This window comes from Crassostrea angulata, chromosome 3, assembly GCF_025612915.1.
Source record: "Crassostrea angulata isolate pt1a10 chromosome 3, ASM2561291v2, whole genome shotgun sequence".
NCBI lineage: Eukaryota > Metazoa > Mollusca > Bivalvia > Ostreida > Ostreidae > Magallana > Magallana angulata.
Window position 1 is genome coordinate 16981862 of NC_069113.1, and position 121896 is coordinate 17103757.

The 121896-nt window shown below is 34.9% G+C and overlaps 8 protein-coding genes and 1 pseudogene across 10 annotated transcripts in view; 4 read left to right on the forward strand and 5 right to left on the reverse strand.

Moving 5' to 3' along the window:
• LOC128177995 (uncharacterized) overlaps positions 1-1580 on the reverse strand; it is a 6435-nt gene extending 4855 nt beyond the window's left edge. Inside the window, exons 1-2 of the mRNA XM_052844944.1 lie at positions 861-1580; positions 554-698 (exon numbers count right to left, since the gene is read on the reverse strand). Of these exons, the coding sequence (XP_052700904.1) occupies positions 554-698; positions 861-924 (209 nt within the window). The 5' untranslated portion in view covers positions 925-1580. The remainder of the gene's footprint in view (positions 1-553; positions 699-860) is intronic.
• Positions 1581-12906: 11326 nt separating this feature from the next.
• LOC128177746 (uncharacterized) lies at positions 12907-23625 on the reverse strand. The gene is made up of 4 exons (XM_052844579.1): positions 23472-23625; positions 22358-22508; positions 13781-13851; positions 12907-13066 (listed from the first exon to the last, which is right to left on the reverse strand). Exons 1-4 carry the CDS (start codon positions 23527-23529, stop codon positions 12918-12920), a joined length of 429 nt encoding a protein of 142 aa, XP_052700539.1. The 5' UTR covers positions 23530-23625; the 3' UTR covers positions 12907-12917.
• Positions 23626-31117: 7492 nt separating this feature from the next.
• Positions 31118-32252, reverse strand: LOC128175717 (uncharacterized; annotated as a pseudogene).
• A 14720-nt stretch (positions 32253-46972) lies between these two features.
• LOC128177191 (peroxisomal ATPase PEX6-like) lies at positions 46973-63267 on the forward strand. Of its 2 annotated transcripts, XM_052843785.1 has the most exons (20): positions 46973-48885; positions 49345-49520; positions 49775-49815; positions 49941-50080; positions 50282-50433; positions 51832-51952; positions 52237-52309; positions 52461-52538; positions 53678-53695; positions 56268-56419; positions 56588-56689; positions 57264-57340; positions 57443-57581; positions 57910-58030; positions 60794-60878; positions 60987-61048; positions 61315-61540; positions 61747-61824; positions 61925-62064; positions 62625-63267. In XM_052843785.1, the coding sequence occupies exons 1-20, from the start codon at positions 47638-47640 to the stop codon at positions 62834-62836; spliced, it is 3441 nt and encodes a 1146-aa protein (XP_052699745.1). In that variant the 5' UTR covers positions 46973-47637; the 3' UTR covers positions 62837-63267. The 2 variants fall into 2 exon arrangements, with proteins under 2 accessions (XP_052699745.1, XP_052699746.1); XM_052843786.1 differs by lacking the exon at positions 53678-53695 and having other exon boundaries at positions 47081-48885.
• Positions 63268-64547: 1280 nt separating this feature from the next.
• Positions 64548-71964, forward strand: LOC128177192 (tRNA (adenine(58)-N(1))-methyltransferase non-catalytic subunit TRM6-like). The gene is made up of 12 exons (XM_052843787.1): positions 64548-64703; positions 66887-67017; positions 67152-67258; positions 68015-68106; positions 68264-68347; positions 68488-68612; positions 70353-70398; positions 70668-70950; positions 71142-71227; positions 71324-71426; positions 71611-71697; positions 71807-71964. Exons 1-12 carry the CDS (start codon positions 64576-64578, stop codon positions 71897-71899), a joined length of 1365 nt encoding a protein of 454 aa, XP_052699747.1. The 5' UTR covers positions 64548-64575; the 3' UTR covers positions 71900-71964.
• Positions 71965-73694: 1730 nt separating this feature from the next.
• On the reverse strand, positions 73695-104691 carry LOC128176402 (uncharacterized). Of its 2 annotated transcripts, none has more exons than XM_052842703.1 (2): positions 74155-74554; positions 73695-74067 (listed from the first exon to the last, which is right to left on the reverse strand). In XM_052842703.1, exons 1-2 carry the CDS (start codon positions 74552-74554, stop codon positions 73922-73924), a joined length of 546 nt encoding a protein of 181 aa, XP_052698663.1. In that variant the 3' UTR covers positions 73695-73921. The 2 variants fall into 2 exon arrangements, 1 of the variants encoding a protein (XP_052698663.1); XR_008242785.1 differs by lacking the exon at positions 74155-74554 and adding an exon at positions 104554-104691 and having other exon boundaries at positions 73975-74067.
• Positions 74646-75388, forward strand: LOC128176403 (uncharacterized). The gene is made up of 2 exons (XM_052842704.1): positions 74646-75023; positions 75145-75388. Exons 1-2 carry the CDS (start codon positions 74678-74680, stop codon positions 75291-75293), a joined length of 495 nt encoding a protein of 164 aa, XP_052698664.1. The 5' UTR covers positions 74646-74677; the 3' UTR covers positions 75294-75388.
• On the forward strand, positions 103352-105933 carry LOC128176401 (uncharacterized). The gene is made up of 2 exons (XM_052842702.1): positions 103352-103410; positions 104387-105933. Exons 1-2 carry the CDS (start codon positions 103388-103390, stop codon positions 105240-105242), a joined length of 879 nt encoding a protein of 292 aa, XP_052698662.1. The 5' UTR covers positions 103352-103387; the 3' UTR covers positions 105243-105933.
• On the reverse strand, positions 105538-115445 carry LOC128176400 (DNA mismatch repair protein Msh3-like). The gene is made up of 21 exons (XM_052842701.1): positions 115091-115445; positions 114340-114888; positions 114023-114139; positions 113539-113658; positions 113068-113202; positions 112449-112615; positions 112039-112145; positions 111771-111885; positions 111320-111514; positions 110829-110964; positions 110389-110573; positions 109999-110167; positions 109679-109743; positions 109339-109455; positions 109012-109119; positions 108488-108602; positions 108102-108259; positions 107506-107692; positions 107167-107287; positions 106505-106673; positions 105538-105676 (listed from the first exon to the last, which is right to left on the reverse strand). Exons 1-21 carry the CDS (start codon positions 115283-115285, stop codon positions 105559-105561), a joined length of 3348 nt encoding a protein of 1115 aa, XP_052698661.1. The 5' UTR covers positions 115286-115445; the 3' UTR covers positions 105538-105558.
• Positions 115446-121896: the final 6451 nt, after the last annotated feature.

Here is a 121896-nt window from a genome sequence, read left to right on the forward strand (position 1 = left end):
AGCTATATGCTAGATACATGTACAAGGCTCTAAGTTCTGTAATTTAAACAAGACTCTTGCCCTGTTTTGTTTTCGTAGGTACCAGTCAAAAATCTTTTTTAGCTGATTTGTCTATCTTCTTATTTATTTTAAGTGTAAATCAACGTTTAACACATTAGTTTTAAGTTTAAAATTGGAATTTTCACTTAAAAATTTAAAATTAAAATAACTTTGTAACTCGCTTATAACTCAACGAATAACACTCAAATAACAGTTGTCTATTACATGCCTTACTGAGGCAATGTAAAAGTTGAAATCGGAAAAATAATTTTTGACCAAAAACGTGACCATGCCTCGTTAAATATTGTTGAAATTAAATTATATTCAGGCAAGAATTCCCTCTTAAAACGGACATGGGTAAAAGATAATAATAGTTTACACAATAAACAAGAATTAGAGATAAAGATCATTAAAGTTGATGAACAGTTATTATTTTACAATACAATATTTACATATTGACCAATTTGTAAATATGCTATTTGTTTTGAGGTTTGAGGTTTTTAAGATTACTTACCCAGGAGTTATGCATCTAGTTTCTCCCAAACAAGATGTTCCGTCAGGACAACACGTGTGCCTCATGGTTGAGCAACAGTGGTATCCTGAGGGACAATGCAATGTTTTATCCGAAAAGTCATTTCCACAATATAAAGACGTTGTCGCTACAAAATAGATTCGTGACTCTTTAAGTCGTATTTGAAATTTTTTTTACAGAAGTTATTATTCAGAATACTGAATTATATTAGCCTGAAAAAATGTATAACATTAACCTTTATTTTCAAATTCGAAATTGAAATTGCAATCCCTTTTAAAAGTCAGCATACCTAGTCGAAGACAGGACCAAAATATAATGTAAACTCCTGTTAGGGTTGAAGTCAGTTTCGACATTTTGTTTAGGATTAACTGCAGTTTATGCCCTTCGTCGTTTCTTCTTTCTTGACTGCTGGTCTGAATCCGTTTTCATTTAAATACAACTTACCCAAAAGAATTACCCATAGTTTCAAGATACGTAAAACATAACAACGTGGAGTTTGTCTAATCAATGACATACCTGGAATTTCCATAAAAGTATGCATCATTTTTGTTTCTCAGAACGACTGTGCATGTACCTATGCTTGTTTGAATGACAAAATTTATTCACCGCGATAAATTCAATTAAACAAGGATAAGAGTCTTCGATCTTGCATCAATAAATTTTCTTTTTCCTATTCCGTGCACTTTTAATTCGTTGCTATTGCCCGGGTCTGCAATTTTGAAACGGAACTACACTCATATTTTACCTTCAACATGTTAAGGGTATCCTGATTGCATACTATTTTAACAAGAGGCTAATGGGCCTTATCGGTCACCTGAGTAAGTGCATTGTGGCTTTTGCAATGTACATTCATGAGCATTATAATTACAGGGCTAATGAAATAATTTTGTAGCTTTACGGTGCAAAGAACACACATTTCAAGTGTAGATAGGTTGGACCAACCTCACCCTTTTTAAGGTACTAGTAAGACCTGGACAGGGTTATAAAGAAAACGAATACTCTCAAGTTCTTTCTATAGTCTTCCTCCAAAATGGACGGTCTACAGAGCACGTGCCTAAATGTATAAATGACGTAAGTGCACTAATACTGCAGGATCGATTGTTTTATCCACTAAACGTTTTAAATTCTGACAAATTATTTTTTAAAAATTGTAGCATAACAGAGTGACATAATTGATTAAGTGAAAAAATCATAATCGGTCGAAATTACACCACCTACCCTATAAAATCGTTAGAGACCTGCCTTTACACCAGGCTCCGATTTCCAAAAAAATAACACAAGTTTGATCTCAAATTCTGAGAATTTACTCATTTTTATGATGAAATAAATACTTTGAGGCTGACGATCGGATTACCTTAATTTATCGGATTAATGCCTAGGAGCAAAGGAGAAGATTTTCAAAGAATTACTGGATTTTAGAGCCCAACCGTAACACCAGAACCCCTGACCAATGACCTTCACAATTAGAAGAGGCACTCTTCCTCATCATAACTTTGTACGTTTAGTTCAGCTGCTTAATATTCAGGAGCAAATTTCAGGAGAAGATTTTCAAAGAATTTATACATTTTCATTATATAATCATTAAAGGGGATGGAAAGTCAAAAACATATTTTATCTATATTAATTAAGTGGTTTAAATTATCACATGTGGTCATATTTCAACAAACTTGCTCCGTTTGACGTTGGTTTGTAATATAGTTGAAAGTCAAAGGTAAAAGGACGGTCTCAAATCGATAATGTTTCAATTTTCCAGAACGTTTATGATTTGATACTTATGCTATGTTTATAAAACAAACCGGAATAGATGACGTCATAGATTAAGTTCAATGGCAGCGAAAAATTTAAATTAAGCGATCGATTGTCTTGATTGATTCAACGTTCCGTGGTTTTTAATGAAAATGAATACGATTTACAATTAAAGTGGGTGATAATTAGTGAATGATAATTAGTTTATTTATTGTACAGCACATTTTTAGTTTCCTTCCCCCTTAAAGCCACATCCTATCACGAGAACCCCTGAGCAAGGGGTCATGAAATTCACAATTTTGGAAGAGGCATTCTTCCTCATCATTACTATGTACTTAGTTTATCTGCTCAATATCCAGGAGCAGAGAAGAAAATTTGGAAGAATTAATGAATGTTATCTATATGATTACATGTATTAGAGCAACGCCCTAACACCATAACCTGACCCGAGGCCATGAAATTCACGATTTTTGAAGAAGCATTTTTCCTCATCATAATTATGTTCTTAGTTCATAGGCTAAATGACAGGACAGGACCGACCCCACTCTTCGACCCCGACCCTCAAGTATATAGACCCCCTGACTTTATTTTTTTGTTATTTAATTATCCTTTCATGACATATTAATTATTTCTAATCTAATTTATTCATCCATTGCCCAAAATTACCTAAAACAAACATTTTTAAAAAATCAGACCCTCTTTACATATAATACAAGAAGGTTGCTAACTTCGTCGTTCTAGAATCAACGGAAGTAAGGGTTTATCGCAAGGAAGATAACTCGTAACATTATTTTTTTTTTAATTTTCTCTTTTATGTCTTCTATTGTGATACACTCAGTATGAGTGCCTTCTAAAACTTTAAGATTTTCCAGTACCCAAGACGATAAAAAAGTTTTCAGTTCTTGGCGGCTTGATTAGAATTCATACGTCTAATGAATTGTACTTTTTTCGAGTTTGCCATGCAATAAATTTATTTCGTAAATATCTTACATTTTCATTATTCTCGTGTACACTCGGACAGTCTCTGTTTATGACCGGGGTTATCTTCCTTGCGATAAACCCTCACTTCCGTTGATTCTAGATGGATCGGTTCAAAATTTGCAACATGTCGGTGAAAATTGTCCTAATTTACCCAATAAATGTATTTACACTGGCCTGACATGCCTATATTCAGTTAAGGGAATTATCGGGCTACGACATGAGGTTACCTTTTTAGTGGTAGATGTAGTTTGATAGTACATTTCAACAAATATTCATCGGCAGTGCCTCTCGGCTGGCAGACGAAGTTAGCAACCTTCTTGTATTATATATATGCAGTGGGTCTGATCTTTTATAAAAAAAAAATGTTTGTTATATGTAATTTTGTGCGATGAATACTGTGGTTTCATTAATATTCAAGGGCATCAATTTTCGTGGATAAAGTGAAAATCACAGTTTCAAGGATACGTAAATTCGTGGCCAATGACCCTATCAACACAAAATGTTAATAAAAATTGCACTTCAATGAACATTTAATTTCGTGGATCAACTAAACAACGAAATCCACGAAAATTGGTATTCAAATAATATTGATGAAACCACAGTATATAAATTAGATTAGAAAAAATTAATATGTCATGAAAGGATAATTTAATAATAAAAAAAAATTAAGTCCGGGGGTCTATATACTTGAGGGTCGGGGTGGAAGAGTGGGGTCGGTCCTGTCCTGTCATAAAGCATATGAACTAAGAACATAATTATGATGAGGAAATATTTCGACATAATGGTTAGCATAAACTTCTGCTGTGTCTTTTCTTGGCCGCCGTTCTGAAGCTTTTTTTCATTTCAATCCACTTTATTCAAGATATATTGCATTCAAATTTCATCGATAGTTTCAAGATATGTAACACACTAATCAATTACAAATATCTGTAATTTCCATAGGAGTAGGCAAAAGTTTTGTTTCTCGGAACCATTAGGCCCGTACCTACATTTGTTTGAATAACAAAATTTATTTACCGCGATAAATTTGATTAAACAAGGATAAGAGGCTTCGATCTTTCATCAATAAATTTTTCTTTTTGTTTTTTTTCTATTCTGTGCACTTTTTATCCGTTGCCATTACCCCGGCCAAAAGAGATGTACATTCCTACTTTAACTAATTCAAACTGGTGGGTCCTGAATGCATACTTTTTTCTTTTAAAATGAGCCAGAAGTTTAATGTGAAGTAAGGGCATTAGAAAAGGGCAACTACATGATTGTATAATATCCTTTTGTATCACTTCACCGTTGTGCTTTAGTTTTTGTTTTACGTAATACTTTTAACTTTCAATGTGATTTAAAATGTGATTTAAAACATTACAAAAAATGATGAAATCAGTAAATTAAAAAATGCAAATTGAAATGTTTCTTGAATTGTACAATCATCTTACCACGGCGATTAAGATGATTTATTAGATCAAGTTCTACTTTGACTTTAAAAGAAGTGGAAGTGGTGCGTTTTATTTTCATATTACCATGCAAGAACTCGTATATGTGTTTGAATTTCATGCAGAACAAACCATGCAAAACAAACTTTAAGGTTTGAAAACATTAGTCCCGAATCGTGACCTCTTGAAATATTTCACTGAGAATACTAATATTAATGTATTCGATGATTATTGACTATACTGCCAAATGACTGTTATTTACGCCTTTGGTAGAAAGTGTTTCCACTTGTCCCGCCATAAATCTTGGAATTTTACAAGAGGTTTATACTATTGGTTATTAGGAAAGAAATAAATTTAAAGAGCCGTAAATTAAAAGCATTGCGGTCGTATGCCTTAGCCAAGACGCTATTTTTAGGTCTTTCCACCTTTCAGGTGAAAGACCTTTTGTTTTCTTTATGTTTTTTATTATTCTTATAATTTTTCTTTTCTATTTTCCTTGGGACAACTTTTTTATTTCAAGAGATATTGAAACAGTTTTTTCTTTATGTTATTGGCCATTAAAAGTTATGGTACCAAATGACCCTTTGCTTGATCACTCCCAGAACTTACAAAGTTATTGCCCTTGTGTACGAAAAGCTTGTTATCGCTACTCCTCTGAAACCATAAGAGATAGAGACTTAAAACTTTTACCAATGTCTTCAGTACACTTAGAGGGTTCTTCAATCTATTCATACCGAAAGGATCTGAGCCCCCCTTCTAGTAGTTAGTGCCCCTGAAAGTATTTGAATTTCCATAAAATCACTTCCAACTTTTTTATTATTTATCATAGAGACTTCGGACCACTTGGGATGGAAGCGTCTACCTTGGCCGAACAAAATGACATAAAGGTCAAAGGTCAAGGTCATCTGCAAATCTCTTAATTAATGAGTTTTTAGATCTCTTTTGTTTAGGATGGAAGAGAAAAACTTTTTCATGGATGTAGTAGGACATCTTAAGACATTTCAAAATATATCCCCTTGGCTCCTTCTTATAAATAGTTACAGAGTTATTGCCCCTTTTGTACGAAAAGCTTGTTATCGCTACTCCTCTGAAACCATGAGAGATAGAAACTTAAAACTTTTACCAATGTCTTCAGTACACTTAGAGGGTTCTTCAATCTATTCATACCAAAAGGATCTGAGCCCCCCTTCTAGTAGTTATTGCCCCTGAAAGTATCTACATTTCTATAAAATCACTTCCACCTATTTTATCACTTATCATAGAGACTTCGGACGACTTGGGATGTAAGCGTCTACCTTGGCCGAACAAAATGACATAAAGGTCAAAGGTCAAGGTCATTTGGAAATCTGTTAAATAATGAGTTTTTAGATCTCTTTTGTTTAGGATGGTAGAGAAAAACCTTTTCATGGATGTAGTAGGACATCTTAAGACATTTCAAAATATAAACCTTTAACCCTTACCATGTAACAATTATAGAGTTATTGCCCCTATTGTACAAAATGCGTGTTATCGCTACCCCTCATTAACCGTTAGAGATAGAGACTTGAAATTTTTACTAATGTATTCAGTACACTTAGGCGCTTTTTCAATCTATTCATACCAACAGGGTCCAAAGTCCCTTTCTAGCAGTTATTGCCACTGAAAGTTTCGAACATTCAATAAAAACACAAATAACTTTTGAATCAATAATCATAGATACATCGGATCACTTGGTTTTGAAGCGTCTACATTGACAGATCAAAATGACATAAAGGTCAAAGGTCAAGGTCAAGCAATAAAAAATTGCAAACTTAATCGTTTGACACTTTTTTAAATGAAGTAACGCAGAAGAAATATTTTATTCTATTGAAGCAATCTTATTTCAAACATAAAAAAACAATGAGGTGGAAAGACCTCTAATTGTTCGAGAACAATTAGTCTACTAGTTGTTTATAAAAATTCTTTCAAAAAGTGTTAAACGTGCACTTTTAAGGTAAAGGCATGCCTTAACGCGTCTGGTTTTCATTTCATTTATCAAAATTTTTAATAAACATGAGTTTAAGTATTATATTCAATTTTGAGTATTTAGGAGATGGTCAACAACAACATTTTAAAAAGACTTTTATAACTTTTTTCTATTTCTCGCAGTTTTTTGCAAGTCATTTTTACCATGATTGGGTATAGACCCCTTCAAGCCTTTTCATTTTCGCTTGAAATTGTCTGATGTGTTTATTTCCTCGCAGCTTGGGCCTTTGTTTGTGGACAAAGTCCGATATATGATTCGCGACAATCAGCGTACATACGGAAGCCCATATAGGACCTATCAAAAAATATTTTTGAATTTGATATAACGAATTCTTGAATTTGTTAAAACGAATTTAAATCGTTATAACGAATTGTTGAATCCGTTATAACGAATTTAACGTGTTATAACAAATTTTAGGAATTCGTTATAACGAATTTAATCTGTTATAACAAATTCGCTGAATTCGTTATTTCAAATTTAAAAATCTGTTTTAACAAATTAAATTTGAAATAACGAATTCTTGAATTCGTTATTTCAAAGTTTTAATTCGTAATTTCTTTTTTTTTAAATCGGTTAAAACATATTTTCATCCAATTTGTGGTAACAAATTTTATGTTTTGGGGAACAAATTAGACGGAGCGGACTTCATTTGTCCCATATCGGCGTACGACGAAATGTGCCGATCAATTGATCGGCGTTAAACGGCGAAATGGTAAATTAGGTAAACTGGCGTAAAAACAAAAGTGGAGGAACATATTGTCACAGCTGTTGCTGAAACCATGGTAAGCTTTGCTAGAATTCCTACATGATAGAATCAAAATATTTAAGAACTGTTATATATGTAGTAATGCAATTTCACCAAAAATACAATTTATACAGATTTGTTTCGACAGGTTTCTGTGCAAAATTCCAAAAATTTGTTTAATTAATGCTATCAATCGATGAGCATGCTGATTTATTAACATATATCTACATTTTTAATGTCATTACATCACCAAACCGTGAGATTACGTTATACTTAAAAAAATACCGGTCTGGAATAGAAATTGATTTAAGGATAAGGAATCATTCTTTTGAGTATTACTAGTCTCAGGTGATTCTGGCCGGGACATGTTCAAAATCAAATAAAGCTCGAAGGGATTTATGATAGATTTGACAACGCTTGGCCAAAATTATCAACTCATAATATTTAAAGAATGATTTCTTATTACTCTAATACTTATATTTATATCATTTCTCTAATACTTATATTTATATCATTTCCAATTTCTACACTTTAAAATAACATTTTCAAACTACTGTTTTTTAATGAATAACACATGCTATGTATTATTACGCAGCGCAGCCAATACTGTTTTTCGGTTATGCTGTTAGTCACGCCCATTTTGTGTCGCTCGTTTTTTTTTATGAAATTATTGGGCCGGGTCATCACAGTAAACGACACTTAAAAATATAATATTTTATATGATGTAGCCAGGCATTATAACCAGGATATGCGCATGCGTAAACCAACTTTCCATCAGAACGATGTATAGAATAGGTTATTTTTTTATATAGTACAACCAGGAACTATAACCAGGATATGTGCATGCGTGTACCGACTTTTCGGTAAACGTTTGGGAGGAAATTCGAAAGCTGTTTGGGGGGAACTTCGAACTGATATTTACGCAATTTAAAAAATATAGGAAAATTCGACTTTTACATTATAAATGTTCATTAAGAGATATAGGAATGTTGTGTACATTAGATTTACACCAAAATGTTGAATAAATATTAGTATTTGAGAGAACAATAAAGAGCAATGTTACAGGAAAACAACAGGCACTTAGCAATGGAGTGGAGGGGGGGGGTGGAGTGGAGCAGATACAGGGGGACGAGACTACCCCCTTCAGCACACGTTTTCTCGCAGCAAACATGTTTCTTATATTTACATATAAAAGGTGAATTAACAAAGAGTTGCCCCCCCCCCCCCCCCCCCCCCAATATTTTTGGGACCAGGAAAGGGAGGAAATAAACTGTAAAATTGAAGTTAAAGGTTCACCAAACCCCCTACCCCCACGGATCAGGATTTTTAAATGTTTTAATAGCATAGTTTACATATTACCAGGGTCAGTGTTCGTATCACCAGGGTCTGTATACCCATAACCTTGGTCAATATTACGATTATCAGGATGTCTGTATCTATTACCAGGGTCAGTGTACGTATCACCATTGTCTGTGTGCCCATCACCTGGGTCTGCAGACAAATAATCTGGGTCAGTGAACGTATCATCAGGGTCAGTGTACGTATCACCAGGGTCAGTGTTCGTATCACCAGGGTTTGTATACCCATAACCTGGGTCAGTATTACAATTATCAGGATGTCTATATCTATTACCAGGGTCGGTGACGTATCACCAGGGTCTGTGTGCCCATCACCAAGTCAGAAGACCCATCACCAGGGTCTTAATGCATATCACCAAGGTCAGTATACATATCACCAGGGTCTGGGTGCCCATTACCAGGGTCTCAAAACTTATATATATTGTTATACGTATTGAGACCCAGATGATGGGTATACTGACTCTGGTTACGCGTATACATGTACAAACACTTGTAATTGGGTACTCTAACCTTTGTTATCGGTAAACTGACCCTGGTAATGGGTATACTGATTATGGATATGGGTATACAGACGCTGATGATGTGCACTCTGGCCCTAATAATAAATACTAGTGTGCAGACCCTGGTGTAAGGCATATAGACCCTGGTGAAACGTACACTGACCCTGGTGATAGGCATTGAGACCTTGGTGATGCTTACGTGGATTTCTGGCTATGGGTAAACAGACCCTGGTAATGAGCACAAAGACATATTGACCCTCGGGATAGTTATTGAGACCCTGGTGTCTTGATGATGGGTATACTGAATCTGGTTATGTGTATACGGAACCGGGTGATACGTACACCAACTCTGGTAATACGTATTCTGACCCTTGTGATGGGTATACAGACCCTGGTGATGGGCACACAGATCGACCTTGGTGAGGGGTTATGGATAGAGCTACATGGGGTCGATGTTTTGACCACCCTTACCCCTCCCCAATAACCCCTGGAAAGAAAAGAAAAACAAAATAAATTATCCCTCTCCTCCTAACCTTGGATTTTTTCATATTGAATCTAAGCGTAGGTGTTTGTATGAGATACAGTAATATTGGTTTATATATGAATCCAATTCTTTCTTACTGGTATATGTAAGGAAACCGTGATATTTTGTTCAGGCAGGTGGCATCGTAAAAAAGTGAAAAGAGGGGACTGGGTAGGAGAATCGCCAACAATTCCTGACTGGCCAAAAAAAATGTTTTTCAAAACTTCGAAAATCGAACACCGTGCAAGCGTTTAAAGATATCGTATTCATCGGTAAAAGGCGATTAGAATAGCAAATTTTAAAATCGTTTAAAGAGAAATCTGACTGTAACAAAATAATTACAGATTCAACTTTCTGAATCTACGATACTTAAAATAACTAGATGCGTCAAAACAGTAGACCTCTTTCATAATCTTTTTTTGCTATAAAATCGAATTTATTTTGCATAGCTTTATAAGGAAATTTCCCCCGTGTTGACCTCGTGACGTCACTGAAGCCTTGTTATCGCCCAATTTCATTTTCTCTTGATTAGAGTTCTAAAAGCAGGTAAAAATAGGCATTTTGAAGAGGCGTAACTCCATTATTTTTGCATCGATTTCGATGCAGTTTTTGCATTATTTTTAATTCTGGTAAATAATTTCTATAACATAAGTTCAACATTTGCTGGGCTGCAGGTACCCTTTAATAAATCAACACGCTCATTGATTAAAAGCGTTAACTAAACAATTTTCGTCGAAACAAATCTGTATATCCTGCATGGAATTTTTTTGTAAAAATGGATGGCAGTTCTTAAATATTGTGTTTCTATCAATGTAGTAATACTAGCAAAACCGATAAAGTAAGATGTCTTTTGGATTTATTACATCTGTTTCCATGGTTACAGCAACAGCTGTGACAATATGTCCCTCCACTTTCGTTTTTACGTCAGTTCACTTCATTTACTATTTCGCCGGTTAACGCCGATCAATTGATCGGCACATTTCGTCGTACGCCGATATGGGACGAATAAAGTCCGCCCTGTTTAATTTGATCTCCAAAACATAAACTTTGTTACCACAAATTGGATGAAAATATATTATTACCGATTAAATTACGAATTAAAAACTTTGAAATAACGAATTCAAGAATTCGTAATTTCAAATTTAATTTGTTAAAACAGATTTCAAAATTTGAAATAACGAATTCAGCGAATTCCTAAAATTTGTTATAACAAATTTAATTCGTTACAGCGGATTCAACAATTTGTTATAACGATTTAAATTCGTTTTAACAAATTCAAGAATTCGTTATATCAAATTCAAAAATATTTTTTGATAGGTCCTAAATGGGCTTCCGTACGAACATGTAGGTCTGTTTTTGAATCCTTTCCCGAATCTTTCCACATCTGTTAGTTCAAGTGCATCATCTATTTTAAGCTATGTCGTCAGGAAATCGACTTACACCATTTAAAAAAAAAATTATGTTATCTTCTTGTATTCATCAGAATATGAGGTAGTATTTGACTAGTTCCTCATCGATAGAATTTTCTATAGCTTACAAATTTCGATCTCAGTTTTATTTGAAATTTTATATTGCATGCAATCGTATAGATTGCTTATATCTTTTAGGTCTTCTTAAAGCTTAGAGTAGGTTTTATTTGATAAGGTGAAATCAGTCTCGTCATCTTTACTTGAAATGCGATATTCACAAATTGCTGAAATTGGAATCCATTTTTTAACAAGGGCACCGCTAAGCGGAGCATCCCCTCGCGACATGAGTTATTGTGTGTAGGGATGCATTATTTAGCAATATATAGTTATGTTAATGAGAAGACCACATACTACTAACCTTCCATTACTGCAAAAACTACATTTTATTTACCTGCACTAGATCTAAATCAAACAAGTGAGAAGCTGTCAATGTGACAGCAAACCGGGTTTTCTTTTATGTAAACTGTATCCATAATCCATGTCAACCCGTATCCAGTGAAATGGAGTACCCTATATGCAACATTTTGCCAAAAAATGACTAAGTTCAAAAGCTGGTATTTTTTCGATAAATTATCGGAAATCAAAATCCTAGCAATATGCACACCTCTAATATCAGTACAATTGATTTGCAAAAGAACAACTTCCTATCTTGAGAACTGTAGGAGGAGTTATCCGTACAATGAGGATACCCTATATGCAATATTTTGCCAAAAAAAGTTCAAAAGCGAGTATTCTTTTCATAAATTATCGGAAATCAAAATCCTAGCAATATGCACACCTCTGATATATGTACAATTGATCTGCAAAAGAACAACTTCCTATCTTGAAAACTGTAGGTACTATTGGAAGGTTTTTTATTAATTTACTAGAAAATTGAAATGGAGTGCACACACACACACACATACATACATACATACATACATACGAACACACACACGCACGGTAGCGATGCTATATCCCCTTCGCAACAAGTTGCGCGAGGGGATAAAAATCTTCTTCACCTATACTGATTTTAACATTTACAGTAAAACACGCTTATAATGAAGTGCCAAGGACAGCGATTTTGCTTCGTTAAAAGCGCAATTCGTTATATCCATTAAGTTTACAACACATAATAAAGTCACGGGGAATGAGAGTCACTTCCCTGAAAGCGTTAATTCAATTATAAGTGTGTTCGCTATTGCCGTGTTTTACTGTATTAGTATACTGCTCGTTGAAGAAGTCCCCTTGGACTTAAAAAGACAAGCTCTCCTTGTTCCTTATCCTTTTTATACAAAACTTCTCTACTTCACCCAACAAATTCGCCGTTTTAGAAGACATCATGTGTTTGCCACTTACAGATACATAAATGGTCATTTAGGTAAATCATTTTGTATCCCCCCTTTATTTATTCATTCGTATTTATTTTTTTCTTTTAAAAGGATGTTTTGCGCAAAATAGGGCTTAAAATTGACAAGTTGTTTTGGAGAAGAAGATAAAAATGTGAACAGTTAACGACAACAATATAAAGCTAAGTAAACAAAGAAGCAACGCCAGACTTCTTTGGCGATCTGTCCTGCTTGAATAAATGAAGCAAAACTATTAGACTGGAATCAATTAATGATTTTATTCCGAATTCTTTTGAAGAACGTTTTGACGGCCAGAAGAATGAATTTACAGTATTTATAGACAATCACGTTATCTGCACCCTCTGTCCTTTGAATCAGTCCTCGTGTTGTTCTCGTGTCATTTGACACACGACCTGTGTATTGAAAGAAAAACATTAATTCATAAAATGCAATATTCAGCAAATATGTAAATGCATGACATAATGTAAACAATATAAATATTTGTTTCTTGTTTACATTATATTCAAAGACAATAAACAAATTTGAACATGAAATCACCCACCTTGTCCAAAGTTAACAACTTAATATGCAAACAACTCTCATTGACATAATAACGTTAAAACACTATACAGTAACGATGTAAAATAGAATAAAAATACGCAACTTGAAATAAGTTTGAAAAGTATAAATATTACATAATATTATAAATTTCTCTAACGTTATATTTGACCCAAAATTAAAGAAATAAATACTATTTATGAACTGTTTTCTTTATTAAGTATGGAAAGTTATAGATTTCATAGAAAAATGGAGAGGGTTGTGTCTGGATAAAAATTTTTAAAAAAGATCTTTATAGCATGAAATCAAAGTGGAGGGAAATGATTCACTGTAAAAGAAATTTAAGCATTTTATGTGAACCAGAATATTATAATTCCTTGTTAGGTGTTTTAGGAGGTAATGGAATTAAGTTTGTTAGCAAAATGTTTATTATCAAGCATTGAACTGATTATCAGTCTGTGTCCGTTATCAATTAAAAAAAAATCACATATACATGTATTTGTTATTTTTCATCAACGTCTAATTATTAAAAAGAAAGAAAAAAATTTTGTTATATTTGATTTACTTACGTTTTCTGATAGCTTTGACAATAATTAAGAAGATGATGACGAAACAAATTCCGCTGATTATGAAGATAGTTCTAGAAAAAAAATATATGCTAGCAAGTAAATACCTGTTTACAACAAATTGCAGAATAACAGTAGAGCTTCGAGTAGCTTGCTAGATTGCTCAATAGGGTATTCACTTTGATTTTAAAGTTATCACTTAATTACAGTGTAATCCTCAGGTATCTCAAGTTAGTGAAGTGAGCTTTATCTGAAAATTCAAATTATTCACTTGTGTTTTGCTCATTGGATTTTTTTAATATAATTTTTGGTGATTGCCATCTGTTTTTGTCCGTCGTCGTGCATTGTGCGTCGTCCATTTAGAATTTTACATTTTTAACTTCTTGTTTTTAAACTACAAGGCCATTTGTTACCATTATTGGTGTGGAGCATGTAAATGGTTAGAGGAATCTAAACTGTAAAATTCATGGTTCTATTATTCCCGGGCTCAAGGCGCCACGGGGAGGGGGGACATGCAAAAAAACTCTTTACTCCCACACATGTAATGAAAAACAAGAATGCATTGTTATAATGTTAATTACCCCCCCCCCCCCCACCTCAGGCGTATACGCCTGTTGGGTGGGGCCAATACAGCCATAAGATATATATATATCAAGTCTTCGGAAATCTTCTTCTCTACTCCGATATATTTTTGTTAAAAACTAAATGCATGGTTATGATGTCCCTAAATTGTGAATATATGGTGTTAATGCATATAATGTTTAACAATCTCTACTCTCACACATCTGTAAGAACAAGAGAAAAGCTGTACTCCCACACATGTTGAAAAAAAAATTGAATGCATGATTATGATGTCCACGAACCCCTCTACCTAAATTGTGAAATATAGTGTTAATGTATACAATGTTTAACAATCTCTTTTTCTACTCTCACACATCTGTAATAACAAGAGAAAAGTCAATTTGACAGCAAAGCGGGTTTGTTTTCTTTTGTGTAACCAGTATACAGTCCATTTGTCAACCCTAAACTATGGGCACTACCTATCAAGGAAAACGGGGTACTCTAAATGCAGTATATTTGCTAAAGAAACCAAGTTCATCTTGAGTTTTTTCATAAATAATAAGAAAACAAAATACTAGCAATATGCACCCTCTTATATTAGTACAATTGATCTGCAAAAGAACAACTCCCCTTCTTAAACACTGTAGGAGGAGTTATCCGTACAAAAATGGTACCCTTTTGGCAGCCGCCCACCCGCCATTTTCACCATTTTAATAACCGAAATTTTCTTTTGTAAAACCCGGACTTTATAATAATGTTTACCAGGAACACCTCTACTAAATTTGGTGTCCGCTGGATTATAAGTTTTAACTTTAGGGCGGGGCCAAAATGGATTTATAGTGTTAATGCATATAATGATTTTAAAAATATCTTCTCTATCCCCACACACTTGTAAGGAAAACTGAATTCATAAGCCCTCTACTCAAATGATAATATCATATCCCCCGAGGTAATGGTTCTGATTCTAGAGCGGGGCCCAAATAGTCCTATAGTTAAAATACTTTTAATGTTTCAAAAACTCGTCTTCCCTACTTCTTCTGATACTGAATAAAAACTGACTGCATATAAGGAAGGAAGTAAAGCCGTCTTTCAAAATTTTAAACCATAATTATTCACGATACTCACTCCTCCTAGGCACCTGATCCTTCCTCTATCTTTTTAGAGGCCTGTGTTGCTCTGCTTTGAATTTGTACTTCGTTTTATGGATTTTTGAGATGTCGACAGTTTGTTATTGTCTTTTTTTCTCATGTCTCCCAATTCATGTAGGAATTTGAATCTAGGACAGGGCAAAAACTGTCATTTAGTGTATAGAGTAGGGGTTCTCAATGCAGGGTGTGGTCACATTCACTGTTAAGCAGTACACGAAAAATGCTTTTGATATAAATGCCAAATGTGATTATATGTCAACAAAGATTGAGTATTCTAAAGCTGCACCAGGATAAGTGAGTAACACATAATGGTTTAAAAGCTGGTTTTGTGTGCTCTTAGGGAGAGTTTCTGTTTGCCCCTGAGGATCGGGATGGGAGGTTGTTTTAAATAAAACATGTATACTAGCCACCTTGTTTTAGTTTGTCGATGAAATTTGATACATATAAAATCTTGGCAGTTAACAAATATGAGAATACTATTAATTAAGAGTCTGCGTCATCTGTTTCATTGTTGGATGTTTTATTGGACATGGACATTGATGGTAACCTAACAGCAAAACTCTTAGCTGCAGGACTGTAGCTCCCGGTCTGAAAAAATTCGGATGGACGACCTGGGAGCTACAGTGCCTCCCATAGTAAAAAACTGCAATTTCCGGCGCACAAAAAATTGCGCTAGTTTTGGACTTATTAACCTTATTTTCACAAATTCTGTAAAAATAATTAGTACCATTAAATTCTTCAGCAAATTTACTACTGATATCATCACTTTACTTGCCTCAGATTTTTTCTTAAACATGATAACCGACCTCGGAAAAAGAAGTATGTTAATTTACGTCGAGATCGAGAGTCGCCATTTTTAAATGTAAACAAACTTGCACCACTTTAGTTTACAGGGCTGTTGATGGTGTTTAAAAGACTATCAGAAGCAAGTGAAGTGACGACATCTGTAGTAAAATGTCCGAGGAATTTTTTGGGATCGAAGATTTGTACAGAATGTGTTCGTAAATGAGATTAATTAGTCCAAAACTAGCGCATTTTTTTGTGCGCCGTAAATTGCAGTTTTTTACTATGGGAGGCACTGTAGCTCCCAGGTCGTCCATCCGAATTTTTTCAGACCGGGAGCTACAGTCCTGCAGCTACAAAACTCTGTGATAAACGCGATGACTTCAATTTTTCTATAGTCAACTGTCCTTACTTATGTAGCAATATACCTTCATCACCTGCATATTGTGTGTTTGTCTCTCATTTGATTTGATACGCATGTGCATGCTCTTCGTATGAACAGTTTTTAAGACGAAGCAAGCTACTGACAAACAAGTTGATAAAACAGGACTACCAACAGTCTCGCTTGAAGTCATCTTTTCGTAAGTTCTATGGTCGATACAACGACCTTGTCAGCAAATACTATCTTCCACTGGGCCGAATGCTGACTGACGTTTTTCATACTAATTGTTAGATCATAATTAATCACCTAATTGTCTACGGCCTTTTCCGATTTTTTTCCCGATAACGACAAAGAGCACACGGCGGGTGTGATCGGTCAGCAGAGGATGCTCACTCCTCCTAGGCACCTGATCCTACCTCTATCTTTTTAGAGGTTCGTGTTGCTTTGCTTTGGATTTGTATTTCGTATTATGGATTTTTTAGATGGTTCACGGTTTGTTATTGTCATTTTTCTATTCTATAAAATCTTGCAACAATTTAATAATTATTTTATTAGGACATTTCTCCATTGAAAGATTTCAGACAGGGAGGTGGTTGTCGTTGCACAATATTATAATTTTTCTACTCCAGAATGAAACTTAATTAAATGCAGATATGAGACTTCTCAACATGTTGTTTGTGAATCGGATATGGTACTTAGATGACTGTTAAACCTACTGGCCTCTTGTTAGTGTCTCTTTACATGCCTCACTCATATCTCGAAAAATGAAGTATGTTAAATTTACATCGAGATCGAGAGTCGCCACTTTTTACATGTAAACAAGCATTCTGAGAGTATTGCATATATAAGCAATACACGTCCCCTACCGGTGTGTATTATTCTATGAAAGCTTCGAAGCATACATCTATTTCAAAACTATAATAAACGAGATGGTATGCTTTTATCAGAGATAAAAGAACAGAGGAAATTCCAGCTACATAGTTGATATAGAGATTAAATAAGAAATGGGTAAAGTAATATTTTTTATTTTCTCCCCTGTAATTTCGCCAAGTCCATTAAGTATTTGAAGGTAGAAATTTGTGAAACAATGCACTGTAACACAGACTATCATTTCTCACCGTCTTCTGTACCCCGAATCTACAGACGAACCCGATAACGAACCCGATTGTTATAATACAAAAACCCTGTCGATTAAATTTACAGAACTTATTTGTTTGTTAGAAACAATATAAGGAATTGTACAAGTAATGCATGATATTATTACTGACTACATACTTTCCTCGTTTATTTAATACACACCGAACCCGATAACGAACCCGAACATTAAAAAATTGAAAAATAAACAATTAATTTTCTCGATGATATGTCAACCAGACGCTACAAAAGTGTAAGCTTGATCTGTAGTTTGACATTTTGAAGCTGTTCAGCAAATTTCATATGATTCCTCAAACGCATAAAGAAAAAAGTGTGGAACACTGACGTGGGACGGACAGACGGACGCAGAGGAAAGCTGTATTCCCATCCGGGGAAACCGGTATGGGACTAATAAACTGCACCACTTCATTTTACGGAGCTGGAGATGGTGTTTAAAGGGGCATGGTCACGATTTTGGTCAAATTCTATTTTTCTGTTTTTATTATTTATAATGCTTTAGGAATGCATTTCTAGTGATCAAGTGAAATATGAGAGCCATTTGTAGAGTTATGAGCAAGATACAGGGCTCACAACTTCTTGTCATGTAAACAAGGTTTGTGCCCTGTTTTTTGTTTTCATAGGTTCAATATACCAGTCAAAAATAGTTTTCAAGTTGATTTGTCTGTTTACTTATTCATTTTAAGCATGAATAAACAGATCCTAACGTTTAAGACATTCATTTTAGGTCTACAACTGGATTTTTTACTTCAACATTCAAAACGTAAACAAAAGTTTTGTTTGCATGGCAAAGAATTGTAAGCTCTGTACCTCGCTAAAAACTCAATTTTGAAATTTGAAATTACTATTAAAAATGCCTTTGTGAAGCATTGTAAACATTAAGATTGGGGAAGTAATTTTTTACCAAAATCGTGACCATGCCCCTTTAGAAGACTATCAGATGCAAGAGACGATATCAGTAGTAAATTGTATGAAGAATTTATTGGTACTAATTGTTTTTACAGAATTTTCCTATAAATAAGGTTAATCAGTCCAAAACTAGCGCACGTTATTCTGCGCAATAAGTACACAATTTTTTCATTGTGCAATGGGTGGTACTGTAGCTCACAGGTCGTTCATTAGATTTTAACACCGGGAGCTACAGACCTACAGCTAATATTTGCACTTGAAAAAACACGTTTAATTGTTTAATAATTCAAAACTCCAGTTATGCTTTTTATTTTAGGAAAAGAAATCCCTTATAATAGAGGTCAGCAATTTTCGTTTTTGTTTCTTCAGAGATTTCTGATGTTCTTGAAATATCTAGATCACCTGCATATACAACGTCTAGAACTCGGCCAAATTTTAAGTGAGAAATACACTGCTTACCAAGGGATCAAAATGATACAAACTATGAAAAAATACCAAACAATAAGGAAAGAGTGAGACAGAAAATGTGAATGCACAACTGATAGATAATAGAGAGATATTGGTTGGATCAAGCTTTCTACTAATCGGTTTAAGGAATTAAGTTATATTCTAAAATGGATAATATAAAAGTGAAACTGCTTGAAAATACATGAATGCTGCAACTAATTTTTAATCAGGAATAGACGAGAGCATGCTTAATTTTGCAAAGTTTTTCAAACGAGAAGGTTTCAGTAATGAAAAACGGCCATATAAAAAGCCCTCTAAGACCTATATATTGCATGGAGAGAAGGTAATGCTAGCCGAAAGGCAACAAATGGAAGGTCTTAAGATACACAAGCTGATTAATTCAAATAAATCAGGTACATGTATATAATTTGTTCTTTCTTATATGGGTCATATACATGTATTGTTTCTCTTAACTTTCTCATATAAAAAACTGTATCATTCGTTATTTTACAATACAGTACCGTGTAATGAAACACTGTTATTCTTTTATTTTAGTTTTAATTTTGTAAAGTGTTGTCTTTAAATCAAGTAATTTTGCAGAATTTTGTGAGTCTTCCACACAACATGAAGTAAAACAAGCAACGACTTTAGCGTTGTGTAAGATTGGAAGGTCTGTGAACATAAAACTTCAACAAAACAGGGGTAAACTAACTGAAAAACAACGGGTTAATGAGAATCTACTGTCAGTGAACCAGAACCAAGTGTAATCAGAGTATCAAGGTGTTTGAATTGCCACAGAATTTTCACAAAGCTGAAAATAACTCTGGTATAAAAATCTTGCCTAAATGCACAAACTGCTTTAAATGTATATATAAGCGCTTCCAGGAAAAGAGACAAGTGGAAGAAAATATTAAAAAAATCAAATGCTAAAGAAAAGACCGAGAGGGGTTTGCTGGAAACCTATCAAACTAATTCTATTTCCTTTGCCTAGTTATGCGCGAACATCTTCAGATTTTAAATCCCTTTAAATACTCCGAGAATTCAGAGTCCTTGTTAGTCCCCTACCGGTTTCACCGGAGGGGACTATGGCTTTCCTCTGCGTCCGTCCGTCCGTCTGTCTGTCCCACTTCAGTTTTCCACACTTTTAACTTTATGCGTTTGAGGAATCGTATGAAATTTTCTGAACAGCTTGAAAATGTCAAACTACAGATCAAGTTTACACTTTTGTACATGTAGCGTCTGAATGACATATTTTTGAGAAAATTATTTTTTTTAATTCCAATTTTTTAATGTTCGGATTCGTTATCGGGTTCGGTGTGTATTGAATAAACGAGGAAAGTATGCAGTCAGTTATAATATCGTGCATTACCTGTACCATTCCTTTTATTGTTTCTAACAAACAATTAAGTTCTGTATAATAGTGTCAAGCATCGTGTTGTAAATTTAATCGACAGGGTTATTTGTATTATTACAGTCGGGTTTGTTATTTGGTGGGTCTGTTGATTCGGGGTACAGGAATGAAAGTACCAAACCCCCGGATGTTTACATCAGAGAAACGTTATAGAACGTTGTAATAAGGAATGAATGGGTAGGCTTTAGGCGATTGGCTGAATTCAGGTATACGACAACTTTCATTTTGTAGTAAAATTATTAGTTTTTAAAATAAATGATGGAATGGGGGAATATTTTAAAGAATATAGCATCACTAGGAAAATTGTAGGGATGGGGGTTGATTTTTTATGTAGCGTGACATTTACTGCCGATAGCCGTTAGTTGTAAACAACTGCAAATTTGACCTATAAACGCCTCGGGACCCTATATTTTTCGTAATTTCCTGAAGGTCTTAAACTGAAGTTTCAAATGATACCAAAGATTTGACGGAAACTGTTATAGTAGAGAGGGGTCATATAGTTTGTATGGAGTTCTATGGGAAAATAATTGGTAGGCTTTACCCTATAGAAGACGGTAAGAAATGCTATTCTGTATTACGGTTCATTGTTTTCACAAATTTCTACCAGCAAATACTTAATGGACTTGGCGAAATTACAGGAGATAAAATACAGAGTATTATTTTACCCATTTTTTTATTTAATTTCTATATCAACTTTGTAGTTTGAATTTCCTCTGTTCTTTTATCTCTTGATTAAAGCATAACATCGAACATGTATGCGTCGAAGCTTTCATAGAATAATACAAACCGGTAGGGGACGTGTATTGCTTATGCAATACTCTCAGAAGGTTTGTTTAAAATGTAATTATTTAGAAGAAAAAAAAATGAAAAAAACAACAAATTTTTCCTCTTTAAAAAAAATGACGCCGATGAATTTGCTCGTATCATAGAACAGTCCATCAATCAGGAAAAACATTGAGGAAAAAATTATTGTAAGCCAACACCTGATTATCCATTCAACATTGAGAACCAACAAGAAGATCCAGTCGAAAAAAATTCAATGAAAAAAGAAAGACATAAACTCTAAATATTATTTTCAAATTGGCTTTATGATTACCAACAAAAATGCAGATGAAATATGATATTGATATCTGTTTTCTAAATAATGTGTGCTTGAATTTAATGATGTGTTAAAGCATTTAAGAGAGTAACAGATTTGATACTAAAAGATCTTTTGTATTAATTATTTCTTTATAATGTAATCTTCACCTGCAATAATCGTGTACAAGGCAACTTTAATTATTATCTTTTAATAAAGTACTAAATATATATGCTTTTATTTACTGGCAATTTGTGCAAAAAAACTATTGCAAACACCTGTAAAGAAACCAACTGAAATCATCTCAAGTTTACCAGTGAAAAGCAGATTACCCTTGTGATACCTTGAAAACCAAATTGAATCCGCTATTGAGCAATCCAGTATACTATTTAAAATTTTACCGATATTCTGTAATTCGCCGTAAACTGAATTAGAAACACTTGTACATTTGCATATATACTGCATAAATGTATATACTGCACATATCTTTATTTTAGTGATAGTCCTGTCTAAGATATACATGATTCACCGCGATCACTTTCTCATCGCAAAAGCACAATAATGCAGACAATGTAATATATTGTATGCTTAGACAGATGTTATCATTGACTTAATATAGAATTGGCCTATTTTCGCAAATAAATAACACCAGAAAAACATGATTTACGGTAGTTGATTAGAATTTATACATTGTAGATTAGAGACTTACACGACAATGCTGATACATAAACCTCTGAGACAAGCGAAGCCATCATCACAACAGGTGTGTAAGGTAGCGTCACAGCAGTGATGCGTCACTGGGCAGTACAACGCTATCTCGCCAGAAATTATTCCACACGCACTGCCACTCCCGTCTGAAACTGAACTAATTACTGTCATTTTATCTTTTATATCTTTCAGATAGTATACTTTGCATACAGGATGCAGCTACGCTGTACAGGAACAACAATAATGTCACCATTGATAAGATCTTTGTTTTAAAGTGTGATTTTAAAAGATGTTATCGACAAGAGCAAATTCCTAAGGAGGTTTTTAAAAGGATTTTTTTTTAAAGTACAGCAAGCAATAATTAAGGAGGTAAATGGTGTATAATAGATGATTTTGACCTTGGGAACTGACATATTTTGTTTAAATGTACCCCTTGAATGAGTTTTTAGCAAAATGGTTTAAAGGGGCATGGTCACGATTTTGGTCAAAAATTATTTTTCCGATTTGAATAATTACGATGCTTCAGTGACACATTCGTAATACGCAAACAAAATTCGAGTGTCATTTGTTGAGTTATAAGCGAGTTACAGAGCGTACAGTTCTTTGACATGTAAACAAAGCTTTTGTTAACATTTGAATGTTAAAGTGAAAATTTCAAATTAAGACCTAAAATGCATGTGTTTAACGTCAGGAACTGTTTATCTTTGCTTAAAATGAATAAGAAGATAGAAAAAAAATCAGCTTGAAAAAGGTTTTTAATTGGTATATTGAACCTATGTAAACAAACACAGGGCACGAGCCTTGCTTACATGACACAGATTCGTGAACTCTGTATCTTGCTTAAAACTTAAACTGACTCTCATTATTTTATTTGATCATTAGAAATGCATTTCCAAAGCATTGTAAATAATAAAAATAGAAAAATAGAATTTGACGAAAATCGTGACTATGCCCCTTTAAACAAACTTGTATATTCAGAATATCGCTAACTTAGCTTAGCTAGTTTTGGGTATTCCAAATGAGTGTATCATCAAATGAAACATCATCATTATCAAAATCATAATACGTGATAAAAATACGTTATGGTACACGTTACTTACTGACACCCGACTTACCTGTTGGGATTGAAAAGTATACCAAATACAACAAAAACTTCCAGATTTGCATGTCCATAAAGATGTCTTGTCACAACGTTTAGTCATTACAGTAAAAATACAATGGAAAAAAAACGTGCAGCGTTTTCAATGAACACGCTGGTTAAAATGTGTACATGCTAATACAAAGTATGTGGGAGATAATTGGTCAATTTCAAAACTGTTGAGGTTAACGTTTCGTGTTTGGTATTTAAAGTTAACTTTATATACAATATAGTGTGTTCAGAACAAGAGGGTCTCTGCTTCAGTGCGGATGGATGGTATTTTATATATCGACTTTAAATACATTATCAGTCAAAATACCCCCAGGTGTGAATAAGTCTTAGAAGTAGCATTTATACATACCGATTGTTGGCCAGTAATCACATACATATACCCATTGTCTCGAAGCAAATTTGCAATTCTTACTCACATACTTGGAAAGTGTCTTACATAAATTTCGGGCGATTTCATCAATGCCCATCGTTTGAGCTTTATACTATAGATACCGAGGTTTATGCTCCCCCAAAAGCAGAGTTTAAAACGTTTTTTCAACTACTTAAATGTCACACGTTCACATGTATTGTAATTTTATTTCTTGTAAAAAGTTTCAACCTCAAGGAGAAATTTGTATTTCTAGATACGGAAAAAAGCAAAGAAAAAATAATTTTACAATCATACAATTTCTTTTGTTGTGTTTTAGGTAAATCATTTGTAGACTAATGAACAAATTCAGAACTTCATATCATATCTACCGTGCCTCCCCACCAGCGCACGCTGTTCAAATCCAATGGCACGAAGTGGTCTTACAATCAGTCAGGGAAGAGACCAGTCCAGCATGTGTCAACATCAACTTGCCTCAGACAATCATATTAGTATCAACATTTACATCACATGATAGAGTATATACATCACAAGATATTGAACATACATCAAAGATTATCGAACATTCGTCACAAGATTATAGAATACACATCACAAGATTTTGAACATACATCACACACTCTTGGATATATATCACAAGATCTTTAAATAAACCAACGTTTTACACGCCGTAAAATAAATCAAAAAATTATTTTAAAAAATTGAAAAAATTCACCAATAAGTTTTGTTCGTTCATTCTATTCTTATTTCCTCCCATAGGAGATTGCATGAAGAATACCATTTAATACAAATTATAAATACAGCCCATGAGTGACAAAGTTAATAGAAGTTATTAGAGGAAAAAGAATATAATCTGCACATTGCATTTGCTGGCGAGAACGTATTTCTCAAGATTTACTAGTATGGTAAGATTATTTAGTTAACTTCAAGTGTCAGTTACACAATGCTGCCGCATCCGTTAGAAAACGGAAATTAAGGATGTGCAGGCTGCGCTCATTGTGATAAGATACGGTGACAGAGAGAAGCCTTGAGTCAAGTAGGACTAGACAGAGGTCATCTGGACAAAGACCGCAAAGTCCGGTGTAACGAAGAATTTTGACCCAGGTTGATTAATGACCCGGGACTCATTTTTCTACGTTGAAAACTGAGGCCAAAAGTCATGAAATTTATACCCAGGGTCATTTTTTAACGGCTTGGTATTTTTTTTTTAATTGCTGACGACCTCGTCACATGGAAAATGGACCCGGTTGAAAAGTGACCCAAACTACATATTAATTTTGTTTATATCTCTTTCATTGAAATTTGATCTATCAGACTGAACTTTATCTACTGTCATGTTGCATATTTTGAATTTACTGGATGTGTGTAAATACAAATAATATGTTACGACACTACTTATCAGATATTGAATTTAAAAGTTATTTTTCACAGAATAATAAGTAAAAAAATTTCCGAGTTCACCCTAGTCCAGCTATACACGGTATACCTATTTTCATGTTTGAGGCCACATGATATCAATACAATGACAGCGTTTTTAATTTTACAGCAATTATCGGTTTTGATTTTCGCGTTTTAAAAATGATTCAATATCAAATAAAATAAAATTTATGGAATTTTCGGACCCGCACATGGCACATCTATTAGGATTTGCAACTGAATTTTTGCTCATCGAATGATATTCATGCCTCTTTGTAACTGATTTTTATTCCTTTAGTTTTTAAGCAGACAGCGTCTTCGAGCACCCCTCTCTAGCTCAGGGTCAAGTGATTGCCTTCTAATTGAAACCAACTTGTCCGTAAGTCGATATACGAGTCCAACATACATGTATTTTAACTGGTAAAATAGTAGACATACTCGAAAATATATACCTGACAGCATTATTAATGACAGGGGTTATCATTTTCTGAATAGTTGTCAATGCAGTGTTGTCTGATAATGTTGTAGATTGTTAGAAAATTCAATGTCAATTTTATTCTACACATTTTCATGAAGATCAATTAGCACGTTAACAAATGCCATCTTTTCAAGAGATAGATATGTAGTTGCAACCTTTGCCACAATAATGGCATACCTGCGGCAGTTACATGTGTGTAGATGTAAACGGTATTCATTCGACAGAGGGACAATAGTGTATAATACAAGTTACTAATTAACAACTTGTCTTTATGCATTTAGTTCTCACAGTCTAGTCAACTAATTACAAAAATCTTCTAGACAAAGAGTCACAGTAAAGCTCCTCTGTAAAAGCCTTTTACTTACATATCTTAAAATTTTTATAAGCAATATATCGCATATTTTTGCATTTGCCTGAAGTCCAAACATTTTTAAAAAAGAAGGAAATAACAAAAACAAATAGGTGTTTGTTTATATGAAAGATAACTTTAAATGTTTAACTTCTTTATTAACCTAAAACCTTTTATTCAGATTTTTTTTATTAACTTTTTAGACATATTTTGATCGAGACACAGCTTTGATTTCAAACTCACCATGGTCACAAAGAACGTTATCTTATTGTAAAAATAGCATATATAATTAAATTAAAATTGAAAGACAGTTCATGAATGAAATTGGTATTAAATGAAAACAAAGGATTAAGTTTGCACCTACTTTAAAAAAAGCAAGTTCGAGCTCGAACTTCCTCTTTTAGTTTTCAAATCCCTTTACATTTTTGATTCAATTAAAAATTGAATGAAGAAATACAAAAACATTAGTTGAATTAACTTCCTTGATATTTATTTCATTTGCACATACAATATATCATACAATATATATATACATGTAAGTATATTTAGCACAATTGAAAAGTCTGTTGACAGGATCAATTTCAACAAATTTAAGGGAGAGAAAATGAGGTAAAGTAGGAAAGAGAGAGTGGGGGAATTATGAGGATACATGTATCATGTCAGAAATATTTTATTAATAATTAGGCGTAATCAAAATATTTACTGCCGAGTTGTTGTATTCAGACAAGGTATATATAAATCGTGCCTTATGTGAATATGTCAATGGCCAGGATCTACATGTACATGAGAAAAAGCCAGTCAGTCCATTGGTTTAAGAAATTATTATATTTGCCTTGTTTTGTTGCAGTGTATTTAAGTGTAGTTATATGGGTTTTGAGATCAATCAGAAGTTCATGGATTGATAAGTTTTCCTGTAGACATCTTTTCCTGTATATGTAAGATTTGATTATAAGAAAAATTATACCCAAATAAATTGAATTAGGGGTTCCTAATATAAATGATTTTTCTTCTAATGTAATATGTAAACCTTTTCTGTCACATATTGATATAAAGTGGCTTAAAAGATTTTGGACATGTAAACAGTCCCAAAACAAATGCACTATAGTTTCTTCGTTACTTTGACATAAAGAACACAACTTTGTGTCAGTTTTACCTATTTTAAATAAAAATGAGTTTGTTGTCAAAATATACTGATTTATTCTAAATTGCAACCATTGCAATTTAGAATCTTTGGTGTATAAAAAAGGAAATGTGAAGATATTTTCCCACTGAAGGTCTGAAATTTCAAAAAACTTTCCCCATTTTTTTTTCCAAGAGGAGTAATTTTTTCTGTAGTAAGAATATTGTAAATATGTTTTGTTCCTTTTTTGTTGTTACAAAATATTTTAATATTATGAGGAAGAAATGGTCTAGGGCTATTTGTTCCAATTTGAATTTTTCAGCTTGAGAGACTTGCTTTGATTGAGTTTCTAAGTGATGCATAATTCAGAAAATTTGTTTTTATCTTATTTTTTTTTTTGTAAATCTTCTAAAGAATAAAAATTTCCATTTTCATCAAGCAAATCTGCTATGTATACTATGTTCTTATCAAACCAGTTTGTATAGAAAACTCTTTTATTTTCAATTTTGATTTTTGGGTTGTTCCAAATAGGCTGAGTAATAAATTCATCCCATGATTGAACTTCTAATTTTTCTTGAATTATTTGAAAGACAGTAAATGTATCTTTCCAGAAAGGATTTTTTATTTCCTTTTTAACAACATGAGTATAGTCTGATCCAGTTTTTGATATTTTTTCTATAGATACAGTTTTGCCAAGCAGCACTTTCCATTTTGTTTCTTGGGAATAAAGAATTCTTTTTATCCATGATGATTTTAATCCCAGATTGTAATTGTTAAAATCAAGCATTTTTAAACCTCCATTAATATAGTCTTGCACTACTTGCTTTCTTTTAAGTTTATCTACTTTGAAATGCCACAAAAAATTAAAAAGAGTTTCATTCAGATTTTTCATGAAAGTATTTGATGGGGAGGGTAGAGATATGAAGAGGTGATTTAATTGTGCAATAAGCAATGATTTTATAAGAGTTATTCTGCCAAGTGGAGTAAGTCGTCGTTTACTCCATTGATTAATGATATGCTTGATTTTTACTTATTTCTTGTCATAATTAAGTTTTGGTATATTTGTTAAGTCCACATCAAAATATATACCTAAAAGTTTAAAGGTGCTTGTCCATTGAAAGTTCATTTCCTCACATATTATATTAGAAGAATATTTTTTACTACCAATCCAGACAAGTTGAGTTTTTGATATATTTATTTTGAGACCAGAAATTTGATAAAAGTTATTTAACTCTCTAATTGCTTCTCTGAGAGACCTCTCACTGCCATCTAATATAATAAGGGTATCGTCTGCATATTGTGATAACAAAAATTCTGAATTATCTGTGTTAATACCATTTATATTTTTATTATTTTTTAATTTAATAGCTAGTACTTCAGCACATAGTAAAAAGATATATGATGAAATTGGATCAACCTGACGACAACCACGCTCTAATTTAAAAAAGTTGGATAAGTGACTTGCTTGTGATACAGAGGAGGAGGTGTTTTGTTGAAAAACTGATATCCATTTTCTGAGCGATGGACCAAAGTTAAAGAATTGAAGCGTTTTATCAATGAATTTCCATGAGACAGAGTCAAATGTCTTTTCAAAATCAATCATTAACAGTAATCCAGGAATGTCATTATTCTCGGTATATCGCATTAAGTCATAAACAAGACGAGTATTTTCACCTATGTATCTTCCTGGAACAAAGCCATTTTGATCAGTACTGATAATTGAACTGATTATTGTTTTCATTCTTTGAGCGATGCAGCCTGACCCTATTTTATAAACTACGTTTAATAGAGAGATTGGCCTCCAATTTTTCATGTAAAATATACTTTTTCCATCTTTTGGTATGCAGGTGATTATACCCTTCTTTGGTGTAACAGATAACTCCCCTAGATTGTATCCGTGATTTATTGATCTAATAACAAAGTTTCCTAAGTATTTCCAAAAGACTTTAAAGAACTCTGTAGTGAAACCGTCACTTCCAGGACTCTTATTATTCGACATTTTTTTCAATACATGAGAGGCATTATTATAAGTTATTTCACCTTCAAGGGTATTTCTTTGATTATCGCTTAATTTAAAAATTTCAGAGTCTGATTCTAGAATCTCATTTAAATCATAGTCTTGAAATTCACCCTTGTTTTGATATAGATTTCTATAATAATTTTCTATCTCTAACAGGATTTCCTTTTGTCCATTAATTTCTTCGGAACAATCTTCTTTTATTAATTTTGGGACAATTTTATTTACAAAATTTCTATTCTCAAGATTAAGAAAGTAACTTGTTGGTTTCTCTCCTTTACAGGTCCATTTAGCTCTTGATCTTACTAGACTTCCCATCAGTTTGTGATTTCTGATATTTTCTAATTCTTTCTTTTTAAGATTAATTGTTTGAATGTTTTCTTCATACTTTTCCTCCAGCTGTTTTATTTGATTTATTAAAAATTTCTCCTTTTCGTTATTTTTCTTTTTGGCATAGCTAGAATATGATATACATTTGCCCCTGATTTCCATTAATAACGTTTTAAGAAAGAGCTGGTCATTGACAGTGAATTGAATTTCATCATTTGGAATTTTGTCAATAGATGCATTGTTATATACAGGTACTGCATAATTTTGTTTTATTTCTTGTATTTTTTTATTTACAACATCTAAGAATTCCTTATCATATAAAAGTGCATTATTGAACTTCCATAAACCTTTTCCATGTGTAAATTCATTGAGTTTTAGACTAAGGAGTACTGGTGAATGATCTGACTTATAACTTGCTATAATTTCACTTTCTTGTGACATACACAGCATGGTATTTGATATTAAAAAGAAATCTAGTCTTGCTTGTTTAAGAGGGGTTGGTTTACGCCATGTATACCTTTTCTTATCAGGGTGAGTTTCTCTAAAAATATCAATAAGATTGAATTGATTTATTTTTTCTATTACTTTATCTCTTGCTTTAGGATTGTTAAGATGAAGATAATTGTAATAATCCATATCGGGATCCATAATAAGATTAAAATCACCAACAACTATTATGTCTTTATTTCCTATTTCACTTACAATTTCAAAGAGTTCTTCATAAAAAAGGGGTGTGTCCTCATTTGGACCATACACTGTAATCAAACTTAAACGATGGCTTTGAATGCTGAGGTCTAGTACCACAAAATTTCCAGAATCATTTGTAAAATTCTTATGTACTTTATATTCAAAATTGTTATTGAAAAAAATTGCTACTCCTCTGGACTTTGAGGTAAAAGAATTAAAATAAACTTCATTGCCCCATTCATTTTGAATACTATCTTCCATATCACAAGTGAAATGAGTGTCTTGTAAACATAAAATGTTGCATTGGGTTCGTCGATAATATTGAAAGACATCTTTTCTTTTTCTTAAATTCGTGCAGACCCTGACAGTTAGCAGATATAATTTTTACCGAAGACATGTTACAGAAAAAGTTTGCTTACCTTGTATGATTCGCTGGAAATACAACAACACGGTCAAAAAATGCTCTTCTCCAATAATTATACTAGTCTGAGGTTGACACACGATTGAGAAAGGAAACATACAGAAGAGGCAAAAAAAGGAGTGCTCGATTGCTGGGTTTAAAGTTAAAGGCACGTGCTGACGTACGATGACTTTGGTTGAGGGGTAGAATGTTTTCATTGGATATGCCGACACGTTACTAAAATTAGAGTTAACAATGGTAGACATAAATATTTCCGGAATTATATAAAAGGCATGGTTAGAATGAAAAGTCGGCATTTGAATTAATTAATGGGATGTTTTCATGTGTTTAAAAATACATATACAGTTTTTTTAAATACGTAATTATAAACACAAGTAATTTGGACATTGTCCTTAATAGTTTTTAGTGTGAATGAGGAAAATTCAGTTATTTTCCGGAGTCACTTGGCTCATCTAGTTTGTTAACAAGGTCACAAACCAAGTTTTCCATGATGGAAAAACGGGCTGGGCCAATGTGCGAGCGCCCCATCCATCGCGTCAAAACAATTGCAACGTCGTTCATCCGATTGTCTTGGACGTACCTCAGCATTCTCCGTCCTGCCCCATGTTCCCGATCGTCGTGGTAATTTTCGATAGTTTTTCCACTTTGGTCGAGAAACCTGTATATGAGGATTCTGCTGTCGCAACTTGCAGCATAAGGGTCTATTGATGTTTTTGTAGATATTCAGGGCCTCGTCCGAGGACTGAATATTAGCACCAACCGCCATAAATTCCGACCCGTCTTTCTGCACCGGTTCCGTAGAGACAACCACCACGTCGTCCAAGGACTGATATTCCTCAGAAGAAATTTGCAAGGCATCCGCACTGGAAATAAGGGGTACCTCTTCCTCGTATTTCGTACCGTTTGGCATTGTTATCTCGTTTCTTTGAACTTTAACATTAATGTTCTGCTTACGAAATGAATCCGCTTTATCAAAAAGTTTATTTCTAGCGGAGGTAAGGGGTGCGGGCTGTTGGGGAGTGATGAAGAAGGGTAAACGCTGTTTTGCAATTTTTTTTAGCCTCTGCGCGTTGAGAATCTCATCCTTTTTATTGCGATCCTTCAACTTAGCGGTTATTGTGACCGGTTTGTCGTTGAACTGTGGGCGGACCCCGTTCCTGTGGATGCGGACAAACTCAACATCGACACCCAGTGATTGCTTTATAACATTGGGTATCGCTGTGGCCAAGTCCTCTTGTTGGGTATAAGGATAGTTGTGAATCAATATATTGTCTTTCATCGATCTCGAGCGAAGATCAGTTATGTCATCATCCATGTGTGACAGTTTTCTGTCCATTCTAATCACAACCGACCGCAGGAGATCAAGTTCACGCCTAAGTTGAGCATTTTCGGAGCGCAAGGTTGTAATTTCGTTATAATTACACTCGGCCTGGTCCGATATGGGTTTTAGTTTGTCACATAACGGACCCTGGTCGCGCTCTGCTGAATTTTCGGTTTGCTTGGCTTTGGATGAACTGTTGTCAGAATTTTTTTTGGATATTCCTTTGTTTCGTGTTTCCATGTTTCAAACAAATCCAAGTTGAATTTCCTCTTTTTTTCCAGTATATATAAATACAGAACACTAATAAACACAATAAACCAAAATAGAATCCCACTTTGTATCAAAAACACTCCAAAATCACCAGGACCAAAAAATTTACGTGCTCATGGCCTCAGGTGTCACGTGACTTTTTCGAATTAACTTCCTATATTGATATTGATATTATTTTGCGGGTATAAAATTAATATGAGGTCAATGATAAAAATTTTGAGATATGATATCTTTTATCGTTATTAAAGTAGATCCAGTGTTCTGTGACGTCATACTTTATTGTAAAACTTTGAATTCTTTAAAATTTGTACAGAAATACATATTTTCGCAGCGTAATTTTATCCAAAATTTTCCAATTTTTTATACATTTTATTTATGCTAAGGGGAAATAACTTTTTCTGACCTTTTTCTCTCGGCTGTATGTCTAAATGATATAATTTTTCTTATCCCAACAACCAATTTTAAAATGTGTTTGTAGTTTTAGTTTTCCAACACAGTGGACAATAAGATTAAGATAATCAAGTTTCTGCCTACTAAGATTTTACTTTTAACAAAAAAGTACTGTTTTCTAATAAGTTAAAATATGCTCTAGTAGAGAGAGAGAGAGAGAGAGAGAGAGAGAGAGAGAGAGAGAGAGAGAGAGAGAGAGAGAGAGAGAGATATTCAATATTAGCGTAGATGTATTTTCAAGGAGATCCTGAAGTTTAAAAACTTTCAGGGTCAAGGTTAGGAACCCTCGATGTTCCGAGCCCAATGTTTAAAATCCAAAAATAATCAATAGTTAGTTTTTTAGGGCCCCATATCTCAAAAATTAGAGATGATCACATCATCATATTTTTTTTCGGTGGTAGTGGTAAACCACTAGTAGATGACTCAGGCCCCAAATATGAATTTATTGAATTGCGAACTGCATTTTAGAACCCAGTTTACTTTTCATTGCTGATAAGCCCGAATGTCAAAAACTAGAGATGACACTTCACTATATTTCAATGGTGGTAATAGGTTACCACCAGTAGATTGCCATTAAAATTTCACCCCGCAAACATGAATTATAAATGTTGAATTGCGAACTTGACTCTTCACAGTTTGATATTACTGTGTGACTTTTGGCTTATGTATAATGTTAAAATTCGTATATGATTGCACAGATATAAAAGGTGTGGTATCATCTACAATTTGCAAAGTTAGTTAATTAATTTATTAATCCCCCCCCCCTCCCTCCACAAAAAACCCCAATACTACTAAGTAGCTTGTATATCCATTTGATATAATTACATGTATATGGATGTATGAATAAAGGCTAGCACCCCCTAAAAGGGTAAAATGTCCCCATTCCAACCCGGAAATATATCTTGGATACACGCACGAGATAAAGTTATACTCTAAACAATGATCAATTTACCTGACTTTATTTTATTCCAATGGTCAAATCAAATCCTTACCAATCTGTGAATAAGCGTTGTCGGAAACTGTGGGGCGCAGTTGTTTCTTCGCTATTGTTAAACTGTTCTTTTCTTTTACACGTGTCGCATTTACTAACAAAGTTTTTTTCACATCATTAAATAACCAGTAATATCGAGAACTCAGTTTTTGCCACCTAAAATTACATAAATACTATGTCTAATTATTCAAACCTCAATTTTTCTATAGTCAACTTTCCTTACTTATGTAGCAATATACCTTCATCACCTGCATATGGTGTTTTTGTCTCTCAGTTAATTCGATACGCAAGGGCATGGTCTTCGTATGAACAGTTTCTAAGGCGAGGCAAACTACTGACAAATAAGTTGATAAAAAAGGACAATCAACAGTATCGTTTGAAGTGCTGACTGACTTTTTTCATAATAATTATTAGATCATAATTAATCACTTAATTGTCTACGGACTTTTCCGTTTTTTCCTGATTACGACAAAGAGCACACGGCGGGTATGACTGGTCAGCAGAGGATGCTCACTCCTCCATGGCACCTGTTCTTACCTCTATCTTTTTTTAGGTCTGTGTTGCTCTGCTTTGAATTTGTATTTCGTTTTATGGATTTTTTAGATGGTTGACGGTTTGTTATTGTCATTTTTCGACATAAAATAGTTCACAATGGAATTAAACTCTGTCATATGAACCACATAAATAATGCGTAATGATCGGGGGAAAGTATTTTAACAGGCACGTAGCATTTGGGGGAGCAAGAGAGGGGGGCTGCCGCCGTTTCGGTGCAGCAAATACATGTATCTTTCTTAAATTTACATATAATAAATAATCATTGCCTTCCCCCTTACTTGTTTGGGTCCATATACAAAAAATGAGGAAAATAAGGAAACGAACAGTGAAACAGTAAGTTATAGATTTTGGGAATGTCTTCTTTTCGTTTTCCTCTTTGTCAAGGATCTTGAGTCTTCTCCCTCTTTCGAAAACGATGCTACGTGGCTGTTTAAGTTAAAATATCCCTCTAGTACGATATGAACGTCTTGTTGATCACAAGGTGGCCTCCATGTGGTTGAACATGTAGCTTTGTAGAATATCTACCTTTTCCTTTTCTGCGACAACTTTGAGGTCTTTCTCCTTAGAACTGTAGAAAAGAACACCGTCTCTTACTTTAGACTTTACAATCTCTCCGAAACTTCTTCTCTTGGTCTCCGACTTTCTGATTCCTTTTGGATAAATTCCTCTTTGTATGTAATTTTTTTACCTCCAGAACGCGTTTGTTTTCTATCGTTTCGGAGAGCACAATGACAGACTTGGGTTATTGCTGCAGTCAAGAGTCGCATGTATCTCTTTGATTTCTCTGCAGGACCGAAACCAGTATAGGATGGTTAATACTTCTTCCCCTTTGATATTGACAATTTAAATTAACCGTAGTCCCTGCAACTCTTATGATTAAGCGCAATTCTCTTCAGAGGACGTTATGTTTTTTTCCATAGAGAGAGAAAACTTTTTTTGGAGTAGGAGGGGTTGAGAATTAGGGAAAAAAGAGTCAAAACTCTCAGAAATATTGTAACAAATTGTAAAAAAAAAAAAAAAAAAAAGACGAATAAAAGCTAAAAATTAATAGGTCATCTGGCATATACATTGCATCCTAGTTATTTCATTATAAAAGTGATGAAAATAATGGTTATCTGTACGAGTTAGTTTTTTCACACCACCCCCCCCCCCCCCCAAAAAAAAAATAGCCAACGAACAAAATCACAAAAATGCCCCCCCCCCCTTCCCAATACAACAGAATGACTGAAACAAAGCACATTAAACAAACTAAAACCACCATCCCAACCCCTTTTTAAAAACATGACATGACTTGGGTGTGTATAATACACGTATATCTATCTGACGCATCTAACATTTCCTGAATAATACATCATTGAATTTTAGGATTATAAAGAAAAATATGGGAATTGCCTGAATTTTTTTATTGAAAAAATCATGGTTTATGATATAAGTTCATTTGATATATACTTTTATGTTGTTGAATTTTGAACCGGTTTTCCGATCAAAATTCAACGACGCAGTTCAATTTTCAACGGATTAGCCTTCTGTCTCATTATTCAACGTTGAAAAATGAACCACCGGGTCAGAATTCTTCGTTACACCGGCGCTAAGTGAAATGTCAAAGTCCTGAATCATCGTGTTCCTATCCTACGCAGACGGTCGATACGTGTTGAAACACATTGGTAAAGCAACTGCCACACTGAAGACATATTCCCGAAGGTAAAGTTGGAAAACCCCATAACTTGACAACGAATTTACAGAGTTCTAGCTATTTCATGTATGTTGGATGGTATTTTCCAAATAGCAAAAGGGGGTCCCCCTTCCTGCGTTTATTGTGTTAACTAGGGAGAAGTTGGGGTCAGAAAGCAGAAGACGTCTGGAGTCGATGTGGAAGTTTGTTACAGCTGCTTTGACAGTTTTATTCTAGAGATCCTTAGAGGGGAAAATAACAACTTAAATAAAACAAGAGATGTTGAGTGAGATTGTATCTAGACAAAATATTGATATACAAATTGTTTGTGCTCCGGTGAGTTGATGTAGGAAAAGAGTCAATGAAGAAAAATCTTCTTAGTAAGGGTTTGGATGTCCAGATTACATAGGTGGCCTAAGAATTATAATTTTCTTTTGTTCATTTCAGATGTTATTGGGAAAAGCCCAAGTTGTGATTTGCATATGTCGGATCTGGTACTCTTTGGGAGGCCAATTGCATGTTTAAAATAAAATTCTGAACAGTGTTCAGATCTTTCAGTCTTTCATGCGTTTGTCGTACCAAAGTTCACATCCATACACGATGGAGGTGTAAAACCCGGATATGGTATCTTCGTTGAAATGTTCACGTATTTTAAAGCTGAACACCGCTAGTAAATAGGCACTGTCTGCCATATGTCTCTCTCACCGCCGTTATCCCTACAACCCATGTATAAGCTACAGACCTGTTAGCGGTTTAAAGTATTTTGCTGTAGAGGTCTCATGTGTGGACCTTCATCTTGCCTCGCTGTGTTACTCAATCGCGATGAAATTATCAACTTTTACGCACTTTTTTCAGGCCAGAAGAATATTAACATCAAATAGTAATACTACATGTCGGCCACGAGTTTCGGGTGTGCAATCGGGTGTAACGAAATCGAAGGGTTTATATACCAGGTACCTGTGTGACTGTGCCTATTTACGAGTGGTGTTCAGCTTTAAGACAATGTTGGCTCTCTCGGTATGGAAAAGTTTGGAATGAAGGTGAATTCCAATGTGATTTTATGTCTGGGACAGGTAGACAGGCTCTGTACCTAAAAGCCATGTAGCAGGCGAATCATAGAGTAAACCGGAGAACACTTGACTTGCCTGCATTTAACTTGAATCTCCAATTTAGAGAGTATTTAAATGATGAGGGGTTAGAATATTCTGGTTGGCTGCAGGGCTTTAAGGTATGCAGAAGATATCGTCCGCAAGGGTAGGGTTATAACTAGTGATACTGTAAATACCCATATTCGGACTCTGGTTTTAGATTTCTTGAAGCAGGTCGTTAATAAAATTTAAGTACAGAAGTGTTGAAAATATTCCGCCTTGACAAACTCCTTGCGAAGCAGGAAACCAGGAGGAGCTTAATTGGTTTACTAGATTCTAGATTACTAGATACTGGTTTAATAGAACATGAGGTATTGGTGTGACAGTCGTAACAGACGTCCTGAAACTTCTAGGCGATGTAACTTTTACATTAGGTCATGCCTCCAGACTGTGTCGATATCTTTCTGTTCATCTAGGAAAGCGACATATACGGGACTTCCAAGTTCGAAGCTGTGAAGCTGTGACAAATAGTTTCTTGTAAGTTAAAGGATGCCGTGAGGCGATCTAGCTTCGGCTAAAATACCTGCTGTTGAGGGTTTGGGAAAACAGTAAGACGGCTCGATGGTCGTGACCATTTGGAGACTATTTTGGTCTCCTCTAGAAGAGCGCCTTATGAACATATAGGAAAATACCAAATTTTAAAAGATAAAATATACTAATTTTTCTTCATTATGTAAAGTTTATAACATAACAAATCAGATCTTAAAATTTTGGATAGATCTTATGGTTAGTTTATTTACTGACCAGCCTCCTTAATTTTCAATAGAAATACTTATATCGTCAAAAAATATAGTTGTGTCTGAAATAAAAAACAAAATCTATTGGTTTTTTTGTTAATAAAAATGGATATTTTGTATTCATTCAGAATAATATATACAGTATAAGTTAGTTCAGCGTTCGATAACTTTGCATTGTAGCTAAAACACAAATAGTAAACTTTAAAGACAAATAGTATTGTTATCTTATGTTTAATGTGGATCATTGCCGACAAACACATCAAAAGACTTCAGATGATATTTTAAAATATACGTACACCGTACGTGCTAGCACTATTTGACTGCATGAATCCAGTATATTTTATAACCACCTATATCCAGCTACATCGGATAATGTCTGATTTGAATGTTGAATATTTCAACGCACATTTTGCAATAAAAAACACCGAAGTTGAAAGCAAGTTGACCTGGACATAATCGGTAGATGGGCCAATCATTGGCTAGTAATATTTAATCCTTCAATAACTGAGAGCCTTCTTATTTCTTATATGAAAAGCATCCCTCATTCCACCTTACTATATACTAAGTATTGCAATGGAAATCCCATCCAGGAAGCAGAATCCCATGAACATCTTGGATTAACCTTTTTAATGAAATGTCATTTGAATGATCATTTGGATACCATTATTGCAAAGGCATCAAGACTCAACATACTCTGGAAAAACAAGTATTTACTCAATCGTAGATCCCAGGAATTACTAGTATCATGGTATTTTTCTTATGTTCGCCCACTACTCGAATATGCGGACATCATTTGGAAACATATACGCCATTAGACTAATCAAGGAAAACCGAAAATATCCACATTGAGGCTACTGCACTGCTACTCAGATTTCAGATATAGTACATTTCATTACTGTAACAAATATTCATTTCTACCATCTACAGTCATACTTTTGAATAATCTGCCACTACATATACAACAAAACCACTAATATCCAACTTAAAACGCGTCCTCCTATTTCATTTTCACGCTATACCCTTTTGCTTTTATTCTGGTTCTCGTATAGGTCAAAGGATATATGTGTACATATATTATGAATTTGATCAATACATGTAATTCATATTAATTTTTATAAACATAAACTTGAAATATTTAAATAAGAAGGCTTAGAACATTATTAAGTTTGCTAATTCAAATACAAGAAAAGTTGTGTCTGAAAACCTGTTTGAAGAGAAATGGTCTTCAATTCTGCAAGCTGTTTCATGGACCAGTAAATGTCATTTTTGCTATCTTCTGAATGACGAGGATTGAAGCCATTGTGGATCCATGTGGTAGAGGGGAGGTTGCTGTTACATTATCTTCTATCACCTGTTCTACCTGAGGCTTTGATAGGTTTAGAGTGCTAAGTGGTGTTGGTTTCTGATTGACTGACCTTGGCATCTTCCATTTATTTCATGCTAATGTACAGCTCAGTTCATTTCCTTGGGATGGTGAAAAGACACCATTGCATATTGTAAAAAGCAGCCCATCAATATTGCTACATGCTTGAGCCAATCAACAGTAATGAGATAAGATGAAAATGATTGTTAAGTTGTTTCAAAATGCATACAAATTCAACGACTTGAATTGCTATATGACAGGAGAGATTATAAACTCTCATATAGGGACGATAAAAGGGTGGTTTCACATTATTTGATGGACCCAAGTAAGTAAGTAAATAAGTAACTTTGTTGAACGGCGTATTTTCTTTGAACTGCGTAAGTGTGGGGTCACGTACTGTTTTCAAGGATATCGCAAATGAGATCATCTTTTTTCTTCTTCTAACTATCGATGCCTAGATCTGTTATTATTTTTTTCAAAATGCTAATCTTTGTTTTCTTAAAATGCTCCCGCGTCGCCGTACTTGTTTGACACGTATGGTAACTATTAACTTGGCAACGAAAAACAGGAATCTACTTTAAATATTTAAAATATTATGAAGAAAATATATTTTCTATTTTAAACGATTGTATGGTTAGTTTATTTAGCAAAAATTGTACTTAAAATGTTACATATACTTCATACATTTCCCACGCGGTTTGCTTCACTGTCGTATCCACTCTGAAGTAGTTCTGCGCATGTCTGCATATATTACTAATGGGTTCTATTGCGAATAACAAAAAATTCACAGTCGTCCGAGCAGTATGAGTTATGGAAGCTTTTTTTTTTTACTTTATCATTTATAAATTTTATTTTCAGTTTACTTTCTATAATACGATACATGTACTTTAAATGCGTTTATTTACAACCAGGGACATGTTATCAACTATCGAAAGTCTCGCGTGACGCGTTTTCAAAGGTTGTTTTATGCATCCGTTTTTTTATTCCATTGAAAACAACAACATGATACCCCTTACAAAAAAATATGTGTTATTTTACTTCATTCCCGTATATGATTATAATTACGATGATTAAGTACTCACAACCCGAAATGTCGTTTCCACAATGACGTTTAAATCGGGTATTTATTTTCCTTTTATCTTATTCAGTTTAGAACATGACGACTAACCAAATCTTCAAACTTATCATACGAAAGACCCGTTAGATTAGTTATAGTTACCGTTTACTTTTCTATTGGTTTGCTTTAGATACCCGATGACAATTTTGAAACGCCAACGAGGGGCAACGCCCCGAGTGGGCGCTTCAAAATGTCATCGGGTATCTAAAGCAAACCAATAGAAAAGTATATCGGTAACTTGCTTGTACCATAGCTACGCCAAAATGTTGTTACTAAATATAGCGGGTCAGAGAGAGAGAGAGAGAGAGAGAGAGAGAGAGAGATTTTATTATTTTGCGTAACAATCATAAATACAATCAATTTCTTTTTTAATTTTCTCAAGACATTCACATTAGTTACTAGTATTTTTCTGACCTATATAACAAATAAGACAAAGAAGCCGATGTTTACAATTGCCAATCAATTTGTCACGCACGATTAAACTGGCCCTGAGGTATCGCACAAAAAGACACGTGTTCGGGTGGTTATTATTTGGTATCAGGCGGGGGTAGAGGAGCATGAGATTATGGCCCGCACGGGTCACTGTTCCATCGAATCTGTTCGCCAATACAAAAGGGCGTCAGACAACATGATGAAAGAAGTGTCCGCCGTGTTAGAACCTAAGCGCTTCAGGAAAAGTGATGAGCCTACCTCTACGATAACTACAACTTCCCTTGATTCACCCCGCTCCATGGATGTTGACAACTCAGCCACTAGACCAATATTCACCAACTGCACATTTAACTTCGGTGGATTTTAAGATGATGGTTATTCAAGTAATATGTGTTCGTAATAATTACATTGTGAACGATTTGTTATACTTAGAGAAAGGGAGAGAGAGAGAGAGGGAGATAGAGGGGGAAATATAATTAATTTTGAGTTTTGTTCTTGTGCCATAAAACGGTTGAGAGAGAGAGAGAGAGTATATATTGAATTATTTATTCAACTTTATTAATTCTCAGTTATTCTTATTTCTGTACAGTAATAAAGAGTAATCATTCATGATTGTGGTTTTTTTCCGTAGACTATAAGAGGGCGGAGCTTCAAGCTCTCTTATAGGTGTATATACCCGCTATAGAGAACTGTGGGTTTGCCATATATACACCACGTTTTTAAACAAAGAAAACGTGGTGTATACACCGACAGCTATGGTACAATAATAATTATTCTCGTCACACATGTTTAATGTCTTTCTAAAATCAAGTTTCTTAGAGAAACTTTGCAATATTCTTTCCCTTAAAGTAAATCTAGGATTTCACTTTGGTACATTTCTGAGGAAACTTTTCTGAGTTTAGACCTTTCAACTTCATGCCCCGTTCGCAAGAGGTTATCTTTCAAATAAGAAATACAACACTTGACCAAATCTGGAACAAGCACACCTTGTTGTATGAAAATGTCTACACATGATGAACGTGAAATAATACGCAAAGAGTTGGACTCTTTGTGGCAAATGATGCACGTCGCCTTAGTTTCAAAACTTTTTCCAACACACATAACGGGAAGAGCGATAGTTGCAGATGTAGAGGGATTTTCTACGTGAGGGTTGAACTTTTTCATCACTGGCCGTACGTTTAACTAAACTCCTTTTTGTATTTACAGCTACACCCGTTGAATTAGGGTACGTACCTAATGGCAAGGGGGCGGAAACCCTAACCAACCCAACCCCCTTTTTTTATTCTGAAAAACTTTCTCCTACATTTTTGACATATAATATGTCGCCAATGCACACGGAAGGATTTGAAATTTTACTCGATGGATCATAGAAATTATTCTTCTTTGTACGATTCCTATTCAGGTATAACGAACAATCCATCAGAAAGTATCAACGCAGTCCTTAAAAGGATGACTAATTGGCAAGAGTTTCCAGTGGACAGTGTTTACTATGTAGAAATCCAACAAGGAAGAGCAGGGCTGGAAAACTACCAACTGAAAAGTAAATTCAAAGAAGCTAGACTGGACAAAGATGAAATATGAATCACACACAAAATAGTCGCTCCAGACGAGATCATTCAGTATGAGAAGTCCTCAATTACAGACGTTGACGCCAAACCATCATCGTCTCATGCTTTGACGACACCGGTCCCGAGTCTTGATGAACATGAAGATTCAAATAACACAGCCGACGATCTCACACTATCAACTGACACAGACGAATCAGATAATACAAGTTTATCATCCCCAGTACCATTGCCAGAAGAAACAATGTCAACATCACACAAGAACAGACATGAGTCTAAAATCCATGCCCAGATACGAGTATGTACTAGACAACAAAGGCGTGACACACGTACCCGAATGTGAAGCATATATAGCATATATAGTATTCACCTTATCGAAAAGGAGTTGAAAGAGAAGTAACAAAAAGTCGGGACGAGAAAACAACGAACAAATGATGATGATGATATAGTGATCCGCCCAGCTCCAGGCTCTGTGCTTGAATATAACGCCATTTAATCCATCTGTAAGATGCCAAAATCAAAAAAGAAACTGAAATTTGACTAGCAATAATCAACAACTAAAACTGATGATCGGCCAATAACTCTAACGACAGGAAATAAAAAATACGATAGGTCACTTCAAGTCCAGCAATCTGACCAAAAACAATTGCCAGCAAAAAAGAAAAATACCAGAGAGTCCAACAGAGAATGAATGGATTGGACAACTGACAGAAGAATACAAGGAAATGTTTTTTTACAAAGAAAGAATTATGTTCCGACATCATGAATCATGTTCAGACGATATTGAAAAAAGACTTTCCAGACATTCAACGACTACAAGCAACCTAGAAAACACCAGTGTGGGAGGAAAAAATCGACAGGTAAAAATGTCATTTTAAATTTCAGAGGGCAACTTAATCCGCGGCGCAAATCCAACCTTAATGGAAAATTACACTGGTTCGCATCAGCCAAAGTCGATGGTCAGATTTATGTCCTTGACAGCCTTTTTAATGGTTGGCTGTCCCATCATTACAAATACCGTTGGATAGTATATGTGGTGGGGATTTCAAGCAATTGGCGATATGAGTTCCATCCATACAGCAACAGACAAAGAGCGTAGGTTGCGGTTTATTTGCCATCGCCAACCTCGTTCAGTTTTGCATCAGCTACTATGTAGGAAAACAGCTCATAAAGTTTGAATAGGAGTACCTCAGAGAGCATTTGGTTTCATGTCTGGAAAACGGTCGCTTTACGCCTTATCAACGACTGGAAACCACAGCCAACTTAAATAAGAAAAAAAAATGGTAAACATAAGCGTTCGAAATGCAACCTTCCAAATCTGATGCTGGAGATGATTGGGTGTGAAGTGGGGAAGAACATTTGCGATAAATGGAGACATTTGGATTGTGCAGATGTGGAAAAGATTCCGACTTTTACTGCACACCACACAGACCAACCCAATGAGTGTCACGTATAGTTATAATTTTGTAAAAAAAAAAATGTAAAAACAAAAATACAAAACCAAAAAAAAAGAGAAAAGAATAAACAAAAGCAAAACAATTTAATATGGACCCAGGGTAGAACCACGTCCACCTCGTTTGATCTGGAAATATACATGGGTGTGGCTAAGAGTTCTACGTTCAATCTAAAATATATAAAAATAATTTTATTTAGTAGATAAATTATATTTAACGTAGTTTCTTTGATTTCATACTAGATAAAATTTCTAAATGAAATTCATTGCAATACCGTATGAAATACCCCGATGTATGATCAAATTACTACTCGTTATCATAATACATGATGTATTTATTTTCAGTGTCACAATCTTCATCACGTTTTTGAATAATCATCATTATTCTGATAGAGACGTCAAAAAAGAGTATTAAAAATGCAAATAAATCATAAATGTAGTGAACATTTATTCTTTTAAATCAAATTTTTATAGATTACATTGGCGGATCCAGAGGGGGGGTTCCGGGGGTCGGAACCCCCCCTTTCTCTGGGACATAATTTTTTTTTTTTGAAAACTTGTAATGCCTATTTAAAGGCAATTGTCCCCATTTATAATATAAATACTGTAATTATTTCAAATAAATGCTTTTAAAATTGCTAATTTAAATAATTTTTTACACCGCACCGTAATTTACATGTACATGTATTTCTTATGTGAAAAAACCCTAACGATTTTTTTTATCGAAAAAGGTACTCCCCATCAGCATCCGGTGCTCACATCTTTGAGTAAACATGTGGAAAATTAAAAAAAAAAAATTAACTAAGCAGTGTCGCTAAAACCACAGATTTATAATAACATCTCTAACATCTACAATGTATTGTCTACTCTATTTCTATAAAAAATGGATTATAGTTAATTTTATGCAAGTTATGCTATTTTTCTGGAATGCTAGCTATACCGTACCTTCATACCCACATGAAACACAAAAGAAAGCCCTTTTTTGTTTTGTTTCCAAGAATCGGAAATTATGTTACAAAATACCGTGTAAGGGGTTTATATATATAAACCATTATGAAAATGCACAATTTTTCAAAACTTTCCTGAATAAGATCGCATCTGTACTAGTGCCGGGTGATGTGGCGCACCCATTATACAGAGGTCACATCAAGTTCCCTGGGACGACTATTGCTTGTACAATTGTATTTCACATGTTCCATCCATTCAGCAGATAAACTATCCCCATTTTTGTCATATCCTATCAATTAGACCTTTATTTTAGAAGGCAACCGATAGAAATCAAAGTCAATAAATAGTTCAGAATTTAACCATCAAAGACATACATTTTTTTTACCAAAAAATTATTTTTTTTATATAGCTTGTCGTAATAAGTCTAAATTATTTTTGGTTTCTTACTGTTTCTTTCTATTAAGCATAGCATAGACGCACGTTCTCATTGCTGGAAACTTGGTTTTTTTTTAAAGGCTGGAAATTATGCAAATCTCCAAAACGCTCAATAATGCCGTGCACTCTGATATTAAAATAGATGTGAAATAGATATTGATGAGATACATGTTCATTAAATTTACGCACGGAAAACGTTCAAAAGGCCTTGTTTATTGACAAATAATGTATTTTGCACGTATTGATTTTCATCAATTGGAACCCCCCCTTTTCAAAATTGCTGGATCCGCCTCTGGATTATATCAGGTCATTCGGACTTTATGCGGAATACAAAATGTATCACTAAACGCATTACATTAGAATGTACAGAAACTATTATGATGTACATACAATTTTAACCTTAAAGCTGACATGAATTCATAAATACGCTTTATTTCCCTTATATCTCTGACTGCTACCGTCATATTAGTGGTTATCGATTTCTATTGTTCTGCTCATCGCTACACATCCCCTATATAACTGTACAAGTTTAGCTTTTTTTTAAAAAAAAAAGCTTACCGTCTTTCGAACAAACCCTAAACACAATTAGTTCTCAAAGACAGTATTTCAACCATTGAAATGTAATTGAGACTGTAAATTATTTCAACTCTTTATACCGTCTTCCAAGGAAGACGGTATAAAGAGTTGAAGGAAGACGGTATAAAGAGTTGAAATAATTTAGTTTCCGGGTTGTGCACTTCTTCTCCTTTGTGATTGGTAGAAAATACATGATGTGAAAATTTACATTTATTTCATTGGTTGAAATAGTGTTCGGCACAAGGGAGGTAATTTTCTGATGATCTTTTTCACGAACGACTTAACAAATTTCGTAGATTTCAAATCTTTAAAAGTGAGAAAACGAAAAAGCAATACAAATTTCTATGAATGAAATTCAGTCTTTGATTTTCAGGTCCAACTAGTTGAAAGCAATATTCTATAATATCTATTGAAACTATTTGCTTTTCTTCTATTATTTTTATTTAAATACAAAAAAGTAAAAAAAAACCATTGATGCGGTACGGCTAATATCGGTAAAGTTGTTTGCACCTTAGATATGTAAAACACATGTAATATTTGTTAAACAAAATGCTGAATGCAGCGATATAACTTTGATTTTATCAAAATAATACGAGTCTACGACCCTTCTTAAGACCTCTTTTACCCTACTATAGTCGATATCAACCAAGAAGCTCGGGTACGCATTTCTGAATTTTTGACACGCAGGCTTTAAAGACACTTAATGACATAAAATGTTCCACACGCCATGGTATGTAGAGGAAGGTGAAATTTACATAAAAAAGAAATAAATTATCTTTGATAACTAACTGCTGTTTCGGGTTCGCTCTTAAAACGGTAAGCTTTTTTAAAGCTAAACTTGTAAGGAATATCCAATTAACGACAAAACAAGACAGACTGAAATCCGGGTACACGTATTTAAAAATCCTCGATAGTTCTAGAACGTTTTCCGGTGTCGCTTATAACATCACACATGCGCAAACCACATACTGTGGTAGATCGTGCAATGATCGCATGGGTTTTAGAAACGGATAAAAATGATGTTGCATTGTTACTTGCTTGGATTTACTTTCATTTATCTATTGTGTTGGATGAAGTGCCACTGGGGTCTTCTAAACAATGCAGACGGTATGCGCTCTAGATCTGTATGAAAGACACACGTGTTCGATGTGCATGCGAAGTAAGGCAGCACTATCTGTGCAAAATAATACGGATGCATGGGAAATTCTTTCAAAGAATAAATATATTTTATTAATTTACAGTTTCCTTTATTTAGTTTTACACAAATTTTACTACAGCGTGTAGTCCATGCATTGAGAAGTCCGTGCATCCTAAATGCCTCGATCGGAAAGCAACCGACCGTAACATTGTCGACCGGTATATATACCTCAGTGGCAGTTGGGGAGCGATCAAAACTTATATGGTGGCCAAAACCTTTTATGAATTCATGTCAGCTTCAGCTTAAAAAAACGTTCTATCAGGCCATCAGGTCATTACACCGCGTTCAGTTATCAAAAGGCGGTATAAAATATTCCAAGGACATTTTTACTAGTATATACGTCCCTGGATATTCTAAAGGCATGACTAAATTATTATTTTTATTTAAAATCATTAACGACACATAAAGATTAATCAGATAATTAGTATAAATACTTATATTGCATCTTTTTAATTATGCACAATGTGAAAAGAAAGTTCATCAGGTCATTAAAAAAATCAGGACATTATACCCAACGTGTAATGAAATAACTTAATATTTTTTTAAATAATCATTTAAGACATATAAGATTAATCAAATAATATGCAAAAATTATTTAAAAAACATCAATTTAATCATCTAAAACTTGGAAAGAAAGTTCATCAGGTCATCATAGTCCCATTTATACATCGGGTTCGATCTACAATTAAAAGAAACTTGAATTTCCTCGGTCAAAATGTACGCACACAAGCGTCTAAAGGCAAGTTTCAGTGAATGTCCTTATCCACCAGACCGACACCCGTTGCACGTTAGGATTTATAGAAAAGATGCACTTAAACTGGGGATTTCAGACGAGAACAAATGTGTTTGTACTTTATCAATTGTTGCCAAGAGATTGTACGTGGAAGAGAGCGCTCTCCACTCCTCCTCCCCTGCGGATACACCCATACTTGGGGATAAATACCCATTCTCCCCTTCAGCTTCTTACACACAGGATCAGCTAGAGAATTTCACCGACCCTATCTCAGAATACGTAGATGTCACAGCTTTCTGTTGGATTTTGGAAGAGGAAAGCGAAGTTGATGGTGAAACGGATGAAATTTGTCTTGAGTGTTCTGAAAAGTTTGCATGTCATTATCAGATCGTTGGGGACGATGATATTTACGTGCGACATTTACATTTGTTTCCCATTCTTAAAGTTGTTATAGGTGTGACAGACTATATAACGTTTAAATGGCTGCAGAAAATGGACTTCAGTGCTGGTATGGTAAATGAAGTGTGTAAACGTGATGTGCTCTTGAAAGTCAATGATATTTTCCTGGCACCATTTCCTGAACTATTTTTTAATGATAAAAAATTCAGCATAGATATGTATTATCACATGCATGTGCTTGAATGCTGTCCATTACGTCAGGGGTTAATGTCAGTTGATACGGAGCTTGTTCTCTCATATATTGGAGATAAAACACCGACAACCCCAGAAGCTGAATTTGTGCTTCAAAGTCCAACCAAAGCAGTCAAAACGCTAGAGCATTTTCTGATGTCAGACTTCTGTCAGCCTCTTAAACCGCCATCATCTCTAGACTTGGGTGCTAAGACAATTGGCATCAAGAAGAGTTCTTTTAGATCCAAAACCAACAACAATCTGTTCAACTTTGAATTAGTACAGCAACATGTACTATGGCGGAAACTTTTGTGCAAAGTTCAGAAGAAAATTACATTTGATCCAATGTACATCATAGGAATGTCCAAAATGAACATGCTACAAAGTGGGTTCTTTGAAGAGAGTTTAGTCAAAGTTTCCCTTGAAATGACAAATTCTACGGTCGTTTCCTACAGACTTGCTCTAGTGAAATGTCTCTCGGACAGCATTACTCCCATGTCAGCTGTCAACACAGTGTATGTATCCCCATTACTAATATTTAATCTGCAGAACTCATGTGGGATGGTGTCCAAAAAAGTGCCATGCAACCTTAGGATAGAGGTAAAGTTCATTGTAAACTCCATGCTTGCATTATGTGAATATGACTACCAAGAATGCATGTTTTGAATTCTGTACTGTTCATCTTGCATATACAAAATTTCGCTTTAAAAGTGATGATTAGATTTATGAAAGATTTTTACTTTTATGTACCGGTAGTGATCCCAATAATTGAAATACATACCTTGTTGGTCATAGTTTGAAAAAGAAATCACTATTTTACTTGATTTAATTGATTTTACAATGAAAATATTAGAAGTCATAAATCTTTGTGAGAGTTATGTCCTTTCTCAAAAGGTTTTGGACCTTGAATTCAGATGCTGTTTTTTAATAATTGATAATACCATTCTTTGTCCTCTGATTTTTCTGGTATTCACAACTATCAGGCTAAAGAATCAAAACCTTATTTTTAACAAAATGGCAAAAAAGAATTCTTTGTAGGAAATTTTATGATTATTTCAGAGATACAACTGCACCTCTGGTTGTGAGCATGATGTGGACTTTGGATCCATCAGCTCTTCCTGGAATAGTCAGATCCCTACTGCAAAAGAAGTCAGCATTTCCATAGTGATCTCCCCTTATTACAGCCCCCGCCAGATCAAATCAGAGGCTATCAAAGCATACTTCAGAGTACCAAGGTTTGGATTTTGGTGAAACTATATAATAAAAAATTTGGATATGAATATTTTAAGCATAATCATATTCTGGTATATAACTTTCTGCAATGCTAAAGCGGTGCAAATCCTGAAGATTTGAAAAGGATTGATGGATTTGCTAAAAATCTGTTAGCTGTATGTACTACATATACATGTATTATTTATGTGACTTGCTTTTGAGATATATACATTCATTTAAGATGTTACATGAAGGAACATATTTCCTTTTATTACAGATTATTAACAAAAGGTGACCTGTTACCTGTTCGAAGTCAAGGTAAATACTGTTTTGTTGTAAAATTTTTGTACGTGCCAATGAAGATAAAGAGTAACCTTAACTGAAGCTCTCACTGTATGTTTCATGAAATGCTGATGTGTAAATTTTGACCCTTCTCCTTGTAGATGATCCAGAATATTGCTCTGCCCTCAGTGACTCAGAAAAAAGGTTTCCCACTGTGTTTTTCAAAGTTGTCAAACTTGATGGGCCACCGTCCAACTTTCCGAGTTTTATATGTGATCACAGGTCCACCAGGGTAGTGCAGGTAATTAAATTTCCTTTATTGTCATGTACATGTAGTTTATAATACATGTCCTGAAAAAGATGTGAACTTTTGTCATGTACAAACTTTACAACCTTAGGAAATTTTTTTACAGTTTGTTTTCAGTGTCTTTAAACTTGAACTTGAATGCACATTTTTTTCAAACACTTTTTAAAATGTTTTTTAACTTGTTTGTGTGTATAGATTGGGTCTGTACACAGTTACGTGCCCCTTCTGATGACTCCCTACCTGTCCGTCCAGCCCTTGTCATACTGGGACCAGACCTTCCACATCCACGGGATGAACAGACACGCAGACAAACTGGAGATGTTGATCAGACCTTATCTACAGCACAGGTACTGAATCCACTCTATACAATATCTGTCTACATGTATAATGTGGACATACAAGCATATAGGTATTGTAACTGTTCACCAGTGATGACAAAAGGCGAATATCAGTTGAGCCACAGCTGGTTGCTGTTCAGTTGAGGACACACGTTCTCCTTGCATCAGTCAGTATATGTTGGCAACAGTGGATAAAACAAATAGTCTCTGAGGTGTAACAGTGTGATATAGCCTTAAACATTAAATTATTATCTTACTGATTGTAATTTTTACTTGATATTTAAGCAATTTTAAAACATTTGATATTGTTTGAAATTTCAAATCTTGGTTTTTTCAAAGTTTTGCAACAGAAATGTTCTGAATGCAGTGTAGATAATGTAATCTTTTTGCATTTGTTAACATTATTTAGAACTTCCAGGTAAAGTTGACTCCAGACTAGGCTAGCCCTTTAGCTTATCTCCTAGATCATTTTGTGGTGGTTATGAAAGAATCTGAATCTGAAGTGTTAGCTATTTTTAGTAATTTATGTGTAATTTCATTCTAAACACTAGCATAACATGGATGATCATTTTATTCTTTTGAATGAGGCTGGATGGTCAACATTTCCATACACTTATTTTAAACTTACTAAAGTTGATAAACTACATTTAATTACAATAAACATATTGGCAGTGTAAAATCATTTGCATTTTGTTAGATTTATTTTGCTAACACTTTTATATTTATTCAAATTTCCTATAATTCACTATATTCTTCGTTGCCCTGCAATATAGAAGTAAGATACAACCATCAAGTCTCGTTTACCACTTGTTTATGTTTTTTGTTTGTAATCAGTGTTAAAATAATCTTGAAATTCCTCAATGATACCACATACTATTACTAATCTTGTATTTCCACTTTATTAAACACTTGTACCAGTGATTCCTCTATAATACACTACAACACCCTTGTCATTCTTCTATAATACCCAGAATATTTTCAATACTTTATTCTATTAAGCTATAATAAACTTTGAATTCCTCTATAGCACAAGCACACAATAAAGATAATAAATATGTAATTCCTCGAAATACACAGCAGTACACTTTGAATTCTTACATGATACTTTTTCCTTGTTGATTCCAGTTTAGTCATTTTGTATCTATTGCTAAATGACATCTTTGATTTAACCTCAACGACAGGTCAAATGCTTTCATATTGATAAGGGTTTTTTGTTTGGGGGGGGGGGTGCAATATTGAAAAGGGGAAAACTCAATTTCCAAATTTTAGTTGAGCTATTCTTCTTACAATAAAATTTAGAAAAGATGAAAACCTACCTATCCCATCATATTATGAATTTTTTACCAGTTAAACTACAGATAAGTCTCAGGACCATAATATTGTTAACATATTTTTATAACTTTGCAGAATGGAGTCGGTTAACCTGAGGGATGTATTGCCCTCTGTGATGTTAACCGGACCAAGTGGGTGTGGCAAAACTACTGTTGCCATGACTGTTGCTAGGCGCCTTGACATGAATGTCCATAAAGTAAGGTCAAAGTCTACTTTACCTGTACATGATATTTTACATGATCTGTACATGTTATTTTACCATACATGTATGTCTTTATTATTTATACATTTGAATTTATCAATTGACCCTTGTCAATGTTGTTTTAAAGTCATAAAGTGTCAGGTTTATTTTTGCTAATTTTTGCAAAAACTTTATTTAAAAGCATTCTAAGCATTAAAAAAAGATTAAAGGTTCTTATGTAAGATATTCGCTAAATATAATGGTGTTTATTGGTACGAAGTGTTCATGTATGATTTCAGGTGAACTGCCACAGTTTATATGGGGAGGCATCAGGGTCAATAGAAGCAAGAATAAAAAATGTCTTCAATGCAGGTACAATATCTACCACATGTATTTTGACTATTTTGAAATGTTTGCCATAGAATAGATTATAATTACCTACAATTATAAAAGCCAAAAACACAGTATTCGTACCATGGTGCCATGCACTGCTGTGGTTGACATTGATTTTGTTTGTTTTCAGCCAGTACCTTTGCTCCATGTATCCTGCTATTGCACAGTATCCATGCATTAGGAAAGGACAAGGAAAGGAATGTAGAAGGTATAGATCATTGAATGACTATTTAGTGTGTTGAATGAAGCCCTGTAACCATTTGTACATGTTAGTTTGTCAATACATATAAAGAACTGTGAACTGTTTTTAAATGATGCATGAATTTTAACTTACAATACTATAGTATGCTACTATAACTGATTTTTGGGCTTATGATATTATACATGTACTGTTAATATGCAGCATAATGTGGCTTTATATGATTTCCATTTGCCAATGAATTTAGAGTATTTTTATCAAAGAGAGGATACCTTTTGATTTGTTGTACATGTACCAATTATTTTGGGAAATAACAGTATGGTTTACTGGTAAATTTCACTATGTTCACAATTTATCTACATGAAATTAAACCCATAGTAAAAGATGCATCTAATTTATATAAAACAGGTAACCTTTCTTTTTTAATATTGATAGTACATCTTCAGTCAATGTAGTTGATTATAAATTGAAACCAAATTATTTTGAATATGTATACAAGTATTTCATCCATAATTACAGACAAAGGTGCTTTTACTTTCCCTTTTAAGTACCAGTATACACACTATTAAGTACCAGTATACACACTATTAAGTACCAGTATACACACTTATTATGCCCCCGCTCCGAAGGAGAGAGGATATACTGTTTTACCCTTGTGTGTCTGTCTGCACGTAACAAATTTCTGTCCCATTTTTCTTGGCAACTATTGATCATTGATGCTTGAAATTTTTATACACTCTTTGTTTAGGTATGCCATTTGGTAGGATCCATTTTTATACCAATGGGACATCAACTTCCTGTTAAATGACAACTTTCTTTATTTTTAGTCCAAATTTTGAACAAGATTTCAACAAAGATTTCTCAGCAACTATTAATCTAACTATTAATTGCAGATACTTGAAATTTTAACGCACTCTTTGCTAAGGTATGCCATTAGGTGGGATTCATTTTTTAATAAATTCAATGTCAACTTCCTGTTAAATGTTGACATAGCTTATTTTGTACATGCACATCAGAGTGGAGGTATCACTAGTAAGCATTGGCTCACAGATACCTTGTTTACTGTGTCTTTATTTTAAAAGACAATTGTATAGCAGCAGTGAATGAGTTGATAATAAAATAACCCCATATTTTGTTTGCATTAACAGGTATCGGTAGTCTTGCTGGTATGCATTATCACTCATTATTTGTATGCATCAATTAAAAATAAAGTAACTTTAGCTTCATAATTATTTGTAATTCTATTATATACATGTACTTACGAAAAACCCTGAAGGAGTCTACAATACTTAATCTTATTGTATAAAGAACTATATATGATAAGAGTTAAATTTGGCCCCCATAATTCAACATTATTTAAAGTGTTTCAGGTACAATAAAATGTTATGTTATAATTTAGAGGAGTTGATATAAAATATATTTTTCACATATTTGTTCGATTTCTTTGCACCCACTTGCAGTATATGACGTCAGAAATGACGCTATTTCTATAATTCAATAAAAATCAGTCAAAAATTGACATTTTTCTCATCTCTTTACAAATGGGAAATATAGAGCGCATGCTTGAACCAGGACACATTTTTTGTCACTTATTAGACTTGGCTAGATACATCTCTGATTAAAATATTTTGTTGGTTCAAGCATGCGCTCTATGTTTCCTGAAAGTAAAACTCTTTGAAAACAAGCTTTTTTATGCCAAAATGCAAAAATGGCGGGAAAAGGTTGTCTTTACAATGCCGTATTTCTAAATTGTTGGTACTTGAATCAAAATGAACATTAAGTTAAAACATCACATATATAGCTGTACAAAGAAAACAAAGAATTACAGTAAAATAATGATATTCCTTTTAGGGGGCCATTCTAGGCCCATACCATATATAGTCCTTTAGGTATGTAGGGTCAACTCTGAATAGGCAACGCTATGCTTTTTGACCTTTTAATCAAGAACCCTCTGCTTTGATTTGCAGACTCTAAAATTGCGCCAGACTTAATGTCCAGTATATAAGTGGATATCTTCTGAAGTTTTCCATGATTTTGCTGTCCTCATTTTTTTAAACTTAATATGTAAAGTTAACTATCATAGGCTAAATGATGTAGATTAAGTAATTGTATCATTTTAACCCATCTGTTTGTCATCGAGCATTTAGAATTCATCTGAATCAGATATTGATAATATAGAGATAACTCCACACAGAAAAGCCAGTGTGATATTCATTGCTCCTTTTCCGTCTCTAAGTGCCAGTGGGTGCACTCTAAAATCGAGTTTCTTGCTGTGAAGTTGTAGCTTGCTGAAGTTTTATTAGAACCAGAATAATATCAATCAGATTAATATAGAAGAGGGATAAATAATAGTGATTATTTACATTATATATATATTTGTTTTCCCTCGGACTGAAATGTCACATTTTCATTGGATTAAACATGGCACGTGATTGCCTCATATATCTCTATGTAGGTTCTGTGAGGATTAATATTAGGCAATATGGCCGTCATTGGCCGCCGCCTCACCTATTCATCTCGATATTTCATATTATTTAACACAGAAATCGTGTTTAGTAAGTCATTAAAATATTTAGAGTAGTGGCCCTTTGGAATTATTTTTTAAATTAGAGTAGTTGCCCTTTGAATATTGACGTCACATTGTTGTGTCTGGAGCAGAACAAAATGGCAGCGTCTAAATTTGCTCAAATCTCTGCAGAAGTTTAAAATTGAAGAGCAACAAAACATTGTAAGTAATATGGCTGAAGCAAAGATTTTTTAAGCGTATTTGAAAGGTGGTATTGATAATTTTGAAGAGTTTAAATGAGTTTAATTGGACGAGATGTAAGGCATCTTGTACATAGCTTTGCGTAGATCACCGCTATTTGTGAATGAATATGTCGCTTGATAGTCCTCGGGAAAACAAAACTCTTTGTTCTTCGCCTCGCCATCTATGAGATTGATCAACCCAATATATTTCCGTAGTGAGTCAGTACCTAATAAGTAATAATATATATATATATATACAGAATAAATAAAGTTTATGAAATATGTGCATGTTCAATAAAATCTTTTTTATATTTCTGTGCTTCTTTCAATTTTTTAGATTAAAAAACAAACTTTGATTTTTTTTATCTTTGTCATACTTGATCCTTATGTTATGGTTGCTTCCTGCATGGGTATTCAAATGTAATTCTGGTGCAAGTGTCCTTGTATACACTCATCATGTATACAATGTATAATGTTGTTATATGAATGCAGTAATTGCATGTGTGTGGTGGTCACTTTTGTAGGTGTTTTCAGGGATTTTGTTTTGCACATTATTATTGTTATAGAATTGTAACATTTACTGCAGCTTTGTTTAATAGATTGTTGTGATTGTGTGCAAGGGAGATACATGTTGTATACTTCATTGAAGATTGGCATCCAATACACTAGTAATTCAAACTCCCTGAAAAAAACATACATCTTATGATAAATATAAGCTAAATTTGTTTTGAGTATAGATTATCCTGTAAACAAATTATGTTTAGTGTGTACGATATTTCATGGGAATTGATTTTTCAGCAAGTTAGCCTGGATTAGAATTAGCATTATTTTAAATGTTCATATTCTTATATATATATATGTATTAAGCAGTGTACTTGATTGAATGTTATCTGGTTTCTTCCAAAATTGCTAAATAGATTACACAGCCGATTGTAACAAATTTCAAGTTAAGGCGAATACCTTAATCCTGTATCTGTTTATTTGATTTAGACCCTCGAGTGGCCGGAACCTTCAAGTCCTGTGTTGTGAGGCTGAGAAAGGAGTACATAGAATATCCTGTGGTTGTCATAGGAACAACCCATTCCCCTGGCAACCTGGCATCAGACATCCATGAGGCATTCCTGCATAAGGTGGACATAGAAGTAAGTTGACTCATTTCTGTATCAATTCTTGAACAAAGGTAGATTATGTGGGGTTTTTATTACAATTACATGTACTTTTTGTATTTTTATATTCTTCCATAAATATTCACTGTTTTAGGGATGAACCTATATTTTATGTGATATACTATGAGTATTTGTATATTGCAGGTTCCCAATGAGGATGAAAGGGCAGAGATTATGGACGGTTTACTGCAGAATGTGTCTTACTCTGGGGATCTCTCGGGGCAGTACCTGGCTCAGAGGACAGCAGTAGGTTCCCTAGTTCTCTTTCCTTATGTTACATGTACTGGAAATGGCACTTGAGGCCTGTTTAGCAGAGTAGGTACTCGTGAGTGCTCACAAGAGTTCTCTTTCTCAATTATCCAGATTTTGGTAATCACTCATGAGCACTCAATTTGCTGAAGAGGCCTCTGAGTTGTGGTATATTGAAAGCATGACATAGTATACTGTGAAATCATTAGAATTCATGGTTGCTCAATATTTCGTTGGTAGCCCTCTCCCATGAATTTACATCTTTGATAAAAACAAATCTTTTTTTTTACTGGAACTGAAAACCGACACATCCATGAAATTACATTCCTATAAATAAGCAAAATAATAACCCACAATTCATGAAAATTAGCCCGACAAATTAAATGATTCAACCGTATAGTGATGTTTTTTGAAGAAATCATTAATGATTTGTTGCTTAGGATGTTTTAAGATATATAACAATGTTTTGAAAAATGACTCATTGACAATATCCATCAATAAGCTGAATACATGTTTAGTGTGTATAGAAATTCTTATGAAAAACATATATATATCATCTTGTACTTTTCAGGGATTTGTGTTGGGTGATTTGGTAGCACTTGTAGCTCATGCTAAAAGAGAGGCCTACAGAGCAGTTCTAAAACACTGGTAAGACATTACCCCTGATTGATAGAGGAGGGATACATCATGACATCATCACATGGTAGAGTCATAAAAACATTTACTATAGAATTGTTGAATGTCTTTTAGTAAAGGGAAGCGAGAGTGTCTGACTGTGGAGGAGGAGGAAGACATTGCTACAGTGGGGACAGTGGTACAGCAAGATCATTTTGTGAAGGCTCTGGACCAGCTACAGGAGGCTCACTCAGACACCATAGGGGCCCCTAAGGTATGTACTGGTACTCCATGCCCTTTGTTGTGTACTTGTCAGCAGGCATTTAATCCTTGTGCTTCCAGTGTGATCTCCCGTGTAAATTTATATTAATAGATAAGAGAAAATCATCAGTGTGAAATATACTCACTGAACTGCAATGATGCATATTTAGCTACAGTGTAGTTAATTTACTTTTTCCTTCTCTTCCATTCTTCCATTTGTATTTGTAACTTATTATGAGATAATGTTGATAATGATATGCAGTACAGACTTAATAAAGGTTGAAATACCTTGCCTTAAAGAGATTGTGTACATTGTAAGATATACATTACAATGATTGCAGATCCCAGATGTTTCATGGGATGATGTGGGAGGTTTAGCCGATGTGAAATCAGAAATCCTGGACACTATTCAGCTTCCATTACAGTACCCAGAACTGTTGGCAGCAGGACTTAGACGCTCTGGTTTGTAAACATTAAATTGATAATCAATTATTCAGTGATACAAATACGCCCATAATGAAGGCTCTCATATCTATGTTGAATACACTCTAACACACTTAAGGCACATTGCAATGGACAATTTTGATTCATCATACAAGTAATTTGTTACTTCCAATAAGTTTATTATACCATTCAAGGAGAAGGAATCTAGCTTCACTGTAACCATTTTTTAGCTCACCGAGACGAAGTCAAGGGTAGCCTATGCTATACCCTCAGCGTCGGCGGTGGTGTCGGCGTCCGGACCTGGTTAAAGTTTTTGTTGCAGGTCCTGTATCAAAGCTATTACTTGTCCTATCTTCACCAAACTTGCATGGATGATGCATCAGGACCTACTTATGGACTTGAAAGACTTGGATGCTGAATCTGAGTCCTAAATTTCAGATGCTGGAGGAGGTTAAGGTTTTTGGAGCAGGTTAAAGTTTTTGTTGCAGGTGCCCTCTGATGATTATATCTTATTTACTACTGGTCCTAACTTCACCAAACTTGCATGGATGGTGCGTCTTATGATACTGATGCACCTGACAAGCTTGAATGCTGAATCTGAGCCATAGGTTTTAGATGCTGGAGGAGGTTATGGTTTTTAGAGCTGGTTAAAGTTTTTTGAGCAGGTGCCCTCTAATGATTATATCTTAGCTACTCCTGGTTCTAACTTCATCAAACTTGCGTGGATGGTTCGTCTTATGATACTGATGCACCTGACAGGCTTGAATGCTGAATCTGAGCGATAGGTTTCAGATGCTGGAGGAGGTTAAGGTTTTAAGAGCTGGTTAAATAAAGTTTTTGAAACAGGTGCCCTCTGATGATGATATCTTAGTTATTACTTTTCCTTACCTCACCAGACTTCCATGGATGGTGCGTCTTATGATACTGATGCACCTGACAGGCTTGAATGCTGAAGTCTGAGCCATAGGTTTCGGATGATGGATAAAGTTAAGTTTTTTGGAACAGGTCACATGTTTAATAGATGATAGTACTATTTCAAACTTGCATAGTTGATTTAACTGTAATATGAATGAATCGCAGAGGTAGCTTCAGATGCAGAGCTTGATCTCCATTATCAAGGATGCTAAAAATAAATCTTAGTTATTACAGGTCCTAACTTCACCAAACTTGAATGGATGGTGTGTCTTATAATACAGATGCACCTGACAGGCATGGATGCTGAATCTGAGCCATAGGTTGCGGATGCTGGAGGAAGTTAAGGTTTTAATTTCTAGTGCCCTCTGATGATGATATCTTAGTTATTACTGGTCCAAACTTCACCAAACTTGCATGGATGATGCGTCTTATGATACCAATGCACCTGATGGGCTTGAATGCTGAATCTGAGCCATAGGTTTCGGATGCTGGATAGGTTTAGTTTTTTGGAACAGGTCACATGTTTTATAGATGATAGCTTGCATAGTTGATTTAACTTTATTATAAATTAAAACGCAGAGGTTGCTTCAGATGCAGAGCCTGATCTCCATTATCAAGGATGCTAAAGAAATCTTCTACCTCACTCAAACCTGCTCGATAGATAGATGTGTTTGTTGATAAATGATATAACATGATTCCTATGATATAGTATTGTATGATATGAAACAATATTGTTTGATATGATACAATATGATATCATATGTTATATTATAAAAAGTTATACGATACGATATGATATTGTATCATTTTTTTGATATTTTATGATATGATATTGTATCATGATATTGTTATGTATAGTATTGTATATTATGATACAATATTTTATAATATTATATTGTATTTATAATTTATTATTTTAACACATGATATAATTACATAAGATATTGCAAAATATTATATTGTATCCTATGATACAATATTGTATATTCTATAATATTGTATCATACAATATTGTATAAAATAATATTGGTTTCTGAAATATAGAATAATATCACATGAAATTGTATAATATGATATTGTAATATTATATATTATTGTATCATACAATATTGTATGATATGATATTCGTTTATATGATATATTATCATATCACATGACATTGTATTATATGCTATTGTAATATATATAATTGTGTCGTATGATACAATATGTATAATATAATAATGTATTTTATAATATTTTTCTTTATCACATAATATTGTATCATTTGATAAGATACAATGTTGGAATCAAATTATATTGTATATGTTTCAATGTTATGATGTATTAAGTAATATGATATTGTAATATAATACTATGTTGTATTATATTTTATGATATTGTATTATGTGATCAAATACAATTAGGTATAACACAATACAATGTCATATCATACGTTACAATATCATATATCATTATTGTTTATTACGGTATTTTATTGTATTATATGATATAAATTATAAATATGACATGATGCAATATTTAATTTTATATCATTGTATTGATTAACATATGAACATATGATTATCATAAAAAAAATTATCAGATGATATATGATATTTTGTCAAAACAGAATCCATGAATATCCAAGATCATAAAGTATGATTTTCATATAAAATGATAAAGGTGGTCTTATGAAGGTGATGTCTCATAAGGGTGATGCTCCGTCTCGGTGAGCTTAGTAATCTATGATTACCTATGTTTTTACTATACATGTACATGAATGAAAGAAGATTAAATGAAATTTTCCTATTGTTTGATAAAATTCAAATGGAACTGTATATATTTCCCGAGATTATTGTGATTATTTTATCTTTAATTTTTCAGGTATCTTATTCTATGGTCCACCAGGCACAGGAAAGACACTGCTGGCTAAAGCTATTGCAACAGAGTGTTCCTTGAACTTTTTAAGGTTATTTGTTCACCCTCAATCTTAGAAATTACTGAGTTGAACTTTATAAATACTTCAATGTTTCAAGAGAAGAGTAAAGATCGTAACTTTGTTTTGTTAATTTCATAGTGTGAAAGGACCGGAGCTGATAAACATGTATGTTGGTCAGAGTGAGCAGAATGTTAGAGATGGTAAGTACAATTGTAACCCATATTTCCATTGAAAAAAATATTTGTTCTCATTGTTATGATGTCAAACTGCATGGCTCTGTACATTAGTTCATACATGTAGTTCAGCAACAGCATGTGTTATGCAATTGAGTTTTTCACAATACATGCATTCTATACATATCACATATAGCAAGGAGGGCTGAAAACTTTCCTGAATTTTTTCCATAACCTTTTTCCCCTGCAGTCAAAGTCACATAGTTTATACATGTACTTACACCTTGTTACAGTGTTTGAGAGAGCCAGAAGTGCCACTCCCTGTGTCATTTTCTTTGATGAGTTGGATTCTTTGGCCCCCAATCGAGGGAGGTCAGGGGATTCTGGAGGAGTCATGGACCGAGTAGTTTCTCAGCTTTTGGCCGAGTTAGACGGCCTCAACAAGTCCTGTGATGTGTTTGTGATTGGTGCTACTAATCGCCCTGATCTGCTAGACTCTGCATTACTTAGACCGGGCAGGTAGGTGGCCAATACTGACTGTTTTCATTTGAAATACATATGATATACCAGTAAAGATACATAACTTTTTTCAGTTAATAATCACTGTGCACTGGTGTATGTGTAGAGTTTTCAAGCATATTTTTTAGCAAGCCTTGGATTTTTTAGGAGACATGTTAATATGTCAAGAAGATGTATATCTTGATTTTGCTTTTTTTTTCCATCAGGTTCGATAAGATGTTGTACCTTGGAATTCCAGAAGACAAGAACTCCAAACTTAATGTAATGAAAGCCCTTACTAGAAGGTATACATACATTTTTTTGATAGGATAATTTAACTGTCATGAATCTTTGAAATTCTGCCTTATTTGTCAAATAAACACTCAATTAATTTTACATCCTTAGGTTTCAACTAGAGAAAGATGTGGATTTAGATGCCTTAGCAGAGAAATGTCCCTCAAATCTGACTGGAGCTGACTATTACGCCCTCTGTTCTGATGCCATGCTCAACACAATGAAGAGGAAAATCCAGCAATTGGAAGCAGGTAATTTTTAGCAGTGAAGTATTTTTCATTGATCATAGCATAATGTACTGCAATTGCTCTACTTGCATATATCCTTAAATGCATATTACATATTGGTCATCATTGTAATAAATATAAAACCGTGCTCATTGAAAAATGTTAAATTTTCATGCACATGTACCTATGCAGTTATTAATGCAACTGGAGTTGCCAATGTACAGTTATAAAGAGCACTGTGGAATCAATAAAATTTGTTGGGGCCAATTTTCGTTAATTGCTGAAATTTTATAGGTTCGTGGGGACGTAATTTTGTGTATTTTCTTATACCTACAAAAGGAAATAAGACTTTATAACTCTAATTTATTAATTTATGGAGGATGTTAATTTGTGGTTGAGAGGTACCAACGAATTCCACAAAAATTGAACCACCATGAAATCTAATGATTCCACAGTAAGGGTTCTGATTTGCAAACATGTAGACATGCATATCATTTATAGTTATAAACAAATACAATAAATTCTGAGTCTTGTTTAAAGTACATTTTATTTACATTCAATTTATACTTTCATATTTCTTGCAGGTGAAAGTGTCAATGAGAAAGAAATATTAGTTTCACAACAGGACTTCAATGAAGCTCTGGAAAATCTAACTCCATCTTTAACAGACTCTGAGATACAAAGATACCGGCAGCTTCGGGATTCTTTCTCCAATGACAAGGATCATCAGATTCATGACAAATTAGTCACTGGTCAACTGCTCCCAGACAATATAGCTCAACGTGTTGAATATTGAAACCTCTCCAATCCAATCAAATGTGAATAAGAATAAATATTTGGAATGGATATTGGTGTAGACCAGTATTAAAACTTGGGAACTAGATGTCATCACAGCACTTAATTGAGACTTTAAAATTGTGTTAGATTTTCCACAGGTCCTTGAGTACGGGACCCTGGGGGGTCTTTTCCTCACTCAAACACCTGTTGGAATTTCTTGGATGGTGGTCTGCAAAGAGCGAGCACACACATACTGTACTGTTCCCTCTGTAAACACATTATTTTATTTATGTTGTCTGTGATAATTATGTATGATTCATTTACATAATGGTTTGTAAATATTCTTTAATGATAACAGTGATTTAGTTCTTTTAAAAGTCATGTTTAATTGTGTATTTTGTATCTAAAAATAGTGATTTACAAGAACATGAAAACAATGATTAAACTTTTAAAACATCAAAAAGTGTGTTGGACAAAAGAATGAACATTAAAATTGCTAACATACTATACATGTATAGAATTATAAGTTTAGAATTTGTCTAGGGTTTATCCCTAAGATGTGTCCAATAGTATTCCACACTGCCAATTCTTTCTTTTTGAAGAGAATGGACACTGGACCACTTGTCTTTACAATGCACTGGCAATGTTCAGCAATATCACTGTCTGCAAAATATTCAGAAATGGAAGGAACCCAGTAAATACTAACATTCGGGTCTCTAAAAGGGACACAGTAAGACTTGAGACAGTGCACCAATAATTCTGTTCTTAACTGGTAATGAAATCCACTGGTTCCCATTTTTAGTTGAATAACTAGCTCAATGGTGGAATCTTCATTGGCATACACAGTATTCCTCATGTATTCAGCAGTCACCGAATATCTGAGATTTCTCTTCATTCTTGCTTGTTTGGCTCTTGTCATGGCCAGGGCTGCCTTGTTTGGATCCCGATGGTCTTCACAAGACTGCACTTGTGTATCACTTTTTGATTTCATAACACCAAGTCTGGAATTTTTTAAATCGCCCTGTTTCTGTCTGACAAACCATGCTTGAATGTCCAGCCAGCATAGCGGAGCTTTGGAATCCAAATCTGTTCTCAAATATGTGAAATCTGATGCATTCGTTACCTCGTCTAATGGTATGCATTTCGGAAACAACTTAAACATATTTTTCTCTGACAAGAATTTTTTCTTATTGGATGTTGACATGTCAAATTGTGCCATTTCTAAATCTAAAGTTGCGTTCAATTTTTGGTTTGGTAGAAAGTTGATCACAGCAGACTGGGAGTTTCCTTCAGTTTCTTTGGAAAGGCAAAAGGTTATTTGTTCGGTGACAAATGGCGATTTTATCAGACTTAAATATTTCGTCACAAGTTCGATTTGATTATGTTCTGCTTCGTTAATGCAAAAACTGGTAAGTATATTTTGTCGAAATCTGATGAAATGAGAACCGAGCACTACGTTAACTTTGTGGTTTTTAAAAGATACCACATTTTTCGAAATAGGGTCAGTTTTCTCTTTAAATATACCCCGAAAAGGTTGCAATCTCTTACAAACCACTTTCACAAATTTTGAAACACGTTTCTGGTACTTATCTGGTTTTTTAACGGTCGAAGCAGACATTGTTTACTTTCATTTTGGAACGCCGACACGTGCATTTATTTATAGGGGTCGCTCCAAACGCTTCGCCAAGATCAGCAAAATGTTTTCCTGTGCTTGATTTTACCTATAAAATATGAGCGTATCTTTTACATCGACAGAGAATGGCGACTTCCAATGAACCCATGTGTGTTGATGAGAGAAAAACATCTAATGTAACAATAAAAGAGGGAGATCAAGCGATTCTTAAAAAAGGAAAGACAGTTCGCATTTTCCAAATTCGAAAGAAGAGGTATGTCAATACATGAGCTGTTTAGCAAACCATATATACAACGTAGAAATGCATGCACTGCAAACATATGAGGAATGTACAGGTCTTTAACCATTTCAACTCTTGGCATTGATAAAAGCTTTACATGCAATTTAGACATACACGCACTCGATCCTCTTTATAACATCACACGCCTCTGAATAAAACTACATTTTTAAGACAAAAAAATGACAACTCTAGAAACTGCTTAATAATACATATCCATCTGTCCATAATAAACTTGCAGATAGAAAAATTAAAAGAAAAGGGAGCTTTAACTGGGATATACATCTACGTCTACTGAAGCATAGCACAAACAGAGAAATGTGCATGAGCTCTGGTTGAGCATATAACTCAACAGCATAAATTTTGTCTGAATATTGGAAATATCTTTATAGTTATAGTCTGTCCCAAGTTGTTGCTTCCATCAATTTTTGATGATTTTTAATAAAAATACACATACCTGTGAAAGAAATACAATTGAAATCGATGAAAGGGAATATATCCAAGATATCTTCATTGAACAATTATCCCTTTTCACTCATAAAATTTCACAGGAACAAAAACAATTTTCTTACGGAGAGTTGTAATGGGAAATGTTTACAGCTTTTCTCCATTCGGAATACACTCAGAATACATCGCGCAATTTTTTATCGTTATCATCCTGGCTTATTAATGGCTGATGCAATGCAAAATCTCCGTAGACTTTCAATTTTTAACCGGGTTTTCCAACAGAAAAATCCGGTTATTAAAATGGTGAAAATGGCGGGCGGGCGGCTGCCAAAAGGGTACCCTCATTGTACGGTTAACTCCTCCTACTGTTTTCAAGATAGGAAGTTGTTCTTTTGCAGATCAATTGTACATATATCAGAGGTGTGCATATTGCTAGGATTTTGATTTCCGATAATTTATGAAAAAAATACCAGCTATTGAACTTAGTCATTTTTTGGCAAAATATTGCATATAGGGTACCATCATTGTACGGATAACTCCTCCTACAGTTTTCAAGATAGGAAGTTGTTCTTTTGCAGATCAATTGTACATATATCAGAGGTGTGCATATTGCTAGGATTTTGATTTCCGATAATTTATGAAAAAAATACCAGCTTTTGAACTTAGTCATTTTTTGGCAAAATATTGCATATAGGGTACCATCATTGTACGGATAACTCCTCCTACAGTTTTCAAGATAGGAAGTTGTTCTTTTGCAGATCAATTGTACATATATCAGAGGTGTGCATATTGCTAGGATTTTGATTTCCGATAATTTATGAAAAAAATACCAGCTTTTGAACTTAGTCATTTTTTGGCAAAATATTGCATATAGGGTACCATCATTGTACGGATAACTCCTCCTACAGTTTTCAAGATAGGAAGTTGTTCTTTTGCAGATCAATTGTACATATATCAGAGGTGTGCATATTGCTAGGATTTTGATTTCCGATAATTTATGAAAAAAATACCAGCTTTTGAACTTAGTCATTTTTTGGCAAAATATTGCATATAGGGTACCATCATTGTACGGATAACTCCTCCTACAGTTTTCAAGATAGGAAGTTGTTCTTTTGCAGATCAATTGTACATATATCAGAGGTGTGCATATTGCTAGGATTTTGATTTCCGATAATTTATGAAAAAAATACCAGCTTTTGAACTTAGTCATTTTTTGGCAAAATATTGCATATAGGGTACCCTTTCACCTTATCCATTTCACTGGATACGGGTTGACATGGATTATGGATACAGTTCACATAAAAGAAAACCCGGTTTGCTGTCACATTGACAGCTTTTCACTTGTTGGATGTGTATTGAAACCTGAAGCGGTAGAGGGGGCGTTTCAAAACAGATAATCTGGACATTTTTCATATTAGTTGATGAACGTAGTTTGAGCACAAAGGTTTTTACTATTAACGAAATATCAAGCAAAAAGTGGGGGAAGCAAAAACTCGGGACAGAGTATAAGCAATTTTTTAACGGTGAAAACGGCAAAGTAGAATGGTTTGGCCATGCCTTTTTTAAGTTGAACTGACCGTCAGCCTACTTTGTATATTACAGGCAGATCAACAATGCAGCCATTAGCTTTTTTTCGCATTAAAAATTTAGAAACTTAAGTGATGTATTAGTCCAAATTAAAAAAAATACAAATTAATAACTTGCATTTTCAGAGACATCTGGTTGGATAAAATTAAATTCTCATTAGATGGAGCTGTAGGTCATTCTTATGGATCAACATTTGTGGTCAAGAATGGGCAGATGCATAAAGTACAGAAAACTTTCAAGGAAGCAGAAGTACTGGGTAATTATAATTACCTTAGTGACTATAAAGTACAATCAGAGAAAGATGTGTGGAGAAATTAAATTTTTCTTCCTTTAACAGAAGTTCATTTGTTAACTTTTCCTATCACTGATGAGATATTGTTAATTATTCAGGTCCAGAGAAAGGGACAGATAACAGGGACTTGCATGATCTGGACAGCAATCAAAAGTTATCACGAGAAGACATTGAGAAAATGAAGAAAGAGGGGGCAAAAGGCCAGGTACATGAGTAACAATTGCTCAAAAGTACAGGAGCATTGTAGACCAAAAATATTAATGATAAACTGTTTAGTAAATTGCTTTGTACACATAGTGGTATGAAAAAGTAACAATATTCAAAACAGATGAACAGCTGAAATAGACAGGTTTTGTTCTTTTTCTGTATTGCTAGGTTTGATTAAGGGAAATTTTTTATTAATGAGGAATTATAATCTTTTTGTTAGCATAAAAGAAGCTCATATATGAGCTGGTCCTATGATATCGCGGTAGTTAAATCATTTTGTCGAAAAATCTATCAATATGGAAATATTTCCAGAAACTAATGTCATTGTGAGTTTCCTCTATTATATACCTCAGTGATGTTCAGCGTACCTCTGTTTACTTTGTCTAAAAATATCCCGACGTCAAAAGTCAATTTCAGGGAGTGCTACTAAACGTAAACAGAAATACCGCGATACCATAGAACCTGCGATATGATAGGAAACAAGTATACATAGTATTCTTGTTTGTTGATACAGACATACATGTACATTTGTGAAAAAGTGTTTTGTATACCCTTTTATAAGAAACATGAAGCCATGCTATACAATTTACTACAAAAATTGTTATCATGCAATTCCATAAATAGCTTCATATAACTAGGAGATGAACACTTTTTTTTTTAGAAAAATCATTTATTATGTTTGAACTGTAATGTAAGAAAAGATAAAAGTCGAATGTATGTGATTTGATGTACATGTAATGTCATTCTTCAACAGGAAATCATAGAGCAGCTTATAGAAAACAGTACAACATTTAAAGGAAAGACCGAATATGCTCAAGAGAAATGGGTGAAGAAGAAAAAACAAAAGTATGTGTTTTCTGATAAAGAAATTAAGATAAAAGACTTACATCATGTTTATAACGTGAAAGAAATCTCGTCATTGGGTGCAAGGTCTATTCATCTGAGAAATAATGTTATTATTTTTCTGCCGGATTAAGCTCTTTGAGATTTTATTTATTTTAAGGCATGTAGCAGAATTTACTGTGCTAAAACCAAACACCAGATTAATGTGTCAAATGTACCATGAGAAATCTCCAGCTAAAATTCTGTAAGTATTTGGAAACCATTGAATTTCACAAACTCTGTAGAGCATGAATTACTAGTATTCAAAATGTATTATCTATTAAGTATGGTATTGGTATACATGTATGTATTTCAAAGGTGAATCTCTTTGTATGCTTATTACAGAAACATACGAATGGACACACTAGCTCAGATTTTGACGTATGGTAATGTCCATGCATTTACAAATGTGGCGGTTGTAGACACTTGTTCAGGACTCGTAGTGGGGGCGGTCCTGGAGAGACTAGGAGGTACAGTACATATAGCACAAAATTCTACAAAGTAACGGTACTTGTGGTGTAAAACAGTCCAAAGTCTGTAAAGGATGCTATCAACTTGTGAATTAAAAGCTCAGCAGAGCTGTTAGATTTATTGGCGAATATTTGGTTTAAGTTATCTGCATGATGATTGAACAAATTGTCATTTTTGAGTTAGCATGTTGAAAGCTTAAATTTTTAGGTCACCTGAGTCACTCAGGTGACCTATTGCAATTGGTCTTCGTCCGTCGTCGTGCGTCTTGCATTAACAATTTTACATTTTTAACTTCGTCTTGAAAACTACCTGGCTAATCGTTACCATTTTTGGTGTGAAGCATCTCTATGGTAAGAAGAATCTAAATTGTAAAATTTATGGCTCTACCACCCCTGGGGTGCCACAGGCGGGGCCAATTATGCAAAAAAAAAGCCAAATTTTCAAAAATCTTCTTCTCTACCCCCATGCATGTGAGGAAAAAACTGGTTGCATGGTTATGATGTCCATGAGGCCCTCTACCAAAATTGTGAAATTTATGGCCCCTGGGTTAGGGGTTCAGGCTCTAGGGTGGGACCAATATGGCCAAATAGTAAAAATGTATTAAATCTTAGAAAATCTTCTTCTCTACTATCATATATATTTGTTAAAAACTAAATGCATGATAATGATGTCCATGAAGCCATCAACCTAAATTGTGAAATTCATGACCCCTGGGTCAGGGGTTCAGGCTCTAGGGTGGGGCCAATATGGCCATAGAGTAAAAATGTATTAAATCTTAGAAAATCTTCTTCTTTACTCTCATATATATTTGTTAAAAAATAATTGCATGATTATGATGTCCATGAGGCCATCTTTCAAAATTGTGAAAATCATGACCCCTGGGTCAGGGGTTCAGTCTCTAGGGTGTGGCCAATATGGCCAAATAGTAAAAATGTATTAAATCTTAGAAAATCTTCTTCTCTACTCCCATATATATTTGTTAAAAACTAAATGCATGGTTATGATATCCATGAGGCCCTCTACCAAAATTGTGAAATTTATGACCCCTCAGTCAGGGGTTCAGGCTCTAAGGTGGGGCTAATATGGCCATATAGTAAAAATGTTTTAAATCTTAAAAAATCTTTTCTACTCCCACACATGTGGGGAAAAACCTGAATACATGGTTATTATATCCACAGTCTCCTTTACCTAAATTGTGAAATTCATGGCCCCTGGGTCAGGGGTTCAGGACATGGGGGGGGGGGCAATATGGCAATATAGTGTTAATGCATATAATGTTTAAAAATCATCTTCTCTATTCTCACACATCTGTATAAAAAAAAAATGACTAATAATTATGTTTACCAGGAAGTCCTCTACTGAAATTCCAATTTTCATGTGACCTGGGGTATGAGTTTTGACTCTAGGGCAGGGTCAAAATGGATGTAAATGCATATAACGTTAAAAAATTATCTTCTTTACTCCCACACACCTGAAAGGAAAACTGAATTCATGATTTTGTAGACCAAATCTTTTAGTTTTTCACCAAAATTATAGGTTACACAGTTCTTTTTGAAATGTGGTCGTCATTACAAATTTATAATTTTTCTACTCCAGTATGAAATCTAATTAACTAGATGCATATATGAGACTCCATGACAAGTTTGTGTGTGGGATATATGCTACTCAGGTGACCGTTAAGGCCAATTGGCCTCTTGTTAAAGTAATGTGTAGAAATTAGTATTGTTTTAACATTTTAGGGTATGGAAAAGTATTTCACTTTCATCCAGGAGAGAGACCAGTAAGGTGAGTCAGTGTGGATCAGTTGAGGAATAATTTTATTGGGTAGATACATGGAGATAAGGTTTTCAAGAGTCTACATCCCAATTTAAAATTTAGGAAATTTGATTGAAAACAATAAAATATCTGTCACTTAATTACGCCACTGCATTTGAGATAAAATGTATGTATTTGCCCATATCTGTATAATATTTACCTTGAAAATCTATCCTTAAGTTGAAATTGGTACGTAGTGGATATAACTAAAAAATAGTCCAGTCTTTTTCTTATTTCAGACCTATAGTGGACAACTTAGATTTTCCTCAAGAATTCTTGGACAATTTGTACAATTTTCCATTTTGTGAAATTAACTCATTAAAGTCAGAAGAAGGAAAGAGTGACAATGTAAGTGACAATTCTCACGGAGACTCTGTTCCAAGTGACGGTGATAGTTTGTCAGACACAGCTGTGAAACAGTGTACAGACAGTAATACAGAGACCAACACTGCCGGGGATTCCACAGAGAGCCAAGACAAAGACAACACAGACCAGGCTGTGGCAAGGAAGAGAAAAGCAGAGGTAAATATAAGGGTCTTATCTTTGTAGCTTATTGGGTGTCTGAATTGTTTACTCCTAAGAATCGGGTAATTGGATGCTTTGGGAGCTTAGAGGAAAATGATTAGATTATTTTTTAAAGCAATTTTGACATTGAAAATTAAGTTCTATTTATGAATTGGTTTCTTCACAAAATGACATGATTTCTGTTGAAGATGTCGACAAGAGAGGCGAACAAAATATTGTATAGCAAACGGTTGTCTGAGGCTAAGGAACTGCTATTGAAGCGGAATATAGATTGGTAAGTTCAGTGTATGAATTTTATCCTACTGGTACTCGCAGTTCATCTTTATTATCTTATTCATAGTAGTAGAAAATATTAATATCTTTTACCTAGTTTGATCATTGCCAGCAAGTTCAATCCGACACCTTTAGTGACGACTTTGATCAAGTACGTGGCTCCCTCTAGACCAATTGTTGTATACAGCCAATACAAGGAGGTACAAAGCCTTGTTTAAATGTTAATGATGGAAATACATGTCAAAAAGTAGTTATTTCTCCTGTCACTGGGAATCCTTCATATCTTAATGATGAAACTGTACATGTTGTCAGAGATAAGTTATGACTTTTATCACTGAAATCATTTATGCAATCTGAGTGTTTGGTTTTTCTTTGATAATGCAGGCTGTGATGGATGCCTACGCATATCTACGAGAGATTGGGTGCCTGGTCAATTACAGGGTCTCCGAGACATGGCTCAGGGAGTATCAGGTGAGGATATTTACTGGGAATTTAAATTTCTGTCTTTTGAATGTGAAAATTAAATTATAGTCATTTCAAGTCTATACTGCTTCAACAAAAATATTTACTTCCTCCATAGATCCTGCCCATGAGAACACACCCAGAGATACAGATGAGTGCCGGAGGGGGATATCTACTCACAGCCACTACAATAGTCAAAGAGCAAAAGTGAATGATGGATGGGTGGTTAATGAAATTATGTATCTATAAAAAAAATTAAATAAATAAAACATGATATACCACCTAGTTCTGAGTACTTTCTGGGAACAGAAAAATGTGTCAAAGCACATAATAGAATTGTTTGGCTCCCAGTTTATGACCACATTAGTTAAAATTGGGTATTTACATATATTTTATTTCTCAATTGACTGTATACATAGTAGCTCTAGAAGAAATGTTTCAACAGACAGTCTGTTTTTTGAGTAAACAGTTTCATTACCTATAGTGAAATATATAAATTTTATAAAATTGATGACAATCGCAATGTCGCAAATTAAATGTGATTTACTTCCATGGTACATTTTCTGCATAGACTGTAATAAATCTTGACTGCAAAATCAAACTTAAAGAGAAACCGACATCCGTATGCATATGATATTTAATCATTTATCAATAATATAAACCATTTATCGATATATGGGAGTAATTTTCAAATCGTCATTTACATATATCCTTGAAGCAATGTGCAACTTCAGAGTTTCTTAAAGCATTTTTAGATTGCAAAAGGAAAAAAAAACGGAAATTCAAAGACACCAAAAATACACAGCACAATGCTCATCGAGAACATAAGCAGCATCGACCCCTGTAGTTTGGAGAAATTCCTTTGAACTATATTGTAGATTAGCTTTAAATAGTAAAACGTTTGCAAGATAATTTTTTGTTCGATGGTCTACATTATAAATGGCGTTTTTCTTGTATTTTTCATTTAAACTCTGTTTTTTGAAGTGTTTTGAACATAAAATGAAGAGCTGAAAGTTTATAATGTCTATGGTGAAATTGTTGATAATTTATTAGTAGATTATTGAGGTTGGCTTTACTGGATTATTTCGAGATCGGTCGAAATTTTAGATTTCACGAGAGCACAGACTGGACAAAAGAAATCCAATAAAATGTTAGAAATCTTCCATAATTGCATATGCCTTCTAAATAACGTACTGATCGACAATAACGATAATTTATATATTTTTATTTAATTACTTTATTTATGGATAAATGAAGAGATTCCGGGATATGGAAAGATTATACAGCTTTCTTTGGTGGTTCATTCAGGTATACCAAAGATTTTCTATTATGTTCCCAAGAAATCATACATGCATCTTGGTCGAAATTTTGTTTGGCAGGACCGAATTTTTCGAGGATATACATTGTATTTCATTTAGCAGTCATGGTATTACAGGATATATAACCACGCAGAAATTGTACAAGTATGCCTCTCCTATAAATGTGAATCAATCACATATACGGAAATGTAAAAAAGTTGATAGTAAATGTCTTCCACATTTCATTCATACTACAGTTAGAAAAATATGAAATTTAAAATGCTGGAGATGATTTTACTCATATGACAAGGTGTTGTTCCAAAGCGAAGATAGACATCTGTCTAATTAAAATTGAATCATAATAAATGATTTGTTATTGGTTTTCATATGAGATGATACACAAAGATTTTTAGAGGGACCTAGACACGATTTGAGCTCAAAATTTTACAATTTTATTTTTCCATATTTAATGTCTAAAATGGATGTAATTAACAAGCTGGAGTCTTGTTATTGTTTACACATGTGTTTTATAGGTATAAATTTCAATCAAATTTTGATTTCTTTTGATGATAATATAATTTATGAAAACATTGAATCAGTTTTCCTTGTTATTTGTAGTCAATTATTTCTTTAAAAAACAAGATCAAGACTCGATCTTTGTTTACGTACTGTCTGTAACTTCCAATGTTCACATTTTGGTAAAAAAAAATCCCTAAAAATTGAAAATACAAAAAATTAAAATTTCGTGTCTAGGTCTCTTTGTAGGAAAACGGAATACAACGGAATGCAAGAATACATACACGAACTGCAAAACAATTGAAAATATTTTCAGATAAAAGAGCTCGGATATGAAATAAGTTTCAAGTTTCACTGTACATAAATGTACAGTGGTTGCATTGCTTCTGAACAGCTTGATCGAATTGTGTTTTTTCTGTTCAGTCTGTCGGAGAACCGGTTTCAACGACATCTCTGGACTGGGCTGTCCTTGGTCTCTGGGCAGACAGCTTCTTTTGCTGGATGATACGTTCTCTTCGAATATTTGCCTTCTCGTGCTTATCGACCAGAAGCTTGTCTCTTTCCTCTGAAAAATAAAATTATCAGTAAAGTATAAACCTAAGAAAGCAAAAATAGTAGTACGATAAGCTATTGTTAGCCTCTAGACACCCACCTTTCCATTTCTCATAGTCCTCGTCCCTGGCTGATACTTGAGCCCTCTTAGCATTAATTGGAGGAAGCTTTGGTACAGTTGACTTGTACTCGATATGGAAGGCCAAACCTCCTTTCTTCTGCACTACCTCCGACAAAATACTACCGGGGACATCTTCGGCGTAGGTTTTGATAACATTGGGCTCTGTACAAAACATCATCCACAGCAACGACTTGGTCTGGATGTTGTCTCCTTCCACCAGCTCCTTCTTAATCTCCTCTTCCATCTTACTGTAGGCTTCCGCCTCTTCTTCTGACATGACATTGACTTTGTTGCTTCTTTTTCCGATACAACTCTGGATAAGACCCATTTTTATCCTTGTCTGTCTGATTTCTATCAATACACAACGTAATGACAACATATAGTGACGTCATTTATTTGTGACGTTGATTCATCACATAGGAATGACATCACTATACCAATAACGTCATTGTTTCACAATACCCATTGTTTTCAAGTTGTCAGGCTTGCGATCAACAACAAAATGGGTCTTATCCTGAGTTGTATTGGTAAGAGAAGCAACAAAGTTGATGTCATGTCAGAAGAGGAGGCGGAGGCCTACAGTAAGATGGAAGAGGAGATAAAGAAGGAGCTGATGGATGATAACATCCAAACCAGGCCCCTGCCATGGATGATGTTTTGTACAGATCCTTCTGTCAAAAAACCTCATGTCGATGAGGTTCCTGATAGCCCGGTTTTGGGGGTCGTGCAGAGGAAAGGAGGCTTGGCATTTGATATCGAGTACAAGTCAACTGTACCAAAGCTTCCTCCAATCAACGCTAAGAGGATTCAGGTTCCAGCTGGGGGCGAGGACTTTGAGAAATGGAAGGGTATGTATTACAAATAGCAGTTAAAACACTACTGACCTTGCTTTAGATTTATAAGTTTCAATTTTGAAAATGTATAATCTTTCAGTCATACACGTTTAAAATAAGTGTGGGTTTTTTTCAGCTGAGAGAGACAAGCTTCTGGTCGATAAACACGAGAAGGCAAAGATTCGAAGAGAACGTATTATCCAGCAAACGAAGCTGTCTGCCCATAGACCAAGGACAGCCCGGTCCAGAGAAGCAATTGAAAGCATTGATTCGCCAAAAGATTGAACAGAAAATGCCAATTTTTAAATATCAAATGTTCAATAATTATATTACTTAATTATTTTAAAAATCTGAAATAAAGAAACATAGAGGAGATACCCGTACTCTGTTACATAAAAAATAATTTTGAAAATTCAATAAAATATTTTTTGTTGGTATCAACATGATTTAACAAATATTTCTGTTTTACTCTTTTGATATGCGATACACGTGTATGTATTACATCAAAGATAATAACTAACTCATCAAAAAAAAAACTCGACTGTTGATGCAGTATTTAAACTATAATTTGGTTATTTTTTTGATGCTATAAATGCGGGGCCAAGGGGCCATAAAGGTGGCCAATCTATGCAGAGAAAAAAACCTATATTACTGGGTGACAAGGGTTGTGTATCTTTTCTGTAAAGTTTGCTACTCTCATCCTATTCTTTTTTGAGAAGCGGATAGGAATAGCCTACAGTGGATGTAGGCTATGACTATCCGCTTTTGAAAAGAGAATACCCTCATACCAGCAAGAACTTTAAAACGCGTTTTATTGGTTACATTTACTTTTTATTTATGTGATTATTTCTTAAATCATCTATAGCTAAATAATGTAAGTAAAAGTATGCAAATCATCGTTATGATCGATCGACAGTTGGATAGAAGAACTCCCGAGTCAGTTTTCTGACAAATGGATCCGCTGTTTGCAAATTTGACGTCAGTTCGTGCAGCCGGCGCCAATTAAGCTTTGATCAATCACGAAATATATGAAGTAATCCAGGTAAAGCCATTCCATAAGTTACAAATTTGGTGAGAAAACATGTATATGTTGGAATATCGAGTTTTAACAGTTCAAACAAAAATTTTCCTACGACATCTATACAAATTAAAGATCCTTAATTAACTGTCCCGATTTTAATCAAACGGTCATATTATAAGTATATTGTCCTACGTCATTTCGCATTGTGCGCATACACTTGTCCGGACGTACATTGATCAAGACTCATAAATTCGAAATGTCTTACTTAAGGTATACATTCGCACGCAAACTTATATTTGTAACACATATTTGTCCCGAATTGTTAACTATTCAAATCATTTTTTGGGTTTTTTTTTTTTAAATAATATACGCATAATAAACATACAGTTTTGTGGGGTTTATTTTCGGGGGAAAGGGGGGGATGTGTGCAGTGCATGGTTGAAGAGACCTACTATATTCGCTCTTGCATACATGTTCGAATCTTCTTGGAGATGTGATGATGAGATAGTGATGAAATACCTATTAATCTTAAAAACATTTTAAGCACTTTTACGCATACAGAAGCGTAAACGAGTGTAACAAATTATATACTTAAACAATGAAATGCTTTCTTTGGTGATTCATATGCCGGATATGAAGGTTGCGACATTGCAGAAAAATACATAATCCGCGTTGGCGGGTTAATATGTAATTTTTTTTTCTGCAATGATCGCTACCTTCATAACGGAAAGCTATCAAAGAAAGCATTTTATTGTTTATATTTACATCTGTCTTTTAATATAAATTAATAAACTGATTGTAAAAAGTAAGTTCAATTAACTAAATCACTGTTAATGTACATCAGTACGTTAGCAAAAAGAACAGCCAACTCGTCTCCTATGGGAATTTGAGTCTGACATCGTCATGATTGTTTCGTGCAGTCCGTGATTTTTCTTAGGTCGCTGTAGGTTTCAACGAATCGATAAACGGGACGTATAGATTTCAGTCCTGTTAGTTGATTTTAAAGAAATAGAAGGAACCATACTCGATAGATATGAATATATGTAAATAACTAGAGCAGAGCTCGTGGCAAAGCCACGAGTAGGTCTTCCGTTGTTGCTGCGAGTTGAAAATATATGTGATGTGGTGTCAAACGATTATAATTACTAAACTTTCAGTTCTGTATTTGTTATAAAAACGTGTTGTGATTGAAAGCCTGCATATAAAACGTATATTGAAAAAGAAAATAAGAAAATGTTTTAGTTTATGTAATCGTAACAAACATTATTTAAAAAATGAAATATTTAATGGCGAGTTAAATTTTCAGAGGGTAGCAAGCATTGTTGTAAACAGTATGTACTCATGGGTCATGTCAGGAATTGTGGTTTTTTTTAACCGAACCCGTTTACAAAACACGTAACCTTTTCTCTAAGATAACTTCTTTATTTATATATTTCTAAATTTTTGAAAACAATGTACAATTTAGAATTGTTGCGTGCTGACAAAATTTACAGACCCTGAAACGTACTACTACACCAAAAAAGCGTGCGACTTACGTGCAAGAAACGTTTCGTGGTAACCGTTTCCTGTGAATCGTGAAGCGTTTCGTGTAAACCGTTTAGCGTTTCGGACAAAGCGTGCAGAGTTTCGGACAAAGCGTGTAAATCGTTTCGAGCAAAGCGTGCGAGAACCATGTTAAACGTTCAACAGATTTCATTCGGAACTCTCTGACAATTTGTTTAAAAATGGCGCCCGTGTTTTACATTACATGTACTTTAAACTGTTTGTAATTGGCAAAACTCTTTTGTAGGTATTTTCATGGAAAAAAAAATCTAGAGGAAATGATATACTTATCTTTTTACAAAATTGAATTTATTTTTAACAAACAAAAGAAAGGTATATGTATTAAAAGACGACTAGTTACAGAGTACATATATATATATATATAACGTTTTTATACGATGTTTCAGTACTGGTCCAGTCGTTTTACCGGTAAGGAATATTTGCCAGTATCGAATAATTTTTAGAAAAATTACTAGTGGAAGACGAAGTTGAGGTTTTAAAAAATCCTAGCTAGGTAATTATAAAACAGAAATAAATATTCTATCAGTGCGTGAAGTTGTTTGCCATTTGCACGATTATTTACCGAATTGTTTACAAATTAAAAAGGTGACCCTGATATGAGCTGCCGGAAGTTCAAAGCAGAAAAAACAAAAGTGTGAAAACAATTAAGCCTAACTATGAAAATAAGTTTGTTATTGATCCCTATTTAGTGGACAATTAGTAAATATAATTTTAAAAGATATGGATCATATCTTGACAAATAATAATGGAGCTTTGAATGAAATTGCGACTTCAAATAGAACCACGTGTAGTTTTCCTAGTTTCGGTTCATTGCGACAGAAGTATTATTTGGCTGCATATATTGATAGATATACGGTAAAAACAAAGGAAAATGGCAACTACTTATCATCAATTATTATTATAAAGTGTTTTTATGAAAATTCAATATTATAAAGTAACTCAAATGAAAACTGTTCAAGTCCAGTTTTAATTTGACGGGAAAACGGTATGATAAAAATAACGATCATATTATTTGTTTAAATGACATATTCCCACAATTGTTTTTCCTTCTTCATTTATAAGTCCATTAACATGTACCTCTAGTGCAGAAGTGATAAAGGGCGCTTAATTCGATACTGGGAAACGAATTCTCAAAACTAGGAAAATGGAGGGGGTGTTGAAATTACTTCCTTTATATTTTCGGAAGTTTGATACTACAGTTTAGAAGGACAAAGAAACGCGATTTAAACATAAAATAAAAACATTTGGAATTCCGATAATAATAGTTGCATGCACGACGAAACCGCATACTGATTTGTTACTGGTAAAATGACTGTGCAATATTAAAATTCGCTATACATAAAAAATATTAAATACAATTAGCAAAACATGATTTCTGTTGGAACAAGCCTTAATCAACTTTAACTTACACGAGCATGTTTTGATAAGCATGTATTTTTTTTAATTATTTATTTACATCGATAACTCTTACTAAGACCATTCGGCTTTGTACAAGCGGCACACATAACCTCGGACATCGGGTGAGACCTGCACCTGGCTGAACCTGTCAATCAAACTCTGTGTATTTGTTTTCATTGGATGGTCAAGCGTCTCTTTTTTTGTCAATAGCCAATGGAAAAATTAATGACTTCAATGTAATCGGAATCAGTATTTGATGAAGCACACAATTTAAATGATAGAAAATTTATTAATTATTTGAACAAAATTAAATGTAAACATAGAAAGAAAACATACTGATCATTTCTATGAATTGCAGGAAGTAAGTTCTTTGGAATCCCGATTATAGATATTTTTACAAGTAATTATTTTAATTATTTAAACCACTATTAACGGAAAACAAGAGGTCTTAAAAGTAATTAACGCGCAGGGATTTGCCTACAATGTACACAGTCATGCAATTAATTATTATGGGAATCTTTATGTATGGTACTTAATTCAAATAGATCATGATAATCTATACACTGTACGCCGTTATACATGTACATGTAAGGAGCGCCGGTAATATATACGAAGATTGAGTCAAAAAATTAAATCATTTTTATTTCTTGTTCTTTTCAATACAATGTTAAATTACTTTGAAAAAAAAAATCCGAAATAGTAATTACAACTTTCTTTTTTGTTTAATCATTTGAATTTTTTCTGAGGTGCATGGATATGTACATAACATATTTATTTACGCGAATGATACGACATAGGAAAAAAATTAACGGATGTTTGTATAACATTGTTTTCTAACGAATGTGACTAATTTAATTTTAAATATTTTTCAACATTATCAATGTAAATAATATCAGATTTATTTACTGTTTGTATTTTTACATCGTATTCTCTGAAACCAATAAAAATACTAATCAAATCCCGCCGAATACTGAAAACCCGATTTCAGTTTGTAATCATGCGAATTTTATTTTTGGTATGGACTATTGAGTTACGGTAACATTTTTTCTGGATGATTTTTTTATTTATTATTTTATGTAGTAAAAGCACCATTCCAATTGTTACTCAATTAACATAACAATTGATGACCCGGGGCTATATATGTTCTGAGCTGTGTGCGCTGAAGCGACACAAGATTCTTGGTCGCACGTGGCGGTTGAATTAACACAGGCTGACCTAATAAACAAACGGGTGGGAAAGTGAAACAAAATGTTACACATAAGAAGAAGCCACCAAAAATGATTTTCGACAGATCTTGATATCGTTTCGCCAATCAAAAAAAAAAAAATACAGCGCGAGCTCCTGTCAGCGGGGTGGGGGCAGCAATGAGTTCGCTTCCACAATGAAACGAACATGTAGAAAAACTACAGAAGTGATTAATATGTGACCGATAGAATCTAATCTAAAGTGTTTAAAACTCATGTAAATATTCTTTTAAATAATCATCGGATGCCTCAACTCAGGACATTCTTTTATCGTGCTAGCACCTACCGCAAACATGTACCATGTAACTTTGATTATAATTTGATTTGATTTTTAAACTACCTTGTACGCTATCTTATACATCAATGCTTAATCAACTGTACAAGTAAAATAAATTTATCTTTTCACCTTAAACCAATATAATAGTTGAAAACATAATAAAATATAGTTGTGTCCGTGCAAAATATGAAACATGAACGCGTGATAAGGTACATGTAGAAGATCACGAACCGACCGCGGATCACTTGTCTACTCGCGCCGGATCTCCTCAGCCATGTGCGATGGATGATCATCATTTAAATGTTTAATATTTAGGGGTTGTTGTTGATTTAAAGCATTATTTGTACAGTTTATAAAATATTTTACATAAACAATCCAACCATTAAAGTAGTATAAGCCCCCCCGCTGGGCGGTTCAACTGAGTGCACTTTTTATGCAAATGAGGTGTTGAACCGCCCAGCGAGGGCGGCTGGTAATCTAGCTTCTTGGTTTTCAAGCTAATAATGCTATAGTAAGCTAATAATGCTATGCTATAGTAAGCATAATTTCATGGCATTTTTTATTGAGTAAAATTCTTCTTGTAAAAACACGTCCGCTCTCTATGAAGTCACCGAGAATTATGAGGCTAGGAGTCTTCATAGAGTTATTAAATGCTTTTTTTATTCCTGCTGTATGAAATAATAAAAAAAGAGAATAAAAAGTGAACATTAATTTATTGAGAAACGCATGAAGAACAAGTATGAAATAACAGCGAAACAGTTCAAATGAAGTATGAAATAACACTGAATCAGTTCAATGGCACAAATAATGTCATATTACTGTCACTTTTTCTTGGGAAGAGCCAGCTTTGCCTTTTTCTTAGGAGGTTCACTGTCCTTGGGGATGGCATTTTCTCTTTTCAGACTTGGTTTCTTAGGGGTCGAGTTTTTTTTCTTGTTACCGCCTGGTGGATTATTTTCTTTGTCAGTGCATTCGGAAGCCCAGTGTCCGAGGTTTTGACAAATATAGCAGGGATCTTTGTCTTTGCTTTTTTTAGGTGGATCCTGCTTTTGTGGATCTTTGTCTTTGCCTTTTTTGGCTGGATCCTGCTTTTGTGGACATTCAGGAGCCCAATGGCCTAATTCTTTACAGATATAACAGGGATTTGTTTTCCTCGTCGGCGGTGTTGTTGTTTTTTCAGCAGTCCTATTCCTGGTCTCAATTAAGATTTCACTTACTTCTTTGCTTAGAGTCTGTAGATCTTTAGTTATATTTTGTCTGGTTTCACTCAATTCATTGGTGATGGATATCAGATTGTTGAGGATTCCGTCCAGAGTGGCCATGAGTAGAGAGATATCTTCTTTACTAGCTGGTTTTTCATCGTCGTACATTCCCATTAGAAGTCCAGTCACATCCTGAGTTTCTGATATAATGGGTTCATTAATCACAGAATCTCTGACGATAGTCGGATGACTGTAGTTCAGCTGGGCCGAGACTGGGTCTGTACTCTCCAAGAGATCTAATTGTTTCTGTGCCATGTCGATTGCAATGCCAGAACAAGACTGATAGAATGAAAGCGGTGATGTACTTTTTATAGGAAATGAACGTTCTAGAAAATTCTTTATTGAGGCACGAGAATATATGAGGCATTTTTTTACTTTCTAGAAAATTCTTAATAGAATTGAGGCACGAGACTTACCTTCTAGCAAATTCTAATCATCTTGTATAGAATGTTCTAGAATATCTAAATTTTTATATATATAAATAAGAAACCAGTGACAGTTTTTTCTGTTATTTATTATCTCTGAACGATAAAAATTCAAAAGCCGGTAAGCAACATCAGCAATATATCATGGCCGATTTTCTGAGAATGATTTTAGACGATCTAGACTCACCTTTCAACGGTTTGGATTTTGTTAACTCTTCTTTACAGACCGAGGGCTGGGAGGAAAAATACAAGAGTAATATTGCTGAAATTTCAGACCGGACGCAGAAAGAGATTACCAGTGTGGATTTTTATAGGAATGTGATTGTAGCATTAGCTCAGATGAACGACGTTAACCCTGGGAGATTGGTGGTCATTCATTACCTGTCTGAGGAAGTGAAAAAGCAATTTTTACCTAAATTGACGGGGATTTCTTATGAGGAATATCGGCAGGAATTTCCTAAGTTACAGTCCATCTCTCTAGGAAAAAAGAAGTGGATAGAATGTCATCGGCTACATCAACGGATCGAATCGATGCGGGTGACAGCCATACAATTCGGGTGGATGAAATTACAGCAAACTCTGGAAGGAAATCGGGGAGAAAACAAGTGACTTTTGATCTCACACGGGACCAAATATACGATTTACCTCCCGAGGACCGAAGAAATCCATGGATGTTTGAGGCCGTAGACCGTGCAAGGACCGTACGTAAAATAAAAAAACTGTTATGGATCTTTGTGAAACAACAAAAACATTGAGTTTGTGTATTAGAACACTGTTCTATATATTGTAATTTTTTAACACAGTGCTATTTGAAGTGAATGCTGTATCTATGGTTAATAAATCTGTTGTAAAATAATATGATTTGTATTTATTTTATCATGCTTTTTTCAGTTATTTACAATATTGTAGCCTTCAATCATACAGCGGCATATCAAAAGCACAGTGTATTCTCTCCGTACAGAGAAGTGAAAAAAAATATGACGTCATAATAGCATATCAACTCTCTAGATCGATAGGAAAGGGGTTGGCCCTATGCCAAAACAAAAGCGACTTTTTTTAAGGGGCCAGTCACAGTGCCTTATTTTAGTCACATGACCAAAAGCGACTTTTTTGACGGATCTAATCCCCGCCTTTATTGAGTCACGTGACACATAAGTAGTTTCAGCGTTCTTTTGATCCAAATGTCAACATATCCAATGGAGGGGACAGGTTTTTATCTATTCCACGACACCCCCAGCCAATGAGGGTGACTTTTAGATACCTACTCACTTTCGAAGGATCTATTATCAAACTGTGAGGGTGATGCAAGTTGTTTTGTGTCAAATTGAGGATGTGTATCGCATGAAATGCATGGAAAGGGGAGATAATTGAACAAAACAATGGATATTTTGACCCTATCTAACGTGTGGATTTGTTTACTTGTAACTTATGGGGCATTTTAACCCTGTTATCCGTGAATATACAGACGGTAAATCTAAAGTACATCCCTGCATAGAATGGGACCTGTCCGAAGATTATGTTAAATACTCGTGCCCACTCTGAAATCGATCGTCTGCATTGATCGATCCATCATGGACAGCAATCCGTTTGCATTCTTTCCAGTTCTACCCGGATCAAGAATCCGTATCATCGCTATAGGAGAGATGACTGAAGATTTCAGTAACTGGAGAGAGATCCACAGAAGAGAATTAGCGAGATTTCAACCTTATGATATACACATGGCCCGCAGGAGGCAGCGGTCGGCATCATCAGCGCCAGCATCACAGCCATCACCTGCCTCACCAGCGCCCTCGCCACCGCCAGCCCCTAGTCGCAGGCAACGAGTTCTGCTGAGAGCGCCCCCGGAGGGAGAGGATAGCCGCCCCGTTCCATCAGCCCCCCCAGCGTTGAGATCTCGGGCGCCTTTACCCCCTGGGCCGCAGGGAGCATCCCCTCACCACCAGTGCGGCGCACCCCCTGACTGGGCCTACAGAGTGGAAGGACGAATGATCCTCAAGTGTGAGCGCTGCCAGCAGAGATTTAGACATTCGATAGTTGCATGCCGCAACTGCCAACAACGAACAGCATGCTGCAGCTGTGTACTCCAGATCAGCAGGGGTGATCCCGACGACAACAGATGTCCAGGCTGTTTGTATTTGTAACTTGTAACCAGATAGTTACACCCCAACGGCCCTTTTAAGGGCCACCACATCTTTAGAAAAGATGCCTCTATTACACTCAATTTTTAACACCAGTTCACCTCTTTTTTAAAAATGTTTAATTGTTTTTTTTAAAAATGAATCATTCATTTAAAAATTTACAATAACTTTTTTTCATATACTTTTTTAAAATAAAACACTTTATTTTTTAAAAAATAATAGGTTTTAAAAAGTTTTTTTCTTAATTATTTTTTATAAATAATATTAATTTCTAAGATAAATATTTTTTAAAACAATTAAACACTATGTTTTTTTAAAAAAATAATATAATGTTTTAAAAAGATTTTTTTAAAAGTTTTCTTAATTATTTTTTATAAATAATTTCTAAGATTAATTATTCATTTTTTTTGTAAAACAATAATCACTGTATTTTTTAAAAAATAATATAATTTTTTTCAATACATAGCTTTTTTATCTTTTTCTTATTTATTTTTTTTAGAAATCATATCATTTTTTATATAAATTAATTTTTTTAAATACAAGAAAAACATTTTTTTGTTTACAATTTTATTAAAACAATAATCAATGTAACAATAATCAATGTAACAATAAACACATATTTTTTTGATGAAACACAGTAACAATAAGCACAGAACCCCTGTGCATGTTATTGAAAATCAGTCTTGATAAATACAAATAAGAGCAGTCCTTTGATGTACAAGTTTTCCATTTTACTGAAGTTTTTTTTCTCCTCACACTTACATGCTACCCACCGTTTGAGCAAAATGACAATATCTGGACCAGCGTAGATGTTCTCGATAGGCGTCGTCCACTGGTTCCCATTCACTCAATGTCATTCCACAACAAAAACAGGTCACTCTATCGCCATACTGAGTGTAGATGAATCCTGCTCGCGCCAAGTCTGTTTTGCTGGGTCCCCTTAAGTATTTTGGCCAGTTTTGAAACGTTGCATACCTAGAGGCAAAGGTTCGGTACTCCGGATATTGCCAAATATGCGGCATTGTAGGTGGTGGTGGTGGTGGTATGTGCCTCACATCCAAAAGCGAGTAAAATGGCGAATCCTTCCTATTTGACTGAGCATTTGGATAACTCATGCTAAAACCAGCAGCACTGGCAATTCTTGTATTGTCACTCCGCACACGATTGGAACAGGAATCCGCCGCAGAAAAACCACCAGCAGTACCAGCAATTCTTGTATTGTCAGTCCGCGGAGGATCGGGACAGGAATCCATCTCTAGAGCATTGATCACACTGTCTACGGTCGAAGTCATCTTGATATCTCTAGATTTCAATTGTCGTAAAACTGACACCAAATGAATGTTACAAGCTTTATATACTGTAGGAGTAGTTGAGGTTCTAGAAAATTCTCAATAGAATTGAGACACGTGCCTCATTTTCTAGAACAGAATATTCTAGCAATTGACTGAGGTTCTGGAGAATAGAATTAAGGCACGTGCATTTTTGAATAGTTTTAAGCATTAAAGAGCTCTCAAAATATCTTTCTTTTTTAAAAAACAAACAAGACCGAATTTTTTTAAACATTTTTAATTAAGAATGAACAACAGCAACAATAACAGCAATTAATACATATTTTGCCAGAAACATTTGCAAGTTTGTCCTTGATTTCTTTTGGGTTTACGATAAGTCTCTCTAAACCATTGAGCCACATAATGATCTCGTTGAAGGGGAGATAACCTCGACGTCCTTGGGAATGGAAACAGCCAATCTAACGCTCGCCTGTTTCCTCGATGGCGTTGGTGTAAAAAATACACACAATAATGTCCACAGACATCCGTAGAGTAATCTTGATAACAATTCTGATTGTAAGTCCAATGTCTAGCGTGTCTAGAGATGAACTGTCTAATTTCTTGATGTAGGGGAGGTAATCCGTAAGAATCAAAATATTCCACATGAGCTCCGTTCCAATATAAACACACCCAATGCGTTCCGGGTTGATCGTGAGAATCTGTATTGATCACAATGGCTTTTTCATGAGGTCTTAATTGATCCGGTAGTAAATCTCGGGGATACACTCCTCCCAAGGATCTTCCTAAATCTCGTGATAACACCTCTCGTAACTGACGTGAATCCATTTTTTTTAGTAATCAATGTTGACTTCTCTCTGTTTGTTGATTTCCAGCAAATTGTCGAATTCGGCATAGACCACACAATTTAAAGTCTGAACTAAGTTGTTTGAAAATTGAACTTCTATTCTCAAGTTTCCAGTTTCAATTAGATGAAATTTCTCTAGTTGAGCTTCTTGATCTTTCGTAAAATCCACACACCAGAGCGTGTACCCGTTTTTATACTCTTCCAGGGTAATGTCCGGGGCCCAGTCTCCTCCCAATTTCCCCAGCCCTTGATACAGACTCAAATAAGATCTTAGGTACTGATCATTTGCAAAATCGGGCTCAAAGGGCCGAGTGGTCATGGTTTCTCCGTTGATACTTATTTCTAATTTCTTAATGTTCTCGTGTTTAAAATTAAAAGGATTTTTAGTAGCATCTCCGTTGAAAGCGGCATTTTCTACAAAGCCTAAGAGAACACGTTTAGGCATTTGTCCTTGAAACAGATGATCGGTGATTTTTGATTGTCTTTGGTGAATTTACACACCATTTGGAGATAAGTTTGTGAGAGATCAATGTATTCATCTCCTTGACCCTTGATTTCAAATTCAATGGGGGCCGTGTCCGATTGGAGGGTACTGGATATAGGGTAATATTCCATCCATTTCGAATCTTCTAAAGTAACATTCGTAGGCGAGGTTTTAAACAGTTCTAAACTGTCCATCCCACAGGCACAAGACTCTCTATGCATCATCTTGGTAAGTGTGACTGATCAAAAGAATCCAATGGTAATGATCTGATATGATCCTCTACACCTCCTTATATACCCTCTCAGTCAAAAATATCTAAGGGTCTAGTTTTCTTCTTTTTCTTAGGAGGTCTTTCACCACTAGCGGTTTCTAGTGATCTCTTGATCCGAGGTCCACCCCGGGCTAGGAGTTTAGGTTTGGCGGGGGGGCGGGACTTTTCTCCCCCTTGAGATAGCATGCGTGAAGCTGTATTTTTGATGACTTGTCCCCCATGCGTTTTTAACGCATCCTTGAAGGATCTTTTATTTTCTAACACATCTAATCCAGTTTTAGCTGCTGCAGTTAATGCTTGTTTAGCCGTTGATTTCAGTAAATCTGTAAAAAATCCTTTTCCTGCCTGGGGTCTAGAGTGTCTTGGACGGCTGCGTCGGCGTGGCGGTGAGCTTCTTTCTGGTGAATACTCATAGCTAGGAGGGGGAGGAGGCGGAGGGTAATAGTGGCGTGAAGGGGGGTAATAGGGAAGCGGTGAGGGTCCTGTGGGAGCTCCTCCTAGTAGACCCGACATGACATTTCTCATGACTGGAGCTGCCAACTTAAGAAGCCCCCCTAACCCGTGTCCTTGTTGACGCAATATACCTCGATGGTACTGCATGCTGTAGACCAAACAATGAGGGTTTTTTCACGAATGACAGGTCTTTATATAGAGGCTCTCTTTATCTTGATTCCTAGTAAATCTAAGAGCGTTGAATGCATAGATGCAGACATTCTAAACAACAGGTGATACAGGTCATTACTCCCACAATGATTGTAAAAGTGAGACTGTAGATATCCATCTCCTTTAGTACACTTTTCTAAAATGAAGTTTCAGGATAGATTTTCCATTTAAAAAGGGCATGACAGTCCCTAATGGAGTCTGAATGTGTATGTCTATCGTATCGAAATGTTTTTTACTCAGTTTCAAATATTCAGCTCTAATAGGCTCCCATCTCGTCTGTTCCTGGACTTTCTCTCCTTCACGGGGGACAACTCTAAGTAACTTCAAAGCATTTGACCCCACCACTTGGGGTTCGACGATATCGCAATACACATACATTTGTTTTAAGTTCTCGTGCATATCAGGGGTATGAACTGCCATGTGAGTGACATTGATCCACAGGCTCATATATCTTTTACCAAACTTCCATTTGAGCTCATCTCCAAACCCCATCTTATAAGCTAAAGTAAGGGGAAAACTAATACTGAAGCGTAAAGTGGATAACTCCTTTCCGTTTAATTGAAATTCGATACGGGAGAATTTTTGGCGATATTCTAGTTTCATGTTTCCGACATCCCCAGTCTCCGCATCAGGATATTTTTTCCAGACCTTTTCCAGACAGCGTCTAAGTCCTTCGTTGATTTCCTCTATTAATGACTGAGGATCTGGGTAAGGACCCCCTCGGAATTTCACTCGATAGTGATTAGCCTCGCTATTTCTTTCTATTGATATTTTCCAAAAGCCTTTGTCCCAATCGACTAGCATGGGACATTCAATGAGTTTCTCTCGACCTATTTTTTCAATTGTAAATCGCCCTGCTCGATATATATCGGGATCTACGGGTTCTACATCGAGATGAGTAGGAATCAAGATATCGAAATGAGCTTCCCTTGGGTCTATGTTTTGGAGTGTATTAGGATACATCATTTCAGTGAGACCTACTTCCCATTCACCGTCGGTGAAATCCATGGTTTGGGGTAATAATGTTTTAAAATGAGCCACCGTATTCTCGGGAAAAGTAGACATAGATCCATCACTGGGTAGAGTCATGTAAAACCCTGTATTCTGAGCCATGGCTTGAGATCAAATGAGTCTCATACATAAAGAACACTCTTTTTATATATACTTAATTTTTTATTTGAACAACAATAACAACAACATGAACAAACATGGATGAATATTGTCATACACTGTGAGATCTGCTTATTTTGACTCGGATTGGAAAGGGTCTCCGCATGTATAGGTACTCGTAAGGCACACAGGAGTCCACAAAATCATAGCCTTTGGTAATCGTCTTATGAAAGTCTTTAGAACACTTTTTGAAATCATCTGTCCAGTCTCCCTCGATAAGAGTCCATGCCGGTTCGTGGTTTTTTGAAGGGTGAAACACATTCCATTGACATTTCACTTTCCACCGAAATTGTTTATATTTACTTTTTCCAATCATCCGGAAATATCGTTTTCCAGCGGGAATCGGAATTCTTTTGTACAAGTAGATTTTTTCCTCTCCCTGAGGAATTCGAGGTTTTTGCATGAAATCACGCAAACATTCCAACTTAGTAGACACCCATGCTCCCTTAAAGTTTTCCCTAGGAGCTCCCTTAGGATCTATGATTTTCCAACGGTACTGTATGGAATTCATCTCTCTCTATCAACCATGTAGCTTGATCATCGCTTGGTCTGATAATAAGTCAAAACCTCGAGCTGCACTTCTTTAATAATGGACTCACAATCACGTGACATCTTTTCTCATGCATTTTCTGATTTAGTGCTGCTTTTGAGTTGAAGAGTAGGACTTGGCATGATATAGCCCACGGTAGAACTGAGACAAATCATCCAATATTCTCGATTCGAATCGTGTAAAGCTAACATGACGATACAAGCGATAATTAATGTCAAGCAGATCAAAAGTTGAGCAAAATACACGATTTCTGCTCTAGGAATTTTTTCTCCAAACATTTTCCAATGTTCACTTATTTGGGAAGTAGAAGATCTGTTTGAGGAATCCATGAGTCAAAGCTAGGGGGATATCCTTTCCAACGCACTTTGATTTCTTTAATGACTTTTTTCCCTATGCGCCGCTTTTTATAGTCTAGGATTTCCTCTACTTCATAGACGTCGTCTTCTTTAATGACTTTTTGTAATTCAGACTCGTAAAATGTTCCTTCTAATTCTTCTCCGTGATAGTCCTGTACCTTATATCTATAAGGAACAGCCCCCTGGACTCGATGAGATATAGTAAACAACTCCCTGGTCCAGTTAGGTAGATATCCTTTTTCAAAAGTTCGTTTCGCTTTACTGATGCGCACTATGTCTCCTTTGTGAAATTTAGGGGAAAAGAAGGGTGTAGAGGAGTTCTTTTGATACAGAGTTTTCCACACTTGTAGGACATTGGAGGCATTCACGTCAGCTGGAGCTCTTTTTATACTGCGATGATATGAGTGATTGTAGGCATATACCAGATCGGGTAAAATATCCAGATATCTTCGAGTTTTATGACGAGTGAAATATCTCCACATGCGAGCTTTTAAGGTGCGTTGAAAACGCTCTACGATACTTGCTTTTGTTTCTGCATTGCGAGTGGTGAAGAAATGAATGAATTTAAAAGCGCGCAGAAATTCCTTGTTTGTGAATTCCCTCCCTTGGTCCGACTGAATGCGAAGCGGTTGTCGCCCTTCTTCTTTAAAGATCTGTTGTAATCCGCGAATCATTTCTTTTCCCGTTTTCTGCTTTAAAGGCACCACCCAAGCATATTTAGAGAGTACATCAATAGCACACAGTAAAAAGGTATATCCATCATTCTCTTTCTTTAATTGGGATACATCTGCCAAATCTAATTGCCATTGCTCGTCGATACCGGTTACTCTTGTTTGTTGTCGCTTGAATTTGCGGCGAATGGGTTTATGTAAAGTATAAGTCTCTTGCTCTTTCAACCATTTTCTAATCTCAGCAATAGATAAAAGATGTCCCCTTGCACGCACTTGCCGGTATAAAGATTGTACTCCTCCATATCCAGTCTTAGGATTGTAATAAATCTCTTGTAGAATGGTTTGTAAAACCTTTTTCTTTTTCTTCATTTCTTTTTTAATATATTCCAATCTAGGAGGATGTTGTCTCTTTTTCTGGTTCTCTTTGGAGTTAGAAGAAAAGGAGAAGCTTGCGGTGTGCTAAAAGTCGAAGGTTCCTGAAACCCCGTATCGTCATCATTATCATCAGACTCTTTGTCAGCTAGAATGGACATAGGGGTACTGATTTTTCCTGGTCTCTGCATGGCTTTTATAATGTCTGGATTAGGTAGGTAATCTGTTGGGACATTGGTTTCTTTTAAGGCTTGAGCAAACTGGTCTGTTCCTATAGGAGGGCTGATTCCTTTGCGAGATCTAGTTTTCATCGTATTAGTTACTAGATCAATGATATTAGATTGGGGTATGAGTTTTCCTCGATATCTGATTTCTCCATCGGAATTCCATTTCAAGACTTTAGTTTTCTTGAGATGATCTAAGAGAAGTCCTGCTTTCTTTTGCATTTTGTTGCTAACACTTTTAATCACTTGTTCTTCCAGTTCTGAGGAACCTGGATCAGCAGCATCAGCAACAGGAGCAGGAGCAGCAGCAATATCAACATCTTTGTTTGCCTCTTTATTTTTCTGTGTTTTAGGTAATGGTGTTGTAAATGTCCTTTCCTTCCCCTGATCACGGGCTTGTTGTAAATAATTCCGATAACGGTGTAATTGATGTCCATAGAGAGCCACTTTTTCTTCAGGGTTCAAATCTTCTCTCCCTTGAATCTGATCTAACTGGTGTCCTAATCCAATGGTGGCTTGAAATTCAGGAGATTTAGGTAATTTTCCTTTCAATTCCAGTAACATGGCTTCAGGAACTAACACCATCTTGCGACTCATAATTTCAAAGGAGTAAACTGAGAAGCATGGGAATGACTGGGAAAACGCCCCCTTTTTGATTCAGTATCAAAGTTCGTCTGCGTTTCTGTATGGACTGGGGTTGAACCAGTCGCCTCAAGATGTGTTTCTGAGGAGCGAGTTTTTTCTTCTGAGAGGAGTTCAGTAGAACGTTGCCTTTTAAGAGGTTGTACACGATTTCACAAATTTTATAGATACAGTCATTAGAACAGTGCTTTAACACCTCTTTCTTTAACTTTGGTGAATAATGTGGCGTTGATAATAACTGCAATATGGGTAAATGAGGTTTCAGTCTAGATTTACAACAGCACACTTTGTTCTTTTTCTTCTGGCTTGTACCCATCTTTGTACAAAATGATAACTAGATTCAGTCTGTAAGGGTTTTTATACTCTCCTCTAGGCAGGGGCATAACCCAAGTGAGTGGTTCTCTCGTGTTGATCTCTATTTTTCTTCACTCTAAACTCTGCAGGACAATATCGACATTGATATTTCCCCTTCTGGTTTTTCTTATCGGGATCTTGTAAAGGACTAAAACCTGCCACTTTTGTAAACAACGAGGAGGATCTCGGAATATGATGAACAGGAACCTTAATACCAGGAAACACACTAGGTTGAATATCGGGAGTTCTCTGACTCCCTATAGGTCCAGTCATGGCTCGAGCCATTTTCTTTTGACCTTGTTTCAACATGGCTAATGTGGTATTGGGGGGAAGTTGGGTCAACGGAATCTGCTTATTGTTTTTTTTAGGAAGTTTAACAATCAGTTTCTGTGATTTCTTTTTGCCTTTCTTGGGAGATTTCTTTTTCCTGGGAGCTTTCTTTTTACTTGAAACCGATTTTCCTATGTCAACCATCCACTGGGGGAGCTTTCTAGTTTTAGGAGCCTTGGGATTGATCACTACACTCTTAAGTCGTCGTTTTTTGGGTTTAGCTGTTCTAGCCTTAGCCAGGTTCCATTTCAATAAATGGCGAATAATGACTCCTCCAACAAATCCAGCTCCACCACGTTTCAGAATGGCTTTAATCCTGTTATCATCATTGACTTTTTTATTGGCAATGACACTTAAATCCTCTCGATGTTTATCGATGAAACGTTGGGTCTGCTTATTGATAGGAATGACTCCTTTCAATAAATTTTTAGCTCCAGCCAAAAACCATTTCATTAAGGCTTTTCGCCCCAACTCGATGATTTCTGTTCGTTTCTCTGGATCCCGTTCATGTTGTAAGCGTCTTAATGTACGTAGTAACTTCTTTCCAGTCATGATTTCAACTGAATAGGAAAACATTCAAACTCTTGTATTTATACTCTAGCCATGTAAACTGTTAGGGTCTCAAACAATTGACTCCTCAGTCGTAATTCATCAGGAGTCTGAGGGCTTAAATCTACAATGAGGTACCCGTGGGGTTGGCGAGTAGCATCTTGATAGGCAGACATTAAATGAGGCATGTCTAATTGTCTACTCAACACCACAATTTGAGACTTGTCTCGGGGATTTTTAAACAAGACTAAATAATGAGCATTTAAACTAATAGTGCGATGCTGAGCTGCTCGATCAAATACATTCTGAGTAATGTAAATGACACTAGTATTCCTATGATGAGCTTTCCGTGTAAACCAATCGACTATTGACTCGATCGCTTTACCTCCCATCATATCATCAAATATTAAAAGGTGTCGAGTATTGAGATCCGCCACTAATTTCTCATCGTCCTCGGGAATATTGCGTATAAACTTGACTCTGTCTTGTAAAGATTCGTAAGCAGATTGCCATTCTCGATAACACCAAACGATTTTCTCGGGGTATGGGGTGATCCAATGAGTATTTTCCACCAGTTTTTTAACAAATTCAGTTTTCCCCGACTTGGAAGGACCTGCTACTACCATAGTAAATTCGTGTTTCAATTGAAAAGGGGCTAGTGTATCGTAGGAGTACATGTTAAAGAATGACAAGATTTTGAGAAAATCATTCAATTTATTTGATACAAGAGTTTGATAATAGGTAAAAAAATCAATGTTATATACAGGATCATTCAACAATAAAATGCATCAAATTCAAAATTGGTCAAAATCCATAGGGTAGGGTTCGGTAGTCAGATATCCTCTGGCGTTTATCATACACAATCCTGTATTGTTTGGTAAGCGGTAGCGTCTGGACAGTATGTTGGCGGGTTCTATGAATATACTTGGGATAAGTCACATTGATGATATCGATTTCTTCTTTTAACATTTTTTCAAGGGCTTCGGGAGACACTATGGTTGAGGCTCTGTAATTCAGAGTCAATCCTTTCACTTTACACACAGATTTACCGCTCTCGGTGATGTAGGCATAATTTTTAGGTCCTCCAGACATGAATTTTACTATCCGATCTCCATCCAGTTCGTCGGTCCAGCCACCTAAACTGTTGATAATTTCAGGATTGAATTTACCCTCCTCGTGTTGGTAGATGATACTGTCGGTATCAAAGTATAGCACACGTTCCCCCAGTTGTTCTAAGGTTTCGTAGAGATGCAGGCGAGCATGAGCCGTGGTAAAACAAGCCAATACCACGTTACCGAAGGGACATTCTTCCAGAAATTCCCGTTTCTCTTGGTAATTGACTAAAATCATGTCCAAGTTGGGATCTTCAGAGTTTTCCAAGAGTTCTATCCCTTTGACCTCTAGACTGCAGTCCTGTAACAGCTGTTGTAATTCTTCTTCTTCGGTCAAATAACGAGATTTAGGTAGTTGAATTCTCTGAGCGAATTTTCCCCACAGACAGTTCAAAAACAGTTTGGCAATTGTTCTTTTGACGGGGTTTTTCTCGATTTGAGAGGGATCTAACATGATACCTTCTCTTTCAAAAATGTCAAGAATGTAGCTCCGTTTTTCCTCTTCGCTCTCACATTCGGGGGGAAATCCTGAAGCTTCTTGTTTTATTTTCAAAAAGGTGTCTATGTAGGCTTTGAACAAGGTGTTACTAGTTTGAGGAAAATGCCAGATTTCGTAAATGCGCTCAATTCGATATCCCATGTCCATCGCTTTATGGAGTTCAGTGCTTACCCAGGTTCCAGTGAGACAGCGTTCAGATTCAGAATGCAAACATTGGTACTCCGGTTCCAGACTCTGTCGTTGTTCGGCACATGTCCGACATAGGGGAAATAGTAATTTTCCTCCGGAACGATAAGGCAAGACGGGATGATAGAGACCGCGTGGGGGTAAAACGCGGCATTTAATCAATCCAAAATAGGCTCTCAAGTCTCCGAAATTATCACTTAGGACTTCGGGGTGTCCCACAGGAAAAGGCCTGTACTTTAGCACGTAAGGATACAGAGAACAGACATCTACATAGCGCATATCTCCCTCTGTACAGAACAAACGAATGGCATTGGTCCGGCCTCCATACAAGCTGTCCCTGGGATTCAAGGGGTCTTGAAAGTCTAATTCTTGTACAAAGTTCTGTAACTCCTCTTGGTTTTTTAATTGACTGTCAAATTCGTGTTCCCATATACTAATGACTTTATATCCTTTATCCCTTAACTCTTGTTCTCGACGGAGGGTCTGCTCGTAGACCGTGGCGTAAGTCCTGTCTGGATGGTGAGGATGAATGTCTGTGGTTCGATCTGGATAACAGGTGGGACAGCCATGCCAATAGCATCCATGGAATTCATACACTGTCTGCGTGTTCTCATCGTAACCGTCCACGGTGTAATTTTCCAGTCGAACCTCACCTCCGTTTTTAGCATGTCGTATAGAACATCGACGACCCATCCAGGCCAACCAACGGCAGGCTTTGATGGAATACTGGCGAGCAGGATGGTAACCCAGATTGGGAATGATGGCAATGGTTTGATCTGACATGAAACTCCGCCGGTAAGCTAAATTGGCAGTGCTGGCAAAAGTGAGAGCTTCCTGAAAGGGATTCACGCGAACCTGAGACTGTATGGTAGCTCTAAACTTTGCACAACAGCGCCTTAAAATGTCCACATCCGAAATACAATAGGCTAGGAATTCTTCTCGGAAGTTAAACACTTTTCCTCGTTGCTGTTCGTACCAGGCATAAAAATCTTTACGCCCCGCGGTGCTCATGTCGTCTGGGTTGTAGTAAGCGGGGGGTGGATAGACTCCCAAGTAATCCTGGTTCTGCTCCGTGTTGAAAAAATGAGGGAAATACCCTTTTTTCAGTTCTTGTAACCCAAAAGCAGAAGGCATCTTTGCGAGTGCAAAAGGTAAGTAGTTGAAGGAATCGATGAATTTTATGTCACAAATGTTCATGGACAAGATCTTACTTCCATTCATGATGACCGAGGGTTTGATGCAAGCTTTGTGAACGATATAGTTCAAGATAAATTGTCCATCGTATCCCTTAAAATTGTGAGCAATGACGATGGCCCCATCGTGCACTAAATGGGTGGTTTTGTTCTGACATTCAGATTTCAATAGCCAATCTACGAACTCCTTTAAGGTATCCGGTCCTTGAAACACGTGTTGACGGGGGCCTAAACTCTGACAGTGCGTACAGGCTTCATCCACAGGTAAATGGTCACAATGTTGACACACCCGATGAGCCACACACAAGTTAGGGGAATGAATTCCATGCTCTTGAGTGAACTCGAAATCGAAATAAATGTACAGCTGTAATTTGTCCTTTTTCTTCTCGGGCTTCTTTTGCACGTAACACTGGTGATCGCTCTCTACAATTTTCTTACAGATCTTACATTGTTTTTGTCCTTTGCACTTGTGGTTAGCTAATAATTTTTTGGTCATCCAGGTCTGACAGTGCTGGCATCGATCCATTAAATGACACACTGAAGTGTTGGTCTTAGAGTTGGTAGGTTCTAAATGTCTCTGGTAACACCCCATGCTCTTAAAAAATCCGTGACACTCGGAACATTCGATGCTTAAGCCTTCGGGGGGACAGGGAGTGTCGCCCAAACAAAATGAGCAGCGATGAGGGCACTTGGTACGATGCTCTTCGATGTGGCTATATCCAACATCGCAATAATCACAGTAATATTTGTGTTCGCTGACTCCGGGCATGGAAAGTATGGTATCGTAATGCCCTCGATCTAGCAACACGTTCAGACATTTCCCGTTGCCGTGACCCTTGTAGATTGGTTTTAATTTCAGTGCGCGCGTGTTAGTTTCAAATTGAAAGATCTTTAGTCGAAATTCAGGGCACAATACCTGCTGTAACTTCCTCCACTCTATAGGGCCACAGGGTAACTCGGGATCACATCCGGCAAGTTCCATGAGCTCTAGAGCCTGTTTTTTCTGATCTACACTTCTACAGTCACCTTTCATCATTCGAGTCCATTGTTTTCCCCAGACTTCCAGAGCTACGGGATCCTGAGGTTTTTTACTGTGCAATCGAGCGACCACGATTGCTCGCGGTAAACACAAAGAATCCGTATTTTGAATGCTCACAATGGATTTTTTACCCTTTTTGAAATTCTCCTTGTTGAGGAGCAGATGTTTTTTCTTATTTCCGCCACTTCCTTCGGGATACTGTACATGAAAAAATTCGAATTGTATAGCTCCGTCGGTCATGGTGAAATCTCTCTTGGATTGCTGCACACCTTTAATTTTTTCTAGTATCCCCCGGGCGTCGAGATGCTTGCTTTGAGTAAATTCATACCATATGTCGGAGTCCAAAGAAGGGTGTCGTATGTTCAACCGCAGATAGTCGTTCGGACGGCAGTTCATTTCACTCTTGACTTCGTTCAACATGGCATCCAATACATTCCGGACAAAAGGAGAATGGTCTTTCTCGGGTAAAGGCTTAAAATTCACATTGTATACATTCTCCTGCACTTTGAATTTCCTAGAGTGTCGTCCGCGATCCAACTTGATCTGATAATACTTCTCTGCTTTTTTAGCCAATTCCCGTAGTCGCAGTAGGTTTTTTCTATATAAGCGCAAATGTCGGAGCAATTCTTCATTTCTTTTCAAAAGTCGAATCCTTTTCTGCTTCAACTGATATTCTTTCAAGCGGCGATGTTGGAGGAGAAGATTTCTTCTAAGCGATGTGAGCGGCATGATGCACTTGATTCAAATGATAAGAGAATAACGTTAAAGTACATAATAAACGTTAAGAACTGTCTAGAACATTCTATAACGTCGCGTGCTACGTCAAGAACAATAACGTTACGTCATCCTCAGATTGTTCTAGAAAGGCGCCTAACGTTATAACGTCATAATTCTCGGTGACTTCATAGAGAGCGGACGTGTTTTTACAAGAAGAATTTTACTCAATAAAAAATGCCATGAAATTATGCTTACTATAGCTTAGCATTATTAGCTTACTATAGCATTATTAGCTTGAAAACCAAGAAGCTAGATTACCAGCCGCCCTCGCTGGGCGGTTCAACACCTCATTTGCATAAAAAGTGCACTCAGTTGAACCGCCCAGCGGGGGGGCTTATACTACTCATTAATTTATGTCTGACGGTGTTCATTTACACTCAAATTTAATTAAATAAATACAAAATGGACAAACTTTGATAACATAAAATTAAAACAGTTCTTGTATTTACGGCTATATTAGCTCAAACACGTTCATATGCATGGAAGTGTGCGTCTCGGTGTGCGAATCTTGTGTATTAAATAACCGCTATGTAGTGCAGCCGTGGCTGAGATCCTCGGCCGTGGGCGAACGATAGATTACGTAAAGGTAAAACGCACAAACCCGCACAGCTTTCTTTTTCTCTGTCTACTTGCTATTTATCAAGAAACATTTCTACAGGTAAAAATCACTCAGGTGTAAAATTATGGTGCCCCGATAAAGCAGACCAATTTCGAAGCAATATTGACGTCCACGCTGTCAAATCTATTGAAAATTATTTGAATGAAATAAGTAATTCCCCCGGCGATCTCTGCAGTGACAATATCAATAAGGTAGTTAAAGACATCTGTACTGTATTTACAGATGCAGCCCGGGATACTTTTGGACCCTCACATTTCTCTCCTTGTATTGAAAAACATAATAAGCCTTGGTTCAATAGAGAGTGTAAATCTGCTAGAAAACAATATCATTTAGCAAAGAGCATGCACAACAAGTCTAAAACGGACGATAACAAAAATAAACTTAAAGAAAAAAGTAAAATTTATAAAAAAGCCATGGATAATGCTGTAAAAACATACAATACTGGTATAACCCGTAAACTTATGCAAATGCGATCAACTAATACAAAAGATTTTTGGAATATCCTGAACTCCTCAAAAAGGGATTCTAAGAGCCCGGTAAATATCAAAGATATGTTTGATTCCTTTAAAAATATCAATGAAGGTAGTCTGTCCCCTGATAGCGATACTCTCCACGAACCTCAGGTAGATGGAAGCTCTAACGAATTACTGAACTGCGAAATTATTGAGTCGGAAATAACCGACGCTGTAAAGAAACTCAAAAATGGTAAAGATCCCGGCTATGATAATATTGTTAATGAGTATATTGCCTCTACTTTGAATACATTCCTACCAATTTATAAGTTGTTTTTTAATGCTGTATTTGATAGTGGGCTGGTACCAGAGGAATGGCTAGTTGGTATTATTAAACCTATTTATAAGAACAAGGGTGATCCCACTTCTCCTGAAAACTACCGACCCATTACGTTACTAAGTTGTTTGGGTAAATTATTTACGTCCATTTTAAGTAAGCGTTTAGAATTGTATTCAGAAGAGATAGAACTGATCCATAATAACCAAGCGGGTTTCAGGAAAGGTTTTTCTACTTTAGACCACATTCTTACTTTACAATTTTTATCCAATACGTTAATGAAATGTAAGAAAAAACTGTTCTGTGCTTTTATAGATTTCAAACAGGCGTTTGACACAGTTTGGAGAAATGGTTTATGGTGCAAGCTCTTAAATTATGGTATTAATGGTAAATGTTTTAAATATATTACAAATATGTATAAAGGTATTAAATCACGCATCAAGATGAATGGCACGGTATCCGACTTTTTTTCTTGTAATGTTGGAGTCCGCCAAGGTGAAAATTTGTCACCATTTTTGTTTTCATTGTACATAAATGATTTAGAAAATTATCTTGTTGAAAAAAATATTGCTGGTCTGCAAAGTTTTACCACATCAATAGAAAGTGAATTATGTATATATATAAAACTAATTGTACTTCTTTATGCAGACGATACTGTTATCTTGGCGGAATCTGGCGATGATTTGCAGAACGCACTGAATGAGTTTGAATGTTATTGTAAAGAGTGGAAATTAAATGTTAATATAGATAAAACAAAAGTATTAATTTTTTCCAAAGGACGAATGTGTAAAAGAGTTTTTTATTTTAACGATAGAGTTTTAGAAATTGTTAAAGAATTTAAGTACCTTGGCATTATATTCTCAAGAACTGGTTCTTTTTTAAAAGCCAAAAAACATTTATGTGACCAAGCCCAAAAGGCAATGTATGGTGTCATTAGAAAAATTAGACAATTTAATCTACCAGTTACATGTCAGTTAGAACTCTTTGATAAAATGGTTGTACCTGTATTGCTGTATGGTTGCGAAGTATGGGGTTTTGAAAAACTTGATAGTATTGAACGTGTTCACCTAAAGTTTTTAAAGCACATTTTATGTTTAAAAAGTAGTACTCCAAACTATATGGTTTACGGAGAAACAGGTCGTTTTCCTTTATCTGTAATTGTATTTACTAGAATGGTATCATACTGGTGTAAATTAATTTCTAGTACTAATACTAGCATTACAAATATATTATACCGGTACTTGTTGAATCAGACTGAAAATACAACCAGTACTAACCCTTGGATTGATTGTATTCGTCATGTTTTTAACTCATGTGGTTTATCAAATGTCTGGCATAGTCAGTTTTTAAATATTGTTAATCAAAAATGGGTTTCAACGGCAGTTAAACAGAGATTACAAGATCAATTTATTCAAAAGTGGCATGCTGATATAAATAATTCATCAAAAGGAGTAATATATAAAATTTTTAAAACAAATTTTGGATATGAAAAATATTTAGATATTTTACCCCTGAAATTCAGAAAAATTCTAGGTAAATTTCGTACTTCAAATCACCATCTACCAGTTGAACTGGGAAGATGGGAGGGTATCCCATTAAATGAAAGATTTTGTCCTCTCTGTAATACAAAACGTATAGCCGATGAATTTCATTATATTTTAGAATGTGATGCAATATCACAAGTCCGGAACAAGTTTATAGACAAAAAATTTTCAGTTAGACCTAATGTGTTAAAATTTTCGTATCTTATGACAACATGTAACCTGAAATTGCTGAGAAAATTGTGTATTTTCATAACAAAGATATACGAGGTAGTCTGTCCTCCATGAGTTTCACTTTGTATAACTTTTCCTAACTCTATAACCTTTATATTAATATAATTGTTTACCTCTGATCAATTTATATGTATATTTTAATGTTATTTTTGTCCTCATGTACCATATGTTTGAAATGGTTTTGAGCGAATAAATGAACTTGAACTTGAACTTGACAGCTCAGAACCCAGGAAGCTTTGAAAAGATTGCAGTATAATGACCTTACTCTATCAAATAGAAGTTATTTATTTTAAACTTAAAAACCCACAATTGATCTATGTCTATTATTGCTTTAGATTGAAAATGACATTCCTTTATTAATTAACTGAACGATTTCTTAATTGACACCCAATCGTTTAATCCATAAAAAAAATATGTGTAATCAAAACGAAAACAATTCTTGAGTTCGCGGATAAATAAACTCATATATGAGAGACACAACTCTCGTGTATTAGATAACCGCTGACCGCTAGGTAGTCCAGCCGCGACCATGGTGACCGATTTTCTCGGCCGCGGGCGAGGGAGAGCTTACGTAATGGTACACACACACAGCTCTGATTCAAGGTAGATTTTAAATGCATCGAGTTAATAACTAAAATGTAATGCATAGATTTTTTTTCATTCCATATTTTGTGGTTTACTAGAAAAAAAAACAATCATTTGTTTCCCAAATCCAGTTTTTAAGGATTATAAGAACTTAACAACAATAACTTAAACTCCTAAAATAAAGCACGTATTCTAAAAAAAAAATTCTTATGAATTAATGCCGTTTGTATAAGCCAGCATACTTTCTGCGGTAACTTTATGCCAGTTGTACGCGCAAAGACTTTCGTTAACTTGTCAAATGAAAACAGGTACATGTTAACATGTAAAGCTTTTTACAGTCATACTACACAAATCTCATATAAAATAACTTTGTAACGACCTTTATGAGATCCCAACAAACAACTTTTCCAGCGACAGCCATATCAAAATCCTAACCGTTTTTGAGTTATTAAGCAAATTTTTTTAGGGACCATTGGCCCTTAATTTAAGGGGCCAGCCCTTTTTTATTGGTGTCAAATGAAAGCCCTTGATATTTTGCACAACTTTTATTCTACATGTCTTAACAAAATGTTTTTCGTTTAAAAGATATAAAGGAAAACATGTCTAAATTTTTGCACTTTTTTTAATCCTGTTTTTTGACCCCCTACCTTTTCCTAAATAAAAAACGTAATCTAAAAACAAAAACAGATGTGCACAACTACAATGTCTCTGTTATTCAAATTCGTTGGATTCCCATTCCCTGTCTCGGAGCCTTTGTCTGGAAACAAAAGGCCCTAAAAAAATTTAAAAGGGGAATAACTCTTTAACGGAAAGGGAATTCTACATTTTATGAATTGCTTAAGATAGTGTTTTGTAAAGTACATTAGCCCTGAAAATTTGAGCAAAAACCGTTCAGAAATGAGCAAGATATGAAGCCTCAAAGCTCGCGTCTAGGAAACAAAAAAAAAAAAAGAAAAATAAGAATAATCTTAATTTTTTCCCGCACAATAATAGAAAGGTCTTCCGTTGGAAACGGAAGACCTTAAAAAGAAAACAGAGCGTTCGAAATACGGTAGTACCGTACTGGTACATGTATATCGTGCGAATGTCAACGACGTAGCGAGTTATAAAATTCAATAATCGATCATACAATTTTTTTTACTCTGACGAAAATACAGTTAACAGAACAATAATGAATCATAAATGCATTTCCACAACCTGATAATAAACTCGTAGGCTTGGTACAAAATATTAAACATAACGGGGACTTGAATCGGATGTTACCCTATGGGCGAAAACGGATATCAAAAGGTCACACGACTAACCGTTTGCGCATAGAGATCTAGAGGGGATAAGAGGTTTTGAACCCTCTCCTTTGGAAATTCATTAAACTTACAAAATTTACAAAGAAAGGTTACTGAAAATAAGCATCCCCATCGCAAACAAAATTTCCCTCACACCCTAGTCCCGAGTGCCCTTTTGTAATGCGTTGAACTGAACATTCAGGTGACCTAATAACCTTATAATAAATACAGAATTACACACGCTGACTTTTAATTTTTGGCAGGGAGGGAGTTCAGCGTTTTCAGAGTTTAAATGCCCTTTTGTTAAACTCAATGGAACTGTCATATACACCAGCATTAACGATTTTTAAAGAAGATTGTATACATTAAATCCATAACAAAAACAGTATGTTCTCAGTCTGTTTCCAAACACGTCGGTGCTCAACATGGGGACTACCCCCGATCACTGGTAAGAAAAGAAAAACTTTATTTTTTTTTACCATAACTTAACAGAATACCGGTATACATGTATGTACTTAAATGACCATGCATGCTTTGCAAAAAAGATGAATGCCACGATGAAGACGAATGTTTCTTGTACTGAAGATTTGAAACTCTTAAGATTTTAAATGCTGCAATTTTTAATAAATAATTCACTTGCAAAATTTACATTGACGTGCTTAAAGAAAGGTTTACTCGTGAAAAAATAGTTCACTGTTTAGAAATGGGGGATAAAATTCATTGTAATAAAGCCGGAGTAAAGCCATTCTGTTGCTCGGATGGGAAGGGGGGGTGGGGGTCACTTCAAATTTTAGCTGTTATTAGGAAAATAAAAGGAGTTTTCGTACTTTTAGCCGGCCACAAAAGCCACCCCCCCCCCTTCCCCGAATTTTACGGACCTGGCTCATTCAATATTTTCAGATTGGAAAGATATCATAATAATAAGGCGACATTTTGTAATTTTTCCGTTATCCACACTTATAGCCACACAAAGTAAGTTGAAAACTATTCACTGAAATAGCCAACTTAAAAAAAAGTAATATTCGACACATATCAAATATTTTGCATAGGAACAAGCAAGTATACAAGTCAATATTCAGCTTTAATATTTCATAAGACCGTACAGAGCATATGCATATTGTGTAGGTACAGACTTTGTCCATACATTAAAAATTCGATGCGTCTTTTCTAAAATGTGCTTTATAAAAAAAGAGGGGGAATGGAGTCAAATCAATTCTGTAAAAAGAATGCTCATGTGAATGGGTGAACATGAGTTTGGTCATTCAAATGCTCTCTAATTTCATATAGGTTAGGGCCTATAGACTAACACAGGCACCTGACGTTACCCGATTTTTTATAATAGAAAAAAGTTAACCCCAACCTAATAATACACGCCTGTGTAGTCAAACAATACTAGTATTCTAAAAACCACCTCTTTGTTTCAGTTTGGCAAAGTACTGGAAGAAAAACAACCGACTGATAGGTTTTGTGGCTATTTTTACATTCTCGCTAGTTTACATCTTTTACAACTACGCTAACAACGACCTCGAAAAACATTTGATAGCTCCTAATCCATTACAAATTGAAAACAATCTTGACGATAAATACTCACAAGCGGGGCATGAGGCGGTGTTCGATATATTCCATAAAACTGGCGGCTTCTTTATAGAAATAGGAGCGTTCGATGGGGTTCACCACTCTAACACCCTCTGGTTGGAGCGAAAACATGGATGGTACGGTCTTCTGGTCGAAGCAAACCCCGACTTGTGTCGACAAATCGACAGCCACATGCGGAATGTCTGGAGACTGTGTGGATGTATCTCCAATACCGAAAAAAGTGTTGACTTCGTGAAGGACGACATCTTTGGCGCGAGAACTGATGCCGAGAAACCCGAACGGCTGCTTAACAGCCCCGAGGTCATAAAGGTGCCGTGCTACCCAATGATGTCTGTGCTGAATAAGATAGACGTGCATCACGTGCATTATCTTTCAATAGACGTGGAGGGATCGGAACTTCAGGTGCTGGAATCTCTGAGAGATGACCTAGTTTCTGGGAGATTGACCGTTGATGTTTGGACTATCGAGTTCTTGGTCAAAACTGGCACTTATGTTGATTTTACCAAAAGTGCTGATAAGCTAGAACAGATCAAGCGTTTCTTTGCTGAAGTGGGCGGATATTTTCCTCATTCTTCACTAAAACTCCCAGTGGGAGATGTTGTAGACATTGTGTTTGTTAACTTACAGACCTGGTGTAACGTTTCGGAAAATCGTTCTAGTTTACGCTGTAAAACAGATCCCTGAATTGCAGCTCCAAGAGCAGAGTTGACGACGCACATTGAATCAGATTACACATTTGTACGTTCATATTTAGAGAATGTATGTGCATGTGAACAAGCAAGTATGCAAGTCAATAATCAGCGTTGTTATTTCATACGACCTACAGTGTTTATGAATATTTTGTAGGTAGATGCTTTGTCACAGCTTCCATACTTTCAAAATTTGTTGTGTTAATCATGAACTGGTCAATGAAAAAAAAAACCCACTTTGTATGAAAAATTATTAATTTTATTTTCTATCGGCAGCAAAAATCCATACAACCACAGTGTCATTATTCAGTCTAACATTGATAATTTCTATCAGCTGCGTCATAAGATTTAATGAATGTCTTGGTATATTCAATCAATTCCTGGTCACGTGTTGTTGACATCAGGTTCTGGAAGGCCTCTAACTGAAATCTGAGAGAAAAATATACTTTTTGTAATTAAAAAGTTTTTAAAATGCTTAAGTTTTAAAAATGTTTTTAAAGTAGATGAGTTGAAGTCATCTTTATGCTCTACATGTATTTCTAATATTTAGAATCACAATTCATTAAAAAGGATATTGTATGTACCCTTTTCAATTTCCTATTAGAATACTTTGTTACATTCACTATATTAGGTGAATTGTAGACAACAGATTTATTGTTAGCATTTGTTACTGGGGGTGGTGTTATTTGGATGTGGAAAAAAAATAAATTGTATGAAACTACATGTATGTGTTGTATAGAAGGGTATGGAAATAACAACTCCTACATTTTCATGTTAACATCATTTAGTTAAATCCCCCAAGGACCTAAGACATGTGATACATGTACTGTAGAAGAACATATTTTCGTTGTTTTTTAACCAAATAAAATTCTGTTGGCATTTAATTTTGTTCTATCGTAATATCTTTGTATTCATTAATACTTTGGTTAAAAATTCGTCATGGATTTAGTGTTGTTGATTTATACATGTACATGTACTGCCAAAGAAAAAAATGAAATTAAATCCTCCACGAATATTTCTACTTCTACAGTATACTTAACAGTTACAGTCATTTCAAAAATATACATGTATGTTTAGTACCATATCTAACAGATTTTGATGCTGAGTAAATGGTCATTATAAAGCAATGTTGATAGGATCACTGGCCACAAATTATGTATATTTAAAACCTTTTGCTAAGTCCGATTCGACGAAACATTGATGCCAACAAATATTAATAAAACCACGGTATCCTGCATGGTGTTCTGAGGTACAAACCTTCTCTTCTGAATCCTCTCTTCTAACTGTGATGACAACAGCTCTGCTCCCTGGATGATGTCATGATGTATACCAGCAAGCCTGGCTACATTTAATCCATAACTCCGAGCTGCCATTCCTCGGACCAGTTGGTACAAGAAAGTAATGGTCTGCTTCCGGTCATCACTAGCTGCATTCAGCAATGGATAGAAAGGTTATAATGTCATCATTCTTACAATGTCAAATATTTAAAAAGCATATTTTATGTACATGTAAAGGAAATCTTATCACAAAGCTTACATATAAAATTGTTTCACAGTTGCACTTTCTCCTATATTATGTGTGTTACATAATGATCAGCATGATTCCAATACAAGTACATATTCACTATCACGTTATCCCTCTCAACATCTAGGTTGTTTAAAATATACAAATCACTACTACTAACTAGCATCATTATCATCTGCATGTAAACATTTAAATGACATTAATGGCAACTCAATACAATAACGCTAGCAAGGCAATTCTCAGATGGATTTCAACAAAATTAATCATCTAATATGATATAAATAGTGAGCAGGACTTGTGTGTGATATATTAGGTTAGAGTGCATGTTCATGCATTAATTTTTTTAACAGACCATTTTCTCATATCCCATATTTCAACTTATATCGAAACAGTACCTGATGTATCAGTTTCATTGACAATGAATCCCATGTGAAAGTTTCCAACATTAGTTGGGTAAAGCTTTTCATACTCAGCCAAAATAGGATAATGTGTAACAAATAATGTTAGACTCTGAATCTGAAATACCAAAAAAAATCTATGGTTAATAACAAATCTCAACATCATACTCATAATCTTAATATTATTTTCAAAATGCATTGTACAAGATTGCCAGTAGGTAGATCTTATTATTTTTCGCAGATTACGTTTAACTTTTTCGCAAACACAGTTGTGTGCAAAAGATAAATTCAATTAATGTTATTAATGCAATTTTTCATGTATTTTAAGTACTCTACCTTTGATATAAAGTAGTCCAGAGTGGCGTATGCGATGGCCACACCATCATGTGTACTGGTTCCCCTGCCCAGTTCATCCAGAATGACCAGGGAGCGGGAGGTGGCTTGAGATAAAATGTCCGACGTCTCCTGAAGTTCCACCATGAAGGTGCTACGCCCACTGAAAATCTCATCAGCCGCCCCCATCCTTGTAAACAGTCACAAACACTTTTAAAATACTCCTTTAGAACAAATACAGTTGTTGATCATGTCAAAACAGAAATTCTACACAAAATTTATTGCTTAATACAGTAACTTAAGAATAAGTACATGTACCAGAAACAACTTACAATCATGCAATGAATCAAACAAATGGCTCCCTACTTACAGTGAACCTGGCTAACAAAAAAACTCCTGAGAACCTATGAATTTATTTACTTTATCCCTATATCTTTGGATTCAAGAATTTTTAAAGAAGTTGTAAAAAAAATTCATAGTACCCCAAAAACTTTTGTACATCTTACATTTTCTACCAAGATTATTTATGTTCATGCATGAGTTTGACTCTCCTAATGTTCTGTACGTAAAAGATTGGGTCTTATCACTCTTTCATTTACCTTGTAAAAACAGCATCCAGGATGCCTAATCTAGCAGATTCGGCTGGTACATAGGATCCTATCTGAGCCAAGATACAGATGATGGCCACTTGTTTGATGTAGGAACTTTTACCTCCCATGTTGGGGCCTGTGATTATCATTACTCTCTCTGCAGAACCCTACTCATAACATGTGAAAAATTACACCCACAGATAAATTCATATGTGTATTACAGAGCTTTTATGTCATATATTTTTCAAATTGTGTTTTTGATTTTTACCTTTACCTTATTGGTAGAAATATATTGATATATAGCACACCCACACCCAGATGTGTATCATTGGACAAGTACTGACCCTCCTCAATGATACAGGTGTTACATAGAGCAGTATATTACACACACTTACCTGTAAATCTGTGTCATTGGCCACGTACTGGCCCCCCTCTCCAATCAGGTGCTGGATCACAGGGTGTCTACCTTGTCTGATCTCAATACACATATCATCAGCAACCAGTTCTGGCCTACAAACACATTGTCACAAAGACATTCATATACACATAAATGCTGTGTGCTTTAATGGCACTTCATATTTACCAATATACTCGTTGACATACAATTTAACACAGTACAATATAGCTATCCACCACGTCTATTTTAGGTACTTGGGATGAAATTCTACATCTTTTTTTTTTTTTGGTATAATTCAAAATCCTGATTTGAGGGTCTACCAGTATCATTATGTATTGATGTGATTCTACTGAGTGAAATATTGGCACACAATTAGTTTGCATTACTTGATGAACATCATAGAATAGAGTTTCAATTGTGATCAAATTCCAATTTATATATCACCTTATGTTAAATGTTTACGGACAGACATTAATCTGTAGAATGTAGATGAGTATGAACAATTTATTTGCAGTACTGTACCTGCAGAAGCCTTGACCCTTAGCCACAGAAGCCAAGGAAAACAAGCAATCAAAGGAAGCCAGATGATCTACTGCTTTTTTGTATCTCCTAAATCCATCATTAAACTGTCTGAAAAACACATCATGTTTTTTTATGAAAATCATCTTCACAAATTTCATTATTATTCTCTATGTCATTAAAAAAAACATTTTACATATAATGATACTGTATGTAATTGTCATTTAATATGAAACTACTTTGTAATGAACCTTTATTTCTTCAACAGTGATTACTTAATAAAAGATTTACAAGGTACACCAAAATGTAGATTCAAAATCAAGAGCTCACTGTAAAAATGACAGCCATGCTGCCTGGGAGTCTAGCACCAGCTGTTCCTGTAACTGGCTCAGTTCCTTCACTTTCTCCTGAATGAACGGCGAGTGAAATCTGCCCACAGCCTTTGTGCTGAGAATGAAAAGAATCTTGATAGATATTCTGTAGAAGCAGAAATATTCGTTGAGGATTTAATTTCGATATTTTAGTGCTATTTTTTTTTTTCAAAATCACTTATATATATGGTCATTGTTAAATAAAATGCAGTTTCTATTCCTTTTTAATTTGTCCTAATCTCACAATGCTTAAATATCTACATAAAATTTTACTAATACAAAAAAATGATTACTAGTACCTGTTGATTTTGAACCAGTCTTTGGGCACCAGGTTCATGTGGGCATTCTTCACTTCTATAAGATACTGAAGGCAAACCAAATTTCATATCAAAATATATGCTACACATGTTCTAAGTTAGAAAAAGCTGCAATTAATGTTTTCATTATTTCTATGATTTTTATTCAATAAGTCACATAGTTATATTAAGGACAGTGCAAAGCATCACTAAACAACAACCACGCCAGGCTGAATGAAAGTAATATACATATACATTAAGTAATTCTTTTTCAAAGTTTTATAACAAATTCAAAAGCAGAGTGATGAAAATTAAACACTAACCTCTACTCCCATTACTGTGACATATTCCAGAGATGGCTGACGAAGCGCGATTCTAACTTCCCGTCGATGATCAACGATTTCTCTCCTGACAGTCTCAATCTGATTCTTCCTCTTTCTAATGTCTGGGAAATCTTCCTCATTAGTGAAAATATTGGTCTTATCATTAGCTCTAAAACAAATAAAGTTTTCTGTATGGTTCTGCTATTGTATTGATAAAATGTGTGTCTGATACAGTCTTTGTGGAATAGCTAGACTATAAAAACCCTTTACTATACAAATTATTTACTAATACATCTTTTTGGCAGTAAACATGTTTTTTATACATACATGTATATAATTACTGCTAAGTGTTGTCTAATACACATTATCATATTGTTCATTATAACTAACTTGACAGCAGCTTCGTTGAGTGCTTCCTTAAATTGCTTGACATCTGAGAGTAGAATTGGAATTTCACTGAATAAAGTAAGCAATAATGAGCAGGAATTCTCCGTCAACCATTTCTTCATGGCCTCGACTTCACATAGAGCTGCTGATAGGGACCTACAGACTGCATACAATTCTTGTACACTACACTGAAAGCAAATAGAAAAAAAAACCTGACATACATGTACACTGTTAATCTGTTATTTTTTTAATGTTCAGTGAAGCTTTCTTGCTTAATAAAGACTGTATCTTTCTACTATTGTCATTTATTTATCAAGATTTTTTTCTTACTGGCAAACAGGACAATATGCTTAGAAACAAAGATGTTAGGATAAGTTACATGTAATATGGAGTCATTATGCTTGATCAATTAGCTTTATTCAAATTAAATTTTTGAAACAAACCTTTTCATGGTATATTGAGCAAAGTCCTCTCTCTAAGTCTGGTGATTTTCCAAGGACACTCCTTAGTTTGGTTAAAACACTACAGTTGAAATTGTCTAGTATTGTATTCACTGCTTCCTGTCTCTGAAGAATTTCTCTGAAAACAGAAATGTACAGTATAACTTTTTTTTTTTTTTTATTTAGAGAAAATATTTTTAATGACTTGCAAAACACAATTTACTAGTATAACAGTCAAAGAACTCTTTTCAAGGAAAACATTTTTTATGCATTACTAGATAAACAATATTATTAAATACATGCGCATGTACATATATGTACAGCAAATGTGAAGCATAACGCTAATGCATTTAAGAATGTTTATCTACAAGTGTAACACTAAACAACTGTATAAAAAATATTTTTGCAAAGCCCTGCTAATTTCAGATATGTGGACAAACTGCCTTTAAAACTAGAGAACTTTATCAAGAAGTCTACAGCAACTTATTCCTTACTTGTTGTCCTTTAAGGGGCAGGCTAGCCAGGCCTTGAGTTTCCTGCTTCCATACTTTGTCACAGTCTGATTCATCAACCAATAGACAGAGTTCTTCTCTTTGCCATCGTTCTGGTTAGAGAAGAGTTCCAGATTTCTCACCGTGTTCCCAGGCAGATAAAGATACTTGGACTTTTCAGAAAACTGGCTGAAGTTACTGAAATGAATTGTTTACTCTTGTAAGAAATTATTTCATCTATGTTTCCTAACATTTTCTTTGTTTATACTTCAAAAAGCTAAAGATTTTCACTTTCTCACTTGATAATTGAGAATACAAAAATATTCATAAAAACAAGAATAGTTTAATGAATTAGCCTATGGTCAGTTAGTGTTTGGGAGGTTGGCCATTGTGTTTACAATAATGTTATTCCAAGAGAAGTTCCTACCAGCTCTTTCGACTCAATTACTAGTACCTTGTGTCCTGTAAAGCCTTCTGAAGGCCAAAATCTTCTAAATAATTCAGCACAGCAGCTAGACAGCTAATGACAGCATAGGGAAGATTGATCACTAGCTGTAGCACTGAGGGGTCTACAAAACATACACGCAGAGGCATATATACTACCATTAAATCCTAATGATAAATAGGAACATAGTTTTTTTTCCATAATCCCCAAAATATTTATGTCTTTATGCTTGAAACATTAAGCATGTATGTAAACACTCAAGATATATATAATCTACCTTTCGCATGCTTCTTGTAAAAGTCAGACACTCTTGTAAATGCTGATCTGAATTCAAACACCTCATCATCGCAAAACTCTTGTCGTAATCTATCATCATCAGTCGATCTGTGATAAAAGGTTCAGATAAGATTATTTTATTGAAAACTTACATTTGGACAAATCCCCTTTTAAAACCAGAACTCTTCAAAATCAACTTATTTTTATACATCTAAGGTAAATTCAATGTATTACATTTACCAATTTATCAATCTTAACTTCTATTACAACAACAATAACTGTTCTTGAAGATATTTTTCAATTTCAACAAAATTAAGTTCCTTAGGATAGAATCTAAACAGATTCATAATGTACCGGTATTTCTTTTTCTTGATATAAAAAAAATGTCTACATCTTTTCTAAGACAGTTACCTCATCGTTGCAATGTCTGACAATAGTTTCTGGGTGGCATCAGAGAGTGTCTTACTGCTGAGGAGTTCCACAGGCTGAATGTGGAGGATTCTTGTCTCCAGCTGACTCCGGAGATCCGAGTCTTCAAAGCTGTCATAGATTACGTCCCCCGTCGATGGCTGCACAGCCTAAAACACAAGAATACTGATGTAAAAATATTGTGTAAGCTGACTTATAATAAACAATAAGTCACAGACTTATAAGGAGAAGATATTCTATCAGAAATAATCCTCCTCAATTTAACAGGGTTACATTCATCATTATGATAAAGGGCTATGTGCGGTATTATGCATATCTCACCCCCAAAATTAAAGTTTTATAACGAGCTTTAAAAATAAGGTGGAAGATAGTTAAAATTGTATTGAAAATAAGGGTGTAAAAAGTTATCACCACAGTGACGTCATAACATAGAAATGATGTCATGAAGATTGCCTATTTTGATAATTTGATGTTTTGTAGCAAAATTTGGGTGTTTTCCGATGGTTTTTCCACTAGGAAACATCGAGCGCAGGCTTGCTTAAGTAACATTTTTTAGTATATTCAAACTCTACCTCTGTACCTGTATAAGTATCAGACTTACAAGGATACCTATAGTTTGGTGCTTGACGTCCCGGTCACAAGGAACATCATACACACACATCAGGTACTCGCTGCTACAGCTCTCCTCCACATTTATCTCCCCTTGAAGTTCCTCTGAGAAATTAACTGGGTCCACATGTTTGATACATTAAAGAAAATTCATAAACTCTTAGAGATACCTATACTCTCAAAGTTTGAATTGAGGCAAGGTTGCTGAACTTACTTCATATTTAATGTAAATGTTATAGAAAGAGGCAATATCTTACTCATAGCCTCTTGAATTAACAGTTTAATAACCAGTGATTTACTGATTAAAAATGATTAAATTTTGTGATAGATCATAAGTAGATTAACTTTGACATATATGAAGACCATTACAAGACAAGTTCATGGCAAAAAAAATCTGTGAGAATGAAATTAAAAGGGGAATAACCCATTAAACCCTCAAATTGGTAGAATCTACAGAGAGGATATCTTGACCAAACAAGGTAGACTTGGTGTACATGGCTGTTAGTTGTCGGGTGAACGGCCCACTTTTGTTGTCCCCACAGGCCTTCAGGGCCGCTGTCTCCATCTGCTTCACTACCCCCACCTACAAGAGAAAGCATTTCATCATATAAATCTTTACTAAGTATTAAGACAATAGCACCCACTTTGGGATATCCTGATGCTTCACTTTAATATCCAGCTAATTTAAGTAGGATTTAATTAGGAATAAAAGGAGTCCAGATAAACCAGGCTCCATTGTTAAGACATACATAATACATATAAATCATCTACTGGTAATCATCATATGTACCAGTATGTGTAAGGTTTTCAATTTATATGTGCATCTACTATGAAATATTTTGAATACGGTAGCAATTTTATCTCTGCATAAATGGTAAATACAGGTATATATTATGGTTGGTTTATCATTTGTACTGGCTAAATACCTAGAATATCAAATTCCAAACCTTATACCCCGCGGCTACTAGTCTCCTGACATGGACAAACAGGCGATGGACAGGGATGCTGGCCGTCATGAAGTTATGGTCCAGGTGGCAGTAGATCTTTAATACATGGGCAGCATTCTGGAAATTGGACATAAACTATACAGAATGAGTAAAACAGTACAAGTAGGTATGACAATTTTTCAAATTACTAATATTAATCTGATTTTGTAATAAACAGTCCTTCGGTATTTGTAGGATACATGTACTACCATAAAAAAGCTTTTAAAAAAATATAACAATCTCAATCATGTCAATGTTAGTACATATACAATACAAACCTCGGCATCTTCCCCAAAGAACCTGTACTTGTATCCACACTCCACAAACAGCAGTGTGTCTGGGTACTTCTCCTTTAGTTCTATATACTGCTGCTCTAGGGGAGTGTATTTGGTCTTGGTTCTTTTATTGACAGAGGTCTTTCCACTGTGCTTGCTCTGAGTGGCAGCAAACTTCTTTAAACTGAAACCCGGTTCTGAGGTAGAAGGTTCATCATCATCGTCACTTACAGGAATAACAGCATTTTTACCGACTTCATTCAGATCATTGTCAATACTAATGTTAACTATAGATTGCCTTGGGACATAGGATGTTATATCTCTGATCTCTGTAGAGTCTACGACCTCATCTGACTGAAACCTGTCTAGTTTGGTTTGAGTGGAGGCTGACAATCTGGTGTGTTTATCCTGCGTACTGAATTCTTCCTTGGATGAGATAGGTAGGTCATTTGAGGTAGAAGGTTGGTTATCACTGGAGCGGACACATTTTCTTTTGCTTTCATGTGTTACTTGGCCATTTTCTTTTAATCTTTTCTTTCCTCCTTTTTTACACTAAAAATTAGCAGTTAATATTAAGTGAATATAAATATTATGTGTAGATAAAAACAAATTTAAAAACATTGATGTAGGTGATTAGCCTAATTGTCTTGTAAATTATGCTATTTCAATGTATTGATTTGTCAGCACCAGTAGTGACCAACATAAAGCTTGAGTACTGCTTCAATCACCTATCCCCGGATTAGATCTGTCTTACCGCTGTATCTTGTTTCTTTAGTGATTCATCGTCAACAACGACGACAACAGGAGCATCCCCTCTCTCCTCTTGCGCAACGACAGGCGACTTGGGAGCCGAGAAGAACTTTGAAATTGTGATTTGTTTGGGTTTCCTCTCGCCACCTTTTTCAGCGACAGTCTTTAATCTAGTCAGACTTATTTTCTTTTTCGACATTTTAGACTTTATGGTCCTCTGATATGGATTGTGGTCTTGCAGAGACCAAAGTCAAGCTACTCAGCAATAAGCTACTCAGCAATAACGAAGTTTGTTTACATTTATCGACTATACAAACGGAATTTTCCGATCCCGATTAAAAAAAAAGATTTTTAAACAGAGCGCCTAGCGCCCAAACTAGGACTTGTTACACCCAAGGGACACCGGATTCTTGGGGGCACGGGTGTCCCCCCGGGATCCTCAGTCCCAAAACGGGCAATATTAACACCGATTTCTGGCGCCACGGCGCTGAGTAGACCCTATCATACTGTGAAATAGGGAGTCTAAACAGAGCGCCTATCGCCCAAACTAGGACTTGTTACACCCAAGGGACACCGGATTCTTGGGGGCACGGGTGTCCCCCCGGGATCCCCGGTCCCAAAACGGGCAATATTAACACCGATTTCTGGCGCCAGGGCGCTGAGTAGACCCTATCATACTGTGAAACAGGGAGTCTAAACACAGCGCCTAGCGCCCAAACTAGGACTTGTTACACCCAAGGGACACCGGATTCCTGGGGGCACGGGTGTCCCCCCGGGATCCCCGGTCCCAAAACGGGCAATATTAACACCGATTTCTGGCGCCAGGGCGCTGAGTAGACCCTATCATACTGTAAAATAGGGAGTCTAAACTGAGCGCCTAGCGCCCAAACTAGGACTTGTTACACCCAAAGGACACCGGATTCTTGGGGACACGGGTGTCCCCCCGGGATCCCCGGTCCCAAAACGGGCAATATTAACACCGATTTCTGGCGCCAGGGCGCTGAGTAGACCCTATCATACTGTGAAATAGGGAGTCTAAACTAGGCGTGAGGTTTTTATTATAAAATATAGTCCTTCTGATTTGTTTCGAAAGGTTCATAAATATTTCATTTTATATTTAATGAAAGATACTTTGATATATGTAATTAATGATATTTTGTGAATTATGTTAATTCATTGCATTAACTTGTGTTTTTCATTTTAACGGACTATTTTGTTGTCCTACCGATTCTATTTTTAGATCGGTGTTTTCCTGCTTCTGACGGTGATGCATTGAATTTTTTATTTAATGTTTCGTGATCATTTTCGAGACCTTTAATATAAATATTGTTATTTTTTAAGATGGTTTGATTTTAATTCACTTATTCATTTTCAAGACAAATATTAATGAATAACAAATTAATCGAAAGGTTTTAATTAGATTAAATTAATTTCTCCCAAATAGATAAGTAAAATGGTTTAATTCTATTGTTAATACTGTAAATTGATTTAAATGATACGATTTATTTTAGCGTGTAAGTAGTGTAATTTTTTTTTTTAGAATTTACTTGCCAAGTGGATATCACAATGTTTCAATGTTGAATATTGATACCAAAAGGCAAGAAATTTATACCCGGGATTTAATTTTAACAGCTTGAATTTCTTTTTTATCTCTGATGACCTGCGTCCATAAAAAATCTTGTTGAGAATTGACCCCAATTACAAAGGTTTGAACCGTCTCTGAACTGGAACTTGTTTTACGTAATTTAAATAAATAAACATATAATTAAAACTCTCAGACACTTTTTCGTGGTTATCTCAAAGGGATGTCTGACATTCTGAAGCACTTAATATAACAATTTCATTGACGAAAGTTTTCAAACTCTGAAAAATCTACAGGAAAGGACTGCACCTAATACATGTAGCTACCCTTACGCATGTAATCATCTGTTTGCTTGAGAAAAACTTATTCAATAAATTAAATTGAAGAAAAATTGCATGATCGACAAACTGTACTACAATTAAGTTGCTACATGTTGATATTCTTTAATGCATAATTTTTATTTATAGAAAAAACCGGGTATTTTTTCAATCTTGTTCATCATACATGTTTATAGTATATACATGTAACATGTAAACGTTTTACGAGTATATAGTACTTTAAACTACTCAAAAAAATACCGATTTATAAGATGAATATTGATAGTTACATGTACTATACATGTAGCATTGTAAAGGAATGAGTATGCATGGAAGTATACATGCAGCATGTTTCAAAACTAATGTATACGAAATCTGGGGTTTTTTTTGCCTGTAAATTTACTCAGATGAATATGACAATATTTTGAAAATACAGTTTATTGGGTGTAAGAACACAATTCACAATATCAAATACAACAGTTAATTTTGTATTTACACACATCAGAAAAATGTACAATACTTCTGAGAGTTTCCATTCACTGGGTAAGTGTTAAAATATAAAATAAAAATAAGGAAGTATTGTAAATTTTGTATTTACACACATCGTCAATTATAAGAAAGAGGATATTCCTGGACATAAAGGTACATTTAGTTCATGTAACCATATAAACCAATAGAAGAATTGTTCTTATTAAGAGGGTTCGATGGTCGTGGCCATTTTTAGACTGTTTTGATCTCCTTTGGAGGAAGAACTCTATATAAAATATAGGGAAATACTCAAATTTAAAAGGATGCATGCATGGATTTTTCTAAATTATAATTTATAGCTAGTAGATAAATCATATTTTAAAATCTTAGGAAGATCTGAGGGTTATTTTGTTGACCATCTAAAGAAATATGTTTAAAAAAAATAAAAATCACTAAACATAGCGAAAAAGAAAGCACTCAACCGTAACTATACCTTAGTGTAAGCACGCTTTGTTTGAATACAAGAATCATTAACTCTGTGTTACCTGAAATAGGTGCCACGTTAAAAAAAATCATGCCCTGCAAAAATTCTGCGTTTGCCTTTCCAGAAAGAGCATCTATAGGAAATGATACAATTGTGGGAGAAGTACTGCAAAGTAGATGCAATTAATTCTTTTCAAAGAACGTGTGCATTAGTGAAATTTTATGCAAAAAATGCTGTAGGTAGGTTTATAGATTAGAGAAAAATGTAGATGGGTCAGTTAGACAACTGCCAACAATTGCTAGTTCTATAAATGAATAACTGACAATATTCTATCATTCGATCCTGTTCAAGCTGTAGGGCTTTATTTCAGTATCGATACAATGACATTTTTCGAAATTAAATGTATCATCTCCAAAGAAATTAGTTGTTAAACGGGATTAGAAACGTCTTTACCGCCACGTTTACATTTACTTCAGAAAATATTATGCACGTTTTGAAAACAATTGCAAATTTTGCCTTATCCTTCCACATTAAGGACCACACCACGTACAATTGTTATGGAATAGATAAGTTCAAATACAAAAATAAAAAAAAATTCTTGTAAAAACATTGCTACTGATTAAAGCAAATGAATGTGTTCTTCTTGCTGATACGGATCTGTTTCATAAATTTTTATTTATCATGTTCAAAACTGAATAAGGAAAACAAAATACTCGTATACCCGATTTTTACCGTCATTGGGGACACGGCATAAGTTAGAATTACATCATCGTAATTATAATTCTATACGGGAATTAAGTAAAGTAAAACATTCATTATTTTTTAAAGATATTGTGTTAATGTTTCAATAGATGCATAAAACAATCTTTAAAATCGCGTCACGCGAGACTTTCGATAGTTGCTATTATGTCCCTTGTTGTAAATACATGTCCTGCAAAAATTCTGCGTTTGCCTTTCCAGAAAGAGCATCTATAGGAAATGATACAATTGTGGGGGAAGTACTGCAAAGTAGATGCAATTAATTCTTTTCAAAGAACGTGTGCATTAGTGAAATTTTATGCAAAAAATGCTGTAGGTAGGTTTATAGATTAGAGAAAAATGTAGATGGGTCAGTTAGACAACTGCCAACAATTGCTAGTTCTATAAATGAATAACTGACAATATTCTATCATTCGATCCTGTTCAAGCTGTAGGGCTTTATTTCAGTATCGATACAATGACATTTTTCGAAATTAAATGTATCATCTCCAAAGAAATTAGTTGTTAAACGGGATTAGAAACGTCTTTACCGCCACGTTTACATTTACTTCAGAAAATATTATGCACGTTTTGAAAACAATTGCAAATTTTGCCTTATCCTTCCACATTAAGGACCACACCACGTACAATTGTTATGGAATAGATAAGTTCAAATACAAAAATAAAAAAAAAATTCTTGTAAAAACATTGCTACTGATTAAAGCAAATGAATGTGTTCTTCTTGCTGATACGGATCTGTTTCATAAATTTTTATTTATCATGTTCAAAACTGAATAAGGAAAACAAAATACTCGTATACCCGATTTTTACCGTCATTGGGGACACGGCATAAGTTAGAATTACATCATCGTAATTATAATTCTATACGGGAATTAAGTAAAGTAAAACATTCATTATTTTTTAAAGATATTGTGTTAATGTTTCAATAGATGCATAAAACGATCTTTAAAATCGCGTCACGCGAGACTTTCGATAGTTGCTAAATTATGTCCCTTGTTGTAAATAAACGTATAAAAAGTACAGGTATCGTATTAAAGAAAGTGAACTGAAAATAAATTTAAAGATAATAAAGTAAAAAAAAAAGCGCCCATACTCATACTGCTCGGACAAAGACTGCACGTGAAACTTTATTTGCAATCACTATGCATTATGAGAACTGGAACCCAAGAGTTTTTAATGTGTATGGCTTAAAATTAAGATATGCTATTTCCAAAGACAGAAACCAATACCGGTCTTATAGGTCAATTCAATTGTAATAGACAATTGATCCTTTAGAACACAGCTAGGGTTAGGCATATGAGGTATATCTTGTCAAACTTGTCAAAAGTGATTTATCCAATACATCTAATTACCTAAATTAATTTCTATGTGTTCCATGATGCGTGGTTTAAGTTCCAGCATTGTCTATAAAAAACCAATGCAATAAATCGACAAAACGAAAATCATTATGCACTGACGAATACAGGTATATCCATCCTGGGGGTGTTATACATTGATTTTAATCCTTACCGGGTACTTGGTTTCCATTAAATTTTTATAAAAACTGAACCGAAAAGTGAAGGCGAAACCCTCCTATGGGGAAAAACTACTTTATAGTACCCCCTCCCCCAAGGAGGAAAGGCTACTACGGTATATAGCAGGTTTTCCAAGATATAGCAGGTTTTCCAGGGGGAAGCTACTTTGGGGAGAAACTGCTCTACAACACCGGTTTCAAGAATCAAAATTCCACGCTGCAGGTCAGTTTTCAACGGACTAGGGTCTTTACTCAACACCTTTGGTCTCAATATTTATATAAACGTTGAAAAATAATCATCGGGTCAATTTTGAACTCGTGTCAAAGTTTTTCATTTCTTCAGCATATTATACCCCCTTTAAACAAATCCTGGATCGTCCCTGACATATAGTACAAAGTTAAAAAACGCTGGATAATTTTAAAAAAAGAAACAAAGAAGATGGGGGAACAAGATAGCGCAAATGCCCATTTGGTTTTGTCGTAAAAAAAATTCAAATTATTTTTTTTTCAACCAAATATACTAGATGATGTTATATTACAAAGTTTACAAAAGCACAATCTCTAACTATATTCAGTTTTGAATATTTTAACAAACGATAAAAAAAAATTCTAAAGTTTTGTTGATACATGTATCGAACCCATAACCTAAAAACCTTAGCTCTATAATGTTACCTAATGTCTGGTGCTCTAACCACTGAGCCATTTCAATCACAACAAACTTCATCGTTAAATGCTAAATGCAATTTCAACCTCGAATTTACGGACTTGTGGTATGTCTTTAAAACGTTCAATTGTCGGGATATAAAATGACATTTTTAAAGTAAAGTGGGTCATCTCTCCACGTTTTGTTGATTGAAATCGGTTTGATTTCCTTTAAACCTTATACCGACTATGACAAAAATATGGAGCCTAGATCCACTCTATAAAAGAGAAGGCATTGGAGTTCTAAAAATGACACTATTTGGAGGTTTTGACACGCATACGCCACTTTAAACCAACCTATTCTAAATATTTAACACATTTAAAGGTTATAAATCGATGTTATGGTAAATATATATTGTTTTCAATATTTTAGAAAAAAAATTATGAGATTTGGTCATATTTTAATTTAAAGTTATATGTGGCGTATTTGGAGTAAAATTTTTGACATGAGTTTTAGTAAAAATATACACCATGTTTCTTATAATTAGACGTTTCACAAACTCTAGGCCCGTAAAACATGTTCTTTCTTTAGTTATTGCTACACGTCTGATGAATATTAATGTGATCGGCCATTTGTAACGCCACTGCGCATGAGTGCGGGAAAACCTAGTATTGAAAACACGATGGAAGAACAGTCTGTTTACAAATTAGAATCACGTTTTTCATGTCTTAAATTAGAAAATTCTCTAATATCAGATGATATTCGAAGCATTATTATTCCGTTATTCATCAATGTAGAACGATATAAATTGCTAATTATGTGTAATAAAGATGAAACACTATTTTAGCATCAACGACACGGTAAAATGAGTGAATACCCCCTCTCCTGAGGGATGCATGTACTGAGAGTGTTTAATTATTCTTTATTCAAAAATTTCTCTAAACGAAAATCCACTTGTGGACTGATTCATAACTTATAAAGTAAAGACATGGAACAGATGGAGCAAGAACAGATGGAGCACGTACGAACCTGACTAGCAAAACC

Bases quoted from the DNA above. Each gene is read 5' to 3' on its own strand.
- LOC128177746 (XM_052844579.1), bottom strand. From the start codon at position 23,529: ATGGACATGCAAATCTGGAAGTTTTTGTTGTATTTGGTATACTTTTCA. The intron at 13,852-22,357 runs GTAAGTCTCTAA...TTTTTTTTCTAG, and splicing joins TTATGTATCAGCATTGTCGT to AACTATCTTCATAATCAGCG. The intron at 13,067-13,780 runs GTAAGTAAATCA...TTCAATACACAG, and splicing joins TGTCAAAGCTATCAGAAAAC to GTCGTGTGTCAAATGACACG.
- LOC128177191 (XM_052843785.1), top strand. From the start codon at position 47,638: ATGTACGCACACAAGCGTCTAAAGGCAAGTTTCAGTGAATGTCCTTAT. The intron at 50,434-51,831 runs GTACTGAATCCA...ATAACTTTGCAG, and splicing joins AGACCTTATCTACAGCACAG to AATGGAGTCGGTTAACCTGA. The intron at 52,310-52,460 runs GTACAATATCTA...GTTTGTTTTCAG, and splicing joins AAAAAATGTCTTCAATGCAG to CCAGTACCTTTGCTCCATGT.
- LOC128177192 (XM_052843787.1), top strand. From the start codon at position 64,576: ATGGCGACTTCCAATGAACCCATGTGTGTTGATGAGAGAAAAACATCT. The intron at 68,613-70,352 runs GTACAGTACATA...TTAACATTTTAG, and splicing joins GGTCCTGGAGAGACTAGGAG to GGTATGGAAAAGTATTTCAC. The intron at 71,698-71,806 runs GTGAGGATATTT...CTTCCTCCATAG, and splicing joins CATGGCTCAGGGAGTATCAG to ATCCTGCCCATGAGAACACA.
- LOC128176402 (XM_052842703.1), bottom strand. From the start codon at position 74,554: ATGTTGTCATTACGTTGTGTATTGATAGAAATCAGACAGACAAGGATA. The intron at 74,068-74,154 runs GTGGGTGTCTAG...TTTATTTTTCAG, and splicing joins GGACTATGAGAAATGGAAAG to AGGAAAGAGACAAGCTTCTG.
- LOC128176403 (XM_052842704.1), top strand. From the start codon at position 74,678: ATGGGTCTTATCCTGAGTTGTATTGGTAAGAGAAGCAACAAAGTTGAT. The intron at 75,024-75,144 runs GTATGTATTACA...GGTTTTTTTCAG, and splicing joins GGACTTTGAGAAATGGAAGG to CTGAGAGAGACAAGCTTCTG.
- LOC128176401 (XM_052842702.1), top strand. From the start codon at position 103,388: ATGGGGACTACCCCCGATCACTG. The intron at 103,411-104,386 runs GTAAGAAAAGAA...TCTTTGTTTCAG, and splicing joins GGGACTACCCCCGATCACTG to TTTGGCAAAGTACTGGAAGA.
- LOC128176400 (XM_052842701.1), bottom strand. From the start codon at position 115,285: ATGTCGAAAAAGAAAATAAGTCTGACTAGATTAAAGACTGTCGCTGAA. The intron at 110,574-110,828 runs GTTTGTTTCAAA...ATTTGCTTTCAG, and splicing joins GCTCAATATACCATGAAAAG to TGTAGTGTACAAGAATTGTA. The intron at 107,693-108,101 runs GTAAATGAAAGA...ACTGTTTACAAG, and splicing joins CTGGATGCTGTTTTTACAAG to GATGGGGGCGGCTGATGAGA.